The following is a 144,179-nucleotide window of genomic DNA, read 5'->3' as shown; positions in this document are numbered from 1 at the left end:
ATTTGCAAGCATGCTTCAAAGAATAAAGAATTATTAATAAAAAAAGCCCCATAAAGATAAAAATAATAGATTTGATGCGTTTTTATATTTCAGCTGCCTTTGGTTCCAACCAGTATACCAAAATGAAGTTTTGAAGATTCAAATTAACCTTAGAGCTTCATGGTTCATCCTTTTCATGCACATGCTTTAAAATGTTACCAGTCTGGAAAGTAACTGCCAGTTCTAGAGGTAATATGTCATATCCTGAAGTGGTTTATGTTATTTATATTAGCATGAAAACCCGTGCCATTTAATAGCAATTGAGTGTTTTGTGGCAGGTTTCCATTCAGGCTGAGTTCTTAGTTTGGTAAAGGCTATCCAATTCTCTGATGATGATCTTGGGTGAAGACTAGTTAGCAAATTCTGCTCTTTCTACTTAGTCAGTGGTTAACAAAATCTCTGCCGTTAAATAGGAATTACAAAAACGTACGTATACACACATTTGCACACACAGAGAAGTCCTTCATTGATATGATAACATACAGTCTTTGTTTCTTATTTGGGATAGGGATGGTTTGCCATGAAATACAGCTAACATTGGATGTTCTCCTGTTGCTGCTTACCACACCACCTTAGTTGGACAACTGGCACCTTAAAACTGTATAAGAACCTGTTACTGACAGATGCCACTGTCATCTGAATCAAGTTCCTGGACTCTGCCTTTCTATTCTCTGATATATTACGTTCTGGATGTCATTTTTCCTTCATTTCCCACATCTTGTTTCTCTTTCTTCTTTGCTTGAAAGACTGAAATTGCTCATTATCTGCTATAAATTCGCTTCAAAGGAGTTACCTCAATTTATACCAGCTGGACCAAAGCAGTGAACAGCTATAAAATGCTGTTCCATTTTTTGATAGATTTGGCTTGGATTTAACCTATTATTTTTCTTTCGCTGGCAGGTTTTCTTTCTCTGCATTATCTTGCAATAAAAGTATTTAGTAAATAAACATATTAAGCTGTAATAGTTCTCCTTAACTTAAACCCCCAGATATTTATAGTAGCAAATCCCTATCAGCCAGACTGGGTGAACTAGGTTTGAAAAACTATCAAAGCAAAGAACGTGCGATGTTAGGTTACATGATAAAACCTCACATGCAAACCCACAAAAGAGCTCAGAGAGAGCAGGAAGGGGTGACCAAGTAATACCTGCCTGAATCTACTCCCAGACCCAGCCCAAGAACCATCAGCCTATCAAAGGCCCATCTGCAGAAGCCCAGAGGAGCACTGGAGCAAAATGGCAAGGGGAAGCTCAAACTAAGGACTCAGACAAAGTGACACCTTGTCTGGGCTCCTCTGAGGGCTGTCTCAGGACACCCTACGACCTGCTGTCTGGGTGTGAAACACACCATGATGAATCAATGCTGGAGAACCTTTGGGACTGAGAGGGTTTGCCGCCTGGGAGTGTGGGGCAAATTATGGGATGCAGAGGAAGAGCATTTTGGGATTGTTAGAGGACTTGCAGGATATTTAGGGATCAGAGGCAGGGAAAGAGTTAGGCAACTGCAAGCTGTGGTGTGACGTTACAGCCTGGTTCAGCTATGCACACAGTGCATAGTTCAATAATTCGCATGTTAGTTTCAGAGCTTGTTTACTATTGATGTAACTGTACTCAAGGCATAACTCGGTCATAATCCTAAAAAGAGCATACAGTTTCTCAAAACTCTTTTGGCTGTATACAAAAACATAAAATCCTCTTGGGTCACTTTGAGTTTTCTGTTAGGCTTGACTCTGGTTTCTAATTCATCTAGATGTGTTCACCTATTTCTACCTGTTTGCTTTTGTTTTAAAATCTCCAAACCTCCTTTGATAAAGGAAATGCCTGTCAGTTTGAATCAGGATCATAATGGATCTCCTTAAAAAACCAAACCTGTCAGTGAAGAATAGGTGGGAATAGCATCTTCTAGCATTTCAGTTTAGATTTTCCCCACAGTACTAAGCAATGTCTCTCAACAATTTAGCTGCCATTTAACTATAATATTGTTAACTGATAGAAGTAATTATAGTGCTTTCTTAATATCACAAATCTCTAGTGTGCAATATAATATGTCACTGAATGGTATAAAATATGCAAAGGGCTAACTAAAAGTTCTGAGTTCATTTAAATGCTGAGTTGAAATAAGAATATATTAAAAAAATCATAACAGGATCTTCTTTCTAAATTCACAAGAAATGGCACTACATGTTATCCAGATGTATACAGGTATAGCAGGAGAGTACACGTGATAAATCAGAACTTCAGGTTATATACCACAGAACTGCATCAGTGCATCATATTGATATATATCCTCCAGAAATATATATATATTATAAAAGGCCACTCTAATAGATATAGGTCAAAGACCTATCCATTTGTTCCAGAAGTATTCTCCATAACTGTACCTAGTAAGTTCGATGAACTGTAGCACTGCTTTAATTAAAATGTCTGCAGTGACATCTAACTAAAGCTGGTCTTACATGGAATCAGATTCCCTCCTTCAATTTTATGGGGTTCAATGGCATCAGTAAAATCCAGGCTAAGCAGAGATTCTGTTGACAAATATTTTGGGTATTGGTATTCTATTTTGGATATTTGGGTATTCTATTTATCAAGTGTTCTCCTGCAATTTTCTTTTTTCTTTTAAGCGTCTCTCCCTCATTCACTCTCTCTTCCTTATCTGGGAAGGCAGAGGGGTTAATAGAGAGCATCTGTCATTTGTTAGTGGCCAGCCCAGCCCTAACCCTTGATGCATTGCTTGAGCAGGGGTTTAGACCAAATAACCTCCAGAGGTCCCTTCTAACCTCAAACATTCTGTGAGTCTGTTATTCTGTATGAACATTCTCTTTTTTTTTTTTTTTTTTTCCCTAAATTAGACAGTCTTATTTCTGTGTCTTCATGTACTGTCTTATTAAGGGAAATGTGATAAATTTGCTAGAGTTCTCAAGGTAAAGTAGTTTCACCTGGCATAATTTAAAAAATAAAAAATAAATAAAAAAAAAATAAAAAGTGGTGGAAAATGAATGGAAAAGCAAAATATATCAACAAAACTAGTTTTCGAGATCAGCAAAATTTAGCTTTTCAAGATATGTTATAGAGAATGACTAAATAATCTGAAAATAATTGTTAACTTTTGTATGGGTCCTAAAAAAACCTGTCTGCAATGTGATTTAATTATGTTTTCTCCTGCTTACAAAAATGTCTTTTGAGGCTTTTCCCAAATTTATTTTCTTCACCCTTCATTTCCACACTTTTATGAGTTATTTGCATAACATTCCTTTGCTCTCAAAGATTAGACCAGGCTGTTTAAAACAAAAAAAAAACCAAACAATAACTCAAATTTTTATTTGTTCCTAGGGGTTTTTTGTTGTTGTTTGGGATTTTTTTTGGAAGTTGTTTTTTATTTTTGGTTTATTTTTTTTTATTTTTATGACCTTGAGTAGTTGAAGATTATCTTTGTAGAACCCAAGGCTGAGTTGAGGTGACCCATACTAGTGCTTATGGGATTGGTGTTGGTGCAACGGTATATAAGGAATCAGCTCATGACACATCTTTGCAGACTCCTTGTAGAACTGCTTATGGTGGTAGGACTCTGCCAGATATATTTTTTATTTTATTGTATTTTTAATATTTAAGCACAAACTTGTGTTTAATTCACCTCAAGGTGTACCATAAAAATTCCCCAGCAATGTACAAATAAATGTTTTAATATTCCAACTCATACTTCTTACCTATGATCACTTTCTGCTGTTTTGCTGTTCTGCTCATGGTACATAATAGAAATACAGAGCAGAATGAAATACAGTGCTTTAGTACTCCTGTGGATCTTCTCAAATGTTGTCCTGAGGGCAGACCGAAGGGACATGATGGGTGCCACCTCTGCTTGACACTTTCTCAGTTAATTGGACACACAGAGCATGAGTTTGAATTTACCTTTTGATATCTGTTACTCATGAAAGGAACTGGGCAACAATTTGAGGTGAAGAAGCCTTACGGTCGTGTACAGAACGTACAGAAATAGATATACCATGAACATGCTCTGTTTAAAAACAGTCTTGGAAGCACGTGCTTGAGTGGTTTTGCTCAAATTATATCTGGAGAGTTAAGTTTAACCCTGCTTCTATTATATAAAAACAGGATTGGATAGTACAGAACGTATTGTGGCATCGCTTCCACTTCTGATTATAAAAGCACCTGTAACTATACCAGTTACTGTCAGATGAAGCTAATACAAATATTTTGCTTAATGTTCACTCCACAAGGAAGTTAATGTGCCATTCTACCAAGTCTATTGATCTACACAATGATATGATGATGCTCTGTTGAGATTTGGTTAGTGCAGGAAAGTGCAGGGGTGAGGGGATGGATAACAGAGGGGATTCAATTTCTCAGGGAGTTTAAGGTGTAAGAGTAGCATATCTGGGATAGTGTAAACAAATTACTATTTTTACTGACACAGCAGAGACAAAGTAGTGTAAACCAATAACCAGCTAGGAATTCAAGTGGCTGTTACTGTTACACACCCCAGTTAGCTAAGCGTAGTGGTACAGACTCACCTTCAAATTGGCGTACAAGCTTGGCAGGTTCACTTCACCTGATTTAAGCATCCAGAAATTGGCAGCTAGTCCTAAACTTGCTGCCTAAGCTTCCTTCAATAGTCAGTAGAGAACAAGGCAGAGAACAAGAAGTATTTCCTGAAAAAGACATTTCATGTAGATGTCATTAATCACTTTCTGAAGGAAGTTCTCACACTCTCTACTGATTATGTATAGAAACTAGATTAATAGCTTCACCATCTAATTTAGAGATGGCTAAAACAAGATAAGATGAATTCCATGCATTTGAACTGTATCAGTCCTGGATAATTAACCTGAATTAGAAGAGGGCAAAAGTAGACATTAATTTGTCAGCTCACAGCATATCTTTAAATATCCCTTATGCCATCAAGTTTAGGGGACAGAAGACTCCACAGAAGAGGTAGCTTGTTTAGGATTTGGCTACACTATCCTGTGGCAGATGAATGCATGAGCTGACTGCTTTATTGCCATTGTATAGTGATCTTTATTTGGAGGTCCAAAACGTCAAAAAGATTTAGCTTGTCTGTTTTTGCATTTTGAAATTTTCTCCTTAGAATATGGTATGTGAACATGTTGGGTAAATTATTCTCTTTTCATTTCAGTAAACAGTTAAAAAGAAATAAATACAGAGGCAGCTGCTTACTTGGGATTGAAGACAAGTTTGTACTACGTCTTGTGCTCTGTGCTGGGTGCCAAATGTCTTTCCACATACTGGCTCATTGTTTAAGAATCTGAACATCTGGCCTAAAATCCAGTGAGACCTTTCTCTGAGGATAGCAAGGAAAAGGAGTGATAACCTTCCAATCTTCCATCTCTTATTTCCATACTTCCTAGTTTCTTTCTGTTAAAAAATCATCTCAGTCCTTTTTTACTACTTTGTCCTCTCAGTTTGAACTACATAACATTAAACACAAATCAACAGTTTATAAACAGTTCATCTCTATATCACACCTCGATCCTCATCTGTTTCTCCCCTTGCCTACCATGGGACATTTATTTTGGGAAAATATGTCAGCTGTGGTTTAGACATCTCTCCATGCTGCATAGACTCATAGCAGAATCCTCAGAAGCATCATTTTATTTTAACCTTTCCATTCCTGTGCCATGTAGTCATTAGATAATTTGACGCATGGCAAGTCTGAGACCAGATCCTTGTCAAAAATATGTGCAAAGTTAGAGCAAAAGATGAAGACTGAGAGGTAGCTCCTGAATTTGTAAAAAATATTGGAGTCCCTGACCTCTATGGCTTGCAATATCAAAAGATCTAGTCCTACCATTTCTACTTGTATTGAGATTTTCACAGCTGTACAGATCCATACTGCAGAAAATGACCATCATTAGATGGGAAGGGAGAAAGCAGAGGTGTATAATCAGACTTTCTATTGTGACTCCTTCAGATTTTGCTTTCTGTCTTAAGTAGTTCCCATTCGATATCCACTTAACTTTTTGCAAACCCTACACCTTTTTACGCGCTACAATTTCTGTTCACCTTTCCAAGGCAGCATTGACTTAAATTATTGACAACTTAGTGTTCTAGTTCAACAACTGCAGTGTCTGTCTTCTCTGTTTCTAAACCCTGAACAGGTTGGACCTGTGTCATAAACCAGGCAAAAAATACAATTCAAACACTGACTTATAAAAAAAAGTCTGTCAGCGTAGACTCACTTTGACACAAAGCCTTTCTTTCCTCTGCCGCATGAATCTCTGGCTTGTCCAAAACCTGAAGAGTATAGAAGAACACAGCACAGATAAACCAGCTAAGGGCAGTAGGCAGTCGTGGGTACTCAGAAAAAGATGTAAGAACAGGTCAAGCATACAGTGATACTTTCTCACAATTGTATATTTCCGAGTTACAGCACACTTTGTCTTACTGGCTTTCTCAGCGAAAGAATTTATGTGTATCTTTCTGTTCTATATCCTTTGATGAGCTCTATTTCCAAGGAATCTTATCACTGAGGTTCAGAAAGAAGAAATGGTGCTGCTAATAGATGAATAGACAGGAAGGAAAAAGCTGGCAAATAAGTGAAGAAAAAAAAAAAACAAACACAGGCAGTCCATAGATGAACTGGATTGAGATGAAAATTTTAAACTCTCACAGTGCATTGGGTTTACATGGCAAAGTTTTGGGAGATGAGAGCTGCAGGGGTGGCCTCTGTGAGGAGACACCAGAGGCTGCCCCCATGTCAGACGTAACCAGTTTTAGCCAGTTTCAAAGCTAAGCCCATCAGCAATGTTGGTAACACCTCTGTGACAACATATTCAAGAAAGGACCAAAAACACTGCTCAGCAGCTATGAGAAAAGAGTAAGAATATGTGAGAGAAATAACTCTGCAGACACCAAGGTCAGCGAAGAAGGAGGGGGAGGAGGTGCTCCAGGCACTGGAGCAGAGATTCCTCTGCAGCCGATGGTGAAGACCAAGGAAGCTGTCTCCTGTGGAGACCCCATGCCAGAACAGGCTCCTGGAAAGAGTTGAGGCCTGTGGAGAGGAGCCTGCACAAGAGTAGGTTTTCTGGCAGGACCTGTGGCCCCTCTGGGGGCCCCACACTGAAGTAGTCTTTTCCTGGAGGACTGCACCCCATGGAAAGGACCCACGCTGGAGGAGCTTTTGAAGAACTGTAGCCTGTTGGAAGTACCCAAACTGGAGCAGTTCATGAAGGACAGCCTCCTGTGTGAGGAATCTCACACTGGAGCAGGGGAAGAGTGTGAGGAGGAAGAAGAGGCAGAGTTGAAATGTTATGAACTGACTGTAACCCTTATTCCTTGTCCCGCTGCACTGTTTGGCGGGGAGCAGGTAGATGAGTTGGGAGAGAAGGTAACAATGTGAAGAAGGGGGGGCAGGGGGGAGGGAATGTGTTTTTAGTTTTGTTCTTTTCTCACTAACCTACTCTGTTATTAATTTGCAATAAATTAAATTAACCTTCCCAAGCTAAGTCTGGTTTGCCTGTGACAGTAATTGATGAGTGATCTCCCTGTCCTTTCCTTGACCCATGAGCTTTTTAATTGTACTTTTCCCCTCTGCCCTGCTAGAAGGTGGAGTGATAGAGCAGATTAGTGGGCACCTGGCAGACAGCCCAGGTCAATGCAACACACAGTTATTAAGAATCCCATTCTGAAAGTTTAGATCAAACTTTCTTTGCAGAAGACTCCTGTGAAAGGGAATTAAGGAAATTGGTAAATACCTCCCTTTATAATTGTGTTAAGGTATACAACTACAAAGAAACCAAGAAGTTACCATGTGTTTCCCAGATTCCCTTCCCTTTTTTAGTCTATTACATTTTGGACAGACAATCTGACAAAGTTTTTTTGGACTTTGCAAGAAGCAAGTAAAACCTTAACTAGAAACTCTAATGGAGGTGTTTATTTCAGACTGAAAAAGTTAAGATTTTTGTCTCCCAGTCCTGTTCTTTACATCCTAGAACACAAATCTCTTTCTTTCTCAGCTTACGAAGAAGTTTTGTATCTCACAAAGCCATAATCATCTACTTTAAAAAACAAAAATAGAAAGAAAGAAAACCTGCCTTATGAACATAAATGCAAAAGACATTAGATTGCCAGATCAATGAACTTGCTAATTCAGTATGTACACCTCTCCAGGCACTCTGTCTTACAGAGAAATTAATTCACTTCTTGTTCACTCTTTGGATAATCTATTGGTCTATACAGTTGACTGCACTGCAAGGTAGATGGTTGATAACATACTGCAAATACTGGAAGACATGGTCTTGCTTTCCTCTTCTGTGTGAAGGATCAAGTTTGAAACACTTGACTTCTTTGGAAAACCTCCTCCTCATAAAGCAATATGCTTCTAAAGCAGAAGTATGGCTTTTCTAAGTGTATGATCACTGTATCTTGACACATATAATCTTTTGGACATCAGAATAAACTTAGCCACAGCAACACTGCATTTCTTGGCATCAGCAGGAACAAATGTAGGTCAATGCTGTGCATTTTTTAACAACAAAAACCTTGAACATTTTTAGGGGCCTTCTTCAATATTTATAGTATATGAAGATTCCCAGCTCTGGTATACTTTTTTTGTCTTAGACAGGTTTTCTGTAATACATTCATATCCGAGTTCAAAATAATAACAATAAAATATTCCAGGAAAGTATTACTCACATGGGGATATCAAAGCTAATTTCCCTTTTTCGCTCTTGCCTTACAATATGCCTATTTGTTCGTTCTTTGCCACATTCTCCTATACACTTGAATAGAAATGATTATTTTCTAGATTTATTAGTATTTTCCAAATCATTTCCTTTTTTCTTTTTTTTATTCTTCCTGTAGCTGACATGCTGTCACAGGCACTCTTCATCTGATATATCAGTCAGTTCCTGAGGCAATGAACATCCGCCAGGTTGTATTTGGCAAGTGGAAGCAGTGAGCTCACACAACAGGGTGGATCCCAAGCAGGAACTTCCTCTCACTGAACTGCATTAAAAAGGGACAGATTTTCAAACGAGTCAAATCAACACACTTAAGCCTTCTAGATCAGATCTTTAACTGAAGGGTCCAAGAAATCAAGATGTCTAAATCACCATAACAGAGGTTAATCCATGACACAGACAAGATAACATAGTTTCAGTGAACTCACTGGGAGGGATCATCAAGTTCCTCCTCCTTATTTAACTGTATCGACATAAATAAATTGTATCCAGACTCCCTTGGACAATTCCATTTGTGGATAGGCATTTTCAAGATTAAATTATTCCAGGCACCATTAATATGACTAAAACTGCAGATAGCATCACTTTAATTTATCTAATCCTGATTATTGTGGGTTTGGGGATAAAAGACAAAGACAAAATGAACAAAAAAACCCCAAAAAACCAACCAAAATACAAGGAAATAAAGTTGTATTTAGATTCTACATTCCAGCTTCAAATTGCAATTCTACTATGATAGAATTTTTAATTGATCTCCTTAAATTGACAGTTTCCCAGGTGTTAAGTTTTACATCCACAAAAGTGGCTAGGATCACTTCAATTTTGGCAGAGCAATATGCCTCTAAAATGATAAGGATCCAGAAACTAGGTTTTCCCTTTTAAAATCCTTGAGGGATTCAGTAATTTAGAAATATTTTGGTAATGTCTGAAACTGCTTCTGAAAGGACAGATTGCATAAAAAGAGTGTCATCTGCTCTCTTTTTCAAATTTTTGCTCTCTATGAAGGCAGCAAAACCACCCACATATTTTTCTAACACCTGAGTGGTTATAGCACTCTGATTTAATTCCAGCCTCATCTCAAAGGGTTTCAGATTTTAAATTCTCCATTGCCAGGAATGTATCCTAACTGCTGGCTTGTAAGTTTTCCAAAGACAAAGCATACTTCAGCCCTTCAGTTACTGCTATGTTATTCTGCAGAAAATAATTTGGACATGGTGGCAAGACAGAAATAAAGACAAGTTCTCTGTCTCTAAGTGATTAAAATAGTCACTTGAATATGAAAAATCTGGGAGTTTAATCCATACACCCAGAACTCATTTTAGCCTGCTCTTTTTATTTATTTATTTAAAGTCTTCATTCATTTCTGAAGTAACAAAGATTAGAACTATCTGTTAGTTCGTTAAATTTTAAGCTTTGTTGTTAACATCAGCCAAATCATACTTTTAACAAAAAATAGCATCTGAGTAAAGGGAAGAAACCAAAATTTATGTGTCTTCTTGAAAAAAAAAAGACAGAATTATCTTAGATTTCTTTGTTTTGGCCTCTTTGTTAGACAGTAAGCACATACTGGCTAAGGAACTAATGAACATACATACATACAGCTTTGAAACAGCTCCACAATGAGTGCTGCTTCTTGCCTTACAGGAGAAAAGAAGATGTGGGAGAGAAGCAAGAGTACTATGTCATTTAGAGATCATCGTGGAAAGGGCTGGTGTTAAAATGCTAATCTAAAAATAGCGGGAAGAAGCTCTTAGCAAAACAGACCTGACGTGTTTAGGTGATCTACCAAATAATTATTTATATTCTATCAAGTGGGTGAGTAATATAAGCTAGAGAAGCTATTTGCAGGGGAGAAGTCAGAGCAGTTTTTCCTCTGCCTGAAAACTGAGACACCTGGATACAGCCAAGGCATATTCCTTTTCTCAGTATTTCGTTCATTTTTTTTCCCTAACAACAGCATAAATTAAAGAGGAGGATAATGACACCCTGTTCTTCCTTCTCAGATCTCACAGCAGACTACTTTACAGGCTGCTAGCAAGAACATGCTTCAGGAAGGAAGTGATACCATTTTCAATATCTGAAGTGAAGGGAATAAAATGATGATCTGGTTCATCTGAAGACAGCATTATAAGTAACTGGTTTTGCTTGAAAAGAAAGTTGCACTTTTTTAACATGGATTAAACTAAAGTGTTTGCTACATTTTGGATAGATTTCAGTCCAGTAGCTTTGATGTTAAGGCTTTTGGATGAGACACAAAGGGAAGGACTCAATCTGAATTGCTAAATTTGGATATCTGTAAAGGCACTAGGTGTATCAAAACTCCGTTTCAGTCAGTGGATATTGTGTCAGTACAGTACAGGTTGAAAATCCATTCAGACATTGAGCTAACATGGGCTTAATTCTGTTATCTGTAGGTGGGCATCTGGCAGCATTTAGCATGGCCTGAGAAATCTGCAGCATCTGCAGAGGACTCACAGATCTCATACACCTTAGATCTCAGACCCATATCCTTCCAGATCAGACTTTGGGGAACAGATAAGATGCATAGGGCATCTCAAATGTCATTATACACATGCTTATTATATGGATCGCGTCCTGTATGTCTAATGTTGGGTGATCTGAATAGCTCGCTAAGCTCTATTGATGGTAGTAAGTAGTACAATAGTGCCCTGCACAGACACAGGCAGGTAGATCAGCCATTCAGCTGCTTAAAGTTATGCATCCAGTAACTTGTAAGATATCATGTATCCTGGCTGGCCTCCAGCTGCTGTTCCAAAAGGACATAATTCTTCTGTAGGTATTGAACATTACCTTCCAGCTCAATGCAAATGTCTTAAATACCCAAAGGTACCTTTAGCAACACATGAATCCTACATTCAGGCAATTGAAGTGAGAATCTACATTGAAACTGAGTCACCTCTTGTTGCAGTAGCAGCTTGAGTGGGCTAAGAACAAAAAATCCTGAATTTCCCTTAGAAACAGAATGTTCAGAATCTTGAAATGAAAGTGCAAAGGAAGAAACAAACAAATGAAGTAACTCCAGCATTAGGTGAGGATTACAACAATCTTAAGGGTTGTACAATTTTAAGAAAAGTACAGTTTTAAGGATCATAATTTTGTACTTGGATATCTAATTCTTTAATTGCAAATCTTCTGAAGCAGGCTGTTATTATGCCTGAATATTACTTAGCATGGTGTTGCTGAGATGCAGGCTCTGTGTTTTATCATAATAGAAACAGCAAATAACAATAACAAATGTACAAATTGCTAGAGAACATAGCCCACTGCCTAGCAATTAACTTGCAGATATATATTATCCACATGGTTTCAATGCCAAAAGCTTACATATTAAAGTTTAAAAAATTGTTGTGCCAACAAATTCCCAAACCTGAGGCCATTTTCTCTGGAAATGTGTCTTTCTGGGTTAGAATTCAGGACACGTGTCTGCACATATTTCAGTGTCCCAGTTTGGGTACAGTCTCTGTTGGGAAGACAGCCCCATCTCTTCAAAGTACACAACTCTATTGTTTTGGAGACATACCTTGTCACAGCGGTAGCCATGGACTCATCATAAATATTTATGCTTTCAGCAAATGGAACAGCAATGCCAATAAACACTGGTGTTTTGTCTTATTTTTCAATATTTCATGAGTAGTATGCAAAAGCTGGACTGTGCTGTGACAGGTAACACAATCCTCTTCAGCAGCATTGACTTGGAATTCAGAACTGTGGAAAGCTCAAACAAAAATCACAATCGTATTGTTTTAATGTTTCCATTTCATAATCATTCTCCGTGTCATCAGGCTTGCAAGAGGAGATGCTCTAACTGGATTGGTCAGGACGTACTCTGGCTTTTTCAATAAATATAGGTCATGAAGAGAGATCATTTTTCCACAAACAGGAAATGACAAAGCATTTTAAGCTTAAAAAGGATTTGCGTTTGGGCTTTTTTTTTTTTTTCAAAGAATGGGCCACCTGGTGAATCAAGAATTGGCTAGATGGTTGCACTCAAAGAATCATGCCCAACATCTTAATGGCCAAGTTCAGACCAGTGATGAATGGCATTCCTCAAGGGCCAGTATTGGGACCAGTGCTATTTAACATCTTTGTCGGCAACATGGGCAGTGGGATTGCATGCACCCTCAGCAAGTTTGCCAATGACACCAAGCTGTGTGATGCGGTCAGTTGGAGGGAAGGGAGACCATCCTGAAGGACCCTGACAGCTGGAGAGGTGGGCCCATGTAAACCTCATGAAGTTCAACAAGGCCAAATGCAAGGTCCTGCACCTGGGTTGGCGCAATCCCAAGCACAGATACAGGCTGGGCAATAAGTGGATTGAGAGCAGCCCTGCGGAAATGGACTTGGGGGTGTTGGTAGATGTAAAACTGAATATGAGCCAGCAATGTGCGCTCGCAGCCCAGAAAGCCGATTGCATCCTAGGCTGCATCAAAAGCAGTGTGGCCAGCAGGTCAATGCAGGTGATTCTCCCCTCTACTCTTGTGAGACCCCACCTGGAATACTGCGTTCAGCTCTGGGGCCCCCAGAACAAGAAAGACATGGAACTGTGTAGTGGTTTGGTGTCTGATGGGGTTTTGGTAGCGGTAGAGGGGCCTTCAGAGGTGGCTTCTGTAAGAGGCTTCAAGAAGCTCCCCCGGATCCAATTTCAGTCCTGCCTCTGGCCAGTCGCGCCTCTGAGAATAACTACTTAAGAGTGAAAGAACTTGTTGTTTGAGTTCTTTGTTAGTCATTTTTTGTTGGTGAGCAGAACAGAGGAGGGGGATGTGAGAGAGACAGCCCTGCAGACACCCAGGTCAGGGAGGAAGGAGAGGGGGAGCTGTGCCGGAGCAGAGGTTCCCCTGCGGCCCATGGTGGGGTGGCGGCTGAGCCCCTGCAGCCCCTGGAGCCCAGCGGTGGCCCAGAGGTCGCCCTGCAGCCCACGGAGGGCCCCAGGCCGGAGGAGCAGGGCCCGGGCCCGAAGCAGCCGTGGCTCCGAGGCAGCCCGCGCTGGAGCCGCCCGTCGGTGGGAGGGCGGCAGCCCCGGGAGGGACCCGCGCTGGGAGGTTCTGGGGAGCTGAGGCCCCGCGGGAAGGACTCGCGTTGGGGCAGTGGGTGGAGGAATGTCTGCCGGGAGAGGGACCCCGCGGTGGGGCAGGGGAGGGCTGTGAGGGCCCCTCTCCCTGAGGAGGAAGGAGCAGCGGAGACACCTTGTGCTGGACGGACTGTGACCCCCATTCCCTGCCCCTGCGCTGCTGGGGGGGAAGAGGGAGCAGAGCTGAGCCTGGGAAGACCGGAGGGGTGGGGGGAAGGTGTGTTGTTTTTAAGACCTGGTTGTACTTCTCATTATCTTTGACGGTGGTGCTTGTTCATTAATTGTATGTTGTTTTCCCCAAGTTGAGTCTGTCTTTTGCCCGTGGCCATAACTGGTGATTGAGCCCTCCCTGTCCTTTGTCTGGACCCTCAGGTCTTTTGTTTTTGTTTTTTTCTCCCCATCCCTCAGGCAAATGGGTATGGGTAAGCAAGCGGCCGGCTGGGTGAGCAGGTCCAGAGAAGGGCCACGAAGATGATCATGGGGCTGGAGCAGCTCCCCTATGAGGACAGGCTGAGAGAGTTGGGATTCTTCAGCCTGGAGAAGACTCAACTCCAGGGAGACCTTAGAGCAGCCTTCTAGTACTTAAAGGAGGCCCACAGGAAGGACTTTATACATGGACCTGTAGTGATAAGATGAGGGGTAATGGCTTTAATCTGAAAGATGGTAGGTTTAGATTAGATGTAAGGAAGAAATTCTTTACTGTGAGAGTGGTGAGGCACTGGGCTAGGTTGCCCAGAGAAGCTGTGGCTGCCCCCTCCCTGGCAGGGTTGGAACTAGATGATCTTTAAGGTCCCTTCCAACCCAAACCATTCTATGATTGTATGATTCCAAGACCAAATGGAGATCAGAAATGGTCTGATCTCTACTTGCTTTTCAAGGCACTAAAAGTGAAATTGATGTCTGCAATGATACTTAGAATAAATCTGGAAGCTTGTTTCAACTATAACAAGACACCTGAGTTGCCTGTCATCTGTATGTCATCTCTAACATGCAAATGGTTCTTTATACTGCTAATTTATTTACATATTGAACACACAAGATTAGTCCAAAATTCTTCTGCAGTAAGGAAGAGGAGCCACTCCAAAAATGGGTCTCTGGACTATTTCTGTCTCCATGTAGTCCTCTATATGACAGCAAATATAGGGCTTCAGAAAAGTTTCTGGTATTACTAGACATATTGCACAGTAGCTGTCAGAATTTCCAGTCTCAACACAAGGAATGTGACAAAGATTTGCAAACATATTGCAGAAAGAGCTATTGGGGGAAGTCAGAAAGGAAAGTAATCCTGTATTTTCAGCAGAGCTTCTCAGCTGAGCTTAATGCTTTGGAACATAGCTGGTCAATGGGTATGACCTGAAATGTGATGTAAACCCCAAGCCTAGTAGTAGTATATATAAAATTACATCTATTTTTACACAAAACTTGAGAGAAAAGAACTTTAAATTTGACTGTGAACTTCTATGAGTAATGCCATTATATGCTTAATGAAAACTGGTGTTTATATTTTCTAAGTAATAACAAAGAAGCAATGGTTACAATATGAAAAAAGAGATAACAGAGAGAATATCACTTGTATATATATTTATATATGTATACACATACACATATATGCATATACAAAGAGCCTACTTTCATCCTGTATCACATTGGGTCCATAATTCAGGTGTGTACATTGAAACAAAAACTTTCAGTTGATGATTTATCACCACTATCTTATACACTTATCTTGGACAAATTGCTCTTTGGTTCCTGTATTACACCATTGTCTACAGAGCACAGATGCAACTAGGTCAGCTTAGATGGTTAACTTTAATATGATTCATTGCTCAAAACTAATTAACCTCATTGGGCTTGCATCCTGAAGGCAGTAAGAACATTATGAAGGCATGGACAGTTGCTCCAGCTCTGAAATGCTGGAGCTCTGCAGTGCTCACCAGCACAGAGATACCATGATGCTTGATCTGCCTGGTCAGCTGTTCTGTCATAGGCCGAGGAAAATCACCTTCTCCCTCAGTCCCTTGACTGCAAAAATGCTTTTGACTCATACAGTATGGGTTAAAATAAAGGATTTGACTTGACATTTCACATTAAAGTGTCCCTTAACCACCTGTGAAATTCATGGCATTATCTGTATCTTGTCAGCTTCCGACACTGTTATTTGTCACATTCGGCAATTCCTCATGTGGCATCCAGCACTTTCCCACATCCTGTTTATTTAGTTTAACCTCAGGTCAGGACCTAGTCAGCAGCCAAATCATTCACCCGCAGCCGGAACAGAGATGTAATCAAATCTGAGGCTACAGGCGCTGATCATCTCCAGAATGAATATTCTTTATTGCCCTCAAATTCTGGGTTAATGCAGATGAGACATAAATGAGGTAAAAGTATTTAGCTTTTCCTAAAGAGGTAGATGAATGGAGCTCAGTAACTCATATCCGTACTATGGTGTGTGTGAACAAAAAACCCACTACAGAGCTGTAATGCATTTTGCCAACAGCAGCAGTTACTACAGGTGCCTTATAACTTGTAGATGAGTCACATTCTTGCAAGTTGCCAGAATTGTAGGAACGTACATAATTCAACGCTCATCTCATAATTTCATATATTTGCTTGAGTTGGAACATTCTGTCTTCAGCTATTATAGCGTGGATTTTGCTTGCAGAATCTTAGGAAGCAACATACAATTTGTGCAGATATTAGAAAAAAAACGAAAATATCCTCTAACAGATAGGATTATTGCGTTGAAGTATGTGTCTTTGGATCACATAACTTGCAAGCCATCAATCTGTGAATATTAAAGTATATTGTGTGTTCCTAAGAAATTTCCAAGTTATTTGACTTATTCTCAGAAACTAAGGCTCAGAAAGACAATTTACAGTTCACCTTTTATATTACAAAAAATACAAATAGATTGTTTTGATTAAACTTAAGATCTTAAAACATAATTGGTCCTTTATTTAGAAATAAGAAGCATTTACAAGATAATTCTGGACAGATAATTTTATCTTTCCTTTTTTTCTTTTTTTTTTTTTTTTTCTGTCTCAACTTTCTTGAAGGTCATATTTGCATAACAGTTCAGATTGCGCATTCATCCAATAAAGACAGATCTCAGTCTGGTTGGAGGTATACATACTGACACCAGAAATTTCTACACACCTTAGAGAAATATTAGTAGATAGATTTATTTCTTCACTTTTAAAATTGCATTGATATTTATTACAGTGTGTAATGACTGAATTATATGGTTGATTGTTTCCAGGTATTAGTGCAATATGAATATATTAGTAGTCACTTTCTTACTGCAATAAAGTACAAAAGCAAATGATATAAAACAGATTGAAATGGTGCAATATGTATTTACAACATCCTATAAATTAAGACCCAGCAAGTATGGAAAATACAGAGTAGTATGTAATGCTGCTTAACCTTGTTTCAACAATTGTGAAGGGCAGTTCTGCCCCAGCTTTTCAGCGGTTGAGACAACACATAAGGAAAGCTAATAGGCAGTTTTGTCTCTGTGCTCATAAAAAGCTTTGTATTGACAGATTAGGAACTTTATATTGTCCTTTCTCTGTTCACTAACACTCATTTGGTCAATTTATCATTGAAATTAAACAGTTCAGATTGAAGAGAAAAAAGGAAGTGCAAAAGAAATGTATGTTACAGTGGAAAGAAGATGCCTTACCAGTCTCTGAAAGTGTGAAATACACTGACTTTTTTGTCATTTTTTTTATACTTTAAAATAAGAAACTTCAAAGAGTTTATTTGTGACAGCACAAAAGAAATTTGAGCTGTTAAATTCTGAATAGGGATGTGAAAACTAATAACATTAATTAATCTCTAATTTGATGTCTTTATCCACCAATGGGACCACACTATAACATATCAGTCACAAAAACTACCATGTTTCTGTGATCTTGTCTTTAAGTATGATGAGTTCCCCCTTTTTCAAGAGGAAAATTTCGGACATTTTTCACAAGAAGAATATGAATTAATCTGGCCCTGTAAAACTTCAACCCATGTCAAAGTATTCTGCACTCTACTTCCTGTGAAAAAGCTGTTGCTTTTTTTGTTTTGTTTTGAAAATGCCATTTTGTAACACTATCAAATATCCTCCTCATACACTGGAAAACAGGTGGAACAGATCTTCTTTATTTGCCTTTTCTGGATCATTCTTTATTTTAATTTTTTGTTGTCTGCCTCATGGGTTCTTTGATTTCATAAACAATTCTAAACTTTCCAGTCTTTTCTGAGAAACTTCTGGGTCAATTTTAGCTGCTGTTCTCTTCTGAGATCCCTCTAACTGTGGAATACAGCTTAAAGATTTTCATCCTTCAGTTGACTGTATCAGACCACTCTGAAAAAAAGGGAGCTATTCAGCCTCTGAATTATTGCCTTGTGTTTGCTGGTGACATGAAATCCACCCACGCAAGAAGTAACTAAATGCCAAATCTGCAAGTTGGGTGATCTGAGCTGGATTGTCTAGCAAACTAAATCCATTAAAGAAAATATTATTTTATCATATATACAGTAGGGTAATGGTTTTAATATAAGTCAGCTTATCCATCTAGTACAACGCAATATGAGAGAGTGCATCACTGAAAGAGGTTGCTTGAAGGATTCGGATGTTATAATTAAGAAAAGTGTGTGGTGGGTTTGACCTTTGCTGGACACCAGGTGCCCAACAAAGGCAGCTTTATCATTTCCCCTCCTCAGCCGGACAGAGGAGAAAAAAATATAACAAAGGCTCATGGGTCAACATAAGGACAGGGAAAGATCACTCAGCAATTACCATCACAGGTAAAACAGACTGGACTTGGAGAAATTAATTTATTGCCAAATAAGAGATAATAATGAGAAATAAAACCAAATCTTAAAACACCTTCCCCCCACTCCTCCCTTCTTCCCAGGCTCAATTTCAATCCTGAATTTTCCAACTCCTTCCCCTGCAGTGACACAAAGGAACAGGGAATGGGTGTTGCAGTCAGTTCATCACAAATGGTTTCTGCTGCCCCTTCCTCCTCAGGAGAAGGACTCCTCACACTCTTCCCCTGCTCCAGCATGGGGCCCCTCCCATGGGGAGACAATCCTCCACAAGCTTCCCATGGGCTATAGTTCTTCACAAACTGCTCCAGCATAGGTCCCTTCTAAGGGGTGCAGTCCCCCAAGAACAGACTGCTCCAGCACAGGTCCTGCACAGGGTCCCAAGTCCTGCCAGCAAACCTGCTCCGGCATGAGGTCCTCTCTCCACAGGTCCTGCCAGGAGCCTGCTCCAGCACGGGCTGCACACAAGGTCACAGCCTCCTTCAGACATATCCACCTGCTCCAGTGTGGGATCCTCCACAGGCTGTAGGTGGATATCTGCTCCACCATTAACCTCCATGGGCTGTAGGGGGACAGCCTGCTTCACCATAGGCTGCAGGGGAATCTCTGCTGTGGCACCTGGGGCACCTCCTCCCCCTCCTTCACTGACCTTGGTGCCTGCAGCTGTTTCACATATTCTCACTCCTCTCTTCACTGCAGATTTTTTCCTTTTTAAAATATTTATTTCAGAGGTGCTACCACTGTCACTGATGGGCTCAGCCTTGGCCAGCAGCAGGTCCATCTTGAAACCAGCTGGCATTGGCTTTATTAGACATGGAGGAAGCTTCTAGCAGCTTCTTACAGAAGCAACCCTTGTAGCCCTCTCCGCTACCAAACCTTGCCATGCAAACCCAATACAATGTCACAATTTTTTAATACCAAGTATTCCAGTGTATACAGATTTCTGTGTTACTGCTTATTTAGAATATTAGATCTGAAAAGGGGTATGTGTGGATTAATCCTGGCTAAGGGCCAAACTCCCACCCAGCTGCTCTCTCATTCCCCCTCCTCAATAGGACATGGGGAGAAAATAGGATGAAATAGCTTGTGGGTAAAGATAAAGACAAAAACCATCTCTTACCAGTTACCACAGGCAAAAAAGACTTGACTTGGGGAAAATTAATTTCCCTTATTGATAATTAAAATAGATTTGGGTAGTGAGACTGAAAGAGCTAAACTCTGACAGTCCCTGGCTTAGGCCTCACTGTGCTCTGTTTAGTTTTGCTTGTGTCTTTGTTTTCCTGAGTTTTTCTTCCCCCACAAGGATGGGTTTAGCGATTTGCTGAGCAAAGTTGGTAAATAGATAACATCTTGCTTGACACCAAGGAGACAAAGCTATCTACAGGTGCCAGACGTTAAGGAAACACCCAGCAAACATCTACATGGCTGCTTGTTACAAGAGGAGGTTGCATCAGAAAAGGGGCCCTGGCTTGTGCTCAAGAAGGAAGATTCAACTAGCATGAGGAAGACTATGAGAAACCACTGGAAGATGAAAAGACCCTAACCCTAAATCTACTGCGCATGCTTGGACCATGTAGATGAATTCCGGGAACTCATCACCATAAGACTGCCCCTCTCAGGAAATCTACTGAATATGTATGATTTTTGTGTAAATGAACCGGTGTGTTTTGCTAACCCATCGGAGCACTCATGGTGGAGCATTCCCAGTGCTGCCCAGCGCTGCAATAAAGAATGCCTGCTTCATAACACCCTGTTATTGAGTTTTCATCTCGAAATCCTTACTCAGCCGCACCCAGCCTCCCACCTCGGTGAGGAGTGTTAGAAAGCAAGGGGGTTTGGAAGCTCCGAATTTTGAATCAAGACAAACACATTAAAACAAACTCCCCCTCCTCCTTTTCCAGGCTCAGCGTCATTTCCTCAATCCCAGACAGGAAGATCATTTACCAGTTACTTTCACGAGAAAAACAGACTAGACTTGGGGAGATTAATTGACAATCAAAATAGATTAGGATAGTGAGAAAGAAAAAAAAAAAAAAAAAAGATAAAAACGTCTCTCCCCTTTCCCAGTCCCACCCTCGCCCCACCACTCCCGACCCCTCTCCCCCCGAGGGGCGCAGGGGTGGGGCTGGGGGTTGCGGTCGGTCCCTCGCAGCCCCTCTCGGCCGCTCCTCCCTCCTCCCACGGCTCCTGCTCCAGCGCGGGCCCTTCCCCGGGCTGCAGCCCTTCAGGGACAACCTGCTCCCGCCCGGGCTCTCCACGGCCGCAGCTCCGGCGGGAAACAGCCCCCGGCTGCGGCCTGGGGCCCTCCCCGGGCTGCAGGGGGGGCTCTGCTCCAGCGGGGTCTCGCCAGGGCTGCAGGGGAGCCCTGCTCCGGGCCTGCACCACCTTCTCCTCTCACCTTTGGGTTTACAGGATTGCTTCTCACATTTTCTCTTTACTCCTCACTGTGCCTGTGTGGTGTTTTACTGATCAAGTGTGTTTTCACAGAGGCTCCATCAGACTTGAAAGAGAAATAAAATCCCTCTTTTACTTATAAGGCAGGTGTACCTGATCAACACACCTAGATGTTTGTAAAGGAAGATTCTCCACAATAAGCTGGTGACAGAGGTCACAGTGATTTTGAAGCACAAGACTTAGTTAGAAAACTGTATCTTCATCTCTGAAGTTTTGGGGGATTTTTTATTCTGTAAAAGACTGGGGGACTAGTTATGCTTAGAACAATATGTGTAAGTCTGGATGCCAGGTTTTATAAAAAATACAAAGTCAGAAGTGTGAAAAATTACAAAATGCCTTGCTTTAAGCTGGAAAACCAAAAGATTAAAAGCCAACTTGCTTATAGTATAGAGACATCTTCATGGACAATAAAAAAAAAAAAATCACAAGGATTAAAGACCACCTCATGGTAGTGGAGAAAGACATCAGCACTAGAAACTAGAAGCTGAAACCAGAAAAAGAATTCAGCAAGAAGTTAACTTCTTAACAGTAAGTGTTTTTAGCTATTGAGACAGGCTACTAAAGAAAGTGAGATTTTTTTTTCCCTGGCCTTCTGTCTTCAAATGAAGAACAGAATGACTTTCTGAAATGTTTTCTTTAACCAAGCTCAAGTTATTGGGCCATGGGTTAAAAGTATATGCAGTCCAAGAGTACCTTTTTGCTTTAGACTGAATCATCTTTCAGTTAAAAAAGTGATTTCAGCGAAGTGATATTTTTAATTAAAAACTTTTACTTTCCTCAAAAAAGGTGTGATTTATTCGTATGCAAACAATTAAATCAAAACTGAAAAAGTAGGTGCAATAGATTTGAATCAGCTAAGGAATTCAATTTCTTTGTTCTTCAGCATAAGTAACCTCAGTTAATCTGATTTGCTCTTAGAATTTCCAAAGACATTTTCAGTTGACACTGTCCATTCTTCTCTGTTATTCCTGAACTTCTCTAGTTTTGATTGCTTCTAAGACCCATAGGCCTTGTCAGATCACCTTATGCACTGGAGCTAAGGGAATTACTGACATTGCACCCTCAGAGTAAATATATCACCAACAGCTGTAAAAATGACTGTTCTAAGACTGGCCTGTGACATTAGTCTGCCATATGGTTCCAGTCTGTGTATTTGTTCGACATGGCTCTCAGGCTTTAGCATAAGTAGACTCTTTTGTCACTGGACTTATGAGTCTGTTTTCTCACAGCAGTTAATCATTTAATGTAGAAAAACATGGTAACAGCTGCTGTCATAATACTGTTAAGCAATGTAAGAAACATGTTCCACCTCCTCCAGCTGCTCTAGCCAAGGCTTCTGCTGCCCAGTTGCTGGAGCCCAGGCTGGTGCCTGGGACCCAGGGTCCCTGCCCAGGCTGAGAGATACAGCTGCCGCTTTCCAAGCTGCAGCTTCAACTAGTAACAAACCAGAGCACATCTCCCAGAGACACACAGACACAGAGGGCACTGACATGGCTGATCACACAGATTGTCACAGACAAGGCGCTGTCTTCAACAGCACCTACATACAGGACTCACAGACAGCTAGGGCCCCTCCTCCTCTTCAGCTGGCAGACAGAAGGTCACTAGTGTTGGCACACACACCCCACACTCTTTAGGTTCACAAGTACATCATATTTGTGGATCCTTCGAGCATCAGTACAGCCCCTCTGTTTGCCCAGCACCCCTGCTTCAATCCCAGGCCACCTTAACCATCGCACAGGTCTCCTACTTGCCAGCTGGTCCATCTTGATGCTTGCTGCAAAGGCACACACAGAGTTGTCCCTCCTGCTCTACACACTTGCAGGTCCTCCTATGTGCACCAGCATAGACCCCCTGCCTGCCTGATACCCTGTCCCAGACCCAAGGTCCCCCTACCTGCCAGCTGATCTTGCTTGAAGTTTGCTGATGAGTACACACACATCACTTACGCAGAGCAGGCCTAGGGATAAAAAAAAAATAAAATCACCCCACTCCAGCAGTTGGCACCAAGCACAAGGGTGCCTTCTCTAGACACTCTCCTTCCACATAAACTACTAAAGGTACTTGGTAAAAGCAATAGTGGTTTTGCACCTATATCAGACTGTCAAATGGGTGATCAACAATCTGTTGTGCTAGAAACAGTTCACACCTATAACAAAATGATATTCCCAGCCTTCATGATTTTACAGTTTAGTATTGTAATATGACAAAATATAGAACTCCAGGGAATAGGTTAATCCAAGGTAACAATAAAATTATTACATTTGCTACAATAAACAGTGTTGTAGTGCATCAGCTGTCTAAATGAAGCTAAGCGTATCAGTATCAGGGAACATTAAACAATGATTTCTATCTGTGCTCTTCCTATGCAAGGCATATTTAAGGGTGGAACTAAAGCAAAAGAACAAGAAGCATGCTTTTTGATATAAAGGAATCAATCATACTTTGAACTCAATGGGTTTATACATCTGTAGGTCTATTATGCTGGTAATGTCTCAAATCAATTTGCAGTTTTATTGGAACCTAAAGAACATAGTCTTCCCTCAAGATCTCCCGTAGACTATACTGAAATCTTATCATTTAGTTGCTTTGTATATATGTTATTTTGAAACATATATTTGAAACATACTTTTTTTCAATACTTCTTGAAACATATAAGGAAATGTTACACCTATTTTTAAAAAGATAGAAAGGAGAACCCTGGGAACTACCAATCTGTGAGCCTCACCTCTGTGCTGGGGAAGGTCATGGAACAGGTCCACCTAGAAGATATGCTAAAGCACATGGAGGGCAGGGAGGTGATTCAAGACAGTCAGCATGGCTTTACTAGGGGCAAGTCCTGCCTGACCAAGCTAGTGGCTTTCTATAATGGAGTGACTGCATCAGTGGACAAGGGAAGAGCTATAGAAGTCAACTATCTGGACTTCTGCAAGGCCTTTGACACGGTCTGCCACAACATCCTTCTCTCTAAGTTGGAGAGAGATGGGTTCAATGGGTGGACTGTTCAGTGGATAAGGAATTGGCTGGATGGTCACAATCAGAGAGTACTGGTCAATGGCTCAATGTCCAGATGGAAAATGGTGACAAGTGCTGTCCCTCACGGGTCCATACTGGGACCAGTGTTGTTTAGTACCTTCATTAATTATATTGACAGTGGCATTGAGCACGCGCTCAGCAAGTTTGCTGATGACACCAAGCTGGGTGGTGCAATCAATATGCCAGAGGGACAGGATGCCATCCAGAAGGACCTGGACAGTCTGGAGAGGTGTGCACATGGGAACCTCATGAGGTTCAATAAGGCCAAGTACAGGGTCCTGCACCTGGGCCAGAGCAACTGCCAGTATCAATACAGGCTGGGACAAGACATGCTAAAGAGCAGCCCTGTGGAAAAAAACTTGGCGGTGCTGGTGAATGAAAAGCTGGACACAAGCCAGCAATGCGCAATTGCAGTCCAGAAGGCAAATCACATCCTGAGCTGCATCAAAAGAAGTGTGGCCAGCAGATCCAAAGAGGTGATTCTACCCCTCTGCTCTGCCCTGATGAGATCTCACCTGCAGTGTTGCAGGCAGCTCTGGAGCCCCCAACACAAGGAGATGGACCTGTTGGAGCATGTCCAGGGGAGTGCCACAAAAATGATCAGAGGGCTGGAGCACCTCTCCTATCAAGACAGGCTGAGAGAGTTGGGGTTGTTCAGCCTGGAGAAGAGAAGGCTCCGGGGGGACCTTATAGCAACCTCCCAATACCTGAAAGGGGCCTATAAGGCGGCAGGGGAAGAACTGTTCACAAGGGTTTGTAGCAATTGGATAAGGGGCAACGGTTTTAAGCTAGAAAAGGGTAGATTTAGGATGGACATCAGGAAAAAGTTCTTTAAAATGAGGGTGGTGGATCACTGGAACAGGTTGCCCAGAGAGGCAGTGGAAGCCCCATCCTTGGAGACATTCAAGGTCAGGCTTGATGGGGCTCTGAGCAACCTGACCTAGTTAGAGATGTCCCTGCTTATTGTAGGGGGGTTAGACTGGATGACCTTTAGAGGTCCCTTCCAACCCAATACATTCTATGATTGCTATTCTCATCACAGACCAACTATGAACCTTATATTTGGGCTTTGTATAATTAACAATTCACTGATAACCTGTGGTACTTGTTAGAGGTCTGAGCTGCTTTGTAAATGCACATGACAAGATTTTCCTCATCCCAATCAGTTGATAATATAAGCACTTTGACTTGAAGTACAGAATTTCATTCTCATCTAATGCTTCCATAAACACTGAAGAGAACTTTGAATTAATAGCTTCCCAAAATAGAAATTAAAGGGAAGTTACTTAATTACCTCATACTTTCATCCTGTATTATTTCAATAAAACCCTTGTAAGATACTCCACTACCTTTCATGTAGGCCTAACTTAAATTGTATAATGCAAAAGAGGGCAACAGTCATAATATTCAATTATCAGGAATGTGTATAAGCTGTGACGGTGACAGACACTAAAGTCATTGCAGTAGAGAGCCATTGGCAGTGGTTGATTAACTTTTAAAAAAGCTGCTTCAATAATTAATTGGTTTCCATTCTTTATATAATTAGTGGGTATATTGTCAGTGCCTAGATGTATATCAAATGATGTATACATCTCATTAAACAGCTTTAAAGTTCATTTCTTTCCTAGCAAAAGGGAAACGCCTTTAAATGAACAAACCTCTCCCCAAGCATCAACTGACAGCCAAATCTAAACAAAACCATTCGAGAAATCAGAAATGCATCTGAACATCCCACTCTCCAGTACTACTTATTCACATTTTGTCTTTTACCTCTTTAATCCAGTATTCCCAAATTAAATGGCAATAGATGTTAATGGTATTGGTGTCCCAAACTAACATGCCTAAGCAACTTGCTACAAACACAGGAACTGATCCCACCTCTACTTCAGCTGTGTCTTGAAGATGCATAAAATGACCACAAGGGAAGGAACTATTCATTCATCCTTCTCACAATCTCCTCCTTCACCCCATTTCATAAGAGTCTCTGAATGATATATAATTCAGCTACATACCAGATTGGTGAACTCCCTATCAAGTTGTTTATCAGAAGCAATGCATTTATTTTGCCTAACTTCAAACAGCTGCAATCTAGGGATCTACATCTGAACTAGTGAATATAGGTTCCCTTTACAGTTAAGGGGCATTTTCAAAGTTAAAGTAAGCATGTACTTAAGAACAACCAGACTTATTTTAGATTTCTTTGTGTCTTAATTTTTTTCTTATAACAGTGTAAATACTACATTGAAAAAGTACACAGGAATTGTTTAAAAATACTATCATAGTTATGTGTGTCAATATCTTAAGATCCACACATATATAAATGTATGTAAATAAAAATGAAAGTATATAAAGTAATTTACAAATATATGCACAGGCATTTTTCATAAGGTGTTAAAAGTTTCTACTACTGAAGAAAAAAGTTCTTACAGAATGTGGTATTTGAGGGTTGCAAAGTTCTAGTATAATCAACCAGGATATATTGTCCAACATTTTAAATGCAGTATAGCTATTTATATGGTGATATGACAGATCCAGTTCTGATCAGGGCTTCTTTAACTATATCCATTTTCATTTTTTAGAAAAACAAAATATATTCTGTTGCTTTTTGTTCCATTCATAGCACATTCAAGCAAAATCAGAACTGGCATCAGTAGATGAGTAATCAAACAGGTGGCATCCAAAAGAGTTTTTGATGTGCACCCAGAGAAGACATGATGCAGCTGGCAGATTATTTTGCATGCCAAGTAAGTCTGATAAAGAAAAGCAATAGTTTCAAAACAAAAACCCAAACAGATGAATAAAAAAAGGAAAAAGTAAGGACCAATTTTTGAAAACAGAGGTGGCTTTGTTGTTGGAGATTACAAGAAGCCTGGCCCACTTGTCTAATGTTTTTGAATATTGCTCATGAGAAAGAGCCTAATTCCTGTACTGGCAAGTTTACCTCTGCAAACTCTGAGGAACTACATGATTTTATGGCTTAGAGCACTCTCCACAGCCTTTTAGTCATCATTATGTCTATCTGAATTTCCATAGTAACTCAGCCAACAGAAAACAATAGAGAAATGTTGGATATGATCTTAACAGATCCAAATACAGAAGACAGAATAATGTTTTACTTCGTTGGAAGATTGAGTCAAATTTGTTTGGAAGGAAAACAGCCTATCTCTTATTTTCAGAATGAGACTCCCAAACCCTTGAAGAAATATGACAACTTTTGTGTTTTTATAAATTTTCTAGATGTAGTGGAGATCAAAGTGACATCATCATAGGGAACAAAATTTTTGTCCTATACTTAGTATTTTCTCTAATATTATAGCTGAAGAAAAGAGATGTTATCATGAGATCAATCTACAGTTCATTACTGTAAGAAAAGGCATCCCAGAAGCATCATGGAGAATGAAAAAAAATCATACCTTTGGTTTGAGATCTCTGAGGATTTGGTTAGAATTGAAATGAAAATACCTCCACAGTGAACAAATTGAAAATAACATTAAATGACAGCTCTTCTGAGGTCTACCTTGCTTTCAAAAAAAATCTCTGAACAACACAGCTAAAAAATTCAAATTGTCAAAAAACCTGAAGAAACCCAACATGGAAAATATGAGTACTTCAAGTATGTTTTCATTTCAAATGAGAACTCTAAATATATAAATATATATACACACACAATTTTTAGCTTTTAAAAGTATGACTAAAAATAAGCATTACTTAAAACTTACTTTGCAACTTCTAAATTACCACAGTCTGATTTTGAGCTACTAAATATAAGTTGTAATACTAGTCATTGCACTATATTTTTATGGTCACAAAGTTTTTCCTTTAAAAGAAAGCCACCATGTTAATAATTGATTTAACAATTAAATAATAACTTTGTCTACATTTCCCCCATATCTAGAGCTAAACTATAACAGTTCCTCTATCAACCAACAACCCCTCATCAGCCAGGAAGGGGAATCAGGAAAAACAGATGAGACCTATGGGTTTAAGCAAAAGCATATTTAATAAAACAGTGCTAATACCAACAAAGGTATAGTATATAAAGTTATACTCAGCCAAATGAATATCCAGCAGTCACAACTGACTGGAGAGCAGACCTGATGAGCAAGATAAAGCCAGAGAAGGGACAGGGGACACAAGATGGCGGGAACACATAGCAGGAACAGGAACACGAACACAAACCCCCACAGAGCTCTCCTTCCTCAGCAAACCTTCCCCCTTTATAATGACCAAGACATTATGAGACGGGCTATACCTGTAGCTCACTCAGATCAGCTGCCCTGGCTGACTTGAAACTGCCACCAGCCTGCCTAGCATGGCTGGGCTGGGATTGTATCCCAGCCAAACCAGGGCAATCTTATTTAACAAAGAATTCAAGTTTCTAAGGAATATGTGTTATTTTCAGTTAGTACATTTTTCTTTTACTGTCTTACATAGTAGACTTAGCTGCATTTTTGTCTTTTTTTTTTTTTTTTTTAATTTGTGAAGAAGAAAAGCACTGTCAGTAAGAAATTCTCCTGTATTATATATAGCCCAATAGTTTAGATAACCCACACAATAGCTCTGAAAAAAGATCTGATAAAATGCTCTGTTACATATATAAAATAGAAGCAAAAAAAAATTCTCAGGTTTTCTGTGTCAAGTTCTGCTGTCATAAACTTATATTTTTTTGGATTCATAGACCATGGAAAGCAGATGTAAAACTCCTGATTTAAAGGTGACTAAAAATTCAAGAAGCTTCTGTATCATGAATGGTGTTTCTAAGGTCAATTCGGTAGATGTTTTTTTCTTCAGTCCTCAAGCCTCACCTTGTGTAGACTTATCATACTCTTGGGTTACTTTTCCCAAACAAGTGTTAGTCAAATTTTGCTACCAAAATAAGGTTTTTCTTTCAGAGGATATCATGGCATCCCATGAGTGCAATGCTAACAGTCCCAGATGAGATTCCCAGGGACTGCTACAGAAGTTATTATCCTTTGTAACACAGGAGAAAAAAGGTCTTCATATCTGAATAGCGGTTCTTTGCATTTCCTTTGTACAATTATCAATAATCCAGTAATGTACAAAGCAATCTGTAACCAGACTTGATATTTGATGCATTCCTTTAAACCATATTTTCTAAATACAGACTGAACTTTTCACAGAACCTAGATTTCAATACTGAAATACAGCCATTTGCGTGGAATACTTATTATCAGCACATCAGCCATCTGTCTGAAAATAGTGTCATTAAAGCAAAGACTATAGGTCATATCAGGAAAAGCAAATGTTATCAAAAATATGATTAAATTAAACTTCTTGTTTGTTTGTTCTGTGAAGAGCACTGTCAACTGTTGAAATAACCAGGGGCAAGAAGTTGACACCTTGCATACTGATCAAGAACACTGAACACTATAGAAACTGATATCCACAACATATCTAACAACACATCTTCTTTCATTTTACTTTCTCTTTGTTCCAAATTATTTTCATGCAGAACCTCACTTTTCACATGGTATTTACTGCTCAATATTCTTAACAACACACTGAGTGTCTTTAAAGCTATGGGAACACAAGTAACTTGCTTCTTCCTTTGTTGGTGCTCTGGAGGTAAAAGGCTTGAGGGGGTAGTTTTGGCTGCTATCCAATTATAACATTTGAAGCTGTTCAGGGGTTTCTCTTCTTCTTTACATTGCTTAGTGGGTGGCTTTTCAGCACAGTGAATTTGTGATGGTTTATCCTTCTTTAGGTAATACCAAAAAAGCTTTTAGAAGTTTGTCATCATTTGAAAATTGTTTAGGTGCCTTTATATTGAATGCTTGAATGAATCAATGGTAATTTTTGAGAGCTAAAGATCTGCTTCAGTTTTGGTCCATATCACATGCATTGTCTGATTACATTATTACCACATGTATAGGATTCATATCCATGTGATATATCAATTTCCCATGAGGATTCATACCACTGAAGGCACAGGTAGAATTGTTGTAGTGTTTTGTAGACCATCCAGTCATATTAGTTGCTAAAAAAATAAGTAGTTTTTGCACTCAAGTTCTGCATGTAAATTAGCAAGCTAAGAAAAGAAGTGGAGGATTATTACTCAAGGTTTTGGTTTGGTTTTTTCCCCCAAACAAATTAAGGGACAGAGCAACAAAATGGCATTTGAGCCAGCAATGTGCCTTTGTGGCCAAGAAAGCCAAAGGCATCCTGGGATGTATCAAGAAGAGTGTGTCCAGCAGGTCGAGGGAGGTTCTCCTCCCCCTCTACTCTGCCCTGGTGAGGCCTCATCTGGAGTAATGTGTCCAGTTCTGGGCTCTTTGGTTCAAGAAGGACAGGAAGATACTGGGGATGATACAGCAAAGGGCTACAAAGATGATTAGGGGGCTAGAACATCTGTCTTAAGAAGAGAAGCTGGGGGACTTGGGGCTTTTTAGCCTAGAGAAGAGAAGACTGAGGGGGAATCTTATCAATGCTTATAAATACTTAAAGGGTGGGTGCCAGGAGGACGGGGCCAGTCTTTTTTCAGTGGTGTCCAGTGACAGGGCAAGAGGTAATGGGCACAAACTTGAACATAAGAGGTTCTATCTAAACATGAGGAGGAACTTCTTTATTCTGAGGGTGGCAGAGCACTGGAACAGAGTGCCCAGAGAGGTTGTGGAGTCTCTGTCCCCGGACACATTCAAAAACTGCCTGGACGTGATCCTGCTCTGACGGGGCGGTTGGACTAGACGCTCTCCAGAGGTCCCTTCCAACGCCTACCACTCCGTGATTCTGTGATTTCAAGGACCTGTTAAAAACATACGGAAAAATGGAGTGCAAGTCCGCTGGATCCTATATTTGCAAAGATCCTAGCTATCCTGAACCTTCACGTACTTTTCAACCACATGTAGATTCATAACACCAGAATGTAATAAAATAGAAGTCTAGTTTACATGCTATAGCAGGACTAGGGATGGCAGCCACAAGGCCTAGCACACATGAACCGAGGATGTATTAGATATGGCCTAGGGTTCGTCTCTCACAGTTTCATGCTTACAAACATCACAGAGCTATCGGGTCACAAGTATGAACGGGCAACAGAAAGTAGAAACACTTTCACTAACTTCTGCCGTTGAAAATTAGACACCTGGTTCAGGCATAACATCTGGTCTTCCCCTACAGGTATGAAATCCAGCCTGTCTGAAATCCAGATAGTCCCTTGTGCATGTGACAACTTTCTTCAACATCAGATGTTTAGCGCAGTAGCTTAGGTTAGATATCTAAGTTGTAAATGACTACAGTGAGATGAAGTGAATCCCACCCCAAAAGCAGGAAGAGAGAGACAGGCTTCTTAAACCATGCCTTACCTGTAACTGACTGTCTGCACTTTTCTAGTCCTTTCAGAGAAATCAAAACAGATTCATGTAAGACACCTGTTTTGCTTTGTCCTGTAGGGCACTGAGACCTCAGATACAGCTTAGAGAAGATTAAGAAAACTACAACTGTGATAGTACACGATACATGATTGCCCCAGAAAATGTGGCTGAGCAGTCAACTGTGGATGAAAACTTTTTCTTTAGTGGGTATTCTGTAAATGTCTCAGGATAAGATCAAAATTTCCAGTGTGACTGTTTAGTTCCAGTGTGCTGTACAGAACTGATGATCTTCCTTTCTTGCCTTTAAGCAAACATCATTTTCTGTTGTATCTTATTTCCACTTCAGTCTTTTTCAATATGTTCACATTTCTGTATCCTTTCTGATTTGAACAGTAGAGCTTTCCTTAAGAGCAGAAGCAGCTTCGTTATTTGATGCCACATTCAGAGCTCAGGTACACCTATATAAATTCAAACTAAACCACCGACATCAGCAGGGTTACTCTGAGAGTAACCTCATGTCACTGTGAGGTGTACTGGTGCTCTACATCTAATTACAAGAACACACTTTGAATGGTTGAATCACAATTGCTTTTATGGGGAACAAATACATCTTGTTCTTACTGCTTAAGCAGTGTAATAAAAATAGGATTATTAGACCTGTGTCAAGTTGTTATGGCAACCTGCATTTGGGCCCTGAAAAATTGTGTCTGGTTTCACTTGAGTATTAATAAAGCTTTCTAGCTGAGGAACTCTGTTTAAATTCTAGGTAGGTGAAGCATCTGGACAGTAGCTGATATTGTCAAAAGATGTAGCAGTCATGATGACTGTGAATAGTAGAGACTCCTTGCTCTGATAAAGAGCAGTAAGAGAAATGGGCAACACTCAAGTTCAGCTTCTGCACTTGCTGAGTGACATATGAGGCCACAGCTCTGTTGGAGGTGAGTTGTTCAAATGTGCTATTAGGATCTTCTAGTCCTTCCTTCCTAAAATCCAGCCTTCCTCCCTCCTGACAAGTTTCAAGGAAAGTTACTGCCCTCCCTCAACTGCATACTTTCTCAACATTTTGTTGCTCAAGGCCGAACATGGGGCCTGAAATTTCTAGTAACCTCACCAAATGGAAAGATGAAGAGACAATCCTTTCTTTTTTTTTTTTCTCCTTGACTGTGCTCACACTTTCTGCCACGTCTTCAAAATAGTGAGCAAAAAGCCAGCTTCTATATAATCCCTGTAGTAGTAGCAGGAAGACTTCTTTTTTCCATGCAGTGTATACACCAAGATGAACAAGTAGTCAGAGAAGGAGGTCTCATATTTGTCTCCATCTTTTATTCAAAAAATGTATATATAAGATCTGACCCTTTACTAAACATTATTAGTAGGTAATGGGCACCTTCTTTTGGAGAAAACCTTTTTCTTTGGCTTAAAATTCAGTATTAGGGCATCTAAATAGTTATATTAAATGTTTTGAGATTTGCATCATTTTTTCTTTATATTCTGAAGCAAAATAAAATAAACTGATATGGGAAATATTTACTTTCTATTCTTTAACAAAATTAGGATTAAACAGTTTGAAACTATGTGTTGCTTTAAAGTTTCCTTTGGCTGGTATTGCAAATAAAACAAACAGGTTTTTTTTTTTTCTAAATTGCATTATTTAATTTGAAAAAAAGTACTTCCCTCATCTTTTAATTTTTCCAAATAATGTACTTTTTAATTATAACATGCATTTTTATTTTTGAGTTGTTGGTAAATCAAAAAATTATTTCCTTAATTCTATTAATGAGACTTAAATTCCAGATTTTACTACAATAATTCAAAATAAAACTATTATTTCTGCCTTAAGTTATTTTAAAATTTTAGTGACCAAAATGATACTGGAAGCATCATCTTTTTAATAACATTTCTGTCATTTGAAACTGAGGTAATTACTCTATAGGGATATAAACTCAAAAAGTCTGGGGTGAACAAAATGGTTTCCATACAAATGTGTACAGAAAAGTAATTTTTTTTTTCACCAAATGGAAAATTGTCTTTTTTCTGGTTTGCATTTCTGAAATTTTATATGGAACACTAAAATTTCACATCTGCTTGGGAAAGCCAGAGTGACACATTTTTAAGAGGCCACCCTAAGGCGAGAGCTGTAGTTGCAACTCATGCCTGATCAAGTCAGAACTCCAGCAAAACCAAGCCATGTTCAAAATGACAAGTTTCTATACTGTCTGAGTTTTGAAGATGTGGCACTGAACTACTGTATATTGTAAGTGAAGATAATTACACAGAAACATATTCCTCCTGATTAATGTACCTGTGGAACCCCAGGGAGACCATGAGCAATTTACTGCACTTCCACTCAGCGCAGCACAGTAAATTGTTGTCACCATACACTGAAGTTTTTTCCCATATGAATCATCAAAGGTCTTTGCTGCTGCCCAGACTATGTTCTGATGGGGCTATTAGAAGCTCCTCGTATTTACCAGAACAGAGATGCTGTCAGCTATTTTTGCTGGTTTTTTCTGTCATTTGTAGAATGGGTAATATTTACATTGCTATATATAGATGTGTGTGTACACACATCTATATGTAAATATTCATATGTATATAAAATAGGTGTTTATATGTGTATACATATTTATTGTATAGGAAACAAACCAGCGGATTTTTATATGGGAGTATACAGAGATACCTATATGTACGCATATGGTATATTCATATTTGTCCTGGTTTGGCTGGGATAGAATCATAGGCCAGCCATGCTAGGCGGGCTTGAGTCAGCCAGGGCAGCTGACCTGAGTTAGCTACAGGTGTAACCCATCCCGTAATGTCATGGGGTGGGAGGTATACTGAGGAGAAAGAGCTCTTCTGGGGTTTCTGCTGAGGTTCCTCTGGCTCCACTTCAGGATGCCTATCCAGTGGATTGTGACAACTGCATATTCATTTGGCTAAATGTATCTCTGTTGGTATCGGTAGTGTTTTTGTTAAATGTGTTGTGCTTCTATCCATGGATTTGCTCTCCCTTTTCCCCTGACTGTCCTCCCTGGCAGCTCAGAGTTCATCGGATGATAGAGCAGCCGTTACAGTTTAGCCCCGGGTACAGGCTAAATGTAGACAATATTGTATGCGCATATATTTTTATCTATAATACATGTGAGTGGGCTTTCCTGTGTATATGTCTCTGTATGCCCTCTTAGTATTTTCTCTTTATACAGATGTAAGTTCAGTAATGAAGCAATACAGCAATAGAAACAGTGCTTCCTGTACAAAGAACATTCTTACCTCATCAGTAAAAAATGAGCTTATAATTGCTTTCAGTCTTCTTTTCAGCTCTGCTCTTCTATTCCATCTGCTGACATATCTTTTGGCTACTTTCAGCCCCTAACTTTTGTCCTTTGAATCACACTATGTTCAGATCACTAAAACTGTCTAGACAGTTCAAGTACTTGTTTTTGGATCCCCTGGTGGTTCAAAGGTGCAGTTGAAACACAAATCTGCATCTTCTTCCAAGTAAGTGCAATACCTACTAGAACTAGCAAAGCATGAAAACCTGAATATTTTACATACATCGCAGGGTAATTTTCATTCTCCTAGCAAGAGTGTGATCCTAGATTGTTATACCAGTCTCATAAGTTGAGAATTATAGCTGTTCAATGTATGGTCCAAAACCAACATACTTCTGAAGTAAAATAGTATTTCTTTGAAGCATTTCTGTTGACAACTTCTAACCCTTACATAAGCTCAGCCATTGCATCAGTTGGCTTCTGAGGCTGCCTGTGCATCTGTGGGATATATGTGATCTGATGCAGCAAGCTTCCCCAGCTGTGGGCTGCCAAGAAGGAACAGGCCCTGGAGTTGTCACACAGTAAGTGTCAACCCTCAAGTAATTTGTCCAGAAACTGGGCAAGCCTCTCTTGAACCTGTTGTGGGTGGGTTTTTTTAAGTTCACTAGAATTGTTCTGTTTGTGCTATCACAAATAATTTTGATTTTAAGTAATTGTCCTTGTCAAATGCAAGCCTTATCTGTTTGAGGCTTTGAGATTTTCAAAGTAGTACCAGCTATAAAACCATGTCTCTTTTTTTCATTATTCTTACTTTTTTTAGTGGTGAACATTGGTAAGCAGGTTGTAACAGACAAAACACAATGATAATTCTACACTTCACGATATGCATCTTTAACCTTGAGAATTAGAAGACTAAAAGAGTAGGAAATGAATAATCACATTTTCTTGGAAGTAATTTCTTCATTTACAGCTGTAGACTGAGATTTGTTAAGATGACGATTCAGCTGGCAGGGTGGAACGTGATGAGAAATGATAATGAAATGGCTGTAGGCCAAAGCCATGAAAACAAGGTAGAAATTTTCCACAGAATCGCATTTCCAAGACAGACATATTCAAAATGCTATAGGCTACCTGTAAACATTTATTGATATTAGTATCCAGTAACTGATAATTCTCAATGCTGGAAGCATTTTGGGCAGAGATATTTATACTATAAAGAAACTTTATTTTCACTGTATGGTTAGAAAATAAAAATATTGCCTCAAGGATAAAAAGAGGTGTAGATGTGGCACTTGGGAACATGGTTTAGTGGTGGACTTGGCAGTGTTAGGTTTACGGTTGGACTCAATGTTCTTAAAGCTCTTTTTCCAACCGAAATGACTCTATGACAAATAGCAAACTTTTCAGGAGCTATTCATAAATAGTAAAAAAAAAAAAATTTCAAAATCTGGTGACTCATCTTAAATGTAGTGCACATGGCATTAACAGAAGAGCTAACAAACAGGGGAGGATTGTTAAACTCAGATTTTTCTTCTTGCCTTGCTTTCCATCTGCTACCTTGGACTCAAAACCTTTCTGTTCCTGTAACAAGGAACACATTTGTAGACCAGTGTAACAATTTACCCAGGAGACCTGTGCTGGACACTTTAACTTTTAGTGGAAGAGCTATAGATGGTTTGCCAGGATGTTACACTGCCAAATGGAAGATCTTGCAATGGTGTGGAATGTATAATGGATGTCATGGATCTTGTCTCTTTTTATTGTCAGTATTGACTGAGAAAGGACTACAATCTATTTTTGCCTTTCATTATCACCTTATGGTTACTGCTGCCTAACACCTGTGGGAAGAGTATCTTGATGTTTTTGCATAATAGGCAAAGTACCTCAGCATGGACTGCAGCTGCTTCAACATTGAGTATGTCACAGTATTCATTTAATCTCTAATCATTACTACAGATGGTGCTTCTTATCCTTCAGTGAGATGTATTCTATTGCAATTTCTGTGGAATATGTTAGCACAGCTCTGATTTTCTTTAATTTTTTCCAAATATTTCCCCAAACTAAACATACACAGAAACACTTACATACGTGTAAATGCACACACATACATGCATAAATATACAAAAAGTCACAAACACATCAGTGCTTCAGTTGATTACAAGTCCCTGTGACTCTATGGAGGTCTTATGAATCAGCAGACTTTGTTTGATTTGCTGCTGATCAAAAGGACAGAGTGGAAGAATTTATAAACACCTTATGGAAGTTTAATTATATAAGGCAACTCTATACCTTCCTCTATTGTATCGATACAACTGTCAGAAAAAGTCTGTTGCAAGTACCCCCAAGGCCAAAAGTGTTCTTACATCAGCCAAAGCAAAAAAAAAATACTGAAAAAAACCCAAACAAACAAACCAAAAAAAGCGCCCAAACCCCTATCATAATAATAAACAAACCAAGGTAACATAAACTTCTTGCATTTGTAACTTTGAACATGAAAGATATGGACAAGCAACTGGGAGGGAGATGGCACTATTTTTCACAGTAACTTAAAGTTCTGCTAAGCGTTGAGGCACACTGCTCTGATTAAAATTTGATCAATTTATATTCAGGGGAGGAAGACTTGACAAAGAACAAAGGCTGGAACTGAAACCAAAACATTCAAATAATTAGTCTGAGATTTTCAGCACTGTGGGTTATTAATACTTGAATCAAGTCACAAAGTTTGACACTTGGAATTTTAGTGTCTTCTCCAGTGTCCTTTTGTTGTGAAAAAATTCTGAATTGAGGCTTATAACAGGGAAGTAGCTTTAATATGAACAGATTTGTTATCATTTAAGTACATAAGAAAATGTCAAGACAGGAGATCTCTGTCATAGTTGACTTTAACTGTAATTTTAAGTGAAGAAGTTATAGTCTTTTAAAGGAACAGCTACTCTAATAACTCTTAATGAGAGATGGCAAGGAGTAGGTTTCATCTCGGATGACTCTGGTCATCTGAAAACTAAATTCCTAATTAAGTTCTTGTCATAGCAGACTGCAGTGGACTATTTATCCCGTCCTAAAACAAGTGTCCAATATTGCTTGGCCTTCTGAAGTTAAACATAACTCCCTTTAGACAACATATATCAGAGATCCAAGTCTCCAACGTATAAAATTCAGTGAGCCTTAGTTCAGGCTAAAAGACTTTTCTGAATGCTATCTCAAAATCCAGTTTCTTCCATTTCAGGATTGCAGAGGCAGTACAGATTAGATGGCTTACCATTCTTCTATCCACAAAATCTCAATCTTCAAACAGTATAAAAACTTACTCTGCAATGGCACATTTACAGGGCTTCTATAAGATCTCCATGAGGCTGTCATGGTTATTTTCTAGGACCACATGCAGAAAAGCAGATGTAGTACTTTCCCTAAACATTACTTTTCAGTGTCACTAACTATAGGCAGGAAATTCAGCAGACTGAAGATCATAGGGTCCTATAGCTTGCAACAGGTAGACTCAGTTTGCATCTGCTTAGAAAATCAGTAAAACCTCTGCCTGCAGAAAGCTACATAGACACATCCTTTGATGCATGATGTAATCACATTCCCATTCATTTAATATAGATCATGTTGATTTATTACCATTCTAGTTTCCTAAAAAAAAAAATTATGCACTACAAAATCAAATGCCTCACAGAAATCTAAGAGTACTTCAGCAACGATATTACCTTTATCAATGTAAACATCAAAATTTGATTAGAGTCATCAAAAGCATCCACAGAGAGTTTGCTTGTCCTAGTTCATAAAACCTTTTGTGTTCTAGAAACTGAGCTGTGAAGTACCATTAGTGTGTCAGTAGAAAACTGTATTTACACTTTACGCAATCATATAGCCTTTTTTGTCTTTCTCTTACTATTTCTTTCTCATTTTTGTTTGGTTTGGTTTTTGTCTGTTCTTTTTCTGTGGCAAGTGAAGAATTCCCTGCTGCTTTCATTATTAATGCAGACAAGGACCATACAACAGTGAAAGCCAGAAAGCAGAGCTGCTGAAAGATGTTTCTGAGTTTTGTTTTCTTTAATGATGTGGAGCAGCAATGAAAATAATGTCACCCTCTTCACACTCATTGGAATCCAACCTGAAATAGTGTAAATGTTTAAAAGTGATAAAGGATGTTGTTTACTTTGATATAATAGTGTATGCATCCATAAATTAAAAGCACCAGTACTGTGTACTTTTCAACACTCATTTCTCAACTTTCTCCTGTGCACATAGGCAGGTTTTTTTTTTCTTCACAGGAGTATAACAATATAATCTTTCTGTTAGGCTGGCAAAAGAATAGAAGAAAACACTGCCTGTAATCACCCTTATATTTAGGTTTACATATATTTATTAATACGTTCTCCAACATGGAGTTCTAAGGTTATCACATCCAGGGAAAAAAAAAAAAAAAAGAACAAAGGGGGTTTTAGTTGTTTTGGGGAGCTTTTTAGTTTTTTTTTTATTTTCTTTATTTTTTTCAACATCAGTGCAAATACTGTTACATCCTTCAGAATGGATATAGAGGAAGCAGTGAATGAGGAAATGTTAGAGGTCACTGCAGAGGGAGACTGCAGCAGCAAAAATGGGGAGAGATTTGTTCCAGGAGCACTTCAGAGACTCAGCAATTCAGGTTATATTCCCAGATGATGGCATCTTTGTGTGTTAGTGAGAACTGAAAAATGTCATAAACTTATAAAGACCTCAAAGTTTGTTATTCACTTATTCATTCATTTTCAAAAGCTAACTTCTGGATTTCTGCTAGTTGATCTAAGTTCCCATTTCCCTTTCTAGTGATTTCTTTCGGATGCATTTTTTAGTCATGACGTTTGGAAGGCTAAATTGCCCCATAGACATAGATACCCAAAGGCAAGAGCAGTTTCACAGTCATTTCATAGAATGTATTGGGTTGGAAGGGACCTCTAAAGGTCATCCAGTCCAACCCCCCTACAATAAGCAGGGACATCTCTAACTAGGTCAAGTTGCTCAGAGCCCCATCAAGCCTGACCTTGAATGTCTCCAAGGATGGGGCTTCCACTGCCTCTCTGGGCAACCTGTTCCAGTGATCCACCACCTTCATTTTAAAGAACTTTTTTCTGATGTCCATCCTAAATCTACCCTTTTCTAGCTTAAAACCGTTGCCCCTTGTCCAATTGCTACAAACCCTTGTGAACAGTTCTTCCCCTGCCGCCTTATAGGCCCCTTTCAGGTATTGGGAGGTTGCTATAAGGTCCCCCCGGAGCCTTCTCTTCTCCAGGCTGAACAACCCCAACTCTCTCAGCCTGTCTTGATAGGAGAGGTGCTCCAGCCCTCTGATCATTTTTGTGGCCCTCCCCTGGACATGCTCCAACAGGTCCATCTCCCTGTGTTGGGGGCTCCAGAGCTGGATGGAGTACTGCAGGTGAGGTCTCACCAGGGCAGAACAGAGGGGCAGAATCACCTCTTTGGATCTGCTGGCCACACTTCTTTTGATGCAGCTCAGGACGTGATTGGCCTTCTGGGCTGCAATTGTGCATTGGTGGCTCAAGTCCAGCTTTGTGTGTTTCCTTGCCTGTTTTGTGATAAGTCGGTCTTGTGGATCTTGCAGTCCAATGCATCCTTTAGGCATGTCTCTGGTAGAAGAGAACATCATGGTGGATTCCCCCAAACAGGCCTTAGCAGAACTGCTCCATCCCCAAGACCCAAGAAAGCTGACTGGCAGCACAAGGATCCCAGAAGAAAAGTTCATAAATCTCCTCAGAGGCAATTTATCTTCTCAGAAAAGGCCTATTAGTACATGCTCAGCACCACATTAACACAACTTTGCTATTTCTGCAGTCAGAATTTTTTTTTTAGCAGGAGTAGGAAGATCTCAAGCCACATTGGATGAAAGCCCTATTATACTAGGCAAAGTACATAATAGGCCTGCCCACTGGCACTCAGTGACATGTCTTTTGAGGCCCTGTGAGGCAAATGGATTTCCTAACAGTATGCCTTGAGTGACATGATTTGCTTTTTTCCCACTACAGAAGGACATTTCCTTGCAGTGCTCTTTAGCCTGGTGGGACTGAATGCTGAATAAAGCATTTCCCATTGTAAGAACAAAAGTAGAATCTAGCCTTTAATCGTTAGCACATTGGTGCTACAGACAAGTGTCTACAGGAACACAAGAAATTTCCTGTGAACATCAGGCTGCCTGCTTATTTGGCTGAGAATAAAGCAAAGAAAACTTCCATTTCTCGATAAAATGCTGTGTATGGGATTGGATGTTTTTCCTTCCCCCTCCATCTCTTGAGATATGTAGACAGCTGGGAAGATAATGTGTGTCACTGCAATATCTGCAACATTGTCAGAGAGAGCAAGGGAATGGTCACATCCCCATCATGGTAATAATCTGAATCTACTCCTAAGGCATCAGCATCTTCACAGAGTCTCTGCCTGAATGACAACTTAGCCTGTAAAGGCATCACAACCCATCCTGGTACGCTATGAGCAGTCAAGGAGGTTGACAGCTGTTTATAAAAATCATCATAGCTAGCTGCTTTTTCCAAACCAGTTTTTAATTATTTTTGTATCTATGTATGTACGATACCTGTGTGGTAGCCTGAAGTGCTCTGTGTGAATTAAGGAGGATTTCCATATCTGACTTTTTGTGATATCTTTTTGTTCTTTTTTTTTTAATAGAAAATCCATCCATCAAGCACGAGGTCCTGTTGTGCTAGCTACCATGTAAATATTCACTAATAAGAAGACAGAGTCACAGTAGGGAGAGGAAATAAAAGGTAGCGAAAACATTGCTGTCCCTAAGGGGGTGAAGTAGGGAATTATTAAATTAATATTCTAGGACTGAGGAGATCAAAATGAAGTAGGAAGTCTATGACAGGGCTCAGGAAAGTCTGACCTTCTGTTGAGCTTGCTTTTCTTAGGCCAAGTTTGTAAGACACATTTAAGCATATGCTTTATTTAAGCAAAAGATAATTTTCTTTGAAGCCCTTTACTGAAATTTTAGTGGGTCAGCCTTTTGTTGTTGCAGATTATGACTGCTTGTGTGCTCAGGGTGCTGATATTCTTCTCACATTTTAAACATCGGTTGTTCATATCAGAAAGAGTATTAGACAAGGCTCAGGCGTGACTTCAAAGGCATAAACCAAGGAATACTAAAGGTCGAAGTTGAAGCAAATTTCCAAAACTATTAAATGAGTCATCCTTCGCTTAGCTTCTAGAAGGTCACAGACAGCTATGTACAAGTGTGGGGGGGGTTTGTTTTGTTTTTTTGTTTTTTGTCTTTGGGGTGAAGTAAGCCAATGTGACAGAAGTGATCTGTACTGAAGACTAGTTTAACACACAGCTCAGGTGCTTAGGTCCATAAAATGACTTAAACACATACATTCTTGGCACAGGATAAACTCTGTGCAATAGAGCATACCTTCATCATGAAACAGGTTTGCCTCCGAGTTTCTTAGCCAAAATCTCAAATAATGTTCTAGCAAAAACTTGAGTCTGCATCAAGAACAAGTTTTAGGGCATACAAGACAGAAATTATCTACAGTGCATTCAAACAGCTGCTCTGTTAGTTAAGTGAAGGGAATAAGGCCCCAAAACACCTCTCAGAAGGTGAATATGGACAGTTAGAGAGAGTTAAACACTTTTAAATATGGTCCACAAGGAACATTAGACTAAGCAAGAGCTCTCAGAGTAAGTGAAAAGAATCATTGAACATAAAGTCAAGAAAGTCCTCATTCTTCTAATGCATAGACACTACAGTCCAAGCACTCATTTGAACCCCTTGTATACAGTCCCTTGAAGATTAGACTTCAGCTATGGTTGACCTGGCTTCCCTTACCACTGCCTAGGTACGTGTCTCCACCAGCAGATTGTCTTCTCTTGTTGAAGCTGATTCACATTTCCTGGGCTATTTAAAGATTACTTGAGAAAAAAGACTGAGTAGACACAAAAGTCCTGGATAAACAGAAGTGGTAGAAAATCACATGTAGCTGCTTCTGAAAGGAGGAGATAGCTGAACAAGGATTTTAAGGTGCTCAGGTTCAACATCAAGATTAGTTACCTATGTTAATTAATTTCTCATAGGAATAGCTACTATGTATTGAGGAATACTCATAGTATTTTCTGACTATAACCTAGAAAGTGATGTGTAGACAAGGAAACAAATGCTGTATCTCAAATTTTGTTGATATTAGAGGAATATTCATTATTCTCTGCCTGAATTTACTTACTTCAGTAAATGCTTTTATGTTGACACTACAAAATGAAGTAAGACACATACCTGCTTTTTTAAGAACCAACATTCAAAATGAACCAAACAATTTTCCCTGTTATCCTGAGGTTATTTATTCACTTCCAGATGACCAGCTTTTGGCCAGTAAAATGTCTTAGATAATCTGTTTTGTTACTTGAACATAATACACAGATATAAATTGCTAGTACTGAGTTTCCTCCCCTAGGTTACTCAGTGTTGCCATAACCTCCATAGGCAACTCATGCAATATGTTGCAATACACAGATAAATGCATTCCCACTTACGGCTGTAGAGTATGCTTGACTTGAGAAACTTGTGTCACTTTCTTTTTTAAGGGAATATGGACTGGAGTAACCATCAAAATGTAAGACATTATGAACTCTTGATTTTGTTTGTCTCCTTGTTGAAACAGTTCTGTTTCGCCTAATGTACTCAACAGAGACAAGGATATAGAGTTTCCACTTGAATATTACAACCACTGAGCTCTAAAATAATTGAGCATGCTTTTCTAAGTTTATTAATGCAAAACACAGCAGTTCAGCTAAGAAGAGGAAAATCATCATTATCAAATACACTGTACCTGCATAGGACACTGCAAATACTACAGTGCTGCAAATAATCAAAAGAAGCATAAAAGCCTCTTTGCATATATCAGCTCAGTGTTTCAACCAATGATTAGTGAATACAATAGGATATCCCCTATCTGCTGCTTCTTCCTGCTTTTTTCTTTTTTTTTTTTTTCTTTTTTTTTTAAAATTATTACAAGGAAGGAGACACTTAATTGGAAACTTGATTAAAAAGAAAATCTTGGTTATGAATCTAAAGTGGAAGAAGTTGATATTTCCCTGAAAGAGGCAAATATTCACCATTTGCATTCTATAAAGAATGTCTTCAAAACTGGGATATATGGACTTTACCATCTGGCTAGAAACCACAGATTTTGTTGGGAGGAAAGAGCCAGTGAGGCTTTTGTAAATGGAAATTATGCCTCACTATCATACTGGAGCTCTGTGACAGTGTCCATCAAGGGGATGCAATAGACTCTAGACACTGGGATTTTCAGAAATTCTTTGAACAATGAAACTGTGAAGTTGCAAAGAAGAACTTTATAGTAGTCAAATCCTGTTTCCCCAGACTTAATAAAACCAAGTAAGCAGTACAGTGGCAGACAGGCTTCATAAAAATGTTCCCATTACAGCTCTTTACATAAATATGCACTACAGGATCAGAATTTTGCTTCCTGATCAACTAAAAATAATTAAGTAGTCTGGTTTTTTTTCTGAAATGCATGAAATACGTGTTGCCTTTTGGCACACAGTCTAGCAATGCACTCTGGCCTGTTGTCATCAACAGCGTGGATACAGAGTTCAGCGCTGTTTTAGTTGGTTATTTGATACATCTGTGTGCTTTTCCAGAGGCTATTTTCTTAATTATAGTGTCCGTGCCCAGGTATTGGGAGCAGGGGCTGCAGGGGCCTCTGTGAGGGGTGACTGAGGCTTCCCCGGGCCGGACCCAGCCGGTCCCAGCCGGCTCCAGCGGCCCCACCGCAGGGCACAGCTGAGCCCCTCAGCCAAGCTGGGGGCGCCGGGGGGAAAAGAGGGTTCCGAAAGGGCCAAAGGCGGCCCGGGCAGAGGAGGGGGAAGCCGAGGAGGGAGCAGCAGCAGAGGGAGCCCGAGGCCGGAGGAGGAGGAGGAGGGCAGGAGGGGGTGCAGGCCCGGAGCAGGGCTCCCCTGCCGCCCTGGCGAGACCCCGCTGGAGCAGAGCCCCCCCTGCAGCCCGGGGAGGGCCCCAGGCCGCAGCCGGGGGCTGTTTCCCGCCGGAGCTGCGGCCCTGGAGAGCCCGGGCGGGAGCAGGTTGTCCCTGAAGGGCTGCAGCCCGGGGAAGAGCCCGCGCTGGAGCAGGAGCCGTGGGAGGAGGGAGGAGCGGCCGAGAGGGGCTGCGAGGGACCGACCGCAACCCCCAGCCCCGCCCCTGCGCCCCTCGAGGGGAGAGGGGTTGGGACTGGAGGGGCGAGGGTGGGACTGAGGAAAGAGGGCAAGAACATGTTTTCTTAGTGATTGTCTTTTTGTTTCCCGCTACCCAAATCAATATTTTATTTATTTATTGGAAGGAGTGAAGGATTTGAGCCTGTGATAAAAAAGGTGTGGCAGCAAAGTGTTGTTTTAATATTTTGTTTGTTTGTTTCCCAGTACTGAAATGTATTTTAATGGGCCGTAAATTAAATTACTTTCTGCCAAGTCGAGCCTGGTTTGCATATAACAGTAACTATTAAGCAAGCTCTCGTGTCTTTTTTTCCTCATCCCTTGAGCTTTTCTATCTTATTTTCTCCCTCCGTCCTGTTGGGGGCAGGAGCGAGCAGCTGGTGGACATTCGACAGCTGGTCAAAGCTCGTCCACCTACTGGTGTAGGGAAATGGGAAATTTGGGAGCTTCTGGTTACAGTGGGAGAAATTCTGTTCACTTTGGTAATTGGATGTTCCTTTCCCTTTTTTAAGATAACCATTATAGTAGTGGTATGAGCGTTGTATGTTATTTAGTCACTGGGAATTCCTGCAGAGAATTAAATCAGTTGGGGTTTTTTTTTTCTTTTCCCATGTACATTAACTTTTCCTGGCTTACTTGAATGTCGAAACACTGCCTAATAATTGGCTTCAACAAAACTGTCTGGCAAGGCTGAGTACTAATGATAAAGTGTCAAAGTTTTCTAGCCCTAAGCATGAATTTGGAATCTCTGTGGCTATGGATGAGGTTTAACATTGAACAGAATATCACTGAAGAAAATTGATCATATTAAATTTTCCTGTTTCATGGGTGAACCATTTTATAGCTAGGCAGTAATTCTTGAGAGATAGGCTGTTAATAACAGGTAGGATGATGCTCTTGTTTGCTTTATTGTATACACAATCTCCTGGAATGGCAAAGTATTAGAAATATTTGCAAATGGTGTAGACTAATGTAGATAAGATGCATGGCAAATAACTTGCTTTTGCAGGGTTTTGCACACAGAGAGACACATGCATACATGTTCATAAACAGCTAGGAACACTCAGGCTAAATCCTGACATTCCCAAGAGAACAAGGAAGTTTTATGTTACTAATTACCATTATCAGAAGTCAGAGAAGCATGGAAGATAATAAGTAGCACTGATTATTCTGTTTCTTTTTTAGGGTGTGTGTGGTGGTGTTCATTTTGTTTTAATGGCTGTGTCAGAGGTTAAAGAAATGTATCATTGTGTGGTTTTGCAGGGTACTGATTTTACTAGTGACTTCAGTATGGATAAAAGAAAAAATGTGAATGTAGTCCAACATGTAAATCAGAGGAATAGAGCTCAGAATATACTGTATTGTCTTAACATAACACTGAGTTGTTTTGTGTGCTCGAGCAAACTGTGTTGCCTCTCACTTTGACTGCTGATTCTGGAATTCTCCCTTGGGTTCATCCAACACCTTGAGTACTGGTGGTTAAATGCACTGCAATACAAATTATTAGCAGACAGAAAGTAACTACATTTTGAGAATTAAAAAAAAAAAAAAAAGTAAGTAAGAAATCACAAAACAATAGTTGCTTTTTTGCTCTGTGGTCAATGTCTGAATATACCCAGAAAGTGGCAGCCTGATTAAAGATTTTCTGTATTTTCTGATATGATCATGCTGTTTGTAATCCATACCTCTGTCTTCTCAGTGGCTGTTTCATGGCAGATATAACAATGTTTGAAAAGAGTGTCTGGAATTGCTTATGCCAGTAAAGGGAAATGAATCCTCGCTGTCTTTATTCCGTCCCGGTTCTGCTACTGTCCTGAGGGCAAAGTGATGACTTGAATCAAGTTAAGAAACAGGACATGAATCTGTCTCCTAGAATGGAAATCATCTGTGCCAGTTTTGGCCGGGATAGAATTAATTTTCTTCATAGCAGCCCATATGGGTCTGTGTTGTGTATTTGTGAGCGAAACAGTGTTGATAGCACAGGGATGTTTTAGTTACTGCTGAGCAGTGCTTACACAGAGTCAAGGCCTTTTTTGCTTCTCACAGTGCCCCACCAGCAAGTAGGCTGGAGTGCACAAGAAGTTGGGAGAGTACACAGCTGGAACAGCTGACCTCAACTGACCAAAGGGATATTCCATACCATATGATGTCATGCTCAGCAATAAAAAGATGGTGGAAGAAGGAGGAAGGGCGGATGTTCAGAGTTACGGCATTTTGTCTTCCCAAGTAACTATTATGTGTCATGAAACCCTGCTTCCTTAGAGGTGGCTGAACATCTGCCTGCTGATGGGAAGCAGTGAATATATTCCTTATATTGCTTTGCTTGCACATGCAGCTTTTTCTTTATCTGTTAAACTGTCTTTATCCCAACCTGCGAGTCTTTTGACTTCTACGCTTCCAATTCTTTCCTCCATCCCACTGGGAGGGAGCGAACAAGTGGTTGTGTGGGGCTGAGCTGCTGGCTGGGGTTAAACCACAATATCATCGTTATAAGAGTTTGACAGCTCCACTGAGCTGATCACTCTAGGCTGTCCTTGTACTAACTGGAGAAATAGACATGAATTTTAGGAAGAATTGAACTGCACCTTGACAGAGACAGTTTCTATCAAGTGGATATAAGGATGTCCTAGGTAACTTAGATTGAGGTATATAGACCTGTACTGGAGACAACTCATTAGATGAAATACATACAAGTAGTACAGGAGCAGCGCAGACTCCTTAATCATTAAGCTATAAAATTATCATCTCTAAAATCAATGCATACTTAATATCCTACTTCAAATCAAACAGCTTCAAAAGGTGAGACTGTGAGATTTATTCCAGACTAGTCTAAGGTGGTCAAGGCATTCTCATAGCAGATCAGGTACCTGCATTCCAACACAAATAATATATATTTGAATACAAGAATTTCAAGTGAAGGAAACCCCTCTTTCTGAAAAATTCTTATGTCAATGTTATGGCCACTTCCATAGTGGGCAAACACTATATAACAAAGAGGATTCACAATAAGATCTTTCACAGTTCACTCTGTGACAGTACAAGGCTGCACCTTAGGATGGTGGTCAACACCTCTCCAGTTGCTGTGTGAAATAACTGCGATCAGCTACGGGGCTTGTGCTTCCATTGCAGATGTTCTGAACAGCTTCATGTATTACTTTGGAAGCTAAACATGTTGTTTTCATTTTGTTATCAGACTGTACAAAATGACAGAAGAACAGCCTGGTAAAAGCTATGAAATTCCTTAGAAATATCAATTGATTAATTTTTATTTTTGGCCTAGTTGCCAAACTGTCTATTCGACCTGATACTTTATTGTCAGGGTCTTGAGCAGGTTCCAGCTTCCTGGAAGTTAAGGTGGTTGAGTTAAGGAGTTCAGCTGGCTGAGGCCAAGGATCCTGTCCTGAGAACGCCAGTTGTGCGGTAAGCTGAAGAGAGAGCTGGTCAGAGCTGATTTTGAACTCGTTACTACAGGCTCCTGCCTGTGCAGCATTTATGTTTATGCCTGGTCTTCTGCCTTGCCAGCCCTGACCTGGATGTCCTGCCTGGGCTTTCTGGCTTGGCCTGACCCATCTCACGGCTATAGACTTGCTGGGCGATCCCTGGTCTGTGTCTTATCCTGACCACTGTCTCCAGACATAATCCTGACCCTGACTTGCTGCCCCTCACCCTGGCTCCATGTGGATGAGGTTCATGTTCCCACCCACCTTGCTACTGTGCATGGCTCCTGGATTTCCATCCCTTGTGGAGCAGTCAGATATCACTGCTCCCAGATATAAAGCACAAACTGCCATGAGAAGATAAAGCAGCTGGTGGGTGACCATGCCAGTTAGCATCCAGATGTCAACTTTGTATTACATATGATGCTCTATAATGAGGGGTCACAGTCTTAACTTAAACTGAAAACTTTACATTCACTTTGCCTCATGAGAGAGACATGGTGTCATGTAGACTGTTGGTTTTGTTTCCGTCATGTAGGTTGTTTTTTGTGGGGTTTCTTTTCAGTTGAAGCACTGATGATTGCCTTACATAAAGTTGGTACCGAGCCTCTTTTGATTCTTTCATGTATCTTAAATTCCATCTGAAGAAAATATCTCCTTTCATAAATATTGAGGGGGCATAGTAGAATACTGTATTCATCTTGGCTGGAAAAGAACTGGTTAAAGATCTGTCACAATATGTAGACAGTAAATACAAATGATCTCACGCCACATTTTTTGAAGAGATGTATGTCAATTGACTATATAAAGCATCATTAGGACCAAATTCATTTGAAACATTCACTGCAAAACTTTGCTGGAAGATGAGTACTGGGTCAAAGACTATACGTCAGTTCATATTTTCTGACATTTTTATGTGGGACCTGGTTTACCAGTACTTCAAAGCAAGCTGCCAATCACCAAATTGTTCTTTGCAATGAAAACATGTTGGATTGATGAAGTGAATCTGTTTAGGGACTACTTCTGTGAAATGATGCAAGACATGAAAAGCGAGATTATGATGATGATAGGCAGGCAGGGCTGGCTCATGAATATCTCTGCAGTTCTCTGAGAGTTTGATAATGGCAAAGCTAGAGAAGTTGAGATGAATTGAAGATACGCACTTGGCAAAGACCAGTGTTAGGAAATATGCTGAAATACTTCTAAAAGCCCATTTGGAACTCTTTTCAAAATGTTCAGATGTTCACAGACTGAAAATGTTGAAAATACTGTCCAAATGCAGAGGTGAAAACAGAGACTAGATTTCCTCCTTTTCAGTTTATTAAACCACATTCTGTTAATTGAATTTCTTCCTCAGTCCCCTACCTCCAGGTGGGAGGGTTTGCAAATCTGCAGATAAAGTGCAGCACTCCTTTAGAAAGACCTAAGTAGGTGAGTACTTTAAAGTATTTTAGTAACTCTCTTCCCTCTCCTACGAAGTTTGTTCCTGGCTTGATGTAATATATAGCTGGCTTTCTAGTTTTGCTCCCAGTAGAAATGTAAATGTGACACGAAATTATGACTTTATAGGCCATTTTTTTCCAGCTTCAGAGTAGATGAAGTGATGGACACATTATCTCTGGAGACAATCTCTCCCAGAAGAAAACTGGGCACACTCACAACACTGTCAGGGTTCAACAGGGTTTTTTCATCTCTTTTCAACAGGAAAATTAAAATTCTGGAAAATTACATTGAATGACAATTTTAGCTGACATATATTTTTGCCCCCCTTAAAGGGAAATAGGTGAGAAAAAACTAAGATCTTCAGAAAATAGTCCTGCATTACAAGCTCAGGAAAAGAAATAAAATCCTCTGGCTGAAAGTTAAATTCTCATCTCAGTTTCATATGTTCAGTTTCTCTGAGCTAGACTTTGAGAGAAAATTATGTAATTCCTGTAGCTTTCAGTTCTTCATTTGGAAAGATGTAAGAAGTTTACATTTTCATAAGTGATTAATGATTTTAAGTAACCAGTTTGATGGACTGAGTTTTCCAAATGTGACAGTGAGCATCCCTTTGGAAAGCAAAAGCATGCCAGAAGTGATCAGCCAAAAGTGAAGATACCTAGAAGTGACTACTTGCATGTTAAAGTTTAGACCATTGGAGTTATAACATTATAAAAGTTTAGCGATAATTCTGCTTTGGTAATCACCTGCACAGTCTAGTTACTTACATCAGCATGGTGTAAATTAACAGCTAATAATGAAACAGCTTCATTTTGATTCAGCAGAATTAACAGTGGTTTTAAATGTCCTAAAATCCTCTTGTTCAGAGGGTGATGGACTAAGAGGAGGAAAAATTTCAGACATTGTGATCTATAAAACTCTTATCTTAAGCTTTGTCATAGCTACATTTTTGCTCTCTCTTATGTGTTGATTTTGCGGCAGATCTGATGGAAATATGTGAAGTGAGATGAGTGAAGTTGAGCAGAGAAGAAGCCATTTCAGTGGCTCTTTCTGTTCTCATTTTTGTTTTCACTGCATCTGAAAAAGAAGAAACTTTCTGAGCAGCCAGAATTTTGTCAAAAGCACGTGTTAGGGTTCTAGTTCTCTGTACCACAGTCTGAATCATGCAGGGAGGGTCTTGGAGCCAAACTTTCCAGTCCCAGATAGGCACATGATCATCCTGCCTGCTTCAGTCCTTAATTACCTGATATGTCTTTCTCCCACATGGTGTACACAAAGACATATACAGATATCTGTGTGTGAGCATATATATAGATAAGTATTTTTATACATATAAATAGGTATATTTTTCCCTGGAAGCTTTGCAGAAACTAAAGCAGAGAATGAGTAACAGAATTATTTCTGCTACTGTTAATAACAAATCCTAACAGCTTAAAAGGAAAAGGAAAAAAAAAAAAAAAGTACATTAATTTCAATATTTTCTTTATTTAAAATAATATTTTGCAATTTTGGGAGTTCATAATACCAGCAAGTTTTGTTCTCATTGCATATGGATTCCTGACATCCACAGAAACTCGAGTACAGGTAATGTCAGCTCTAACTAAAAGATTCTTTCACATCCTAATGGATGATGAGTTTTCATGTTTTCCTCACCTCTGAGTTGTTCCATGGCAATTTGGCCTGCCAGGGCACAAGGATTAGAATACTTGAAAAATTCTAAATGGGACATGCTACTACAGTATGTCTCCACAGCTGTACAGGCAATGCTCTACTGTACACTGCCTTTTGTCAGAAAATGAATGAAGTTCAAGGTCTTGCATGTTCTCTTCAAAGTATTCCAGCACTTGGCTTAGGATACTTAAGGAAAAAAACATCACCTAAATCTTTGAGATGAAGAATCTGGTTGACAGTTTCAGTCCCTTGGCACAAGGGAACTGTCTACAGGTACAGGAGAGCAAATGAGAGAAAAATGGAATATTTTCAGGGGGCAGTCCAAGGCTGTGAAGTAATTCACTTCAGAATCTTGGAACTGTCATAAGTGTCACCACTTCTCACTCTAAGTGCTTTCTCTAACAATACTTAGCAACATGCTTCTGAAGAAAAGAAAAATGCAAAGCAAAGTCAGTCACATCATTTCAGGTACTTCTCTCAGGGGATGGTTGAGAGAAAAATCAACAGTTGAGAGCTGTTAGTCGTATCACTTAAAACACTGTGGAAAAACTTTGGATACTAGAAAGATGGTCTGAAATAGAATAAGAATAGAATAGACTAGAATAAAATAGAACAGAACTGAACTTGAAAAGTTTAATTGAATATATTTAAAGGATACTGTCTCATGTGCAGAAAGATAAACATTTTATTTGTTGTACATAATAACCTTACAACTGAAGGCGAAACACACTGGCAGCACTCTGATGGGTGATTTCATCAATATTATTCAGTATTTTCTCGTGTTCTTCAGTCTGTCCATGTGCAGCCACCTGTAATCACATGCCTTAGTCTCACGTTATAATTTCTTTAAAATTAGATTGCTTTTTTTATGGTGCTTGTACAATGCCCAGTTTAATAAGCTTTTGTTTCTGCAGTGAAATTACTCAGTCCTACAACAGTATAAGAATTGTGGCTGCTAAAAGCCGTCAATCCGTATTTTGTGTTCTTTGGCTGTAATATATAAAAGGCATAGAGTTGAATTAGGTCAGTATAGAGTTCAGCAGGACTTGGGTGTGACCTGTTCAGATCTAAAACATTTACCTCTTCCTATCTGAAATAAATGTGGACTGCCTCCTTATGCAGCTCCAGTACTGTCTCTGTCTGTTAACAAGTACGAGAATCATTGCCTTGTTTCCTGCCGACTTCTTCAGTGTTTGTTTCATAGCTCTTTTTCATGTTTTCTCTCTGACTAATGAGCCACCCTTCTCCTGTTCCTTCGGCAGAGTGCATTTTTAGCTTTTTTTTTCTCCACTTGAAATACAAAATTACTTATGGCAGTGAGAATTTTCTTTAATTCTATCATAATTCCATTGTACATGGACATAGACATGAGCAGCTTTCTGCTCTCACTGACAGCTCTGAAATGGCTAACAATGCAAGTCTGCCTAAGAGGAAAAGACGGGGAGGGGGAAACTTCGGAGGCACTTAGCTTGACTTTTGATTCAGTTTATCTGATTTTTGTTGCTGTGCCAGGTAGGTGTCAGATTCAAGAAAACTAAACATATCTAAGAGTGAAAAGCATTTTTATAACAATTATTTTCATTTGTCCTCAACACTGCTCTGCTCTCACTGTCTAAAAAAGGAGGAAAGAAACCTCCTTAGCAAATCCCAAACATTGCACTCAATAAACTAATTTCCTGGAGAAAAGCTGAGGAAATAAATATAGTGTTGAGAATGGGCATGTTGCTTTCTGTGCTCACACTGCCCTTCTCCATCTGTAGAGTAAGCTCCACTGCACAACAGTAACACAGAAAGGACGAGGGCCACATCCTGCCAGCTCCTGTACTCAGTCCTCCCTACAACTAGTACAATGGTAAAGCACGAAGAATTTATAACAGATTGTAGTGAAGCAAGTATGGAAAAGGTAGAGGAATACAGCTCAAATTGAAGACATGCAGCTGCTAAGACGAGTCATGTAGTGGTAAGAGAGAAGATAATATAGGACAAATTAGGTGCAAGGCAATATGCTTGTCTGCCTTCTTTAACTTTGGTTTTCCTGTATTTGCATGAGGAATATTTTGCTTTCTGTACTTTACTCATAACGTACGGTATCAAAAAAGAACACAGTAGTGTCCTAAGCAAGTTTACTAAGTATATGCAATCATGAGAGGCCTAGCTGCATAAAAACCGCGGCAGTTGCTAGCTTTTTCCAATTTTGTTAGCCGTCAAAGAGTTGTATTTGGGTTTTGGCAAGATGTGGATTTGGTACAAATGTAGCTGGCATAAGAAAATATGTTATAAATCATTGACCATTGTGCATGATCCCTTTTATAGCAGGAGATGCACATTAAGTCTTCTCTGATATATAAAGATACTTGCCATAAGTTACCATGTGTAGTGCTCAGCTGTCTGTAAATCATTACAAACCTCCCCCTCCGATCCACACTCCAAAGAAATGGAAAATTGGCCTGAAAAATTCTTGTGTCCAGAGACTATTATGGAGCCCACCTCAAAGCTGCTGTGACTGCAGTCTTGTAGAGAAGATACTAATTGGAGTGACCCAGGAGGGGACATACTGTTTAGGAAGCATACGGCCTTGTGTTTCCTCTCCAGGCCTCAAAATTTACTGGGCTGTTACTAATACTATTTCACACTGAAAGAAAAAAAAAAAGCAACAACAAAACCCAACCAAAACCATAACACATTCTTAAGCTATTTGTCATGGAAAGTAGTCTGCAGGGGAGGAAAAAAAAAAAAGACATTGTGAAGGCTTATACAACAATCAGCTAACTCATCATAATGAAATCAGAGTTGTTTGCACACATTGCCATTATTCCTCCCAGCAAAAAAAGAGTTTCTCCATCAAGGGCATGTCAGCAACTTTGGGCAAGTATGCTGTTCAGCTGAGCCACTCAATATTTCTGAAAAATTTTGAAGACCACTGTATTGGCAACCACCTACCCACTTAAAGGCTAATGAGCTGGGATGTGAGCTTTGTGCCACAAAGCTAAGTACAACAAATGTAGCCTCGGGAGATGAAGCAGGAAGTGTGAAAGACATGACAAATGTCAGCTTGGTATTTTTTTCACTCTCCAAGTAAATGGAAAGGATGTGTTTAGCATTTCTAAGTTCTTTTTAACATGGGAAGTTTCAGCATTCTCTCTGCAAAGAAAGTGGCCTAAGCTCTGTGGGTCTGCTTCTGTAAGGGGAATCCCCTGAAACTGATAAACAGTTTTATTATGAAATACTACGAGTGATAAACCCAAGAAAAGTAGGATTTTTATCCATTGTAAATTCACCTAGAAATTACCTTTCTTTTAATAGTGCAATGGGTGGTAAAAAAAAAAAAAAAAAATCATAAAATAGCTTGAGTTTGAAGGGACTTTTAAAGACCATCAGGTCCAACTCTCATGCCATGGGCAGGGACACCTTCCCCTAGATGACATTACTCAAAGCCCTGTCAAACCTGACCTTGAACATTTCCAATGATGGGGCATCCACAACTTCTCCGGGCAACTTCCTCTAGTGTCTCACCACCCTTACCCTAATAAATTTCTTCCTTATCTTCAGTCTAAATCTACCTTCTTTCAATTTAAAATCATTATCCCTTGTCCTGTCACTACAGGCCTTGCTAAAAAGTCTTTCTCCATCTTTCTTGTAAGCCGTCTTTATGTATTGAAAGGCCACAAGAAGGCCTCCCTGGAGCCTTCTCTTATTCAGGCTGAACAACCCCAACTCTCAGCCACTCTTCACAGGGGAAGTGTTCTAGCCCTCTGACCATTTTCATGGTCCTCCTCTGGACCCCCTCTAAGCGGTCCATGGTCTGTCTTGTACTGGGGACCTCAAAACTGGGAAAGCCATCAGTTTTAAATTTTATCTTTAAATATGAATGCTACAGGAAGTGATCAAGAATAATTCTGTAATCTGTGGGTAAATGGTAACTTTTAAAAAGTTAGTATTACGTGCAAGAAACTTGTACCCCAGAGAATGTTTATCATCCTGTAGGGTAAAAGTTTGGTGCATTCCATGTAAACATGAACACTGCTCATTAGATCACATTTTGAGCACAGGAAAATTTTGAGTTTGTGATATAGTTTGAGCCCAAAGAGTGTAACTGGTACACATAACTTACCTCCATTTTTAGCAGCAGAGTTGGTTTAAGGGTACTCCCCCTCCACCCATCTGTTAATTATCATCTGGCTCTGTAGTTTGCTTTCTTTCAATAGTGTTGCAACAAAAATTGATGATAAACCAAATAAGTAAAATGGTTTGGAAGTCTTTTGGGGGAGAGGGCAGGAAGGATTATTTTTAATACAGAGTGCTTTACAAAAACAGTTTGGAGCACATCCTCACTCACATTTGGCAAGGAATGAGAAACTCCAGCAAACAGCCACAAAAAAGTGTGTAAGTTTCAAACTCACCTTCAGTGCATAAGACCACCATTTATAAAACTGTAGTCTTGACTAAACAATGATTTTCTTTTGCCTTCTCTGTTTCCAAAAAAGGAACAGGTAACTATAGAGATCATGGTGTGGTTCGAGTTTGCTAAGCATGGAGGAAAACCTGGCCATTGAAGGCTTTCACACAAAGTGGTAAAATGTGCCAGAAAATGAGCACAATGGACAAGAGTATTTGTTCAAGAGAAAAATAATTAAAAAAAAAAGGCTGGAAGCCTCTGTGTGATCTTCAGGACTGGTTTCAGTATGAGAAAATTGTGTATAAAAGAGTAACAGTTATACAAAAGAATAGCATGGATAAAGAGGAAAGATGACAGAAAAGAAGAAAGAAATAATATATACAGGAACATCTACAGAGCAAGCAGCACATACAATGAAATTTTTCTGCCTAATCCAGCTAGGAAGCTGAATGAAATCAGTGAGGTGCAAGTGAAATATTTGTTCACCAGAGCAAGAAACGTGGTCAACGCAGTGACAGAATACAAACTGCTGATACAGCATGTGAAAACTGCTACGATGAGATCACAGGAATATCATACACTAGGAGGCATGACTGTAAAGCAAGTTGTGATGTGTTTGTTATGTACCTTAAAAATATAAATCAGTGAGGCAGTCACAACAGACAACTTTTTCTTGATGTGATATTTTGAGAAGAGAGAAAGAATTCTGTAAGTTAAAGAGAATCTGGACAACATTTTTGGGGAGGCTTGTATTGGGGGTTCTACTGGCAATAAATCCAGTATTAGTAGGTGTCTGTTGTAGAACTCATTAGATTAGATTTTTGTATGGATAGAATTTTGGGGAATATCTTAAAAAATGTTTCTCTAGCTTGATATAGATACTAATATTTTTTTAGTAATTTATGAGATACAGTGGTGGTAGAAACCCATGAGGAACTGTCACCAAACAGAAAAGTTAGAATGTCTTCTTGGCAAAATGGGCTCCTTTAGGAACAAAAATAATAAATGCAAAATGAACTCTGGTGATATAAAATGTAAAGTCAGGCAATTCAAGAAGAACAAAAATAGTATTTACTACGAATCATTACAGTTAGAGAGGACAAAGAGTGGGAAACTCGGAGCAGCTAAATTGACACGTACATAAAAGAGGACTGTGTCATCAGCTGAATTATGTAGCAAACTTCTTATGCCATTGTGTTAGGCAAGGATGAAAGCTCATTCAGAGTAGTGTGTATCATTCTGATCATTCTTTATTTGCAAAAAATTGATTTGAAAGAGGATCTTGTGAAGATAAATGTTACTAGAGTAAGTACAATAAGGGACAAGTACTCACCTATCTCTATTGCATGTAAAAATAATTGTTTGGTTCTTTCAAGAGATGCTAACAATACTATCCATGGATATAGTGGGAAGGGAAGCACTCGAAGAGGGGAAAGCAGCCTGTATATTAGAAGGCACTGTTATCGGAGAGAAATCAGTAGAGCTTGGCTTTGAACTGTACGATGGTGACTATCCCCAAATTATCAAATTGTAGCAGTGAATTAATAAACCTTGGTGAATGTCAGAAAAAGATAGATGCTGCTTTTTGTATTGAATATTGAAAGCTAATGCTATCAGGATATTTGAAATGGAACAGATATCTTGTAATTTTCTCTTGCGTGCTGGTTCCAGAGTCATTTCACTGAAGGAAAGGTAGACTTGCAGAGTATCCAGAAAAATATCCACAAAAATCCTTTCTGTACTTGGAGCATGCCTAAGGTTTTGGTTTTTAGACAGAATCTTTCAGGGTACGTCCATTTCTCAGTTGTACTTGCCTGAGTCTGTTACCATGGTGATTAGGAGAGTCTGGGAATTAACTTTCTTTTATGATTATTGTGGAGCGTTCATATATGAGCTGATAAGCTGTATTTCAGAACCAGACCTTGAAGAGACATAACGAATTGGGATTAGCAGCCTTTCCACTGTAAAAAATAAAGAGCAACCTAGATTAAAGAAGGTCAAATCTCTAATTCATGGATTGAATCTTTAGTGATTTCACTTAAGTCACACCTGTTTAAATCAGCCAGAAATCCAACTCAGTATGCTGTTAATTTTCCGCAAAAAAACAATGGGATATGTAAACACTACTAAAATGAAACAGCAAAACCAGTAAAACAAACTAGCTGCCAAATTGTATGTTTTGCCAATGACTGCTATCCTGCAGCACCCTGGTCTGTTAATGAAAATATTCCCTTTGCTATTTCACAGTTACAATTAAGTGTGGATAACAATGACAACAACAATAGCATTCTCTGATTATATCTAGAGAAGAAAGATTCCTCCTTACTTGAAGTAATGGGGGCCACTTTTTTGCATGTAAAATAGCAGGATTTTAGTGTATGTGATCCAGATGGATGCACATGTCTTATTATAATTAGACATTTGTCTGTTCTTTATATATTTGTTACTCCACTGACAGCTGAAAGAATCTCTTACAGTATCCTTGTAAATGGAGGAGACTATTGACACAAAATATGCCTAATTAGTGAAAAGGTAGAAAATTCTAAGTGGGAAATACCACACCATGAGTGGTTTTTGACCTTGGCTGGCTGCCAGATGCCCACCCAGCTGCTCTTTGACTCCTCTTACTCAACAGGACAGGGGACAAAAATCTCGTGGGTCAAGATAAGGACAGGGAGGTCACTGGACAATTACTGTCACAGGCAACACAGACTTAACTTGGGGAAGATTAATTTAATTTATTGCCGATTAAACATAGAGTAGGACAGTGAGAAAAACAAAAACAACCTAAAAAAACTTTCTCCCCCGCACCCCCCCCCCCCCCTCTTCTTCACAGACTCAACTTCGTTCCTTCATTCCCAACTCTTCTACTCATCTCCTCTGAGTGGTACAGGGGGGATGGGGAGTGTAGCTTGTGGTCAGTTCATAACACTTTGTTTCTGCCACTCCTTCCTCCTCATGCTGTGCCCCTGCTCCAGCATAAGCCCTCTCCATGGGGTACAACACTCCAGGAGTGGACTGCTTCACCATGGGTCTCTCACAGGCCACAGGTCCTGCCAGGTGCCCGTTCATGCCTGGGCTCCTCTCTGCATGCTGCAGCTCCTGACAAGAGACTGCTCCAGCGTGGGCTTTCCACAGACTGCAGCTTCCTTCAAAGCTCCAGCATGGGGTCCTCCATGGACTGCATGGTGGATATCTACTCCACCATGGACCTCCATGGGCTACAGGTGGACAGCCTGCCTCACCATGGTCCTCTCCAAGGGCAGCAGGGGAAACTCTGCTCCAGCACCTGGAGCACCCACTCCCTCTCTTTCTTTACTGACCTTGGTGTCTGCAGGGCTGTTTCTTTCACATTTTCTCACTCTTCTTTCCGAGCTGCTGCACAGTGTTTTACATCCTTTCTTAAATATATAATCAGAGAAGCACTACCAACATCACTAATATGCTCAGCTTTGGCCAGTAGTGGGTCTGCTGGAGCTGGCTCTGTCTTACATGGCGGCAGCTCCTGATCTCTTCTCACAAAGCCACCTCTGCACGTCCCTGGTACCAAAACCTTACCACATAAACCAAATATAATGAGGTATCACGTCAGAGAAGCGGCTAAATTCCCTTAACATTCCTTTTCCTCACATGTGAGATGTTCCAGACCCTTTGCTGGAGTCTCTCCAGTAGGTGTCTCTTGTTTGCTGAGCCCAGAACTGGACACAGCACTCCAGATGTGGCATTACCAGTGTTGAGTGGAGGGGAAGGATGACCTCCCTTGACCTGCCAGTCACACTCCTCCTAATGCAGCCCAGGATACTGTTAGCCTCACAGGACAAGTTTTTCCTTTCCAGGTGTAGGGCTTTGCATTTTTCCTTGTTGAATTTCATGAGGCTCTTGTTGACCATTTCCTCCAGCCTGTGAGGTCTCACTGAGTGGCAGCCCCCTACTTTTCAGAGTAACTGTTTAACCCACTTTGGTGTCATTTGCTAACGATGAGAGTTCACCCCATCTCTTACTCCAGGATGTCGCGTTAAATGGGAAAATTCCCAAGATAGACATCTGTGGTACTCTTCACGTAAACATTCTCTAGGTGAAATATGATCCCTTAACAACTGTTCTCTGAGGTTGAGCACCTAACTAGTGTTTTTTTCCATCTGGTTGTCCAGACATACTGACTTCAATAGCAGACTATTTTGAGAGACAGTGTCAAAATACTCTCTAAAAGTCAAGGTAAATGATATCCACCACACCTCCCTCAGCCACAAATCCAGACAGCTTATCACAGAAAGCAACCTGGTTGGTCATGCATGATTTATCTGTGATAAATTCATGTTAATTGTTACAAAATGCTTTCTCTTTTATGTGCCTAGAAATGTGTTTCAAAAGGATTCGCTCCATGATTTTCCCTAGGACTAAGGTGTCTGGCCTTTAGTTTTCTGGATTGTCACCATCTGAAGATGGGTGTGACAATGCTTTTTTCCAGTCATGGGGGATCTTCCCCAATCTCCATTGTCTGTTGAAGATTACAGAGAGTGGCTTTCAAGGATGTTGGCTAGGTCTCTCAGCATCCTTGGATGCAGCAACTTGGGTCCCACAGCTTTATAGGGGCTGAATTCTCTCTAGAAATCCCTGACTCTAATCCATTGCCAATACTTCTCCTTGAATCCTGTCTCTAATCAGGGAAGTCTGAGCAAAGAGGGCACTGATTACCTCATATCTCTTATATTTATATCTTAATGGTCTGTTTGGAAACTTAGCCATTCAATTGCTTTGTAGTTGTTCACTGTACTAATAACCAATGCAAAAATTACAGGACAGGGAGATTTGAAAAAAATAAAATAGAGTGCCACATAGATATTATTTTAAAATTTTAGAGATTTTTATTTACATTTTAGATTTTTCCCCTTAATTTTTCCTCCTTCTACACCTTTTTTTCCCCTTCCAGTCATTAAAAGAAACACAGTAGGGCTTAAAAGCATGCTGAAACCAATTTTAAAAATGAGTAATTTCTCCTTCCACATACCACAGCCAGAAAAAAAATAGTTTAAATTAATTGTAATCTGATACTTATTTGATTGCTCTTTTTCAATAATCAAGGTACTTGAACTATGATGCATATGCACTGCTCTGTTTTGAAGTACACTTGAGGAAGAAAAGAATTTAGACCTTGGTTCTTCAAGGCTGAACACATCTCACAAAAGCCAAAAGGTTCCACTTTCACAAATCTCAGCTATGACTGAGAATCTTACTAATTTTTCAAATACAAGATGAAATTGGTTTTTTGATGAGATGCATGGGGCCAAGCTTTCAAGACATTTGTGCAGTTGCAGAAAGCAATTTATGCATTATTAGGAAGAAATTCCAATGATGAGGTCGGTGTTAGTTGTGCTTGACCGTGAGCAGGGTTGAGGGGAGAGTGGCAAGAATATTTCTTGATCTGTAAAAGATCCCCTTTAATTCAGAGAATAAAGAAGCACATGCTATTCTGTTTATCAGAGTGAAATGTAAGAAGCAAAGACCTTGGGAAGTTAAGGTAGAGGGTAAGTTTCCACAAAGTGTATTATAGATGGAGGTCTTCATTGTCACAATGCTGGGATCTGTGATTCACACTGGTGAAAATCAGGGTTTGCATATCAGGGAAAAATCAAGGTTTTACTGTGGGATGAAGGAAGTAATTCTCCAGACAAGGAAGCGTAGGAGCAGACTAAGGACCAGTACATTTATGTATGTCACGGTTTAACCCCAGCTGGCAACTAAGCCCGACACAGACTTTTGCTCACTTTCCCCGATGGCACGGGGGAGAGAATTGGAAGGGTAAAAGTGAGAAAACACATGGGTTGAGACAGTTTAATAGGTAAAGCAAAAGCTCCCCATGCAAGCAAAGCAAAACAAGGAATTAATTTACTACTTCCCATCAACAGGCAGATGTGCAGCCACTTCCAGGAAAGCAGGGCTCCGTCATGTATAAAGGTGACTTGGGAAGATAAATGCGCTAACTCTGAACTTCCCCTCTTCCGCCTTCCTCCTCCAGCTTTATATGCTGAGCATGATGTCATATGGTATGGAATATCCCTTTGGTCAGTTGGGGTCAGCTGTCCCAGCTGTGTACCCTCACAACTTCTTGTGCACCTCCAGCCTTCTTGTTGGTAGAGCAGTGTGAGAAGTGGAAGAGGCCTTGACTCTGTGTAAGCACTGCTCAGCAGTAATGAAAACATTCCCGTTATCAACAGTGTTTTGGTCACAAATCCAAATCACAGCCCCATATGGGCTGCTATGAAGAAAATTAGCTGTATACCAGCTAAAACCACTATGTTAGGGACTGCTACATTTCTATATCCCACCCTTATGGTCTGCATGTGATGTGACCACCTTTGCTGCCCCATCACGCTGCTAAACTGAGCCAGCTGGCTGTAGCACAGCTATCGGAGACAGTGCAGACAGAACCATACAGGCAGTGGAAATGGAGATACTACACTAAAGAAATTAAATTAAGATATTCTTCTGAACTTCCCATGTGAGACCTTCCCTCCCTCTTTATAATGCCAACCTAGATAGATGGGAAGACACATGAAGGTTTCATGTTATAGGGATGACGAAGATCATAGAATGGTTTGGGTTGAAAGGGATGCCAAAGATCACCTAGTTCCACCCCCCCTGCCAGGGGCAGGGACACCTTCCACTAGACCAGGTTGCTCCAAGCCCCATCCAGCCTGGCCTTGAACACTGCGAGGGAGGGGGCAGCCACAGCTTCTCTTGGCAACCTGGTCCAGTGTCTCACCACCCTCACAGTAAAGAATTTCTTCCCAGTATCCAATCTGAATCTGCACTGTTTCAGCTTGAAACCATTACCCCTCCTCCTGTCGCTACACTCCCTGATAAAGAGTCCCTCCCCATCATCTTTCCTGTAGGCCCCCTTTGGGTATTGGAAGGCCACTAGAAGGTCTCTTCAGAGCCTTCTGTTCTCCAGCCTGAACCACCCCAACTCTCTCAGCCTGTCCTCACAGTGAAGGTGCTCTAGCCCCTGATCACCTTTGTAGCCCTCTTCTGGACCCGCGTGAGCAGGTCCATGTCTTTCTTGTGCTGGGGGCCCTAGCGCTGGACACAGTACTCCAGGTGGGGTCTCACGGTCTCACCAGAGTGGAGTAGAGGGGGAGAATCACCTCCTTTGACCTGCTGGCCATGCTTCTGTTGATGCAGACCACGATGTGATTTGTTTTCTGTGCTGCAAGCACACATTGCTGGCTCATACTCAGTTTTTCATCCACCAACACCCCAAGTCCTTCTCCGCAGGGCTGCTCTCGATCCACTCATCGCCCAGCCTGTATTTGTGCTTGGGATTGCCCTAACCCAGGTGCAGGACCTTGCACATGACCATGTTGAACTTCATGAGGTTTGCACAGGCCCATCTCTCCAGCCTGTCAAGGTCCCTCTGGATGGCCTCCCTTCCCTGCAGTGTGTCGACCACATCACAGAGCTTTGTGTCATCGGCAAAATGGCTGAGGGTGCACTCAATCCCACTGACCATGTCACCAACAGATGTTAAGTAGTACTGGTCCCAATACTGACCCTTGAGGAATGCCATTCATCACTGGTCTAAACTTGGACATTGAGATGTTGACTGACATTGACCTCTCTGAGTGCGACCATCTAGCTAACTTCTGATCCACCGAGTGGTCCATCCATCAAATCCATGTTTCTCCAGTTTAGAGACAAGGATGTTGTGCTGGACAGTGTTGAATGCCTTACACAAGTCCAGGTAGATGATGTTGGTTGCTTTTCTCTTATCCACCCCATCATAGAAGGCCACCAAATTTGTCAGTCATGATTTGGTTTTGAAAAAATAAGATGGTTAGTCTTTATATTTTTCAAGCATTTATTTATTCAGTTTAAAACGAGGAAAATTTATTGAAAGAACTTTTCCAGGGAGAGTTTTGGATAGAAAAATAGTGGATTTTGAGGGATGAGTGTTTTTTTTAAAAATTCTTGATAAGGACACACTACCTGCAGACTGTCAGTACTTAATTATTTCACACTTCCTCCCCCCAAAAAACTTCTGCCAGAGAACAAGGAGAATTGGTAGGAATATGTATGAACACGGAAGAAGGACTGACAAAGAGAAGAGTGGAAAACTAATTTGAGGAGGAAAAGCAGAAAAAATAAGTTGCAGAGCGTTGTAATACTCCCCCTATAAAACTCACAATGCAGTAAGATTGAATTATGAGGAAAGTAGGATTATGATGTTAAAAAATAAACACCATTATGCAAACTACTAAGAAAGAGAAAATTATATGTGATTACTGAAATAGATTCTTTATACCATAAGTGGTGGTAATAAAAAAAAAATATTCATTTAATATTCCTAGTCTAATACATTCCACATAATGTTATTTATTAAACCAAAATATTGCAGACTCTTCTCTCATTTTTCTGCTCAATCTGTAAGACATATGAGACCATTATTATTGAAAATGGAAGAGGATTTAAATTCTTGAAAACAACATTCTTTAATAATGAATTTAATGTAATGGCATAGAAAAAGTCAATTATGATTTTTTAATACAGAAGTCAGTAAAATTTTGAGGAAGAGAAGATCAACAAAAGCAATTATAAAAGGATGACATTCATGGAAAACATTGACATACAAACTAACAGAAGGAGTCTGGCTTCCCTCACAGCCTGTCTCCCTTGTGTTTTCCAAGGGAAGCTTTTCATCATTTCGGCAATTTGTAGTATCAGGAAAAGAAAATAAGTTGTCATATCAGTCGAATTCTTTGTGGTCCCTCATTCCAAGTCACCCTTTTACCCTTTATCTGCCTTTCTAGGGGATTTGTCAGGCACTTACTGAAAACTGTTATTTAGGTGCACAGTTAGTGCAGCTCCTTTGATTTTCTTTTTTAACTCCCTGTAGTTTCATGACCATATGTTCTTTGACATTCTTTTTAATTAGTGACAGATGGATGAAAGAATTTTAGATCCTAGACTGAATTTCTTGCTGCTGTGACTTTTTTTTTTAAATGAGACTTTCCATACACTGTTCATTTCTTAAAATACTTTGACGTTGTTGGTGTCAGCTCCTCTCTCTGCTCTATCAGTCCCTCTGTGTTGTTTACAGCAAGCAACAAACAAACAAAAAAAAGACTATTCCTTATTTGAACTGTGGGATTTTTTACCCTGTCTTCAGTGACAGCTGATGATCCTGTAGGTCTGGTCTGCTTCTCATTCTATTTAGTGTTGTCAGGATTTCTGAGGGAAAAGTCTGACATTCAACTAAGTGCATTACGAAGCAGTTATATAGAGTTTGATACTCAATTTTCAAAGTATGTCCAGGAGACAAAACACTACCAAAAAAATGCAAAGCAAAGATTAAGGCAGTCTCTCTGATATAACAGGACAGCCATCATTTCATATTTCCCTTTACTTTAGGCCTATACAAATGCTTCTTTTCTGTCTGTCATTTTTTGGTGTTCCCCCCCTCCCTTTTTCCACAGCTACAAGTAACAGAGCCCTTTGGGCACTTAAGGTCTTTATAAATTTCTTGCAATAGTCTGTCTTTCTTTTGCTCATTAAATAGTACCTTGCTTCCAGGGAATCTGGTGCTGTAAGTGCTGTGATTTTACAGGCGTTTTTAACACATCAGTTCTACATTCTTCCAGATAAGGAAAATAAATAAATAAAAATTAGCACTTAGCCCTTCGTTTGATCTACTAATCCTCTAAAATTTATTTCTTATGGGAAAAAACCAACAAAGAAGACCTAGTTTTATACTTAAGAATATGATTAGTAATGACAAGTAAACAGGCTGGAAATTTTAATCTTTGGCAACAGAGTAAGTGCTAATTGTGAAAGGTTTTATTATGTATGTCTTTAAGTCATAACTTTGAGATATAGCTACTCAATAATACTCTCCACAACAACTCAGACCTATGCAGACCTCGAAAATTAAGCTTTTCAGAAGCAGACAGTTTAGTACAACAGGATGGTGGCTAGTGTAAATCTTAACAAACATCTTTTCCAAGTCCGCAACTGGGCCTGGGCCAGCAACACACCCAAAATTGCTAGATATGATAAAGTGGATACATTGTGTTGTATATTACTTGGATAAAACTATCCGTTAGCATCTCTTTGCCCTCCACAGAGAACAGATAATGTTTTCTTTCATTGCTTGACCAGAAGAAATGGTAACAGAACATAAATTTTACCATCATATTCCTTGGAGGATTAATTTATCAGTATATGAATGGATCTGCTTCAATCTCCTATTAATCTATCTGCTGATTTACATACTTACTTTATTCGTATTTACCTTTTTTCTGCATTGCTATTGTCTATTATGATGATGAGGGGGATTGAATGTATGCTGTAAATATGACTTCAGTTTCCTCTGTCAGAACCCCTACTAGCAGACAGGAAATAACATGTAAAGAAATATCTTTATCCAGCAGGACGCACGGTGATTAGCATTTCTTATCAAGTCACCATGATTGCTTAACTTACTATACTTCTTCCCTAAGTAAAAAAAACCTGAGAGATTGAAGAGGATAGTGTATTTTGCATGAAAAAAAGGCCTTTCAGATGAGTTCCTTGAGTATTTACAAAGGAGAGAAAAAAGTTTTTGTTGCTGAGCTGTTTCAGAAGAGCAGATTGGAGGCCTACAGCACAGTAGCAAACTGCTGCACCTGTAACTGTTAGACAATTATGAACAGCTGGTGATGATTAGCACAGCAACAACCAATCTACCCGACATATTTCACTCTGATAAAGAAAAAAGCAAGACGTGATAAAGAAAAAAGCAAGACGTGAAAAAGCATCACAGATTACAGCTTTCACTTTTCACCGTGAACCTTAGGGGGGGCAGCCTTTTAACAAAGGGATCTCAAGAATAGAAATAGTGTGCTGTATATTTATGTTTGCCCTCCTGCTCTTAATTAGGATAAACTAAGAGAAAAGGTAAAAAGGAAGCTGACATTGCTATCAAATTGTGCTAGTCAAGTGCAGAAATACAATTTTACTATGGAGATTAAAGATGGAAAATACCTTTCACGTGCTACACTTTTACCACCCTAACATAAATTGGTGAAAGTACTGTGTGTGTATATTTTTCTATGACTGCCTTCATAGTAGTGTATCAAGCCACTTCTTTAGATAGCCTACAAAGCAACAGAAAGAATAACAACTGATGTCATATAATTTTGGATCATGGATCATCCAATCTAATTAAGGCGCTGGAAAGTTAAGTTTAAGTCTCAGTTTCAAGCTCATATCCTGAAAGCTCTTCAGTTCAAGCCAAGATAGATACCTTGGTTATACCAGAGGAATCACTCTCAGGAAATCAGCTGGTAATAAAAAGTAGGTATAGTGATCTCCCTCTTTCTCTCGACCTACAAGCTTTTCCACTCTTTTTGTTCCCCTGTCCTGTTAAGGAGGAGTGAGAGACTGGCTGGATGAGTGTCTGGCAGCAGCCCACTGAGCTCAACCCATGGCAGGGAGCTACTGCTGTTCCTGTGGTTGCAACAAAAACTCTCATTTATTAGTTCAAATAATTATGTCCATTTAGGACAGAGTTAGGAAAATAAACAATTCCAGATCTTGTGCAACTTAACCCATGGGTTCTGGAGTCCCTTCTGGATTAAAACGCACAATGCTTAGATTATTTCTGGTTTTCCAGCTAGGTAGTTTGGTGGCTCAGATCTTTGTACACTAACTTACAGCCACAACGTCTGCAGCAGAGACGTGGTCTTTAGGGTGTCTGTAGAACTATTTCTCAGGTAAATCCATTATACTTGTAAACCTAGGATGACAGCTTGCTTGAATAAAAAGCATCCTCTGACACCATAAAGGTCACAAAAGTAAGATAATGCTATCCTGGACAGGGGGGCAGAAAAGGGGAAGAAGATAAGCCAAGTTCACCAAAGAATCATAATTTGTGTTACTTTGTGTAACGCTTTCAGATCAAATGACAGTGCTGAGACTCAATGGACTCAGAAACAATTTAATCACATATATATTCAGTTTTACAAATTACACAACTTCTGTGTTCTGTGGTAGAGATGAGAATTCAGGTGGGTAAGTGTAGTGTCTCCATGCTCTGTGTAGTTCTAGTAGCAGTAGTGGTAAAAGTAGGGTCATGGGGTCCCCTGAGATTCCTTCCCAAATGGCTTTGGATGTAGCCAGTTATAGAATTGGATAGAAAATACCCAATTCCTATTTTGCTCATTCAAATTCACTTGGCATCTGAAACGGACTGTCACCATCGTTGATGCTCACAATTTGCTCCTCTCCTTTGCAACTTTCACAGTGATTGACAAGTTGTTTATGCTCAAGGATCAACTCTGTTCATGTAAGACTCCTAATTCCCCTTCTTGTAGGTTAGCTAAAGTTCACATGCTAACACTCCTGTCAAATGGGCCTAATTTATGCTAACTGCTGAAGTTTGTTAATTCCTAATTCCTAATGCGAATAAAATTCATAGGTCATAGGCTCTGGGCCAGACCTGAACTCAGTTCTAAAAAGAGTGATGATTTGACCATTTTCTGAATAGTCTTCTTGGCCTTTGCCTGCAGCAGAGATTGGATGGGTAGGTTTGACAGCTTTTTGTATTAGTACAAAATAAATAACATAAAAGAATTTATAAAGTCTCAATTTTGCAGCATGAACAGAGCTCTTGGCCAGAGTTATGTGAATAATTCCTTCTTGAGTTCATGTCCAAACTGCAGTATTTTATTTCTAATGAATCAAAACCTCTGAATTTCCTGCTTCTAAATTGAGAGTAAGGGCTCAAATGATACATGAGGAAATCTGGGTAATTTTTCTCAACATATCACCTTTATCTTTGGGAACATTCTTCAATCACTTTGGTTTCCTGTTCTAGAAAATTAAACAAACAAATTAACAATTAAAGTGTTTGTGTCTAAAGAAAAATCACAAATGAGCTCATGCAAAGCATAAAACAGAAAAGCACATATACAGTCAGTTAAATGATAGTGTCTGAGTAGGTGTCCTAAGCTGGGAGAAGTTGCTAGAACAGTGCTTTTTAAAATACAGCTCAATAGGTGTATGAAAATGCATTGATTTACTGACAGAATAATAGCATAATAGACAAAATGGTTACGTACAAGACCTTGTAAAGAAATGTGTGAAGTGCTGTAGTCTTCTTAGTGAAAGACCTTCAAGTGGAACTCAAATGAAGCTGTCAGATACTGGAAGGCTTTTTATTCCTGAAGACAAAGGCATCCCAAATTCTTCTTGCCAGCAGCTGAATTCAGCTACATTCAGATAAGAAATTAGATGTGAGTAAGACCATACACTTATTGTAACCTGAATAAGATGTCAGGATAAATAACCATGGAGGAGATCAGCTGAAGATATAATTCAGTTTGTGCCTGACATCTGTAGACTTCAAGGGTGGTCTTTAGAAAATTTTGATGTCCAACTTAAAGTGCCTTCAACTATAACTTAAAAGATATCAAATAATCAAAATGTAGATGAAATTTTAAGATAAAAAAACAAACAGAGAATCACAGAATCACAGAGTGGCTGAAGCGTGAAGGCACCTTTGGAGGTCATCTAGTGCTGTTCCCTACTTAAGGCAAGGCTAGCTAAAGCAGGTTGCCCAGGTCCGTATCTAGTTGGAGATTAAATGTCCATAAGGATGGAGACTTCACGGCCTCTCTGGGCAGCCTGTTCCAGTGTCTTACCCAACTCAGAAAAAATAGTTTTTCTTCTGTGTGAATGGGTTTTCCACTATTTCAGTTTGAGCTTGTTGCCTCTTGTCCTTTCATTGAATGTCATCAAGAAGAGAACTTTATTCTGCCTTTCAGTTGTGTCAGTACTTTAAAGTAAAATGAAATCAGATTTATTTTCATCTGAACAAATGCACAACGCATTGAGCAAAGAGGAGCTGTTTCTGCACAGTTATTTTTGTAGCTGTATTTTAATTCTTAAAAAATGTTGAAGTCATTACTATCATTTAGTATTACAGTATCATCTAGAGGTGCCATCTGAGAATAGTTCTGTAGATAATGTAAGAAAGAGATCTTGTTATTAAGATGTAATAATCTATATAGGCAAGGAGAAAAAAAAAAGGGAAGAAGAAAATAAAATGAAAAAAGTTTTTTCTTCATTTGCATGATAGACAGTTGTCAGAACTAGAGACAGATCCTGCTTTTTTTCCTTCAAGCCAGACTGCAATTTTTTGCTAAGAAGCATCCACACTATTTAAATTTCATACTCTGTAATTCCGCACTCTTCTTTAATTTGTCAGGTTTTTTTCTTGTGAGTGAATATTTGCTTATTAGTACCATTCATTATTTAAAACATCTTGTTTATATACAAGCGCTTATATGAAATAAGCTCAATCTGTGTCTTTATTTCAGATTGTATTTATTTAATTTTAAGCAAGATAATTAGTTTGCTTTCAGACTATAATCTTTCATATATGTGAACATAATAAAGCCTCATAGAAGTGTAACTTTTATAATTATTTATGCTCATGAGACATGGTGTTTATTTAAAAATAAAGAACAAACACATTGCTACTTCAGTGATTTCTGGGAAAGCAGATCTGTAGAAACTACACTTCTCACATGTACTTCTTTCTAAAATTAGGAACTGGGCTTTTATTTCTAGTACTTAGAGTAGCCTTACCGTATACTTCATATAAAGACCTTTTAAATTACTATAGCAGAAATGTATAGATCTCCTTTTACCCACATGACATTTTTACTCACATCCTAAAGACATCAGGTGAAATCCTGGCTCCAGCAATGTCAAGAGACATTTTGATTGACCCATTAGGATGCATGGCTGAACTATGGTTGCTGGTTGACCCCACTACATAGTGACAGTGACAATCAAAACTATTTTTTGCAAGCTCTTGACCATAAAATTACATCATATGCGCTACAAATGCCATAAGAACCATAATTCATTGAAATTTCTGATAATGGCAACAAAAACCCAGGGAAATTCAATCTGTATTTTGGGTTCATAATGAAATTCAAAGATGGAAGTTTTGATCATCATTTCCTGAAGACAATATCTATGTGTTATGAAAAACTGGCAAGTATTTTAGGAGAACATTAGCACATCTTTTTACATAATGCAAATGAGAGGAAAGGCAACTTCATGTTTAAGTCTTGTGTGTTCAAATCCCAAGTCTGTAACACTGAAGTTGTCTTGAATCACATCAGAAAATTCAGTTAAAAAACCATTAAAACAATTTGAATTATTTATTGATATTTACTTTTATGTTTAGATGTGCTTCTGATGTATAAACAGATTTTCCATTTCAACTACTGATATTCTGCTGTATCCTTTTGTGTCAGGGCATTCTGCAAAGGTAATAGATATTAATTTATTTTACAGAATCTGTTCATTTGAAGAAAAACACTAACTGGAAAATACCAACACATTCATTGGCTATGCTCAGTGGAAAAAAAAAAAAAAAAAAAAAAAGCCTTCATATTGATGAATCAAAATTATGGTTATTATTGATATCATCACCCATGGAAAGAAGCAGCCAGGAAACAGAGGAAAATGGAGTTTTTTCACATGATAGGACACACAGAAAAGACTGACTCAATTAAACGCTCCAGAAGAATATAATCAAATGAATGGATGAAGATGAATATTTAATCTTCCAAGAGTATAATTGCTCTGTTTTGTTCTTTTGGCATTAAAGAGTTGATTTTTCCCACTCAAATTTTAATTTTTTACTGGTGTCATCCATTGTGTGCAAGAGATATTTTTCCATAAATTCTTAACAATTGCAATTTCATAATTCTCTTCACTGAGTCCCTAATCTCTTTGCTCCTCAGTTTCCCTGATGCATGTAACGCGCGACATTTATTACCTTACTGAAAGATTTTAGGATGAACTTCATGTTTGATGTATTTGTCTTTGATCACTACTACAGGCCCACTTATGTACAGGACAGAAATACAAATGACAGCTGCCCAAGTAACTTTGACCAGGAACCTTCAGCATTGGTAATATTCTGCAACTGATAGGTCACAAATCACAATAGCTAAGAAAATGGGAAACACTTTCTTGTTTTATTCTGTGATGTTTTCATACATTTATCTTTTGTTCTTTACAGAAGCAATTTAAATGGTTTTGAACTCTCTATGACCCATAGCTGAGCTTCCTTTTATTGAAAAGTATCAGGAACAAAAGAAATGAAATGCAAAAATGTGGAAGGACGCAGAGCTTGCTCTTATCTGTTTATCTTGTAGCTTTCACCTTGAACTCTTTACTTTGTACAAATTTCTGTTCTCAATATGTGAAACGCAGGAAGAAGGGAAGGGCAAGGGAAGTTTCCCTTTTTGCATTCTGGAAAACATTTGATCAATATTCTGTATGTGCTGATACACTTACTAAAGACATCAACCCACTTCAGTTTTATTTAGTAATTTCTTTTCAACTCCTCAGGATTTTTTAAATTGAAATTATCCTCCTCTACCCATAAAACAAGTCAGGATGATTATAGAACTCTCTTAACAAAATTTTTACAAGAGGGTCGCAGGTATCAGCCTGATTTCCAAGGTAGCTTATTTCATTGCAATCACTTTAAATTGACTGTTCGCACAGTGTGTCGCCTTGCTTCCAGTGTGTACATAAAGCATTGACATGGGTTAGGGCTGGGCTGGCCTCTAACGAATGACAGATGCTCTCTATTGACACCTCTCCCTCCCCAGAAGGGGAAGGGAGAGAGAATAAGGGAGAGAGGCTTAGGAACTGGAAAAGAAAACAAAACAGCTTTAAAGAAACAACAACAATAGTAAGAAAAGATAAATAATATTAATAAGAAAATAATAAAATATATACAGATATACACAAAACCAATACCAAACCCAACCCCCCTGATGACGATACGTCACCACTGACTCTACAGGGCTGGCACTGGAGCAATCCCAGGCTGGACTTGGCAGTAGACGGGATGCAGGAGATGCAGGAGCTAGATTCAGGAATGCATGGATCAGGATTGCAGACAGAAGAACGGACACAGTTCTCCTTTGATGTTGGGTGTTGAAGAAGAACAACTTAACCCTCCTGATCCCTCAGCTTTATACTGGATATGACACATATGGGATGGAACACTCAGTTGGTCAGTTTTGGGTCACCTGTCCAGTTCGTTCCTCCCTGCAGGTGCGACCTTTCACTTCACTCTGATCCTTTTTCATTTCCAGCACCTCAACACGGGATATAGAATTTAGCAGTGACCTTTCTTGCTTACAGAGGCAAGTATAAGCAAGAGCCTGTCTGCACACCATTCCTTGGTGTAAGCACCAGGCCTTATCACTGCTAGAAAGAGTCACTGTCTGGAAAAACATGCTGCTGTTTTTCAGAAAGTGCAGTCACTTAGAAGAGACTTAACTGAAAAGTAAAATCACTGAACAGAATTACTTCTGTTTTAGCTCAAACCAGGACAAGCATGTCTTTTTCTTCAAGGTCAGAATGTGACTTAAGATGAATTTTTATGTCCTTTGACCTTCTCCTCCCTTTGTCTTTGTCTTGCAGTGCACGAAGCTTTAAAATTTTTAAAATTGCAAATTAAGTAAAATCCTTGCAGGATTTCATAGCACATTTTCATAGCACATCTCAGGTTCTATAAGAGAGATTAGCAGGTTTGTGCAGATGAAGCAAACGTGTAGTTTTCTCACCTGTTTGCACTTTTAAGTCTCTCCATTTGTTTTGACAAAAACAACACCTCTGAAAAGCTGTGCCTTCATGGCCTAATCCTGCTAACATTTTTTGTGTGTAACTCTTCTGGAAGTCAGTGAAGGCTCCATTGCCACAGAACCAGCCATCTCTGTCAAAGAAGATAAAATAATCATATTTCAGCTCCATGTCATGCAGAATAACATGTATCGTGGCTCAGCTGACTTTGCTTCATTCATTTCAAGAAGTAACTGCCATATTGGAGCTCTTTCTTAAGTGAACATAAGTCCTAAGTGGATTCTAGCAGCAATATATTCTCCTATTCTATCCTTCTGAAAGCCCAGTCTTTCAAAGGGTATTTTAGATGTAATGAGGAGTATATCCTCTACTTGAGTTCAGAACATGCTAGAATCAGAAATTTGTAGGTTGACAGTCTCTAGATAATTAATTTTTGTGTATCATTCTTCGTTGAAATTATAGTCCAGCCTCACAACAGAAATTCCAACAATCTTCCACAACACAAATTGCAAAGTGTATTACATAGCCAATGGGATTCAAATAGTGCTGTCAGCCCCAAAACAGCCTGGACAGAGTGTTGCCAGGAAAGGAACAGAGAAAACACTGACCTTGTAACACAGAACTTGTTATTTGTATTTAACCTAACTCAGTGATAACATAAATTAGATTGACACGGTTTGGAAATCACAAGTGAAAGGAAATGTGAAGTGAGATTCAACCATCCATGACGCATGTGATAAAGCATCTTGATGGAAGAAACTGGGTCTGCATAGCACCTATAAGACCGTAAAAAGTGCCTTATGGGTGTAGAAGGCAAAGAAGAAAACAGAAGAAAGAAAATCCTGAATCAAGAGGAATCAATATAGGACCTGAGCAGCACAGGGACCTGAGAAATCACACAAGGATCCAAACTCCCCTAAAGTGACAATTAAGGTCTCGTTAATCTTGCTTAAATTAAACTGTTTTTTTTTTTTTTTTTTGTAATAGAGGTCCAGTACATTATCTATAGTTTCAATAATGAAGTCACATTTGGATATAAATGCACTTGTGCTTTGAAGTCTCATGGTAAGAGGTGCCTTCCCTGTGGACATTACCCTGTCCAGCCGCTTTAAGAGCCAGCTGCTGAGCAAACTGATGTATTCTTTCACTCAGCTGGTTTGACTGGTTTGTGGTAGCACCATTTGGGGCATAACAAACCCAGAAACACTGTCTGGAAAAGTAGTAATTTTCTGTTTAGTCTAATAAGCCTTTTTCCCTCGTGAGATTTCTTTCAGTTTAAAATCTTTCAGGGAAGATGATGCTTGCATTCACCTTGGCACTCCCGTGTGCAGCCAGTAGAGTGTTTCCTTTGCAAATGGGGTATACGATAGAATGCAGAGGATTAGGAGTTGCACAGCTGCTCCCACATCACTCCTGGGTGAGCATAACTTTGCCTCTGAGATGTCCATAGTATAATAGCAACAATAGTAACTTCAGGATGTACCGAACAGTTAGTAGAAACCTGTAAGTGTTTATTCTTTCCCAAACCAAAAGATAAATGGTGAGCAGAGAGTATCTTTTTCTGCCACAACCAGTTTAGATTTGACCTATGAACAGCATAGCAATGATTCAAGGCTGCATCATTCAGGATGCGTGGACACAAAGATCCTCCAAGGTGAGGATAGTTAACACAGTTATATATTAAGGGAGAGGCTTTGAATGCCATATTCATTTGTTAAACTTAATGAAACACTACAAATGAGGGTAAGACTTCATATACATAGCAGATGAATCACAAGGGCCACAACAGGGCTTCCTGCACTTTTCTTTAGCGCTTGATACTGTATGTACAGAGTTAGGGTTCTGGAGGAAGTAAACTTTCTATCCTGTCTAGTGGGATCATAAAACCGTAAAAAAATGCAGCTTTGAGGGGATCTCTGGAAATTTTAATTTGATCCTTGTTCAAATTAAGATCAGCTCTGAGGTGATGTCAAGTTGCTCTAGGGACTTAAATTGACTGTTGAGGATCACAGCTTACAGTAAAAATATTCTCCACGGCCTCTTTGGACAACCTGTTTCTATGCTTAAACAAGATAGCGCACTAATTTCCATTGCTTAGGTTTTGAATGATTAAGTAACAGGGGTTTCTCTACTTACTATTTTTCCCCCCATCCTTTCCAACAATTTCTGTGTCGAATTGGCTTAGCTTGTGCCCAGACAATTAATCAGGAAGTATTTATTATCTCAGGTATCCATTACAGTTAGGTCCCCACCTCTATTCTTTTGCCGCTGATACCCCTGTAGAAGCTGTTCTTGTCCTTCACATCTGTCAGCATTTCAACTGCAGCTGAGTTGTTTTGCTAACTTTAGGCCTGGATGCTTGGGCAATGTCTCTGTGCCCTTCTCGAGTAGCTTTTCCATTTGTGCTAACTCAGGAGCTCCCTTCTCAGCCAGTCTAGCTTTTGACCATGCCAGTTTAACTTAACTGCACATTGGAAAGAGCAGACTTTGTGTTTTGAAGAAGCTGTCCTTAAAGATCAACGAGCTCTGCCGAGCTTTTTGTCCTTCAGAGCAGTCTCCCAATGTACATGGATGACCAGTTTCCTGAATAAGCCTGCTTTACTGAAGTTCTGGGTCATTTTTCTGCTACCGTGCTGCTTCATTTATGTTAGGATCTTAAACTACACCACCTCATGGTCACTGTAGACACTAGTCTGCTATTGATCATTGACCACTTCATTCTTATTCATGAATGGCAGATCCAGGAGGGTGTGACCCTTGGGCTGTGTCTCCAGCACCTGCAGGTAAAAATTCTCTGTGGTCTCCAGAAATCTCCTGGATTATTTTTGCCCTGATATGCTGCTCTTCTAGCAGATCCTAATTTAACCACCTAGCACTCTCAGTGAGGTAGTGCCATTGTTGAAAGTGAAGGACAAATAGTGTTTTACTTTTAAATGTAAATGTAGTGTAATGTTCCTGAAGAGAATAAGCATAATGACTCTTTATATTCCACTTTTTAATTTAAAGAAAATATTGTCAATAACCTTATTTCATACATTATTTTGGTTATAGACCTAGCAAGTCCCTTCTTTATCAGCTGTTACATGATCTTGTGTCTCAGCAGTCTGCTTTTAAAATGCAGATGGTTCCTTTTTTATTTTGTTTTGGTTTCAAAAGCTACCCAACTAAAGAGTAACATTTAAAAGAGAAAAAAAAAGCAGTCCCAAAGGGCTAACGTGAGTAATGTACCAATTATTTTCTGTGCTACAATTATATTTTCTGCCCTGAGAGAATGCAAAAAAATATTGCTGCATTTAAAAAAAAAAAAAAAAAAAAAAAAAAAAAAAAAAAGCATTTTTGTACAAAAGAAGTATCGTTGCAAATATTAACCATTCCAGTTCCACTAGGAAGTGAATTACAGAGCACTCACATTTCTAGTTAGCACTCTGTAGTTTCAAGACAAGTTCATCCAAATAATTCTATTTACAAACATATACATGGCCAAACACCTTCACCCACATGTTTCTAGAAGTCTGGAAACTCCTTCATCTAAAAGGTCAATATTGTACTACTACCAACAGTTGCATCATAAAATTCTTTTCTAAAGCTTATTAAATCAAACCTTAAGTAAAAAAATTATCTTCCTTTATGTTATATCTTTTGGAAAACTCCAGTGTCAAGATGTTCTGGAATTTAAAAACCATTCCTCTCAGTACCAATTTAAGCATACTTAGAAATTTTATTCTGGTGTGAGAGGCATTCTTTTTATGTATTTCTCTGTCATGTTTACCTTCCTTTTTATATTTGCAGAGAACACCAGTATTTTATTAGTGATATAATATAATATACCCACCAGTGATATTAGAGGACTTTGTATTCAATACTGTTTTTTTCAGCAAAACTCACTCTGAGCTCTACTACTTCAGTTATTGTCTGCACTTCACCTTTCACAGGCTGATTAATATTTGCCTCTATGGCACTGCAACAAATGCTTTTCAGTCTTTGTCCAGAAAATCGTGAGCTTTCTAAGCACAAGAGGTGCTCACCTGATATGTTCTGCCTTTATTAAAAGAATCTTCCATTTTACTCCCCGATGGGGTCAAACCAATTGCCTTACAGTTGACCTGATAACACATTATTTTCTTTTAGATATATATGTATGTATATATAAGAAGTATGTTTGGATGAGGAATTGAAATTATAATTATTACAGAAATTATAAATACTCATATATGTTCCTCTGAGAGACATATTGAGGTGACTTGTTAACTGTATCCCAAAGGTACCACATCCCAGTGCTCCAAGCTCTTACACTGAAGGTGTTTCAAAAAATGAATGGGGACCTTCAGATCCTTCTCACTTTAATTAGGCTTATGTCATTCAGTCTGTAGTCCAGGAAGTCTTAAATTCATTATACATCAGCTACATGTTCCTTGGACTAACAAGGGACAAAGGCATTTGAAGAGATAATCCACTCCTGAATAAGGTCAGAGAAAGGAGAAGGGAAAAAAAATTACAGAGTCTGATGATTACCTGCTATTGTTTGAAGTATGGGGAGACGTAGAATCACCAAAGTTGGATGGGACCACACAAGAAAAGCTTGGTTGTGGCTCCATAGATGATTTCATCTTGCTTGATATTAAGCAACATATTCTCAGTCCCGAAGAATACATAAGCATTTGATTAACTTTAAGGAAGCAAATTGTTCAAGGGATTTAAGCTGTTCTTTAAAAGTGTTAATTATATGAATTATTGGTGTGTTTCATGGCAGTAACACAAAGACTAAGCTGGAAGGAGAGAAGCAGAGGAAAGGGGATCTACTTAAGTACTTCTAGAAATATCCAGCTTCATTTAGAGTCCCATGAACTGCCAGAGCTCGAGGCAAAAATATATATTGAAACAAATTAAGACATGTTATTTGAGGGAACCTGCCTTGTCCTTTCTTTCAATATTTTTTCCATGAAATACTGCATTGTTAACAAAAGTATGATAAACACATCCAGAAATGCGAATCAAAGCTTTTCTAGGATTCTAAGGAACAGTTTATAGGAAATATTGGACAGTTAAATAATTAACTAATTCTGTTAGTATCTCCGACTAATTGCCTAAAATCAATTAGTCCGTTAGCAAAAATCAATGGGATTTTTCTCTACCATTTGTTTTCAGAAATGGAACTAGAAAGAAAAGTGCTCATATTCTGAATAAAGCATACATTTGAATTTGAGAAAAAAGTATTTTAAAATCAGTGTAAGTTTGTCAGAAATACAATCTAGATTGGTTAGTTTCATTTTTTCACTGTCTTCAGAGAATTGCTGTAATTTTCATGGAGAAACAGAGAAAAAAGTGATTAGAAGTTCTTTATGCTAGCAGTGAGATGACAGAGTATATGTTACAGCAGTCATTCAAAATATTATTATACCTGTTTAAGTTTGTTTTAATTAATGTGATAATGCAGGTTAAATGGCTTGAGTTAATTGCTATGAATGAAAATTCCATATGTTTCACTGAATTTTCCATATTAAACACAAATCAAGACCTTGTAAATATATCCATCTTCAGCAAAAAAATGAGCTTACATCTAAAAGTGGTGTGAAAATTTGTGCTGGTTTTTATAGAGCAGTAATATCTACCTTTGGGGACCATGGTATGAAGAGAACTCTCTACCACAGGCTAAACAGGATAAACTAGTTCACTTCCATGCTGTTCAGAGTTAGTCCTCTCTAGGGCCAACTTGTGAGCCTACACCACTTAGTGTTTAGTCTTAGTGTCTTCTGGGACCCCTGCAATGCTCCTGGGACACAATCTGTGTGTGTGTGTGTGAGTGCACGCGTGCATTTATTTTTCTGCATAAGGAGATGGCTCTGCTGGAGCTTAAGAAAGTGTTTCCTTTAAAGCATATAGTTAAGGTTGCATATTACTTACCCCTGGAAGTTACACTGGTAGTTCAGTGGTGGCATTGCCGTTTGTACAAGGGCACAAAGCCTGTTATATTAGTGTTATAGGATACATAATGCAGGAGGAGTCAGCCTGCATTTGTCTGAAGTGCAGCCTGTAGTGTAGTATCTTAAAATCAGTGATACAGCTTTCTCTTTGAGACAACTACTTTGCTTCAGGATCCAACCAGGGAGGGAACTAGCGTGCATGAAACGTGGATAATGACCACACACTGAAATGAAAAGCAAGCCAAGCTAATAGTGTGTACATGTCTCCCTTGAAACATAGTAAGTTCCTGTGCAGGTTTATGAAGTGATCAGGGTGTCAAGATAGGATCAAGTTAAAGTGCAGTGCCACTGAAAACCACCATGTAACAGGATTAGGACACCCCTCAGACTGGCAGAAAAAGTTCCACCAGAAGCTATTTCAGTCCCTCGTGCAAGTGACCAGGGATGAGATACTGTAATGTTTCGGCCTTACATTAAGGACTAGTTTCAGTAGAAGAAAGTGGGGGGTTATTAGATAGTTGCTATATTTCCAACAGCTGATATAGTTCCAACAGGAATGCCAAACAGAACAAGTCCAGGATACAGTGAATTTACACCTGATTGGCTGCAACAGCGCCTTTGAACTCAGACAGAAAGAGGCAGCAATGATGCACCAAAGTAAGAGAAGACTGTTCTCCTTGAACACCTACAGAATTCTCTTGGGCAGGAGAGGCAAGTAAGATGAAGCAGCAGCTGCAGACTGGCTCAAGAACTGAGTGCAACAGTGAACTGTGAACTCAATAATAGTTGTCAAGAATAAGGGCCTGCACAGCCATCCAGCTGCATACTGTACTTGACTCAATTCTGTTTGCTGTCACACTGACAAATAATCATGAAGGACTGAAAATGATGACACCTATATAAGCATTTTGGCCATGGCACCCTATGGGAATGTTAATTAAAAAAAAAAATAAAAAATAACTGTGACTTTTTTTAACACTAAAGTTAGTAAAGACTGTATTTGTAAATTTGACTTTTAAATCCAAGCAAAAAGAAAGTGCTAATCCAGGGAGAAATGAAAGATAGTTCACAGGGTTTGCCATGAAACTTCATTTGCTCTGCTGTTTGAGACTGGATCAATAAACCATTAGAATGGTTCCCTTTTCTCATCTACACAAAAAGTACAGTGATTTGAAAGACCAGTTTGCATGTAAATAGGACTATGATCTACTCCTTGTACAGAATTAGGGCAACTACAGCCCGAGGCTTCTCAGGTTGACCAAAGCTGGTTAGGAAGCAGATGATTAATTGTGGCAGGTTTTGTGTACTTGTCTCTTCACATAAGGATGAGAGTGTAGGTCAACTTTCTGCCACTTTCTGATATTTATGCTACATTCCAGCAGGGATTCACATCATTCCAAAACTCCCTTACTTACCAATGAGACAAGAAAAGAGATATGACCCCTACCTGTACTAACCCTTTCCAAATGTCAGGAGAGACAGATCAGTAACTGTGGTTGTAATAGTGTCATAGTTTGAGCCAGCTCAGCTATGCCTGTCTGCAGTCCTGTGCTTTGAGCTAGAAGCTACTACAGAAGAAAGGAACAACAGCTTTGGCAGTGTGCAGAAAAGCTGGAACAAGGCCTTTTTTTGGCCAGAAGATGGAGATGGGCTTCAACTAACTTCATTTAAAATCAGACATCTACAGCTAAGCTAATCACCCTAGTTTCCCATTCTAGCCAGTAGAGATAAAGTTTTTCAGGGAATATTTTTCTGCCCTATTTTTAACCATCTACTTTAGCCTAGGCTGTATTGCACCAAGAAGAAACTGTTTCTCTCCACTGACTATAAAAGGAGCTGAGATATTCAGTTTGGCTATGCACATTGTGCAGGATGAACCAAACTCTTAAGTCCACAATACATTTTTTCTGCAGTAACAGCTAAAAATAAGAAGTTAACATCCAGCCACAAACACACCCTAAATCCAGGCTGCAGAATTCCATTTAGAGAGCTTCGGGAATGAAAATTATGAAGTTGGCTGAAGGAAGACAGCAGATTTGCTACTGTTGGAAACGTAAATGGATATTTGAAAGTTAAATCCTAGTGGACAGGTCAATGCAAAGGGAAAGGTATCAGATTGGGTGCTTACACAAGTATACTTTAGACAGCAGTTGGAGTCATTAGTTAATGAAGACCCTATACAAATTGTTGTTCACGATGTAGCAGTGTTCCTGGTAATACCCCTCCTGTAACAGTGTTGGCACAAGGCATTGAACATTGTTGCATTCAGAACTCATACGGAAATCGTCCATCAACATTTTGATCTCTGGTCTTATTTCAAAGATGTCAACCTTCCACTGGGTTTCAGCATCATAAAAATCTCCTACTTCAACACCAGTCTGTGACACACTGACTAATTGGTTTTGACGGCTTTTAAAAGTCTCTCACATTGTTACTCTTGGAAATGTACATAGCTTATGTTTCTGCCTTTATCACAACAGTGTACTCCAAACCTGAAATAATTAGGACTCACTTGGCATATTTGGCTTTAATGGAGCCATGTTGGGTTCCCCCTTCCTCTTCTGCCACTTTCAAGTGTAATTGTTATTGTTTCAGCCTTGCTGGGATGTACAGACTGGTCAGGCAAAGCCAGCACCATGACCACGTCACTGTTGAGAAGGAGCCAGCTACAAAAAATGTGAGGAATTCAAATACAGGCACTGAATCTTGCTGAGTTCTGGGGGATATTTAAATATTTGTTACTTCTTCCATTAAACTTACAAAAAACAGAAAGGAGAACGTGTGTGTTGGAAGGGAGAAAGGGGGAGAAAATAAAACATTAAAGCCGAATAAGGATTTCATTTTAACAATGCCCTTCATTTGCTTTTCGTTTAGCTGGAGAGTGATTTTGTAAAGAAAAAAATAAAGGCAGTTTTAAAAAATGATTCCACATAGTAATGTTTACCCTTTCTGGGAAAAAGTCAGCTTTGCAATAACCCATTCCTTCTACTTATTGGGACTATTTTTCCTTCCTTTTTGTCCCCTCAGTGTATTTCATGGTAGTACAGAGCACATAAAGTGCCTTATTTATTAGTTATAAATTAGCTGAGATTGTCTGAAGGTTGTGATACTGTTGTTATTAAAGTCTAATGTTATTTTCTTGAAGACAAAACAGGAATAACACATGAAAGTCAGGAACGAGAGGAATAGTGAAGTAGCAATAGTTCTTTCTGATGATGATGCTTACTTGTAAACCTCACCGATAAGGATAAATAGACATACATACGGTTTTATTATGCACTAAAAAAACTAATAAACTCCTGCTACCATCAGAATGATTAAAAAGCTTTTAGCTGGGTTGGTGGTTTTTTTGTTTTGTGTGGGTTTTTTTCTTCATTCTTTCTTTCAGTTTTTCTCTGATCATGGATTCACAGCAGAATTGTAAATGAAACAGTCATGGTGGTCTACATCTTTTTAAACAGAAATGTAAGAAAAGAACTAGAACAAGGAGGGGAAAAGCCATTAAAGGAGAGGATCAGGCTAGGGTCAGGGTTTCCCCATCTCTGGCAGTGTTCAGGACTTACCCAGCAGTAACAGGAGATCAGTTAAAGGTCAGTGACAGATTATGTGATTAAAGGCCCATCTCTGCATGCACAGAGGAGCCCAGAGACACAAGGCAGCTTGGGGATCCCCAGCCTTAGACATGTGCCCCTGCCCAAGTTTCTTCCAGAACTGTCCCAGGAAAGCCTCAGCCCCATGAGCTGGGGGAGGCACCACCCAGTGGGACAGTAAAGCAGCTCTCTGGGCCACCTCATAGATCAAGGGAGGTCACTGCCTCATGTATGGGATCCATTGTGGGATGCAAGTGAAGAGCACTGAAATGGCGATGGTCTGGACTGGGTACAAGAGAGGCCTCTGTCTTTGAGCTGGCTACTGGAGAGGCCAGGAGGTCCAAGCCAGCTGCTGAAGAGTCCGTGAGGTCTAGGGATCAACAGAGGGACCCATTTGCATGTATGTGTGTCTGTGTGAGAGGCATCTGGAGGCCCACAGTAGTGCAAGGGCCAGCCTCTGAGTAGACTGAGTGTGTAACGACTATTACTGCAGGGATCTACAGTGCGTACCTGTTGGTGTGTGCAAGTGGGTCTGTGTACCATTAACAGGAGTGGAGATCTTATGTCTCAGTGTTGGCAACTTTGAGGACTTGAGCTGCAGGGCTAGCTACTGGGCAGACTGAGCATCTGAGGTCAATTACTGCAGGGATTCACATTGTATATAGGTATGTATTTTTTCCATTAACGGACTTTAATTCCAATCAGTCAGAAAGAACAGGATGATGCCTTTGATGCTGTTTAGGCTTATGTGTTGGCTGAGCATTTTTGTCTGTGTTGATCTGTGTGACTACCTGTATGCCTGTGCATATGTGTACAGTATCAGTATATGTCTGTTTGTGCATGTGCCTGCTGGTAACACGCACTCAGCCTTGCTGCTGGCGGGACTTGGGGCATGGACCTGTGAGATCACCTCTCTTAGTCTACTAGGTTTGACAACTCCTTAGCAATCAGGACAACCGGAATCAGGTTGGACATGCTTGCTCTACAACTCCAGGGAACTGGTGGGAGTTGGCAAGATAGCAATTTTGTCTATTGTAATAGTTGATACAGCTTCAGGACCATAGGAGTCTCAGCTGCACGAAGAGGCAAGATACCAACCTAAGTAGCAACAATTCTTCTGCTTTGCAACTGCTTTCTGGCTCCAGGGAAATTCTTGCCCAAGCTGTGGAGTAAATCTGGGAACCACTGCCTGATGGGGAGGTGGGTTGCCACTAAATTGTCATTCTGTGCATGGGCTGACAGCTTTTCCTAAGGTCAGATTTCTACAAAACAAGACTATTAATAATTAAGAAGTGAGTAAAAGCCTCTGTCACTCCTTGGCTACTTGGTATTGGCATTTGATGACAGCCACATTTTTAAATGTGACTTAGATGCTGGGCTTTCCATAAAGCAAAATAAAATATGTCTGTCTAACTGAATTTAAACAGTCATCTACTTTCCACTGTTCCTGATCATTCCCCATGAAATATTTACTCCCAAGACAGCCTTCCCATCTATTCCTGCATTTTTAATCTTATATGGGTGACATGTGTCACGTTTGATGCCCCGTGATGCCTTTCTCTTTCATGTTCTATTATTCTATTAATCTATAACTAATTATTTCGTTAACTGGTTGATCCTAGGTTTTGGCATGCAAAATCTGGCCCACTGCAGCCAGTCCAGATTCTTGGAGTTTCTCCAATATGATCTGAAATGTTCAGGGTATATCAGTAGAAGACTAATTGGACTGTTTATCTCCCAGAGTTTGCTTTATGAACAGCTCTGTGTAACAGTCCACTTAGGTTTCTGCTTTCCAAAGTAAGACACTGTGTCGGTCTCTGTTGCTTGAAAAACAAGTGCAACCAGTAAGAAAGAGCCCAACACGTGACATCTGTGATTTACTTCTCACTGAGGCTGAGACCCGGAAGAGTAACTGGAAATACAGGGATTGAAGAATGTAATTCCTCCCTTCTGGAATCAAGGACAAGGCATGAAGCTTCATATGAGAACAGCCCTAGGAACGCACACCGTTTTTCTCCCAGAGGACTATGCAGGCAGAAATTCTTTCTCACTTTTTCTCTCCAATCTCTTACCTGATCAATCCTGAGTTCTTTTTTATAAAGTGAAGCAAATTCAACAGGAACTTAACCTCTCCCTTGATCTTAACAGGCTCTTTCTAAGGGAACATGTTGCAATGAGGAAAAGCTGTGCGTTTGAAGTTATTCAGGCATAAGGGTTTGTTCTAGGTGCATCCTCTAAAAAGAAGTTGATCTGTTTGCACTTTAAAATAAACAGTAAACGTTGCTGTATTTAATCAGCAGCTGAACTTTATTTGCACTTTCTCTGCAAGCCACCAGGTCAAAGTGCTCAGAGGGGATGCATCCTGCTTCCAGATCCTGTTTTAGCTTAGCTGGTAGAATCCGAGATGTTTCTGGGCTGATAGATTTTGACCTCTCCATTAACAAGCTGTACAGCCAGAGGCAACATACCCACAGCAAGTCTGGGGTTGACACCAACCTTGAAGAAGCTGTCATTACCCTGAAGGCCAGGGCCGCTGTTCAGAGGGCTCTCAACAAGCTAGAGAGATAGGCTGACAGAAAACTCATCGAGTTCAACAAGACCAACTGCAGGACCTTGCCCTTGGGAGATGTAGGGTACAGAGTCTCATTTAACAGTCCCCAGTAGAAGGGACATGCTAATAAACTGGAGCAAGTGCAGCAAGGAGCTCGTAATACAGTTAGGGTTTGGAGTAAAAAAAAGCATCAGAAGAGACTGAGTTGGTTTAGGCTGCACAAGCAAAGGCTCTGAAAGCTTCTGACAGGTGTCTTTAACAACCTAATGGAGCCAGACTCTGCCCAAAACTATACAATGAAAGGACAAGAGTCAAGTGTCAAAGATGTAAAAGGAAAATTTCTGAGAGACATGAGGAAAAAAAAAAAAACTTTTAAAAGGGAGTGGTTATCCACGGAACAGGCTCCCCAGAGAGGCTGTGGAGACTTTGTTCTTGGAGACATTCAAAACTCAACTTTTCACAGACCTGAACGACCTAATCAAACTTCAAATTTATACATGCGCAGAGCACTTGGAACCTCCAGAGGGTCTTTCCAACTTAAGTTTTTTCATATCTCTGTATGTATACACAAAACTTATGTCACTCTGGAAAGCTGAACTTCCTTGGAGTCCAAGTAACAGTTAAGTAGGAGCTTTGTGGATCATAATGTTATTTTACTACTGCAGACCTACCTTAAGTCTGATCCCATGACTTTCTGATCACTTATGCACCTACCCTGGTTTTAAGAACTTCATGACACATCAGCAAACGCACTGAGGAACAATCTAAAAGAAACAGATAACCTGATGCTTCTACATGTTGTGCTCTGTGGGTTCCCCTCTGATAGAGCAGGTTGGGCTGTCAGCTTCTTTGTAGCAAAAGACCAGTAATCAGTTCAGAATCTCAGACTTTTGCCATTTTTCTTTCTCCCTCAAAAAAAATTGGCCTGATGAAAATTAAATCTGTTTTTAACAGCAAGGAAAAATTTAGCAGCAATAAAATCTGAGGGCTTATATTGGGTCTTGACAGGTAAGTGAAGGAAGAAGAAAGATTTGAAATAATTTTCAAGGGTAATTCAGTTCCAGAATTTGATTTGGGATCACAATCTATTGTCTGAGGTCAGTATTTATTCCTTAAGGTATTTCAATTCACTGATGAAGTAAATGCTAGGCAATGGAACAACTGTCAAAGTATCTTAGCTTTAAGGCCCACTTTGCTAATCATGGCACCCATGCCCTAAGGCCTTGAACCTGTAAGTTCTTGTTCAACAAGGACAGCAGGTGGGAGGGGAAGATGTACATGAACACAAGTAAGATTAAGGGCTAGATTTATTTCTCTGCACAGAGTGGAAGTGAAATGTCAGTTTTCCACAAAACTGCTTTCTTATTTGCAAGAATGGGAAGGAAGAAAGGACTATTGTTTGCCAAAGAATGCTGGATCTGACAAATTAGTGTGCCACATCCACAGCCAGTTTATGCTGATTTACACCCACTAAAGGTCTGGCCTGTGTGCTGAAATATAAAGCCCAGCTCAGTAATGAGACATTTACTTATGTGGTCCTGTTAGCCCCATTACAGCTGTTCAGGGATCAATTGGTGGCTGCATAGCTCAGGTTGTTTTCCACTCTCTGTCCTGCTTTTTTACTTTATGCTTTCACAAGGAACAATTGGCATCTACCCAGAATGAAGGATCAGCTTGCTAAATCCATTGTGTATGCTTTTATTTACCTGCCAAAAAAGTTTCCTGATCTTCTGAATTGATCAGTGTATTCAGAGCTTCATTTGCTAAACAAAAGCAAAGCAAAAATATACAAGTGTTATCTGACTACTGTCTCAGGGAACACTTACTGATTTGGAAAATTTGTCTCTGCTTTTTTCTGCAATTTTTCATTTTGTTCATTGTGTTGGGAAATTTACAGAGGTACATGCATTGTTCCCTTTGTGGCTTCAGTGAGTTTCACGGGCAATTCTGCTGATCCATGGGTGACACTGGCACCTGCTGTTTAGGTTTATTTTGGTTCTCCCCCATCAATCAAATTTAGAGCTGGTATAACCAGATCCAACTTCAAGGAAGCTCTTAACTTTAAATGATTTAGTGATATGCAACAAAGCGTGCTTACAATTTTTTGTAGTAGGGGCAGATTTTGAGAGAGATTCATGTACTTTAAGTTAGTGCCCAATGGAACACTGTACATCCATGATATCCTAAGAAAGATGTTTTCAAAGACCTCCCAGGGGACTCTACTGTTTTCTATGGGAAACCTGGACTCTTCACTTGAGCTCTCAATCTGCTGTAGACACCTAATTATATACATCCCATAGTACCTATGCCTCACAAATTCTGCTTCAAGTGAAGAAACTATCCATAGCACCAGTACCAGGAAGTAAATTGACTGAATATTCATGAAGATTCATACTAATTACTGATACCTAAGATATGCAGGTATTAAAATGCCTACTAAAGCTAGGTTGCACAAGAAATAAATCAGAAAAGAAGCCTTGGAAAAATTTTATAAATCTTTGATGTCAAGAAGAAGAGAGGAATCTTGAGACTGGATATGAGGACAATTGTTCAGTTAATTAGCCATGAAAAGCATATCATTTAATTATAATCTAACTGGTTTATGGGATTCGCTGGTCTGCATCAGAACCTACTGAAACAAAAGTCTAGGAAAATTAAATTTGCTAAGATTTTAAAATAACCTGAGGCACTTCTAGATCAAACTCCCTGAAGGGAATTAACATCGACATTGTGCCTTTTTAAGAGCATATGTTATATAGCAAGAGGTGTTCCTTCACAATGATGCTTCAGTGGGGTGAAAGAAATAGCTCAAGGCTCTCATTTGATTGTCAATAGAAACTCCAGTTTTTGACCTATCTGTTGAAAAGTTTTCTCAGTGGTGATGGAAAATCAATGCAATTCCTGGAAGGTGGGATTTGCTTTCACAACTTTGAAAACAAAACAAACAAAACGCATATTTATAAGGGAAGAAGATGTCCACAGCCATACATATTTAGTGATATCCCATAGCTGGACTTTCATGACACATCCTAGGCTAGAGGTTTATCTTTGTCTCTTCCTAGATCTGGAGAGTTCTCTGGTACTACTCTGCCCTTCCCTCCCATGTAGGAAACACCAGTGGAGTAAGAAGGCATGGAATAATCACAGAATCACAGAATACCAGGTGGGAAGGGCCCTCAAGCATCATCTGATCCAACCTTTCTTCACAAAAGCACAGTCTAGAGAAGATGGCCCAGCACCCTGTCCAGCTGAATCTTAAAAGCGTCCCATGTTGCGGAATCCACCACTTCCTTGGGGAGATTACTCCAATGGCCAATTGTTCTCATTGTGAAAAATTTTCCTCTTGTGTCCAATCAGAATCTCCCCAGGAGTAACTTGTACTCATTACCCCTCAGTCTTTTCCATGTGACTCCTTGTAAAAAGGGAGTCCTCATCTTCTTTGTAGCCACCCTTTAAATCCTGGAATATAGTAACAAGGTCTCCCCTAAGCCTTCTTTTCTGAAGGCTGAACAAACCCAGTTCTCTCAGCCTTTCCTCATATGTCAGGCTTCCCAGTCCTTGGGTCATGTTTCTGGCACTTCTCTGAACCCTCTCCAGGCTGTCTACATCTTTTCTTGTACAGTGGGGACTAAAATTGAACACAGTATTCCACGTGTGACCTGAAAAGCGCTGAGTGGAGTGGGATAACGACTTTTAATCTCTGCTGGTCATACCCTTGTTGATGCAACCCGGTATCATGTTGGCTTTCTTTGCCACTGCTGTTCACTCATATTGAGCTTGCTGTCCCCCAGGACTCCCAGGTCTCTTTCCACAGAGTTGCTCTCCAGCCAGGTAGGTCCCAGCCTGTCCTGCATTCCTGGATTATGTTTTCCCAGGTATCAGACCTTACACTTGTCCTTGTTGAACTTCATAAAGTTGTTGTCAGCTCACTCTTCCAGCCTATCCAGGTCTTCCTGCAGAATGGCTCTCCCTTCCAAAGGATCCACTTCCCCACCCCACTCACAGGTGGTTTCAGTTTCGTCTCACAGGCAGACTTCATCAGGGTATACTTGATCTCATCATCCAGATTACTTATGAAGACACTAAACAGCATTGGGCCCAATATCTATCCTACTTGTGACAGGTTGCCAGTCTGAAAAAGAACTGTGTACCACCACCCTTTGGGCACAGCCTGTCAGCCAGTTTCCCACCCACTGCACAGACCACTTGTCTAGACTGTAATACATCAGTTTCTCTAGGAGGAGGCTGTGGGGAACCGTATGGAAAGCCTTGGAGAAATCCAGGTACACAATGTCCACCGCTCGCCCGACATCAACCGAGCAGGTTACTTCCTTGTATAAGGTGATCAGATTTGTCAAGCACAATTTGCCCTTGATGAACCTGTGCTGGCTTTTCCCAATCACATGCTTCATTTGAGTTGTGATAACCCCCATGAGGATTCATTCCATAACTTTCCCAGGGATTGAAGTAAGACTGATGGGCCTATGATTTCCTGGATCCTCCTTTAAGCCCTTCTTATAGATGAGGCTTGATGTGTGGAGGGGACGAGAAAGTGGAAGGAAGGGAGGATGGGAAGGACAGAGGGAAGGAAGCAAGAAGGAAGGAAGGAAGCAAGCCTTTGCTGTTTCTCAGTTCAGTTGCTTCCCTTCTTTCTCCAACACGCGGAAGGAGGCTGTGCCAGTGTACCTCAGCCTAGTTCATGGGTGCTGCAGTCCATCCCTGTCACCCAGGGCTTTACTATGGCTCAGGGTATACCCACTAGCACAAAAAGTCCAAAGAGGTAAGGCAGTACTGGGAAGCTTGTGACATTTTTCACTTTTTGGCAGTACCACAGAGAAATGACAAAACCTATATGCTCCCCCTGTGCCCTTGCAGGAGGGTGGCAGGAATGACTCCCTTGGGGCAAGTTCTGAGTTTATTTTGAAGGAAATAACCTTCTTTCTGTTCTTACTTTCATGCATCATAAAAAAAAAAAAGCCATACGGAGCCTAAAAAGAGGCTTGCCTTTCCACTCAATGCATTAATTTTGACTTGATTTTTCTATTTTCTTTTTATAGTATATGGCCTTGCATGCTCTTAAAGGGACTTTTCTTTAGTGATTCAAGGACAAAAACTTCCCCTTTGGGTCTGACTGAAGTTTGGGCTCCTCATTTCTCTTAAAGAAATTGTAGAAGTTCTTCAAGAAGATATAACAAGTATTTTTATGTATTCGGGATGTGGGGATGATATCTTTAGCAACAATTCTCTGATTTGGGGAACACTATCATTTCATATTCCCTACCTCCTGAGGCAGAAAGGAAGAGTGAATTGAGGAATGTGACTTTTTCTTCTGTGTAAGACAGAAGACCTCAGTGTCTTCTGTGTAGAAATATCTAGAAAAATGACATTACTATTTCACCACCAGCAAAAAAAAGCACAGTGTATGTGAGTTTGATGTGCTTTACTGCAGTGGGAAATGAAAATGAGACCCTTTTCTATACAACTTTTCTTTCAGGATAATGAGAAAAAGACACATCTAATGATTGCCCATAGTCAGTAAGGATGCTTGCAGAAAAGCAAGACTAGTAGGTTCAGCAATGACAGTCTTCTATTTCTCAAAGAAAAGTCCTGAAAATTGGGATATTCAGCACTTTGTGACTGCTCTGTCTCTATCTTTTTGTCTATTCCTTTTCAAAAATTACCCCTTTGGCTTAAGAACATTTCAATGAGAGTATTGTATACCCACATAATGTTTTAGTTTGGCCAAAAAAAAAAAAAAAAAGAGAAGGGGGGAAAAAAAAGAGTTTCAACAAAACGTATGCAATAAACTCCTGAGGGTGCATCAATTTTGAATCACTGCTCAGTAGTAATTAATTTCCACTTAATACTTTGGCAAAGCCATAATACCATGTATTTTCTTACTGCGGCTGCTAATCCTGCCTCTAAGCCTTGTATTTCAGAGTGCTGACCACAGTAATAAGAGTTATCACCATTTTTATTACTAAGTGACAGCAAATTAGGCTCTAACAAGTATGTTGCAAAATTTGGGATTTTATCCTCTGTTTATAGAGGACTACGGTCAATTCTAATTGGTGACTATCAATTAGTCTGTTGTGCTGCTGTGGTTTATGAGTTATAGGTGTAGGTTTCTTGGCTCTATTTCTAAATTTAAAAACAAAGAACAAAGACTCTAGACATTGTAACACTGTGTCTGAGTTCCAGTAAGTCACCTGGCATGTTATCTCAAGCTGTTGCTGTTATCACTGTACTCAGAAATGAATTTATGTTTGGCTAAACCATGATTTTCAGAATGGCACGCAGGCTCAGTTAGAAAACCCAACAGATAGGTGGAGTTAGCAACCTTAATTTAAGGATCTAGGTAGTGCTTAAGCTTAAAACAACTATTTAACCATTCCTCCTAAACAAAGGATGGAATTCAGTTTCAGAAATACAGGTCCCTAGCACCATTTAATATGCCTCAGGTCATCCAAGGTGCCTGAATGTGAATGATGGGAAAGAAAAAGGACTCATGGAGTGACAGCAGGATGCCAGGCAGCATATTCCCTCGTACCTACGTGGACATTAAACATCTACATGTTCGTTGCTAAATTCTGACTTAAGTGTCTCTCAAGAGGTAAAGATTAGATAATGTCTTTAGAAGACAGGAGAAGATCCTGAGCCTTAGAAAGGCAGAATTCTCCTCCAGAGATTTTCACTCTATTGTCCTTCACTGTGTCTATCAGAAATCCAAACACATACTTTAGGATGCCAGGTTTACCAGGAGCTTAGAATTTGGGTATGAGAAGGTTAAATGAACTGTGTTGGATCCTTCTCAGAAATAACTGACTACCTTTCCTGGTTTGAGCCCACCCAGCTGGTAACAAAGCACCAACAGCAGCTCACTCACCCCTATGCCATCCTCTGAGGGATGGGGAGGAGAAAATACAAACAAAAGGCTCAAGGGTCAAGACAAAGGACAGGGAGGGCTCACTCACCAGTTATGGTCACCGGCAAAAGACAGACTCAACTTGTGGATAACAACATCCATTTAATAAACAATCACCACGACCAAGGATAATGAGAAATACAATCAGCCCTGAAAAAGAACACACCTTCCCCCTACCCCTCCTCTGTCTTCCTGGTCTCAGCTCTGCTACCTCAGTCAGTCCATCACAAGATGTCTCTGCTGTTCCTTCCTCCTCAGGGAGAGGGGCCCTCGCAGCCCTCCCCTGCCCCACCGCGGGGTCCCTCTCCCGGCAGACATTCCTCCACCCACTGCCCCAACGCGAGTCCTTCCCGCGGGGCCGCAGCTCCCCAGAACCCCCCAGCGCGGGTCCCTCCCGGGGCTGCCGCCCTCCCACCGACGGGCGGCTCCAGCGCGGGCTGCCTCGGAGCCACGGCTGCTCCGGGCCCGGGCCCTGCTCCTCCGGCCCGGGGCCCTCCGCGGGCTGCAGGGCGACCTCTGGGCCACCGCTGGGCTCCAGGGGCTGCAGGGGCTCAGCCGCCACCCCACCATGGGCCGCAGGGGAACCTCTGCTCCGGCACAGCTCCCCCTCTCCTTCCTCACTTCCTCCTCTCCTCTGCTCACCAACAGAGAAACACGAACAAAGAACTCACTCAACAGGTTCTTTCACTCTTAAACAGAGTTATTCGCAGACGTGTGATTGGTCTGGCCTTGGCCAGAGGCGGGTTCAAAATTGAAGCTGGGAGAGCTTCTTGAAGCCCCGCTACTAAAACCCCATCAGACATGAAACCACCACACTCCCTTAATAGTGTTTTCCAAATATGATTCACCTCCACTATTTAAAAAAGAAATAAACGTGTTTTATTTATCATTTGAATTTGCCTGTTGTCACTATCTAGCAGTTTGTTCTTACTATGCATTTAACATTTAGACTGAAGAGCCCTTTGTTTCCCGGTATTTTCGTTGGTGACACACATTAATCAAGTTCTCAAACATCTTTTAGATAAACCAAGCAGGCTGTCCTTTTAGGTCGTCCTTTTTTCTAAGGCATTTTCTCTAACCCTTTACTACTTGTAGTGGGATATTTTTGTGTTCTTTCAAACTATTCAAAATCCTTCATAAACTGCAGATCCCAGAACTGGACATACTATCAGACTAACTTCTTGGGCAGCAGAGGCGGAGGTGCTGATCTCCTCTCTCTGGTGACCAGTGATAGGACACATAGAAATGCGATGAAGCTGTGTCAGGGGAAGTTCAGATTGGACGTTAGGAAAAGGTTTTTCCCTTAGAGGGTGGTCAGTCACGGAACAGGATCCTCAGGGAAGTGGTCATGGCACCAAGCCTGTCAGAGTTCAAGGAGCATCTCAACGACGTTCTTAGTCATATGGTTTATTTTTAGGTACTCCTGTGAGGAGCAGGGAGTTGGACTCGATAATCATTATGGGTCCCTTCCAACTTGCAATATGCCATGATTCTATATATAAAAATCACTGTTTGACTCATTTGCATATCTATTCTTACTTTCAGAGGTTTTTTCCTACCTCTTCTTCCTGTGTCATTGCAAAGAAGGCTGATGTTGAGCTTTTGATGTTGAATAAGCCTTTTAAGAGCCATTACTTTCAAGGGGGGAAACCCTTATTCTTCATTCTTTAAGGCTGCATGACCCTCATAGCTTTTTTCCCACAGATGTCTAATTTTAAATTAGGCTCTATAAAGTAGATTAGACTAGCCTTGTAGATTAGTAATACTGTTCGTTCTTATCTTTATTACACCTTTCTTTGAGTTATAAAAAAAAAATTTACGTTTACTTCATATCTTTAATTCTGATGTTTAACAACTTACTATCCAAATTTTGATCTTTACACAGTCCCGCTGCCATGAAATTCAGTGTGACCTGGATGTTGACTTATTAAAATGTCGGATGGATATTCTTAGTCTTTTTAATACACACATTATGATTTGTACGCTGATATTTTCAGTTGAAATATCATGTTGGGTTAAGTGAAATGTCTATGCATATTATATTAAAGCAGATACCTTTACCAGTAAGGCTTGCTATCATAGTGAGACTTGGGGGGAGGAAGAATAAAGAATTTGTTTACTTGCATTTGTGGCTTATGTACTGTTTCTTGACTGCAAACTTGTAGTTTCATCAGCATCTCTGATAAATTTTCCTACAGAACTTCCAATTATCGTTGATGTTCTTAATTATAAATTTATCTTTCCTCTTAGTTATACTCCTAAGTTTACTTCCTTGGGGTAAACTATCCCTTTCATAATTTTGGATCAACTTTTGTTCAGAACACATTCTAGATATGAGGTCTTGATCACTGATTCCTAGTTAGCTATCAGCTTCTAGTCTAGTGGCTTCATCTTTATCAATGATGATGGTTAAAAAAAAAAATCACTAAGATTATTTTACTTACACAGAGGAAGAAGAATAAGATTAAATGACTCACTTGAGACTATTCAGAAACTCTTTGTCAGAGACAGTATAGCACACATCTTCTCAATCCTAAATTAGTGCCTTCAACAAAAGACCATCCTATCAAACATGTAATGTTGACCCCACATCTATCTGAGGCCCCCATCTGTTTTCACGCATGAACAGGTATCAAATAGAACTTTCTCATATGAAATCTTATTTGCCAGGTGCTATAGCTTCAAAAAATAATGTTAAAAAAATTCACAATAATTGGAAGATGATGTTAAGAGTACACCAAACACAATGTAAATCCCACTACAAGATGCAATTTTTTTTTACTAGTCACCAGGTATAGTATCACAAAATACTGTGGGAAATTTTAATTACTGATTGGAATGACAGACCAAACATTTAGTTACTCAATATTTTATTTAATACGAATTCATAAAAGGTCTAACTGCAGTTAAATGAGACCCACATGATAACATGCACAGTGACGTAGTTTGTGATGACATATTAGTAAACAGGTATTTCTGTAAATGTCATTAGTACCTGGAGTGTTGCATGGGGAGCGCAGGGTCCAAATCTACCATGACCTCTTCTTTTTGCAGATCAAAATATCCAGTGTATTTCAGTACTTTGGTTAGTATGCAAGAAGGATGAGGGTTTACTGGGACTCTCATGGAAGACACTGTATTCTAGGAGTAAATTATCTTGAGCAAACTCTGACAGCCATGGTGGACCTCGTGCTAAGGTCTGAGATACCTACAGATTAGCTTGAATGACCACAGTGTAACACGAGATATAAAAATAAAGGGGCACATACTAGAAGGCTCTGTGTATGAACTATTCCTGTATACAGTTTCCAGACACATGTAGCTAGACATGTACCTGTCAAAACAAATATACAGGTTTTTTGTTATATAAGGAGCCATGGTAGTGAGGGGGTGGTGAACCTTTCCATGGATGAGATCTGCGCAGCACGTTGTGGCTGTTCACCTGGGATCTATCTGATGCTGCATGACAGTGGAGTTCCCAACATCTGAAGGAATGTAAGATTTATTCACTATCTATATTTCTCTTCCTAATTCTTATTGTGTTCGTATTAATATTATTATAACAGCAGTTTTGTTAAACCATTTGCTGCTGTTTCTTTCTTATTGAGATCGGGAAACAACCCTGCACCCCTCCTGGTGCAGAACAGAGGGCTAAAAAGAAACAGTAAGACTTGCACAATCTCCATAAATTGAAATTCACATTTTCCTGCTTTACCTTTTATAAGAAAAATGTAAATGTATTGCAAAAAAATACCATCTTAGGATGGAATGGGACAACTCTCTGTGCACGGCTCTCCACGGCCAACTCTTTGCAGACAAGGCTCCACTTGACAACTTTATATGGCCAAGACTACACGGGTCTCTCATGGGAGGTGGAGGGGTGACTGCCCACAAACTTGTTCCTGCCATGCCTGCAGTATACTTTACATTAGGGGGAGGAGGAGGAGGCGTGCAGATAGCAGGCAAGTGGTGGGGGAGGTGGGGGGAAGCTGGCTGCCTGAGCACTGCCTAGAGGAAGAGCCTGCTGTTTTGTCAGCCTCCGCTTGTTTGGTTTTTCTTTCTTTTTTTTTTTTTTTTTTTTTAGGGGAGTGTTGTTTTTTAAACCGAGGGATCTACAGACATGATGTTTCACCTCATCATCATCCTCCTCAACCCCGGGCAACTGGGAAGGTGTGGAGCCAGCAGTCCTTGCTGCCATGGCGCTTCTTCCGTGTCTGCACAACGTGCACAGCAGTACCAGCACCAGAGCAGCTGTGAGGGCTTGGTGGGCAGTGGGATGCCCTGGCTCTCCTGACAGGCAGTGCTCAGGCAGCCAGCTCCCCCCTGCCTCCCCCACCACTTGCCCCCCTGCCTGCGCACCTCCTCCTTCTCCCCCAAATGTAATGCATACTGCAGGCATGGTAGGAACGAGCTTGCAGGCAGTCCTCCCTCCACCTTCCATGACAGATGACTTGCTGCCGGGCACTCAAGGACCCCTGTGGCACAAAGGATAACCAGCGGAATCTGCCAACTCGTGTAGAATTGTCCCCATGTAGATCTGGTCATGTAGACTTGTCTCACGGAGAGCTGGCTGTGGAGAGTTGTCCTAGACCCAGTCTTTATCAGGTCCAGTTTTGAAAATATTACAGTATCTAAACACTAGCTGACTTTTTTCCTTTTCTTTTCCTTTCCCTTTTTGTTTTTCCCTCCTATTTTAATGTTCAAATCCTTTTGTTGATTCAGTAACCATAAGATGCACGTTTGTCTACACAAAACAGTGTAGTCAGAAACGTATGTCCAGACTCTGAGCCAGCTACATGTGAAGTGTGAACGATCTTAACACTATGCAATTGTATTAGCTCCCGGCTGAGTCTCACTAAGTAACTTTAACCTCTCTACAGCCTCTTCTCTGCCCACAACATCCAGTGTTGCTGTTCCCTAAATAAGGTTGAGTAAGATCAAGGGAGCTGTTGCTTAGAAGTTCCTTGCATGCGGACTGCTTTCATGCAGAAAATAACTCCCTGTAGCCCATGGAGATCAATGGTGGCCCAGAGGTTGGCCTACAGGCCATAGAGGACCCCAGGCTGGAGGAGGTGACTGCGCCCAAGGACGGCCGTGACTGCAAGGAAGCCTGCACTGGATCAGCCTGTCACTGGCAGGACTGTGGCAGCCTCCGGACGAACCCCACGGTGGGGCAGGGGAGGGCTGCGAGGGCCCCTTTCCCTGAGGAGGAAAGAGCAGCAGAGACACCTTGTGTCCGACAGACTGTAACCCCCATTCCCTGCCCCCTGTGCTGCTGGGGGGGAAGAGGGAGCAGAGCTGAGCCCCAGAAGAAGGGAAGGGTGGGGGGAAGGTGTTTTATAGACCTGGTTGTATCTCTCATTATCCTTGATTGTGGTGGTTGTTTATTAAATGGATGTTTTTTCCTTGAGTTGAGTCTGTCTTTTGCACGTGACCATAACTGGTGAGTGAGCGCTCCCTGTCCTTTGTCTCGATCCTTGAGCCTTTTGGTCGTATTTTCTCCTTCCTGGTAGGGGCGAGCGAGTGGCTGCGTCACGCTTTGTTGCCAGCTTGGTGAGCTCAAACCACAACAGTTTCTGAGAGTCAGAAATGATCTGCACTGTGTAGATCACTAACTTTGCTGATTCAAAGACTGAGTATACAGTCCAGTTTCAAGAAGCAGGAAATCTGGGTTTGTCTTATTCCGGATCATGCACAGCCAAGCCTCCTGTTTGCCATTGACAGGATATTCCACTCCTCTGTCCCCTATGGCTGCTTAAAGATGAGATCAGGCACTCCAGCTCATCTTTTAGGTTTGGAAACGGCAAACAAAGACAAAAAGGAAAGGAGAACTATAAACACAATATATCTTGGACGAGAAGGTGTATGTTAGCTGTGCAACCATGATGAGAAAACAGATTGAAATATTTAACGACACAGTACATAGTTAAAAAAAACGCTGTAAATACACAGTTATGCATCTTTGCTGATTTTAAGCAATTAATTTGAGCTCTTGGGCATAGTTTCCCTGATTTAATCAAATATATTAAAATTAAAAATATCTGTAAGTAATTCCTATCTTTTTTTCCCTGGGTTTGTGTTTATATTTTTTTTCCCCACTGCACTGAATTTATCTAAGACGGCTGTACCTTTAAATATGTAATTACTTTGCTTTGCCTACTGCTGCAGAGCTTTCTTTAGGGGAAAGGTATCAGAAGAACAGTTATCCGCACCTCACCTTGGATGAAGTGGTAAATTTATTTGTAAGTGGCATTTACTGCTCTCTTCAGTAGCAATAATCCAACCATTGAAATGTTACTAAGATTGGTTCTCTTGACCCTTTTTAACAAGATCACAGCTTTCAGCATTTCAAGTACCCTTATCAACGAGATCCAGCAGTGGCTTCAGGAAAGGCATTACCTGATGCGGGAAGCTTTAAGGTGTCAGAGAGAGTCAATCAGCCCCAGTACTAAGCAATTCTTATCAGAGATCTTTTGCTCTTTACTTTGTACAGTTGTTTCCTTCCTTATTGACGTGGGGGCTGTAAGGCTGATTGAAGAAAGAGCTTTGTGAGCAATGTACAGGCTTTTTCTCTACGTAAGTGTCTTTTATGAAACATCAACTTATTAAGGCAGTTAATACAGTGTTTGCATTGGAGATGATGTGAGTGAAAAGCCTTCAGAGATGTGGTCTACAAAACACTAAGCAACATTTAAGATGGTCAGAATAAAAATCAGCAGGTCCCATCGGCATGGTCTGTACAAGATTTCTACTGTGGCACCAAAGTCACAGAAAATTTCCTCTCTCTTCCCATATTCTCAATTGCAGTATATCTCTATATTCAGAGGAAAGATAAGTTGATATTGTGATCTACAGCCAACAGATGAAGGTCCTTCATGATGGAAGGTAACTTCATCAACATCAAAAATTAGGGATTGGAGAAGAAGAAGGTGTCGAGCACAATTAGATCTTCGGGATAATTTGGCAATACTTTCAAAGTTCAAAATCACAGGGTTTTTTGGACTTCCAAAGCTAGTAAGAAATAGAAAGAGGACTTAGGGAAATTTAACTTGAATTGTTTGTTCTATGAAGATATCAAGCGAACTGCATACTCTTTCTTGGTATGCTGGGAAAAGAAAAGCAGAAGTGGTTGGGTTCATCTGTTTTCATCTTTTTCTGAGTGTCACCACTGTATTTGCTTTCTGTGCTGCACTTCTTGCAACTTTTACATGGATTAAATAATTTTAGACTCCATTGCAAAATATTTCAAGATCCATTACAAAAAATTGTTGGAGAAAAATTAAATAACCTTATCATGGTTAATGTGGTAATTATTGATCATTAAATTGTTGATACTTAGAAGCCTACATTCATCTATCATTAGAGGGTTTTTTTAAATTAAAATAAACAATAATAAGCAAATTCACATCTAAGTGAAATATTCTTGCATCATGTGCGTAGTCCACTTTTGTATTTCTTATGAGTAATGAAAACTCATATAACTAAGTTTTGTAGCATGAAAAAGTATTATTATTTAAGTCTATTAACAAATGCAACAATTTCCTGAGGATCTGGTATACTCTCCATCCTTGAAGCTTCTTGATGCACTGGCAATGCCATTCCACATAAATGGCAAGCAGTAATCTATGGATCAATACATTTTCAATATGCCTGGAATAGCTTAATGAGTGTCCTGATAAACTTATGCAAGATGAAAAATTGGTAGAATGTGATTCCTCTTTGAGACTACCTATGAACTCATTGATTTTTGTCGGATGTCAACTTTGCAAAATGCTTCTCAGACGTTTTCAACTCTGAAACATGCGCAGTGAAATTAAAAGTCCACCTGAGTCAATAAAAAGCTTTGATATCCTAGTGTTGAAAAATTTCAGCAAGTCTACATATTTTGTAAAAGGTGTAACACATTAGTATCCATTGCTCCCCTTCTTCAATGCATGCATTTCCTACTGAATGTTAGAGGAGCTCATGGCACTATTCAAGAAAAAGAAAAAGGAAGGGGGACACTTCAGGTTTCACTTGCAGTAGGGATTAAAGCATTTCTTGGGAAGGGGAATTAGTGATCCCTACCCAGCCTCTCCTATACAGTGTCAGAGGAAAGGTATGATTCCCAACTCCTGTTTTTCAAAGACAGAAATTTTAGTAATGCTTTCTGAGGGAAGCAGGCTTTTAAATTCCAAATAGCTTAGTCCTTTCAAGATTCATAAATTGATCCTTCTCCTGAAATTAAATAGCTAAACTCTTTTCTAAAAAAGGTGAGAAAGGAGAAAGATAGTAATTTCCTGCAGAAGATAGCTAGATGAGAAAGTATGTCTCTGCCTTATAGTCAAGTAGTTAAAACAGTTTTCTAGAAATGGAAAAGCTTAAATTCTGTCTTTCTCTCTGCCTAAGCTATATCAAACCTACCCTTCTTAAGTAAACGCTCTAACAATTAGAGTATAAGGTATTTAAGGGTATATTCCCATGTCACCTTTTGAAAACACTCCACTTTGTAAAAATATATAGATGAATAAATAAAGCAAGATAAAATAATCGTCAGCTGCTCACAGGTTTAAGAAGAGAGAGCCAATCTTCTGTCCTAAATGATTACTGTTATGGTTTCCTACAGTCTCAGCTGATGAATATTTATTAACTTACAAAAACTGAAACAGCTTCAACAAAATATTATGGGAAAGTCTGACATCTCAATGGCCATGTCTGGTCTCAAGTGACTTTTCATAGGCTATTGGAGTGCAAATGTCTCCTGTGAGGACAGGCTGAGAGAGCTGGGGTTGTTCAGCCTGGAGAAGAGAAGGCTCCAAGGAGACCTTCTAGTGACCTACCAATACTTAAAGGGGGCCTACAGGAAAGGTGGGAGGGGATCCTTTATCAGGGAGTGTGGTGATAGGATTAGGGGTAATGGTTTCAAACTGAGAGAGGGTAGATTTAGATAAGATATTAAGAAGAAGTTCTTTACTACAAAGGGGGTGACACACTGGCACAGGTTGCCCAGAGAAGCTGTGGCTGCCCCCTCCCTGGCAGTGTTCAAGGCCAGGCTGGATGGGGCTTTGAGCTACCTGGCATAGTGGAAGGTGTCCCTGCCCATGGCAGGGGGTTGGAACTAGCTGATCTTAAGGGTCCCTTCCGACCCAAACCGTTCTGTGATTCTATGAAATACTTTCAGGCACAGCTCAGGATTGAATTTGTCTTTCCTTATGAGTTTCACTGCCAGTAAATTAGAGACTCAGTCTCCTTTTGTTTTGCACATTGCCTGATTTATGCTTGACTCTTTAAACATGGTTAGATATTATGAAAGTAATACCCGAGCATATTCCCTGATCACATGTGTTCAGCTGCGATGCTGGAGACTGGGATGTGAAATCACTGCTTTAAATCAGAGGGTAGAGTTGATTCAGGGTTTCACATATTCCAGATGAATATTTTTAATTACTGGTTACTGGGTGAAAGATAAGGACCCACACTGCTGTCTTGATCAAGAAGTGTCCTGGTTGCATTATCACCTTCACCAGGATGGTAAGTTGTAAGGGGAAAGATGCAGTAAAATTCCTGAGGAGCATCATCCTGCTGCTAATATCTGCATTTTAGATGGTTTCCAGGGTCAGTATAAGGGCTTTTATAGATTATACTCTTAAAAGCCTAGATAGGTGATGATCTGTAGATCCTGTCCTTTGACAAACCATGAAAATTATACACTGCAGTACTGACCTTAAGACTCCTTTGAAGTTAGCTCAGAGGTTTCACCACAGGCATGGAATCTTTCTCTTCCATAATTAAATATCCATTTTGGAACTAGCACAATGATACAAGACAAATCAAGGTCAGGATGAAGATCAATTGAGAAAAGAAGAGAAAAAGAATGTGACTATGAGAACAACTAGATTAAGACATATTTAAATGTTCTACTAAAGTTCTCAACTACTTTTTATTCCAGGCAACCAAAACAGGCCTGACACCAAAAACTGGTTTGAATAGGTCAAAAGGTTTCCGCACATACATGTGATTGCTTCAAAAAGTCAGTTATTCTGATTTATATATAAAGCCACTTGTCTGTAATCACCTGCCATGAGAATGGTCTAAATAGATACGCAGCCACGAGCTGCCTGTGTACATCTGGGCTATATGTAGGGATGTTATACTACTATTTCTGTCAATGTCCTTATACCTTACTCACAGCCTTAACCCTTTGAGCACTATGTCTTAGATTTAGTTTGGTGTGAAATGTTCTTCCTTCCCATCATCACTGTATCCAGTGAATAAGAATGGTTAGAAATACCTTTAGACAGACAAGATTTTAGAAAAAGCACAAAGACTAAGTGTGTGAAATAGAAGATATTCCAGAAAATGTAATTAGAACAAAATAAATGAAACCAAAAAACAAACTAATAAACAAAAAAAAGTATATTGAAAATCGGGAAATTTTCATTATCTCAAATTTGAGATCCTAGATCCATTGCCGCTTATGAAGGCTATAACTGATCATTTTTATATGACGGTCTAATACAAATACAGAAATCATTGTGTTTTCAGCTTTATTTGTGTCTGCAAAATGGTGAAGAATCTCAAGGGAACTTAAAAAAAAAAAAATGCTGTGAACTGATCAAAACATATGCCCCAGGTGTTCAATTGGAGTCAATTAACTCCAAGTGATTATTTTTCTTAGCTGGTACACATTTAAAAGCTATCTTAATTTTCCAACCACTAATAACAGAATTCGTCCAATTTCATCTACACTTCTCACAACCTGTTGCAGCATTTCCTTGAAATGCATAAAGCATGAGGTCATATTCCCCCCACTCTGCTTCCCAACAGGATGTCCTTTGAGCACATCAGCTCTGTAAATATGATTAGCAATGCACAGTTAGTCTGTGCAGTAGCACTCAGAGAAAAAAGAAAAATCCAGTCTTCCTCATTGTTGCCTCTAAGTATTCAAGCCCAGTGGATTCATTTGTTTTCCATCTGCATCACAAGTTTCATTTTTGAGAAAAGGAAACATTTCAAAATGAGTTAAAGATGTGTAGGTTTAGTTGTGGATATGTTTATCTTTGATTCCCCCCCCCCCCCCCCCCCATTCTGTTTTGAAGGAAATAGCTGTGTGTGATTCTCTCACTGATAAGGAGAAAAGGCTGTAAGGGAAAGGTAAAACATATAATCCCACTCAAGTCAAAAGTGAGCTGCGATTGTTTTTCATGCTATATAGTATATAAATCCAAATCCATTTACTTCACTAAAAAAAAAAAAAAGATTTCAGGAGTGCATCTAACTGAGGGAAGAGATGAGAGTACTTTTGTCTCCACCCTTTACAGCACTGATCGAGTACATTATTTAAACTCCAGGTCAGACAGTGTGCATTTGACTGTAGGTAAACACATGACTCTGCATCTCCCCGTCCTCAGTGTAATGACTTAAGTCTCAGATGGGTTAAAAGAAAAAACCACGACAACCTAAATTCGATCTTTATCTGTTATCAGCTAGTAACCCTTCAGCTAAGGTAACATGTCAGTTCTAATGGGCAAGTGCCTTGTTTAATGAAAGTAAAGCATCATCAGCTGAACACTTATCTGGGTTCAGGCTTTTTGCACTTGGCATTTACCTTCCTTTTCATATGTCTTTGTTTCTTCTGACAGCATTTTCCCTCATTCCCAAATCCGTCTGGTCTTCTTTCAAAATGGCTAACTTTACATTCGGTTGTTATTTTTTAGTTTCAATATCCTGGGTGTCAGTGCCCAGATATTAGCAGGAGGGCTCGTCAGGGCTGGCTTCTCTGAGCGGCGGCCAGGGCTGCCCCGGGCCGGACCCAGCCGGTCCCAGCCGGCTCCAGCGGCCCCACCGCAGGGCACAGCTGAGCCCCTCAGCCAAGCTGGGGGCGCCGGGGGGAAAAGAGGGTTCCGAAAGGGCCAAAGGCGGCCCGGGCAGAGGAGGGGGAAGCCGAGGAGGGAGCAGCAGCAGAGGGAGCCCGAGGCCGGAGGAGGAGGAGGAGGAGGAGGAGGGCAGGAGGGGGTGCAGGCCCGGAGCAGGGCTCCCCTGCAGCCCTGGCGAGACCCCGCTGGAGCAGAGCCCCCCCTGCAGCCCGGGGAGGGCCCCAGGCCGCAGCCGGGGGCTGTTTCCCGCCGGAGCTGCGGCCGTGGAGAGCCCGGGCGGGAGCAGGTTGTCCCTGAAGGGCTGCAGCCCGGGGAAGGGCCCGCGCTGGAGCAGGAGCCGTGGGAGGAGGGAGGAGCGGCCGAGAGGGGCTGCGAGGGACCGACCGCAACCCCCAGCCCCAGCCCTGCGCCCCTCGGGGGGAGAGGGGTCGGGAGTGGAGGGGTGAGGGTGGAAAAGAGTCAGTTTATGGTTTTGTCTTTGTTTCTCACTATCTGTATCTACCTTAATTGGCAATAAATGAAGTTAATTTTCTCCAGGTTGTGTTTGTTTTACCTGTAATGGTAACTGATAAATTATCTCCCTCTCCTTACCTTCATCCACAAGCTTTTCCATCCTGTTTTCTCCCTACATCCTGTTGAGGAAGAGGAGGAGGGAGAGAGCAACTGGGTGGGAATTTAGCCCTTAGCCAAAAGGTCAACCCACTGCAACTGTGTTACAGAGAGAAGCTCACTGAAAGTGGAAAAGACAAAGATGTAGATAGAACTTCTAACATAGAAAATCCTGAAATTGTATATGGCTGGATGATGAGAAAGCATTCAAGGGTGGATGGATGTTGCTGTTTTACAGTTTTCCCAAAATATTTCATAGTGTCAGAGATCAGTACTAGTGAAGTCTAATCCAGTACTACTGCTCTTACAGTCTGATGTTTACTTTGGGATATATCAATACTATGGATGTTAAAATCACCTGTAGCACAAAGTCAAAGGGCTAAAAGTATACCATCTCCTCGGAGCAGTAAATGCACATCTATCATCTTTCTGGACCCAAAACTTCTCTTAACGTGTCACCATCATGCATAAAGTTGTCCTCACAGTAAAGCTGGGGAGCATTTAGGATCCCCCTTGTTCTGCTGAGCAGGGGGAGTAAGTGAGTGGCTGGGTTGGAGATTGGCCCTTAGCCAAAGCTAACCCACCAGAACAGGGATGATCTTGTACCTGCTCTGGAGCTGCATACTGAGATCCTAAATTTGATCAATGTTTCTGGCTTTAGCTTTGCTGGAGATAGTCAATAGTAATGATGACTGTTGTGTTTGTCTAGAGGAGTGACAAAGGGATTTGGGAATGTCTTGGATTATATGGCCTGCAGTGCTTCGGTAACTGTTCCACTAAATTAAATAGCCAGTGAAGTGTTTTACTTTTCACCTGAAATATAAAGCCCAAGGCACATGGAGTGTCCTGATCTCCAGTAGCCTAGAGCAGCGTCAATTCTGAACTAGCTTTGATAGACACAGACCATGACACATGGTCCACTCTTTACAGTATAAAGAGACTGCCTTTATTAGGCCCAAATGCTGCCTTGGACTCATTTTTGTAAGAATTTGATGAAAGTTCATAGCCCGTTCTGGTTAGAAATAGCAGAATCCATGTACATAATCAACTAATTCAAGCAAAGTCATTTGAAACAAGGGTCAGTCAGTTTCACTGGTCACATAATGACTTTTCTGATTCTTGTTGGATTTTAATGTATGTATTGTCTCTGCTTCTAGTGTAATCATGGGTTGCTTCCATGTATTTTGTTCCTTTTTCACACTTTTCTATTTTCTTGATTTCATTCAGTTCAAGACTTAGAATCAGTGGAATAGAACACCTGAGAGTTGGTCTAGGTCCAGGTCTAACCAAGAATGTTCTCTGAAAAGGAATTAAAATATTATCATATAGCAACATTATATATACATTATGGAGAAGTTTCCCATCAAGTTTAACCACTAGCAGACACAGTATTATGAAACTATAGGCCTTATTTTGCTACCAAGTGTATGTAAGTGTAGATTAACCTTAAGTTTTGAAAACATGTCAAGTAAACATGTAGTTTAATACGTGATCTAAGGGCAGCATCTTTCTAAAGTAAGTATTTTTCCCCACACAAGTACTTCATTTCAATAAAGAAATAAATGAAATTAAACTTGACATTGAGAAGATCCCAAAGTGCTTGAACTATGTCATGGAGAGGAAAAAAGTCTTCCCAGAACTTCTGTCTAAAACCTGATTGATCAAAGAACCCTATTCTGATCTGTCTCGATTGTACCGCTTAGCAGACTTTGAATGAAAGCAGGAGAAAAGGAAACATGACACCAAGGGAGAAATAAAACAAAACAAAACAAAGGAAAAACTCTCTTGATATTCACTCTGTGTGTCACTCTGAAGGAATTATTTATCCGTTTTAGTAAGTTATTCTACTTACTAAAATGAAAAGGTTTAATATTACCAAGAATGTTCTGAGGACAAATCAATTTCAAGATAGATCTTCAGCAGGTGTAAATTAGTGTAATTTGATGGAATTCGTAGCCTGACCCCAAGCTTCCCCAGATGAGCATCTGGTCTATTGCATGTTGTGTGTTTTAGCAGGCTAAGTATTAAAATTAAGCCATTCTAATAAGCTTTATTTTTCTCTGTTTTTCTGTTCTCAGATCATGGCTGGTAGCTTGTTAATAGCTCCAGCAACTTCAATTAATTTGTTACAAAGTCTCTTCTTATATTGCACTAGACCAAACTCCTTTAACCTTTCTCTATGACACATCTCAAAGGATATTATTCTTGCTGCTCTGCTTCTTACTAGCTCAAGGGCAATTATGTTCTTGCTGAGGTATTGCAACAAAAGCTGCAGAAAGTGCTCTGGGTGAGATATAACAAGTGCCTTTCACAGCAATAATACCACCTCCTAAGAGTTATACTACCCTCCCATAGCACACTAAGATGGCATTCTCTTCATTTTCTCTTTGGGAACCATATATTTCATGGCACATTTAAAGGACATGTTCAACATTTCCCTTGTTCTTTTTTTTTTTTTTTTTTTTTTTTTTTTTTTCCTGATTGTGTTTGGCATTATTTAAGCAATTTTAATTCAGAAGACTGTTTCGTACCTACCTACATGATTCAGCGTTTTCCTCGTTAATATAATTTTGCTATGCTTAATTATTTGAATTTAGTAGCACTTGGAAGACCAGTATCTAAGTGCTATTATGTTCTGCTTATCAACAGGCAGTCCATGTTCCAAAAAGCTTACTGCAAAAGCAGGGAAGAAAACTGGGTATGAAATCCAAGCCTCTCTGAACTCACTATCAAGACCTGGCTGAACACCAGTCAAGTCCAAGTCTCACATAAAGACATTAAGTCACTGATCCCGTATTCCACAGCAAGTCTGCACCTTAGCTGGTAGCTGGTGAGTATACAGACCAGTACTCTTTCCTCTTCATAAAAATAAAATACATAAAAAATAAAAATACTTTTCCATCTAATAAATATCAGATAACCCTCTAAAGTATCATATTGTTAATCATGAACATTCTATTTGTCAATTAAGTCAGAATCAATGGTACTTTTAAGAATATTCTTCATAATTTCTGAAATGGTCTCCATCAGGAAAAACAAATGGTCTCTCATTTCATATTCCCAACTCTCCATTTTGAACAATTTCATTATCTGACTAATTCCATAGGCTTTTTATATGAATGGATAGAACATGCCATTCTTCATTTAATCCAGTAATCCTTTTTTTTTTTTTTTTCCCTTTTTTTTTTTTTTTTTTTTTTCCCTTTAAACTGCATTTCCCTTAAAGGCTTTCGGTTATTCCATGACTTGTCATTTTAACATTTTTAAAGGAACTCACCTTTTTGACGACTGTAAAAGTGACTAACCATAATTTCTTTTATGTATGCATTTTGGAGTTCCTAAGGGGGTCTTCTGTGGAAATCATTTCTTCATTTGATTAAAGTTCCCTTCTTCACCTCTCTCCCCATATATGTTGGCTGATGGTAATTATTTAATATATTTTCTTTTTCTTTTGTCCTCCATCTCTAATTCCCTGTAATTATTCTTAAGAGAATTCATCTTTCATTTCAGTATTGTTTACTTTCCCTAGCATGAAATTACATTAGTTGTTCAGCATCCTGTTATTCAAAGATCATTATATTTTCCCTCTCCGAATAATTTCTTTGTTATTTTCCCTTCTTCCCAGAGCAAGCCCCATCCACAAATTATTAGATTCTGAGTAACTTTTAAATGCTTTTGATCAATCTTTTATGTTCTTGTTTACATCTTGGTCTAATCACATCAGTTTGTGCCCCATGCTGCTTTTTTGACAATTAGGACATTATTTATGAAACAAATGGATTATTTACATGACAATAACTTGTAACTAATGTTTGTTTTCTTTATAATTTGTTAGGTTTCATGATTTATCAAAACCTTTCCTTGACAGCTGTCTCCACTACAGGATAGAGAAAATGAGTGCTTAATATACACTGTGATTATTTCCTTTTAACATGCATTACAGACTAATGAAGCCACAACAAAATGACTGTTCCTGAAATTACATAAAATAGGGATAGATCAGGCAAAAATTATTTTAAAAAGGGCCAAGGTTTTTGGTCACAAGAATGATACCTTAACTGCTAGTACAGCAAATTTAACCAACTCATCCTTCTTTCTGCATTAGTACAATGAAGATAAACTTTGATTCCTCTTCAAGAAACTTTCAGATCTGAGGATCAAAAATATAAGAATTTAAGCAAGATCATTGGAGAAAAGTTATTATGGGAGTGTTTTCAACTTAGGTAAATTAACTCAAGGTTGTTTGAACATGTACTTGTGAGAAGAACAGTATTTATGGTGGGTTCAAATAAGCTTTTCCTGAAGCATGCTGCAAAGATAACCACTGTTACTGTCATGGGATTATTCTGACCATCAGCTGCTAATGACAAGCACAAATAGGTACAAGCCTGTCCTATTCCTCTTTTTGGCGTAACACACTGGAAGGCTGTAATGAGAGGCTCTTAGTCCTTCTATGTTGCTGTGCCTCCTGACTGCACAGAATGGTTGAGACTGTAATCATTCAGAGATCTAACCATAGCAGGAAGAGTTTTCCTGACTGTCCTTCATAATCACAACACTTCCTGGAAAACAATCTCACCCTTATTATCACGGACTTTATTGATGGTTCGCTGGAAGCTGAGGGACCTCATGAGGATGTAGGTAATCAAAATGCCATTATCAGTGTACCATTGCCAGTTTTTGTTACTCTTACTGGCATGAAAGTACCTGGCAAATTTTTCTAATTGATCCTTTATTATCTCACACTACCATCAAAATTGATGTTGACTTCCAATTACTCTCCTTCATCTCATTTCCTGTTTATTTGCTGTACATTTTCTCAAAGTCTAACATTACATGCCTCACTCTTCACTGAGCTACTCAAAACTCATTATATTGTCCCAATGAACTGACAGTATGTGGCAGACAGGTAGCCTGGTGTTCCTGGCTGCCTTCTCATGCCAATATACCTTTTCTTCTCTCCATTTCCTTCAGTTAGGTTAAGCATTCGTAGAAACCCTTAGTCTCACCTAGTCTAAACTAGCATTTACTAGCTTCCTCAGCCTCAAAAATGCAACCATGACTGAGTATCTGTCCCTCTAGGTAATGATACTGTTATTCACATCTGCATTTCGAAATACGTTAAGTCTTGACCTTGTTAAATATAGTAGATATATGGATGGCACCTATAAGATTGTATTATACTGTTGGTTTCTGTACTGGCTTTGGCTTGGATGGAGTTAGTTTTCTTCATAGCAGCCCATATGATGCTATGTTTTGGGTTTATGACCAAAACGGTGTTGATAACACAGCAATGTTTTACTTATTGCTGAGCAGTGCTTACATGGCATCAAGACCTTTTCTGTTTCTCACTGCTCTGCTAGTGAGTAGGTTGGAGGCGCACAAGAAATTGGAAGGGGGCACAGATAGGACAGCTGACCCCACCTGACCAAAGGGATGTTCCATACCCTATGACATCATGTGCAGCAATAAAAACTGGGGGAAGAAGAAGCAAGAGGGGACATTCAGGGTTATGGTGTCTGTCTTACTAAGTAACCATCATGCATGATGAAGCCTTGCTTTCTTGGAGATGAGTAGTGGTGAATTAATTCCTTGTTTTACTTTGGTTGCACAAACAGCTTTTGCTTTACCTCTTAAACTCTTTTTAGCTCAACTCGCAGGTTTTCTCACTTTTAGCCTTTTGATTTTCTTCCCTATCCCACTAGGTAGGAGTGAGCAAGCATCTGTGTGGAGCTGAGCTGCTCACTGGGCTTAACCCACAACAGTCTCCCCTACTGTACCACTGGCACAGTTCCATTTATTTTGCAGTATAGTGCAAAAAAAGGAGAGATGTGACCTTTGAGCATGGTACATAGGTGTTGTGACAGCCCAGGAGGACAGAGAGCATGACAAGATGTCTTTGGATTGCTGGGCATGCAAGGTGAATCCAGAGGAGGGGTAGGAGAACTCCTTACTGCATATAGGGATTTAACACCAGCATGTTCTGTCCAGATACGAATTTGTTACATGTGGACCATTTGGGTTCCATGTTGAAAAAGCAATAAAACTTTAACCTTTTCCTAATTAATTGCCAGCTAGGTTGGTAACCTGAGTCTGCATCAACAAATGCAAGACTGATGCAGTAATATGTGGACAGGCTTCCTCAGCTAACCATTGTAGTGATGGCAGGGCTAAAGGCAGTTAAATTGCTTCTCTCACCTCCTGTCCCCAAAGCTCGAAGAACAAGGCAAAGACATTTTATGACATTCCTGCAGAACATACGTATATATCTATATACATCTATGCATGTGCATACATGTATATTTAGGGGTGAATATGATGATCAGGTAGATATCAGCTTACTGAAATGAGTCCAGAGAAGGACCATGAAGGTGATGAAGGGATTGGAGCATCTTTAATGTGAGGAGTCTGAAAGAGCTGGGACTATTCAGGTTGGAGAAAAGATGGCTCTTTAACAGGAATCTTACCAACGTGAATAAATATCTTACAGGAGGGAAGGAAGCAATGAGAAGTGGACTTTTCTCAGTGGTTTCCAGTGACAGGTCAAGACACAATGGGCATAACTTGAAATACAAGACATCCGAACATAAGAAAAAGCTTTTTTTACTGTGAGGGTGCTCGAACACCGGAACAGGTTGCCCAGAGAGGTTGTAATGTCTCCATCCTTAGACATATTCAAAACCTGACTGGACACAGTCCTGGGCAACCTGTGGTAGGTGACCCTGCTTGAACAGAGAGTTGGACTAGATTGATCTCTAGAAGGTCGCATCCAACTGCAAAGATTCTGTGATTCTGTGGGTTTGGAATATTGCTTCTTTTTTTTTTTTTTTACAGAAATATCAGTTTGATATTTTACCCATTATCATTTACTGATAGACTTCCATTAGTGTTCTGAACAATATTTATGTAAGCTATCCCATGTGCCTTCTCTCTTCAGTAGGGATAGTATCTCTTTTGGTCCCCTTGTCCCTTGTTTTACCACAGTTTATTTCTAGTATGAGGAGGTTCTGTCTCAGATAAATTCTTTACAGATCAGCTAGAACTCAAGATAGTTCAACTTCAAGATATTTTTTTAGCAAAAGAAAAAATTAAAATCAGTTCTGCAAGCCAAATTAAATAAGTCAAAAAGCCTATTTTTTATTTTAAAAACCTGTTTTCCTGGAAAATATTCAGCCTGTTCTATTTATCAACACATTAAATGAAATGGCCACTAAAGGGGTACGTATAGTGAACACCTTGCAGTAAATACTATATTTCTGTATGGAGTTGACAATTGTGATGTAAATACACAGCTAGCTAGTAATTTAAAGCATGAAGTGTCTGATGCGTCACTGTTGTTTGGCGTTTTTTTGTTGGGTTTTTTTGGGGGGTTTTTGTTTGGTTGGTTGTTTTTTTTTTCTTTTTGAGCTTTTAAAAATGCGCCCAAATTACTGGCACTTTATAGAATCAAATAACCACCCTTAGAACAGAGTCATCATTTTTCCAAGGTGTTTTGGGAGGAATGTTTAATGTTTAATAATTAGTCTGTGCATCTGATGTTGAAATGTCTTAAGCTATTAGCAGAAAAAAAATCAATCTGAATGAACATGAGTTTTGTCGTTGCATAAAAACAGAGATTTCACAAAAAGATGGAGACTAGGATAAAGTGAAAATAATAGAATTGAGAAAAAATAATTTTACATTTTTTAATTAGGAGTTTTATGAACAAAATAGTAATTTGAATGGATAAATAACAAAGAAAAACAACTCAGAAAGGTGGTGGTTAAAATTAATCTGATATTCAATCTAGTCTCCTTTGATGCAAAGTTATATAAGTAAAACCGTAAGAAAACAAAAAATAAAGTGGGAAGGTCCACTGCCAAATTATTTGTATGCGCACACACATACAGATACATACGTATACCATAAACAGAAAGTTAGAAATATCATTTCAGAAATCAGCAAAAGTTTTGATGGAGAATTTATACATTGACTTTAATGATTCTGAGTAAGCGTTTTTCTGTGATCAAAGAGCAATAAAGGTATGGATAAAGTAACAGCTCCTAATATCAGCGATGCCCTCTAACAAACAACACATGCCTGCAGAAGTCTGCTTTTTGAAAATGGGGAAAAAAATCAGGGTAGCATGGACTATGACACTAATTTATCTCTGTAGCTGTGCTTATTCCAGAATGAACTATTCCAGCATTATGTGGTAGAAATAGATATATAAATAAGCAGACCCATATTCCATTGTCACAAAATGTGTGTGTAATACCAACCTAATCTTCATAGCCATGAGCATTAACAGCTCTGTGTGTTTGGAGAGGGTTTTAAATGCAACACAGTACTAGTGCTACCCACATACATACATAATTGTTCTGCTACGTTTTGAAGGCAGGCAGCTCAAAACAAGGCATACTGATCCTTTTTCCTTCCCACCTGCCCTTACCCACCCTACCTATAATGGGTAGGAGATTCTACAGTCATGCAGTAAAGTACCTTTTGGCAGTCAGTACCACCAAGATGTGCTACCACATCATGTCTTTGGCAATGTATTTTTATTTGCACCTTAAGGGAAGTAATTTTCCAAATCGTTGTTCAAAAACATGATGGAGTTAAATGTTTGTTCGTATGGTCTGATGATATTCCCTGTGGCATCATTGTATCAAAGAGCCTTTTTGTTACCCGGGGAAGAAAGCAGCAGCTGAGCATGAATGAGCTGTTTGTGTGTGAATCCAAATGGCTGATCATCACATGGCTGCAATCAGCTCGCGGCTGGCAGCTGCTGGGTGACGTCACACGTAGCCTTGGTCCACATCATGCAGCCAGCTAGGAGCAATCATGTTGCCAGGCAGCCCGTTGCTACTCAGAGTCTTATTCAGTCAAGAGAAATGCAGTCGCTCATTGCCCTCCAGAAAGGCTACACTTAAAAAATACTGGCTCTACTGACTGAGCATCAGGTCTCACTTAAGGCTGAATATGAAAAATAACCTCCCACCTGGATTCTCTGTCCACAAATTTTCCCAAATACCAGGTAGCTTTGACTGCCTACAAAGCTACTTTGCTAAATTCCTCCTCCAGTTCTTTTCAGTCCCTGGAAGCCCATAAGGCCATGTCCTTGATCCAGCTCATGTGTACAAAGCCTGTTTGATTTGCCAGTCAGTTCCCAGGCACAGTTGTTTACTCTTGCTCTGCTGCTCAAAGTTTGAAAACAGGTGAGCCAGCTGAGACTGACCTACACTGGACCTCTTCCATTCCCTCCTGCTGTGAAAGTTGTGATCTGCAGGGATGCTTTGATGGCCACTGCTCCCATTCAGCTTGCACTGGTTAAGACTCAGGCTTTGCTAACATAAAGCTTTAATTTTTGGAACAGGCTTCTGCAGGATTTCAGGGCAGCATGTACAGCTATGACTTCACTGCCAACTGCAAGAGCAGTCTGATCTTTCCAGGACTTTCACTGACCCCTCATGGCTGCTCTCAGCACTGACAAGCAGCAATCTAGCTGCTCTCAGTCAAAGGCTTCTTGAAAGGAGAAAAGTAAACAGTATTCAACAGAAAGAGATGCATGCACGGGACAGAAGAATCTGTTTTGCAGGATCAGTAGAATGGCTCCTTCAGTCCAATACTTAGCCATCTGAAGTGTGGTGAAACCCCCTAATTGTCTGAATGGGGTGGTAGCTCTACGCTGGATTAGAAAAGCCACTCGAACTATGTTAAAAAAAAAACCCTCTCCATAGCAAGTGTAGCAAAAGATAATATTGGACTTTGTCATTCAAGCAGATTCAATCTTCTGTTAGGGTAGGAAGCAGCACAGTCCTTTTTTCCCCAGAAAACTAAAAAAAGATTCCTCTTTTTCTACTCTGAGAAAATTCAACAGGCCTGAAGGTCTCTGTGAAGGAAAGCTTTATTTACCCTTGGTGTTTGAGGTTATGCTTGGCACTCAACAGGTAGTTTAGGAATCTGTAGGGATTTCATATATGCTAACTAATTCAGCTCCAGATTAAGACCTGGTGTGAGTATATTGCTATCTACATATGAGCAAGGTGCTCATGCTTCCATTATAGACAGGGAAGACCAAGGATTCTCATCTGTTGTCAATCACAGGCAGTGATGCCTATTTGAAGTTCTTTATGGTATCCAATTTGGTTTTGCTGGATTATTAGATACACACATTCTCTTCTCAAATGATAGCTAGAGGCCAGGCAAGGTGTTGTGAAGCTAAAATGTCAGTAGACACCTGTGTTTGAACAGCTGAATCCAGTCCCATGTGTCCAGCAAAACTCAAAACTATCAGTCACCAGTAAGAATAGACTCCCACAGGAAAATAATATCTTAAAGCATTGTGATCTCCAGTTTTCACTTCAGCAGAAAGTGTCAGCTCCCTTGGTATAAGGTAATCCAGGGATGCCTAAAAAAACCCACAACACAGAAAAACTATGCTCTTTCCACTGCCCACAATTCCTAATCAGGAGCATCCCAGTCACAGTTAAATATACGCTGAGCACCATATTATGTTAATGTATTAATGACATGTAAATGTTTTCAGAATAAACTACAGTCATGTAAATTTGTTGGCTCTGAACTTATTTTATTCTGACACAGCAGTGTATTTGATCTGGGCACAAAGCAAATTAACATTTTCAGAACTCATTACTATCTGTGAACATCAGGCAAAGGTGACAAATCAGTTTGGTAGACTTCCATTATTTTGGGATGAAAAGCTAGTCATTTGGGTGATTTGAGATGCCTGATTTAAAACATGCTGCAGTCTGTTAGAGATCTGCCAGTAACTAAAAAGGAATTTAGGTCTGATCCTTGGACATGGTGGCTAATTCAGTGACAAAACACAGAATGAAGTTTAGACTCGAACTCTGTTAATAGATATGTGGAATTATCAGCTAGAACAGACTCAGTGGTATTAGGTCATTTAATTGTCCCTTTGTGTAACACTCACTGTAGGATCATTCCCTTTGGTATTACAAGTCTCTGGTGCTTTATTTTAATTGTTCAATAAATTTCAGAGATGCAGTAATTAGCATGGTCTATTAAGTATAATGAACTGCTTCTAACCGATTGGCAAAAAACCCCCAACATTTAGTCAAGTGCATCATTAGCCAGTACCTACTACTAATTCAGTATCTGCTAAATCTTACAGATTCTATTCACAAATATTTGTTCTATGCAGACAAATCTTGATTTCTTCACAATTCTAGGAAATATGTTGATTGATATACAATGAAAAAATATATCACATTATTTGGTAGCAAATGTATGCCTTCAAAGGATTTGGGGAATGAAATCATACAACACAATTTACATTGGCAAGAAAAAAGTATTTGATTTACTTTTGTTGTTGATGCACAGGCACTGATGCCTATTTGAGGTTCCTTATGTGTGTGAAAGAACAGATAAGAAGAGGGCTAGAGGAAATAGTACATAAATTGCCATAAATTTTTATCACTCAATTACAAATATGTGAGATTTGGAGAAGTGAGATGGTTGGCCTTATGTATATAAAGTGAATGAAGATACTGACGTCTTTGATTAAGGTTGGGAAAACCAAAATCAGAGAACAGAATGCCTTTGAATCAACCTGGACCAGCCAAATAGCTCATGTATGCTGCTCAACAGAGCATAGTGAAGCAGTCCCTGAGCTACCAGTGGCCTGAAATAGCCCATCAAAAAGAAGTGATGCAATATATCTTGTGGAAATACACAGCTCTTCCTAACATCGGTTAAGCTATGCTGAGACATCACCCAGTCTGAGTAGTCCTAGACTCTAAGAAAGATGGATGCTTTGGGAAGTGCTGTTCTGAGCCTAAGCTTCCTTCAGATGCAGAGTCAAGCCAGGTGACCCCATATCATCCTCCACCATAAGATACCAACGTGTCTAGAGTCACTATATCTTACCGTGTTGCTACTCTTATCTGGTTTATTTCCTTTGTCTTCCCTATGTGGTCACTTGCACAGTAAGATATGTAATCCATACTTTATTCCAAGTGAATGAATAATGCTCTTAATTGTGGTAGGACTTCAGGTATATTTTTAAGATTCAGCACCAAAACTTATCTCTTTTTTTGCATCCTGTTTTCAGATAAATTACAAACTGTTTTGGGCATATGCCTTCCATCAAGATGGCATTTCCCACAAGGCAACATGCTTGTGTAAGCGTGTCTTCGAACAATTATGTGACTAATAAAAAGACAAGAATAATGACAGGAATCATATCTCTGTCACCCCTCCCTCCTTCAGCTCTTTCATCTCTCTACAAGTTCTCTTTTTAAATTAAATAGTTTTAGACAAAGAAGACGAGGCTAATGAAACCTTACTTCAGCTGCTCAAGGAAGTCTTGGCCAACAGAACCTGATCCTCATGGGTGACTTCAATTACCCAGACATTTGTTGGGAAAACAACACAGCAGTGCACGAATCATCCATCAAGTTTCTGGAGTGCATTGAGAACTACTTCCTGCTACAGATGCTGAACATGCCGACTCGGAACAGTGCACTGCTGGATTTACTGCTCAGAAACTGAGAAGAGTTACTTGACAACATAACTGCCAATATTAGCCTTGGATACAGTGACAACAACATTGTGGAGTTTAAGATCCTGCTGAGCATATTGAAGACCAGTAGTAGGACAAAGACCATGGATTTTAGAAGAGCCAGCTTCAATATGCTCAGAGCCCACCTGCGAGGCATTCTATGGGAAGCATCCATGGAGGGCAAAGTAACTCATGAATGCTGGGAGTTACTCAAGAACAGCCTCCTGGAAGCACAGGAGTAGTCCATTCCCTACCAAGGGAAAGGAAGAAGGCAGGACAAGAGACTACCCTGGCCTTTTAGATGTGCTTAAAAGGAAAAAAGAAGTATACTGGCTAAGGAAAGGCAGCCAAATAGACATTGATGACTACAAGAACTTTGTTAGGGCATGCAGAGATGAAGTCAGTAAGGCTAAGGCTCAGCTAGAACTGAAATTGGACAAAGATGTGAAGAACAATAACAAAGGGTTTTTCAGTTATGTGAGCAGTAAGCAGAAACACAGGGAAGACATAGGCCCATTGCAAAATGGGGCAGGGAAACTGTTCACTAATAATGCTGATAATGCAGATGTTCTTGATACCTTCTTTGCCTCTGTCTTTACCACCGTAGTTGGACCTCAGATCACAAAACACATGTCAGCCTACCAGTAGAGAAAGAGGGGTTGGTCTGCAGCCTCTTGCAAGGGCTCAACCCACATAAATCTATGGGCCTGGACAGAATCCATCCCAGGGTGTTAAGAGAAGTGACTGGCTTTGTTACAAGGCCACTGTCTTATAATCTTTGAAAAGTTATGGTGATTAAGTGATATCCCTGATGACTTGAAATGTCAAATGTCATACTCGTCTACAAGAAGGGCCAAAAGAGGACCCAGGAAACTACAGGCCCATTAGCCTAATTTCAAATCATACAAAAGTAATGGAATGAGTCATTCTAGAAATTATTACAAACTAAATGAAGCAGGTGATTGAGAAAAGCCAACAGGGATTTACCAAAGGCAAATAATGCCACACTAACCTGATGACCTTCTACAACAAAATAACATTCTCTGTCAGCAGAGAGAGCAGTGGATAATGTTTACCTGTACTTCAACAGTGTTCAACACTGTTTCCCACAGCTTCTTCTTGAACAAAATGGTAAGATAGAGACTGGATGTGTAGTCTGTGAGATGGATTGGAAATTGGCCATACTCAGAGGGTGGTGATCAATGGTTTTTACTCAGGCTGGCAGCCTGCTGCAAGTGGGGTCCCCCAAGGGGAAGTTCTGAGTACTAGGCCCACACTGTTTAACATCTTCATAAATTATCGGCATGATGGGATTACAAGCACCATCACCAAGTTTGCTGATGACACTAAACTGGGTGGTGAGGAGGATGGATCAGAAGGAAGATACATCTTACAAAGAGAACTGAAAGGGGTGGGAGAGTGGGCAAGCAACAACTGTATAAAGTTTAACTAACACAAGTGCAAAGTCCTCTAACTGGGATGACATAACCAAAGATCCCAGTGCAGGCTGGGATCTGTGTGACTGGGGAGCAGCCTTGCTGAAAGGGACCTGGAGGTCCTGGTGGGCAACCACCTGAATCTGAGTCAACAGTGAGCCTCTGAAGCACGATGGCAAATCCAATTACCATGCAGTTGCATCTGCAAGGGCAGAGATAGAGACCTGATCATCCCACTCGGTCCTTGACAGTGACAGTACAGTGTCCAGTTCTGGTCCCCATAATTCAAAAAAGGCATGGACAGACTGGAGAGGGACCAAAGGAGGGCCATGGAGATGATCAAAGGGCTAGAGAATCTGCCCTATGAGGAATGGCTCAAGGAGTTATGTCTTTTCTCCTTGGAGAAGAGAAGGCTCAGGGAGGACCTTGTGACAGTATTCCAGTACTTAAAGGGTGGCTATGAAGAGGACAGAGGCTTTTTCTCACAGGGACCCATATGGTGAAGACAAGGAGCGATTGGTACAAGGTGCACCTGAAGAGGTTTCATATTTATATAAGAAAGAATTTTTTTACAGTGAGAACAATCACTGGAACAACCTCCACAGGGATGTGGTAGAGTCCACATTACTGGAGGTTTTCAAGACTCAATTGGACAGATTACTTAGATATCTATGCTCACTTTCGCACAAAATGTTGAAACAGATGATGTTTCAAGGTCATTTCCAACCCAGGCTGTTATTTGATTCTGTCAAAATATCTCATGCCACCCCTAACCAATGCCATTTTCTGCATCTCGTTAAAAGGAAGGAAGGGATAGGAGAAATCAAAAGCATGTATCTGAAATTTTTCCAACACTATGAATTTCAATCTTTGAAAGAAAATCCATAGCACGATTTGAAAGCCTGCCCTTTCTTATAAAGAGGAGGAACACCATCAGAAATGGCTGGTACTTTGCAGTCTTATGACCTAATCTATCTCAAATGAAGGAAGCTAAAATAATAGCAATAACTAAAACAATTTTAGGTACCAAATTCATCATTTCTAGATAACATTCCTTCACCTCTAATTCTAGTAGATTCTCCTTCAGTACATTTTTAATATATATTTATGCCAAGTTTGTTCAGAAATCCAGTGAAGTTCAGTGGGGAAAGTCAAGAAATAGAGGTATAGCATTCGTACCTTTATAGCTGAGGTTACATCAGCATTTCCACTAAAAGCTCCTTAAGAAATTGCGGTAGAACTAGCTTTATCTAAAACATAAACATGTTTCACATGTTTGAATTATTTTTTAATCATATTAATTGATGAGATGAATATGGTCTTTTGCACCCTTATAATGTAAAAGCACATTTCCATCTTCTGTGTTCCTAATACGTTATTTTGTTTTTCTGCCTCAAGTTATCATGCCGTTAGCTCTAACAACTCAAGAGAACATCCTTCTTGCTCAGTCACTGACATTACTAGCATTTGATTTTATATCAAGAATGCTCTTTTGAAGAGAATCTCTCAAAATACTCCTCAGTATGCTTTAGTTCATACCAGTGATATGTTCTGGTTTGTATCAGAGGGTGCTTTTTGTGCGTGCACACTACATTCCTTTTAGATGAAACTAAACTGGTAGATCTGCTTTAGGTCAGTTCTCGAGCGACAGCCATGTATTCAGCCCATGAATTAATATCAAGTCAGATTTAAATAAAAACCTTGAAAACCAGGCTGTGTGATCCTCAAACTATCTTCACAAACTCTTTCACTTTCCAGATCTCCCTCTGTTGCTTCACACTACATGTTAACATGGAATTAGCCTTTGGACAAAAGCACACAATGTACAAAAGATTCTTATCTCACATACTTTTCCTCTTGAAAGTCAATGGGCATCTTGCCGGTTCATATCATGCTCTCTGATTTTATCAGTTCTAGGGATACTGTAAGGGTATGCTGAACTCTCTAAATAGCAAATAGTTAAGATCTTATCATATTAGATTGATAAATATGGAGGAGCAGATACTATTCCATTTAATTCACTAAATGCTTTACCATTGATGTATGATTTTCATAAGAATATTGTTGATTCATCATAAGAATATTGTTGATTTCACATTTAAATTTTAGTGAATGATTAAAAATAAAGTAACTGAACTGAAGGAAAAGCAAATGGAAGTATATTGTCCTGTTTCATGTAAAGAATCAATTGAACTGGGTCAAAGAGAATCCAGATAATCTGAATATTAAAAATATATTAGCTAGAAAGTGACCATGAGATAAAGTTGTTTGTTGGAAGAATGAAAGCAGAACAGCAGAGGTCTGCATAAAGGCTTCCTTTAGAAAAGCACTTGACCAAAAGTCTATTTTCAGTACACACTTAAGTCTTGATTTCAATGGCTTAAATCTTTCCCTCAATAAGGAACAGATTCTGAACTAGGGCCTAACTGTCTTAATTCTGTGAATAGTTAATGGTTTATGCCAAAGCCCCTGACAGACAATACAACTGTTTTCCAGCAGAATCAGCACATTTTGGACAAGGCAGTTAGAGCTGATCTGCGTATTTATTGTTTATTCAGGGGTGTTTCACTTCTCTAAACACAGAAACGTAGGATGGAGGCAGATGGATTACAAACTAGAATGTCTAAAGTACACAAACTGTTGAAATAGATAATGCTGGTGGAATGCATATGTCACATCAAAGTAAAAATACTGTGTCTGTAATATGTTGTAATGGTTAATAAAACAGGTCATTTGTTGACAGAAAAAGGAGGATGAAGGGAAAATTAATAACCTTAATGAATATCTCATATTGCCTGTTGGAGCAAATCCATTACCTGTTTTGTCAGCTGTAAACCACAATACTTTTCAGTGGCCAAGCACTCTGGCTGAAAGTGAAAACATTTTAAGAATTATAGCCGTTAAGAGACATATGTGAAGGTCAGGAGTTTGCAATACGGTTGCTATCATTCATTTATTGTTTTCTAGTTTGGCCTACTTTTGGAATTGCTTGCTGTTGCCTGGTTTGTGTTTTGGGAAAGCCTCAGATGATACTTAATTTTTCAAGAGTAAAACCAAGAGTTTTGAAGGAGCAGTTATATATTTTAACACATAAGAAGGCATTTCTGGAGGATGCTGTATTCGAAAGCATCAAATTAGAAGGTCAGATGACCTACATGAATGAGCATTGCATATAGCCAAACCTGAAGCAGCCAATCTGTTATAAATGCTGTTGTGCAGAATTCCAGAGAAGTAACTGAACCTAACCTTTCATAGCAATCAGGGAGGAAAATGATCTGCTCATGCTATTCAGTGGTTCCAATGTTCATGAGCCATTAGAAATTACTCAAGCAGGTACTACTTAGTTTGCAAGTGATAGGTCTGATTGCTATCAAAGACATATCCCTAACTGTGCACATGAAGGTAGTAAGTTATAGAGGTTTCTTTTTAAACTACCTGTCTGGAAACATTTAGCGGGATGCTGAAGGAGAATCCATGTACATCTATCCAAACAAAAATTCTATATAAGGCATCAGGGCAGATAATCTCAGCTCTTGACTTACATGTTTATTGGCTAAGTACTAAATAGCAGTTTTGTATTTTGCTGAGTTATGCTATGTACTGTTAGGACTATGCTAAAAATGCCTATTATTATCTCATAGAAGAACCTAGTTGTTACTAATGGAGAATATTTTTTACAAAGTGAGAATTAATCAGATACTGTTGTATATGGCACGGATTTCTACTAGACCATTCCAAAAAATCCTGTAGATGTTAGGCAACTTTCTATTATTCCCTAGAGGTTTGAAGGGTGTTTTTCTTTCATACACTTTTGTAAAACCCTATCAAAATCATCTCATTAATTTGGGGACCAGTTTTCACCTATTCCAGAAGGACCGGTGGTAGATTGCTTGCCCCTCAAAATGTGGAACAATAAAACGGGGGGAAGTGTTGTTATAAACAGAAAATTCACATGAATATGTTGGAAATCCAGTCCACTTTCCACCAAAATGTGCATTAAACACAGAAAACCTTCAATAGCAAACCAATATATGAAGAAGGATCTTTAATATAGAACATCAGCTGAAAGAGTTGTCAGGACAATTTAGCTGCTCCACAGGGACAGATGTGAAAAAAAAACCCAAAACCCAAAAAAACAAACCTCCTTGTAATTAGAAAAAAAGGTTGGGGGAAAGAAGAAAAGACAAAACTGAGATATAAATCAATCTAATGTGAGCAGGAGAGGAGGTGTTGGTAGCTGAAGTAATGCCTCAGTGACAGACAGATGTGTGGTAGAGCTGCTTTATGCCTCTGAGGCCACCTTGCAAGGTAAAAAATGTTCCCACACTAAACATTTCATCAAGAGGAATAACAGATGGCCTCTTTCTTACTCTGTCCGGAATACTGTAATTTGCTTGGTGAAACGATGACTGAAGACATATTACTACCTGGTTCCTGTAGGTTGCTTTGGAGACAGCTGTTGCTGTTTTCCTAAGAGAAGAAAATGGGTCTACTGGTGGATTGTCAATCATCTTGGGTTACAAGGTCACGAAGACAGAGAGTCAGGATCATATATTTTGAACCTCAGTTGCAGCACGAGTAACCACTGCCCTGTTCCTGTTTGGATGCACTGATCTTACTCAGGGCAGATTTATCAGATATCTTGCCTGCCAGATCCTCTTCATCCGTTTATGACACCTAGTGCCTCACACACACACACGATACATGATGTGCTACCCCCAGATGATGATAGATTCAAACAGAAGTGCCAAAATATTTTTTTTCCTTCCTCTGAGGACAGGGATCTACCTTTGTATTTAGAATTAATCAGAGGGAGCATCAGTCAGGCAATGGCTACAGAAACTATCTTGAGCTCTTAAACTTGATATATTGTGTAACAATTCAAATGGGGAGGAGAAATAAAACATTGAACAGATAACTTTGTCTGGCATGTCATGTACACACTAGCATCTAGCATCATTCTACCCATTTATTTTTTTGTTTGTTTGTTTGTTTCATTTGTGCAGTCGAGGCTGGACTCACCACCAAATTTCCAGTATGAAATTAGATCCTCCTCTCCCAGTATTCTCTTAAAATTCAATCTATTAATGTTTACATACAGCCAGGATCTTGTCTTACAGGTAAAAAAAAAAAAAAAAGATACGCTTTGGAAGACTATAGGATAAGAGTTATTCACAAACAGGTAGCGCTGATGAGGAATGCTGTTTACTCTGCAGGCATTAGGTGCTTTGGGTTTGGGTTTTTTTTTTTATTTATTTTTAAAAATATTTCTTTTAGATAATGCTTTTGATCCCATTTTCTCTCCTATATTTTTTTTTTTGAGAACAGCCCCCCAAAATAACTGAAAAATAAAATTTCCTTTTTCCTCTTCCATTACCTTAGTTAAAATTAAAAGAAAAACAAACCCAAAGAAATCAAACCCCCTACACTTGACTAACTAAAGCATATTCAGGAAAACAAACAATAATGAAATTTCTTAGAAAAAAATGAAGCTTCAAGTAGCTTAGTGTGAGAGCTGGTCTCCTGGCCATGCTGAGATGTCTAGCTCAAATGCTGGTGTTTATGTACTACAGATCTAAAGTTAATTGTGATGAGTCCCATTGTGGGTACTTGGTAGCACAAGATCTTTTAATGAGAGCCTGGCTTATGGAGAATTATCTGCTTGATTTCCTAAGTAGAAAGAGTAGGAGGCAAATTTGGATGAACTGGGAGAAAGAAAACTAAGGAGTAGTTTTTCTGGTGTATTTCTAGTAATACACAGAGGAATGGAGATCATTACAACTTTTTGAAGACATTTTTCCCACATTATTTTTCATTTACCAGGTACTGGGGATTGCACAATGCATATGCCACTGTTGGCATGTATAAACAAGATTATTCCTATGTATCAAGCATTCTTTTGGGCACAGTAATCTTAACTTTAAATCAGCAATATAGGAAGGTGGAATAAATTCCCCCCCCCCCCGAAAGGGACAAGGAGAAAAGCGTTATAATAAAGGCAAGGAGAAAAATTTCATAATAACACCTTCTTGACCTTATTCCTCCATAAAGGAGGAGCTGGAATACAGTCCCAAAGACTGTAGCCACTTGAGATGTCCCCTTTATTCAACCTTCAGCATTTCCAGGACAACATAACCTTGACATGACATTTTGAGGAATGCTAATGAAAGTCCATCCATATAACTTTACTGTCTTTTCTGTGTTGGTATTAGGAAGACAAAGGTAAGATGTTTCATGAAAAATGTTTCTGTGGAATCACCTATAAAGTTTAAAACTTTAAAACTACACAAAGCTTGTTGCATTGTAAGTTACAGCTAATTCACAGATTCAACAAATTGTTGAGGTTGGAAAGGACCCCTTGAGATCAACATTCCCAACTCCCTGTTCTAGCATGGTCAGTTAAAGCAGATTGTGGAGGACAGCGTCCAGCTGGGTTTTAAATATCTCCAGTGATGGAGAATCTGCAGTGTCTCTGGGCAACCCATGACAGTGCTGTCACCCTCACAGTAAAAAAAGTGCTTTCTTGTGTTCAGATGGAATTTGATGATTTTTTGGGGTTTTTTTTTTGTTTGTTTTTTATTAATTCTGTCCAGTTGTATCACTTGATTCCTCCAGGAAAAGTCTGTCTCCCTCATCTTCATTTCCTCCAATCAGGTATTTATACAGAGAGATAAAACTCTCCTGAGCCCTCTCTTCTCTGAGATGAATAGAGTCATTTAGAATCATTTAAGTTGGAAAAGACCTTTAAGATCATCAGGTCCAACCAAGATTGTCAGGTCCAACCATAGTCCCAGTTCTCTCAATCTTTACTCATGTGAGAGATGTTCCAATCCCTTAATCATCTCAGCTCTAGGGGATTTGTTAATGGTTTTGCATTTTGTTTGTTTGTTGTTCGTTTTCTTTTCTAAGACACACAACCAATCATGAAACATCATCAGCGGGAAATGATAGTTCCCTCTGGTTCTAGGTAAGGCATGCAACATTCATGTCTGTTGGTGGTTTCTTTGCTATATGCTAACACTAAGAAATTAAACTTGGCATCTGGGTGGAAAAAATCTATATACATTGTTTTCCAATTTGAAATCAAAGGACAGGCTTAGTTAGTTGCTGTTTGTTTGTTTGTTTTGGTTTGTTTTGTTGTTTTTTTTTTTTCTTTTTTTTTTTTTTAGTGTGGAAATTTGTCAGGTATAGTTCAGCCATGTCTCTGCCTACCTACTTTCTGACCTTCCCAGTTTTCTGGCAGTTTACCTAAATAAAAGGTGAGTCAAAACCAAATACATTTAGAAGAATGGCCTCTCCACCTGTGAAGTATATTGTACTACTTGTGATTATTCTGGACAGGAAGCTTAATTCAGGAAATCAACTTGACTTCAAATTATCATGTACATAAATCCTCATAGTTCTAATAATGTACAGATTTGATAATATACCTATGCTCTTTTATGAATAAATTTCTTCTTGTTAGATACAAAGAGCAGTTGTAACCTTTAATGCACGAATGCTTATACTACTGGATGCATACATTATGGAAACCTCAGATTAAGTTAATTATTTAATTAAATTAGTTAATTTAATGAGTAAATATTAATTGTCATTAATTTATTTACTCTGGGGGTAACTATATCTATGCAAAACCACCTTAAAAGAAAACTAATTCTTTGGAGAAAAAGAAGTAAATTATGCTTTTGCTAATAGAGTTTGCCATATTGTCTCTAGCTAGGCTAAATTGCAGCAAAAGAGTAAGCCCAAGAGTAAATATGATTTGTAGTTTATTTTATTAGTGTTCAAAGATTATCCTGTTAGGTGGAGAATATTTGCTAGGGAAAATTGATCCTGTTAATTTATCTTTGTTTATAAAACATTAGAGATGATGTTTAGATCATATATTAACATATCTTCCATAATATGGAAGAAACAGATGCTCGTGTTATGCTTTTAACTGTGATTGCTTGCTCTTAAAGCTTCTTCTTATGCATTTTTACTTTTATGGAAGGTGACAATTAAACTTCAATTATAAGTTCATTCTGGATTGTCTTTATTTTCTTTGTTTTAAATTAAAGGCTTTTTTTCCCCCCCTGTAAAAAATGTATATTGCTTTCTTAATTTGCTGTGCCATCTGTGTCACTGCACATTGCTCTCCTAATTTGCATTCTTCAGGGATGGAATGCAAGCCCTGCTGAAGCTAGTGGTCATTTGGCAAATCTCGTAGTGTGAGTCGCTCAGCATAGGGGTACAAGGGACATCTCCTGTTAAAATGGGCATAAATACATTTATTAGGCAATGTCAGTTGCCTCAACATACCTACTCCAAAATTGTAATAGCATGGCTTTGGGAAACTGAAGTAGTCTAAATTTTCTAGTCCAGCACTATACACCATGTGCTTTCATTTCTCTTTTCACCAGCACTGCAATCAAATGCAAAACCCAAATGGGTGAACCACGCACTTGTATTGACAGACCGGCACCTCTGACTGCCACACATTACTGTTATTTGGGAAATTAATGTTCTTGAACATTGCCAAGTTTACTCCTTCAGGTTTTATTCTAGGAGAAGCATTGTTACTTTTTACAGATAAGCAAAGGTGGGGATTGGCTGGAAAAATAAAGTAAAAAAAATAAGAAATAACAGGTTAAATGAGAAATGATGAATACCTTTCACTGGACAGCTCCAAGCCCTTTAGCCTGAACTGAGTTATACAAATGAGTGATTCAGCTGAGGTCAGGAGAGCCTGTGGCAGATAGTGAGGCTGGGATTTTGAAGCAGGAATGGATGCAGAAGGTGTTTGTTCTGTCAAACACTGATGCAGCTTGAGACATTCCTTATTCCCCAGGCTGTGCAAATGCTGCATCATCTGGTTTGTATGGCAAATGACTACATAGGGTTCAAAACTCTAATGAGATTGAAAGAAGGAGCATCTGGAAAGAAGAGGATGGGAACAACTTCAGCATATCAGAAAGAGGTATTCAGAAAGAAGTAATCCTGTTAAAATAGCCCTAGTTAAGAGTAGAAGTACATTGAAGATTGGACAACTGTGTAAGTGATGGAAGGTAGTTTTTCAGCCATACTATGATTAAAGGGGCAGATTTTCTCATATGGTAAAACATACTTCTTAAAGCTAATAGCAAAAAAATTGTCCAATCTGCCATCTGCAAATGGTTGTATTAACTCAACAAAACACTGCTTTGCTTTCCTGCCATTAACTCAACCCCTTTAGATCATACTGCAATTGAAAGTGGATATGAAAGTCCATCCCAGCCCTGAAACTCCTCTTGACATGCTGTAGAGCCAGGGGAATTGTCCGTGGACATTTTGCACCCTGACTCTCAGTACTTGCAGCACTGCAGTCACATTGATGAAGCCAGGAAAAGAGGAAGAAAATTAGAGCTCATACAGACTTGGAAATCAAATTAAACAATTAACTTCTTCATATATTTTTTTCTGGCTATAAGCACAATTTTTACCTCAAGAGAAAAAATAAATCCAATGTACCTTAGATAAACTTTTAGCTGTTCCAAGTGTTCAGAGAGATTACTTAACAAGCTCTGTGCTGTACATTTGTGCACAAATGCACTTGAGTTGATTTTAATTAAAAACCAGCTTTAATAACTGGTTTATGCTGTTGAAAAAATAATTGGTTTTTTAGTAGGATATTCATATATTAAACTTACTGTTTTATTAAAATGGGTATATCAAGCCTGAAAATACTTTTGTCCAATTCTCCAAGATCTTTTAGGGCCAGATCTTCTGATTACTCAGGTTTCCAAACCCATTCAATTTTAAGGAAACGTTTGTGAGAAGTTCACAGAATGGAGAGTTCAACCAGTTTCTCATCTATTTAATATACAGCAATTTTCTTAGACATGAAAGTGTTATTTGCATTGCTACAATAACTAATGTCATAGTATTTGAGCATTAAGACTCTCTCAGGACTAAATATGAGCACTTCTCCAATGTCTCTACTTTTTTTTTTGTTGTCGTTTTACGCAGAAGAAAAATTAGTAGGATGATGGATTTATGCAGAGAAAGATCAGCCTGAAAACTGAAGCCAGTGATCCAGAGAAACAAGAGGGCTTACAGAGTGACAGGATGGAGAGGCAGTTCTGCAAGAAATACTAAACCTCTGCTCTTCGTGTTTCATCCCTCAAGATCTCATTACTTCCCACCTTCATCGCTTTCATGCCAGCAAGCTGCCTTGAGCCCAGCTTGTGCCACAGTGCTGCTCCCCTCCTTAGGACAGACATGTTCCCCTCAGCAATGCTGTGGGTTTGCAGGGTTCAGAGCAGAAAAGAGATGGAGTATCAGCTCTCCAGTGTGGCTCAAAGAAGTAGGATGACTAAATTCAGTGCTCTTGGTGCAAAGGAGAGTGGCAAAGTAGCAGGGAGGTAGAGGATGGAAACAGGAGACCCCTGTATTGTGAGATAAATTACACCCATCAACTTAACATGCAAAGGGCTGTATTATTTCCTAGAGACCTCAGTGGAAAGAAAAATCCGGGGACTCTTACAGTACATTTTATTGTGTAGAAGCTTGGTTGACACCAGCTGATGTTTTCGAAGCACTAACTGCTACCAAGCCCTAAACCAGTCCCTCCTTTCCCTACCAAGTCGAGAGGAATATGTGCATTTTGGGGCTTCACATCTGATCAGGTTGAAAATTCATCTTACCATGCCTAAGAGTATGTAACATTGCTCTAAAGTCTTGAATCTTGAGATTCTGCAGCTATTAATAGAATATATGAAATCATCATGAAGGTAAGTTGAGGCACAAACCTCGTAAGGCAGGTCTTTTGGTCACTAAACATTAGCCAGGACCTTGTACATCCCAAAATAAAATTTCTAAAGTAATAAAGTGTATAAAACACAATAGCAATCTCCTTGTCTCCTGAGACCAGCAAAACTAGTTGCTATCAATAGGCAATTTTCAGAATTGCTGTATAGTTTCCACTCTCATTGTCCAGAAGTAGACGAGAAAGTGTGAAACCGTAAACCATAAAGGATCTAGCCTTTTCGTTTATTTCAGTTGGTGTCCTTTTCTTCAGTGCTGTTACATAAAATCTCACATATGAAATGATGTTCCTCTGATTTAACAGCAAATTTCTTCCAGGCTCTTTTTTTTTTTTGGTGAATTAATCTGTTGGGTAGGAAAAGTGTTTACTCCCTTCATAATCAGCAGCACTGATTGTGTGTGTTGATGACATACTTAATCTGATTCTGATTTTCTGGATAATTTTATAAGGCTAAAGTAGTTCTTGTGATGTCAACATGGTGATTCCAGATTCTCAGCTAATTAAGTTAAGGCTGTGTGTTTGTGATGTTGAAGGGATAGGGACAACTCTCTGGAAATAAACCAGCTGAGCTTTCAATATGCTGAGCCTTAATCAAAGCTAACAAATTTCAAGGCTTATATTATCCTAAAAATCTTGATCATTGAGATTTTTTCACTCCCCCTTTCTCTAAAAGTTTTTTGGGGGGGATTTTTTTGTTTGTTTGTTTGTGTTTTTTTCTTACTAGGCTGTTTTACCACACAGTATTTCCAAAAAAAAAAAGGAATTCTCTTAGGCTCCTTTGTCCTTCTTTAGTTCTGTATCACAGCAGAGGGATGTTGTTTTTCTTCTGTTCTCAAAAAAAACACTACAGCTCTTCATGGCATATCTGAGCCAAGTGTTGATTTCTGAAGCTTCTGCCAGAAGATATTTAATAATACTGTCACTCCCAGAGAATCCATGCCATGGCAGGTTCTGACAAGGTGCAAAATGTGGGACAGGTGTGAATTTACCATCTGCACTGCCCCTACAACACTGAGCCAGTGTCACTAGGAATTAGACTAAAGGAAAGACCTTGGGAGGGAAAGTCACAGCATACCTTGTTCTTCAAACTATTTCCATACTGGGAAGCAAAACAGTCATAGAGCACCGGTAGAAGACTGTGTATCTTTGTTTCATATCTTTATAAACCCCATGTACCCAGAACAAAAGCTTGAGGTTTGTTTGTAGACATACAGTGTAGACATTTGATAATACATACCCACACAACTCTGTGTTATCCTAGGAGACAGCAGATGAACTTTCTCATTTTAGCATGGCCAACTTCCAGCATAATGTCAGTTAAACCTGAGCCAGCTATGTTATGGTGGAAAAGAACATTTTAAAATTAATCTATTCTTGCTTAAAGGGACTTGTGGCTAGATAAATGATCTGAGAGTCTAAATATTTTTGTTTCCTTCTGACTCTACTAATAACTCACCTTAGTAAATATAGGTGAGGTAGAGACAAATTCCTTGAGTGGCCTTATTTTAGGCATTGCTGTTCTTAAAAAAAAGACTGATTGACCTCAGGGATATAATGCAGAGCACTTAAGCTAGGTATATACAGTCAAGAACTATACACTAAATAATGCCAAATACTTATTAATCACTATAACCTATAATAGCTAATTTTGAACAATGAATCTAGGGAAGTGAAAAATTTCATATAATTGAGAGTGTTACTTTGTGACAGGGAACAGGAAAGATTTGGCAGACAGGAAAACATTTGACCAAACAATTAATTCAGGCATGCTATATGTCTATTTACTGGCAACTGAGAGCTCCAGTCTTCCCTTGAGAGGTGGTACTTTCCAACAGAGGTAAATCTAATGTTCTTTTACACAAGCCTAGTAAATTAGTGGCCCAGGAAAAAGGAAGCAAATCCTACACATCAGCAAATCCTGAAAAAAGAAGCACTCCTGAACATCATGAGACTTGCAATGTAAAGCTCTTCTAAGTTGCTGTATACTTTCCTGGCCATACAATACTTTAAAAGTGGAGAAGGTGGGAAAGGGAGAGCACTTTCCATTATTAATGCTGAAGCTAAACTATTGCACAATAACCTATTTAAAGCCTAGAACCTAAGGTTTGGGAGGGTTTCATCCCATTATCTGCCTTGGACTCTGGTCCTGGTGAACTGAATGTTCCCAGTCTCATCTTAACTTTGTGGGTAATTCGCTGTCCCAGAAATATAACAAAATCACAGAATAATTTAGGTTGGAAAGAGCCCTCAGGATGTCATCTGATTCAACCCCCCACTCAGAACAGATAAATTCTGCATTAGTTCTAGCTTCCCAGGTCCTCGTCCAATACTGTTTGAGACATCTCCAGGGATGGATATTCTAGAGCAACTCTGGGAAACCCATTCCCATGTTTCACCAATGGCAGTAATCATGTGGATTGAAGTGATACATGGACTAATCATGCTGTTAAGTCTCCTAAGGATTATCTATGGGAAGGTGACACCTCAAAAAATTAAGAATCATAGAATCATAGAATCACAGAATGGTTTGGGGTGGAAGGGGCCCTAAAGACTATCTAGTTCCAACCCCCCCTACCATGGGCAGGGACACCTTCCACTATACCAGGTTTCTCAAAGCCCCAGAACAACCTGGGAGAACATCTATTAGCTGGAAAGAAGAACTGAGCCAATATTTGAACGTATTTGATGTTTTTAATGTGCTACACATGTCCCCATAGATTTCTGGTAAGAAATGAAGGCATAGATGGTGAATTTACTTTACCTGGCTACTGTGCAAGAACTGGTCTTCCAGTTGAACTATTTTGATGATTAGTTGACTAAAGTCATCTGACTGGATCTCACTGTTTTTAATTCCTGTGGCCTTGTAGCTGGGAAAAAAAATTGAATTACGATCACTACTATCACACTGGGGCTGCATATAAATGTCATTCCAGGGCTCTTTGTCTGCATTTTTCTTCCATTTATACTTAATGCAAACAGAACAAAACAAAATAGACCAAACCAAGCCAAACCAAGCCAAACCAAAACAAATAATCTGATATTCAGGTATGCTTGTTGCTTAAGTCCTTAAGCAGGTATTGTGGCAGAATTTTCTTTGACACCAGCTACAAACAGTCCTCTATCTCTGGGTTTGTATAAGTCATTCAGGAAATCAGTGTAGGGCTGGACTTACATACCATATGGTGATATCTCTGGAGCTTATAAAGTTACCAGGCTGATCAATAGCATGAAGGACACTGAGAGGCCTCTGGAGAAGCTCTACATGGTTTATGTCTCAGATATTGAAAAACCTGGTACAGTACTGGACCGAAAGAGAATATGTATCTCACAACCCATAGGGTGGAGTCTGCATCACCTGGCCTTAACCATTGAAATGTTAAACATCTCATTTAAGATACTCATCCAGGCTCATTTGATGAGAAACAGTTATTACCAGAAGCCACTAATCAAAACCTATAAAGATAATTAGTCTATTTCTCCGATCAAGCATTAGAGGGAGTGTAAAGACTAGCTTAGACTAGATGTTTAAGTTTTAGAAACATTACCTTATGTCAGATGAATCCTAATGTAAATCTAAAATGAACAAAAAAGACAGAGTTTGACATATTTGACATGTCATTATTCCTAAAACAATGTATTTGATTTTAGACTAGCTCAGTAAAAGTGTTACTTTTTCAGAAATAATAGAATATATGGTCAATTTAGCTTTACTTCAATGAAATGAATAGTACAAATATCAACCTACCTTCAGTTGATCATCACTAGAAAAACTGTCTAGTTTTGAAGGGGATCAGTGTATATTGATTTAGAAAAGCCAATGAATGTAAGACCAGGTAATGTAAATAAGGATTATGAACAGTTGATGAAGGTGACACTTGATGAAGGTGTAATCCTTTGTATCTCCTAAAGATAAAGAGGCATTTTGGACATTTAAACCGAATGTTGATTCAATTAGTAGTTATTTCTAGATATTGTTCGTATTTCGGTATTAAGTTATGGGCAGGGGAGGGAGAAATGTAAACACCCCCTCTCCCCAGAAAAACCCGCCCAAAACAAACCACAAACAAAAAAATCCAAAGAGCTTTAAAAAGTCTGTGTCTGACCTCTCAGGATCATTTCTAAAGCATGTAATGAGTTAAGTAATTGGGCATTCTTTCCTATCCTACAGTGAAATGCCTCTTGGTACAATTAAATGGCTCAAGATTCAGAAACTCAGACGTACCAGTCTCTTCAGCTTGTGAGAGCCAGTCATATATGAGAAAGGTCAGTCATGAAAAAGAAATTAAATGAGTTCTGCAAGGACTTAACTGGAATTGATGCAAAGCTCTCCAAACAGCAAAGGTGATTAAAAATGCAATCAAAGTCAGATGCAAGGAACGTTGCTCATTAATATCCACATCAGTGGGTCACAAACACCCTGCTCATCTGTAGGACAGGATTTTGTACTTCATGATGTGATCAAAAGTGATATTCATGAGAGAACATTGTACTTCATCCCACCTCAGCACTACATGTTGCGTATCCTGCCGGTAGTCCCCAAAAGAACATGAAAATATTCATATCTGCATGGGGATTTTATAAAAGGAAGAAACATATTTATAAGAAGTTAAATAAAGTTTGTAACACACTGAATTAAATGCAGCTATTATTATTTCAGTGTTCAAGATAAAACAAAATGTACTTGGGGACCTTTCTGACCTAACCTTTGTTAAAATCAGAGAAAAATTCTAGCATTAGAAAGGTGTGTTGATACTAAGGATATTAATGATCATTCACTGATCTGAAAATGCATTTCAATAACATTGTATTCTTGTATAATAAAGATATGTGCTGAGTACAATTGGAGGCTCACACTTTAACTGCTCGGAACTGCAGATAGCTGAACTCATTGAACTACCTCAAAGGAGATCTCTTAGCAATTTTTAACAAACTTAGAAGTAAAATTCTAGGAGCTCTTCATAAACTATTTTAATAATTTTGGCTAAGACCTATTTCTGTTTTAATGACTTATTGGACAAATAGTCTTATTTATGTTATTATTCTCTCTGAATATTTTAATTTTGTAGCCATAGCTAGTTGAATCAGAACACACAGAGGTGCAACTTTTCAAAACCAAAGAAGGCAGGCAATACTGACTGCTATATAACTTGCCAGTGCTAGGTATTTAATTTAGAATCATAGAATCATAGAACCATTAAGGTTTGAAAAGACTTCTAAGATCATCAAGTCCAAACATCAACCCAACACCGCCATGCCCACTAAACCATGTCACAAAGTGACACACCTACAAAATTTTTTAACACCTCCAGGGATGGTGAATCCACCACTTCCCTGGGCAGCCTGTGCCAATGTTTGACCACTCTTTCAGTAAAGATATTTTTCCTAATGCCCAATCTAAACCTCCCCTGGTGCAACTTGAGGCCAATTCCTCTTGTGCTATCGCTAGTTACTTGAGAGAAGAGACTGACACCCACCTCACTACAACCTCCTTTCAAGTAGCGGTAGAGAGTGATAAGGTCTCCCCTCAGCCTCCTCCAGGCTAAACAACCCCAGTTCCCTCAGCCGCTCCCTATGAGACCTGTTCTCCAGACCCTTCACCACCTTCGTTGCCCTTCTCTGAACACGCTCCATCAGCTCAATGTCCTTCTCGTAATGAGAGGCCCAACACTGCACACAGCATTCTAGGTGCAGCCTCACCAGTGCCAAGTACAGGGGCACGATCACCTCCCTGCTCCTGCTGGCCACACTGTTTCTGATACAGGCCAGGATGCCATTGGCCTTCTTGGCCACCTGGGCACACTGCTGGCTCATGTTTAGCTGGCTGTCAACCAGCACCCCCAGCTGCTTTTTCGCCAGGCAGCTTTCCAGCCACTCCTTCCCAAACCTGTAGCGCTGCATGGGGTTGTTGTGACCCAAGTGCAGAAGTTGTCACTTGGCCTTGTTGAACCTCATACAGTTGGCCTTAGCCCATCAATACAGCCTGTCCAAATTCTTCTGTAGAGCCTTTCTACGCTCAAGCAGATCAACACTCCTACATCCGATAAAGGATGTAGATTCTCCTTGGCTCTCTTTTTGTTGTCACTGTGTTTCTAGAAACAGTTTTGTTGACTGTCACGACAGTGGCCAGATTGAGTTCTAGTTGGGCTTTTGCCTCTCTTATTTTTTCCTCTGCATGACTTAACAAGCTCCCTATACTCTTCTTGAGTTACTTGCTCTTTCTTCCAAGAGCGATAAACTCTCCTTTTTTCCCTAAGTTCTAGCAAAAGCTCCCTGTTCAATCAGGCCAGTCATCTTCCTTGCAGGTTCGTCTTCCGGCACATGGGGACAGCCTGCTCCTGTGCCTTTAGGACTTCCTCCTTGAAGACTGTCCAGCCTTCTTGGACCCCCCTTGCTCTTCAAGGCTCTCTCGACCAGTGTCCTGAACAGCCCAACCTCAGCCCTCTGGAACTCCATGGTTTTGGTTTGTCTGACTCTCCTCCTAACTTGACCAAGAATCAAGAACTCTATCATTTCATGGTCACTAAGCCCAAGGCATCCACTAACCATCACGTCTCCCACTAGTCCTTCTCTTTTTATAAACAACAGGTCAAGCAAAGCACCTCCTCTGGTAGGCTCCCTTACCAGCTATGTCAGGAAGTTATCTTCTACACACTCTAGGAACCTAGACTGTTTCCTCTCTGCTGTATTGTATTTCCAGCAGATGCCCGGTTAAGTTGAAGCCCCCCACAAAAATAAGGGCTAGCGATTGTGAGACTTCTATCAGCTGCTTGTAGAATGCTTCATCTGCCTCTCGTCCTGGTTGGGTGTTCTATGACAGACTCCCAGCAAGATACCTGCATTGTTGGCCTTCCCCCTCATCCTTACCCATAAACACTTAACCTTGAACATCACTAGTTAAGATACCTACATAACTCTGGTAGATGAAGGATAGGCATCTCTAGTAACAACTCAGTCGACACTGCTCAGAGCATTAAGGGTATGAGTACTTAAGTCCTTGCTTCCCACGGCAGCTAAATAGACGTGCAGATCTCCCCCAGAGTTGTGAGAGGCACCCTTTTTAGTCATCCATGCAGTACACCAGACTGCCAAAGTGGGATGCAGGCACCACATTGCTAAACACATGCTGTCAATATCCTCAGCTTGAGAAATGTTGGTTTACCCAGTGAAGGGTTGACTCATTATTATGGACTGTACAGAAAACCACAACCACAACCAAACCCATAAAAATTCTCAATTCACTTTTGGCATTTTATTAAATTCAATACAGTTTTACTCAAAGAAGAGTAAGATCAAAATCACTTCCCATGATTCAAAATGGTTGAAGAAGTCTAGAGCTGATACTTTCCTTTGGACTTTCCAAAGACCGAGGGATCTGAGAACATACAAGCATTCCTCTTGTGTGGTGCTTAATGCAATGCACTGTAAGTTTGGTTTTGCCCCTCATTTTTACCCATTTTTCTACCTGTACCTGTACAGAGAAGGCTTTCAGAAATATTCCCCACCACCACCCTGTGGGAAATAATGGTACAAAAGAAGCAGCCTCTGAAGAATCTGGTGCAGAATCATTCCTAAAAAATGGGTACTCTTCACTCTGGTATGAACATAGAGGTCAGGAACAGCTTTGCATGTCCTAGTGGCACTAATGTGAAGCTGAGTACAGAAGCCATCTCAGAATGGCTTCACTTGTTTATATGATGCTGAAGTAGGTGAAAAAAACCACATCAATTTCAAAAGATTTATTTCTTCTGCATTTGCTTCATTATTATTTCCACTTTTTTTAAAGTTCTGCTTGATTTCCTCGCAACATGTCTTCTCTACCTACAGCTTGATTGGAAGACAAGAACGTGTAATTATTTGATCAGTTTTCATTTTGGCTGATTAAAAGAAAAAGGAAGCGTTTGCTTGGGTCAAAGGTTATTACAATGCATAATTAATTGTCCAATATCATCTCAATCAACAACTTTCCACTTTCAGCTTCTTTGCATTTATCAAGGGAAAGGCGGGGTTAAATAGAGGTATTTAATCAACTATGCATGAATTGCCAGAAATGGATTTCTGTAAGGGAGCCTTCAACCAGTTATTAGGAAAGGTGCTGAAGTGAAACAACCCTCCTCTAAGAGCGGTGGATTACACTGGTTTGCAGGGAATGAACTTAAGTATTATTGAACAAAATATTTCAGTCACATGTTCAATCTCCATCTGCTTAATGAATTGAAGTGTCAAGAAAATTTGAAGAGGCAGCCCAGGAAAACAGAAATGTAATTTAATGCAACATGAATCATTTGCTGGCCAAATGTACAGTATTGATGGGTTTCCAGACAAAGCATTTAGATTATAGCTGTTGTTACAGGAAAAGGCATTTAATTTGTCCAGCAATTCATATGTTTAAAGGCAGATTATTTAAAAAAAATAAGTCACAGGAAACTAAACTTGTCACAGTCTTCTAGAAGACTTAATTGGCAAAGAAGTAAATCTAATTACTTTCAGAAATGTACCTTTAAGGCATCTCTGCATCTTTAATGTAGTCAGGAAAACATATCCTGCATAACTTTCTCAAAAATCACATAAAATCTGAGGTTATCTGATAAAGATGTATAAGCTGGTTAAGCTCTTCTATCTGTTCCTGTTATTTGTCTCATTGCTTTGAATCTCTGTAGTTCCAAATGCAATAACTCACTTTACTGAATATGGAATATCCCCAGAAACCATGAAGTGGGCACCCACTCTCTTTTTCCTCTTCTCAATTTGCCTGATGCTGATGTATGTTATATGTAAGATATACTGGTTAGCTAGTGACGTAGCTTCTCTCTCTTTTTTTCTCTTCCCCTTCTTCACAGCACAACTTACATAAGGGTTAATTTATTATCTTTCACCTGTGCATTGAATGAATTTTGCCCCTCTTAGTCCAGTATTCAGCTGCAGGAATGCAGAAGGAAAAATATGTGTCTCTAAAAGAAAATCTGATGGAGCTGTGTTACATCCAACATGTCCTGTGGCACAGCTTTGACCTGTGACAATGAGCCTTCTCGACAACAGCCAGACTTGCTTCTCAGGGCAGCACAAGCCAGCACAACACAAAACTGCACAAACTCCATGCGTGCTACCAAGTGCATGGACAAGACCATGTGTTTTAGGGAGAAAGAGTTTCTCTCTAGGAATAAGATCTATGCCACACCATTTGCCCGCTATGCCGAAGACCCTTTTTGTCTGCTGACATAGATGTTAAGAAATGCCAATTTGTTTAGGTATCTGAATATAAGCATAAATAACATGATGTATGTGTCTGTGTAGATGACATTTTGACTAATTGTCACATGCTGCAATCTCTTCCTTTATTCCTTTACCTCCCTTATCAATACAAAGATAAGCAAATTTAATCATATCCTTGATTGCCAGTGATGGGATACTGTAAGTGACTGGGCATGAAATGGTATAAAATGAAGTCAAGAGAGAAACTTTGCCACAGAAGACAAAGCCTTGTGGAAAGAGGAAAAAAAAAAAAAAAAGATAAGTAAAATGTGACAGAAACCACTCTCCCTCTTCCATGATAAGATAATTTAAATGTGCAGATGCTGTTGGACTAGAGCATATTTTTTCTGGGTAAAGAACTGGATGGATGGCTGGGCCCGAAGAGTTGTGGTGAGTAGAGTTCAATCCAGTTGGCGGCCAGTTACAAGCGGCGTCCCCCAGGGCTCAATATTTGGGTCAGTTCTGTTTAGCATCTTTATCAATGATCTAGATGAGGGGACTGCGTGTGCCCTCAGTAAATTTGCAGATGACACCAAGTTGAGTTGGAGTGTTGATCTGCTCAAGGGTAGGAAGGTTCTGCAGAGGGATCTGGACAGACTGGATCGATGGGCTGAGGCCAATTGTATGAGGTTCAACAAGGCCAAATGACAGCTTCTGCACTTGGGTCACAACAACCCCATGCAGCGCTACAGGCTTGGGGAGGAGTGGCTGGAAAGCTGCCCGGCAGAAAAGGACCTGGGGGTGCTGGTCGACAGCCGGCTGAACAGGAGCCAGCAGTGTGCCCAGGTGGCCAAGAAGGCCAACAGCATCCTGGCCTGTATCAGAAACAGTGTGGCCAGCAGGAGTAGGGAGGTGATCGTGCCCCTGTACTCAGCACTGGTGAGGCTGCACCTCAAATACTGTGTGCAGTTTTGGGCCCCTCTCTACAAGACAGACATCGAGGTGGTGGAGTGTATCCAGAGAAGGGCAACGAAGCTGGTGAAGGGTCTGGAGCACAAGTCTTACAGAGAGTGACAGAGGGAACTGGGGTTGTTTAGCCTGGAGAAGAGGAGGCTGAGGGGAGACCTTATCGCTCTCTACAGCTACCTGAAAGGAGGTTGTAGTGAGGTGGGAGTCAGTCTCTTTTCCAAAGCAGCAAGTGATAGGATGAGAAGAAACAGCCTTAAGTTGTGCCAGAGGAGGTTTAGATTGGATATTAGGTAAAATTTCATTACCAGAAGGGTCATCAAGCATTGGCACAGGCTGCTCAGGGAAGTGGTGGAGTCACCGTACTTAGAGGTATTTAAAAGACATGTACATGTGGCACTTAGGAACATGGTTTAGTGGTGGACTTGGCAGTGCTAGGTTCACGGTTGGACTCTATGATCTTAATGGTCTTTTCCAACCTAAATTACCCTATGACTTGATATGATTGTTATTGGTCCCTTCCAACTAAAATATTCTGGTCTAGTCTATTTTAAATACGGTCAATTGGATGTTAATAATAGTCTAATTTGGAAACTAAAGCACAAGGAGAGGCTGAGCACAAACAAGATGGGAGCTAAAGACTGAAGAACCACTGAGTAAGTTAGAGAAGTTACAGGAGTTAACTGTCTGGGGTGACAGATGAGATGATTCACTCTTTGGAGGTGACTGTTCCCCCACAACTACTGAGAGAGATCTGAGGGTTTCTGTAAGATGACATATACCTTTTGACAGCTAAATAGGTCAGATTAATCAATCACATTCCCAATTCTTGTAATGGTGGCTGCACATACAAATCTGGATTTCCATCATTATCAAGCTAGGTTCATGTCCCAGTAAGATAAACATTAACAGCACATCTTCCTGAAGGGATATATTATAATTCCCATACCTGTAATTTCTACTAAACTTCGTGGATACTGCCTGTGGTGAGGAAAAGAGGAACAATAAAGTCTTCAGTCTTTTGAGTCAAAGGTCTGAGTTCAGGAAACAATCCCTAAGTTTTAGAGAGGTCAAGATGCCTTAGAGGTCAAAAAGAAGGGTAAATAAAAGACGCGATAAAAATACAAAGATCAAGATATACACATAGACCCTTAGGATAAGCATCCCAGTTCCCTGTGTATAGACTGTGAATGTTTGAAGGTTTTCTAAGTGGCTTCTAGATTATTGACAAGCTTCCGGGTGCTCCTCAAATTTCTTCATTAAGTAATTGTTTTGTGTGCATTCTTGGCAATACTTTTGGAGAAGCAGTGACATTGAAATCTCTTGGCTACAGCCATGTATAGCATGCCAGGTTAGCTGAGGTCTGAATCTATCACATTTTTTCTTGATCTCTTACTTCAAATTGGGACAGCAGTTAAGTACCTTTTGCATTAATTTCTAGCACATTCAGAACATAAGCAACTGAATTAACAGTAATAACAATTATGTGCTTAAAATTATAAACATGCTTCAATGCTGCTCTAGCTGAAGAGAATCTAGAGCTAGGACCTCAGCTTTGTCTCTGCCATTCAGTCTGTCTACATCAGTTTACTCATTTATAAAACAGAACCTTTGCTATATGCCAGACAACCTTATTCAATTAATATTTTAAGCTGCCAGGGGATTCTTGGATGAAAATCATTATAAAGCAAAAATATAAAAAATCTTTTTATGTAATCCTTTCATTTTCAAGTGAACTCTGAAAGAACATTCCATGTTCAGATAAAAGCTGAATGAGCCTAATTGTAGAGGGCCTAAAAACCCCCAGTATTACAGAACAATTTCCTTAGCATGATAATACCTAACAAAGCTTCTGGCATCTTTCAATTAACTCCTTCCCATAGAGAATACCTGAAGCTCCATATAATGAGTAATATTATGTTTCTGTGATTAATACAATTTAAATCTCAATAGTTAGTTCCTGTTCAGATATGTGGAGAAAAAGTCAGGGGAGGTTTATTTGTTTGTTTCTGGTAAAATCCATTGGAATGGTCAAGATTAAAAAATCCCCCACCACCACCCGAAACACAAATCATATTTTTATTTAAAAGTTACCTGCTTTTTAGGACTGAATATAAAACCAAAAACTTGTACATAAAAAGAATACTGGTGGATTTACACAATAAGAATTACAAATCCTTTCTAGATTCTGTTAAAGCTGTTATCTTATGGGACTGGCAGTTACAACACCAGGATCTCTGCAGGTAAAAGACATTTCAAATATGATAATTTACTAGTGTAGTCAAAGGGTGAAATCTTGCGTTTCTCCTATTTTATCCTAGAATAAGGCTCTGAGAGGGTCATCTTTCCTTACCTTTCTGAAGAAAGCAATTAATTTCTCAATGCCGAGTACCATGTTCTCTGTTATAAACATTTTATCACTTAGAGAAATGAAGGACTCCTAACTACTGTTCATTCTTATTTATGAAATCATCACAATTTCAGTGATGTACAGTAACTAGGAGTTTATGGGTGTTTACATAAACTTCTGCAGGGTGGAAATTTTTTTCCATAGTGCCATTTCTTTTATTTCTTCAACATTCAGTGTTTCTGTAAAATTTCACACCTCAAATCATCAGGTTCTTGCATGTCTCCATTTTTTGTGGCAAGACTGCCAGACAAGAAGTAGGAAACCACCCAAACCTTTCTTTTCACTGGAAAGTATGCAGTGTCACTATGCATATTGCATGGAAAAAAATATTCAGTTCAGAATCTACATTGACAGCTGTAAGTGTTCATGCCTCAAGCTTTTACAATTTCATTTTGAATATGTCACACCTCCAATCAAGACAGTTTAAACCTATGACCTTAGCACAGGATAATTTTTGATTGAACTAAATACACAGAACAGTATAAGCAATAGCTGCATACTCTTCTGCCCTGCCTCTAGTGTGGTTTTCTTGCTCTTTTGAAGGAACAAAGCAAGAATAAGTCATCTTTTCCTTATTTTGTTTTGTTACCTGTTACTCTTTCTGGCAAGAAGCTTCACATAAGCAAAATCTGGCAAATAGCTAAGGCAGTGATTAAGGCAGGAATCATATTTTAACATAAGCATCTTAATATCTAAGTGGAATTCACAGTCATATGTACTTTACGCTATCTTTAATGGATTAGCCAAAGTAATCCATACACACATAAATAAGAAAGCTTGGAAAACAATGTGAGATTCATTAAATTCTTTTCCTTTTTTGATAAATTAATGGGAAAGCTTTCTATTGATTTCTCTGTTACCTTTTTTTTGTTTGTTTATTTTGAGGCAAAAAAGAAGCTGCTTAAAAACACTTAAAAATGACTGCTATAAGATGTCATCTTCTGGAACATGCAGGGTAGAAGAAATAGACTTTGCTTCTTTCTTGCCCAGAAACATGTAGCGCTTCCACATGCCTGACAGTTGGTATTTAATAGGAATGATGGCACAAAGCTTCTTACTCCACCTGATAGATCTTTAAAATAGTTAACCCTTTAAAGTGACTTTTTACCCACATGAAGGTAATCCAGGACAGTCAGCACTAGTGTAATTAAGGACGTCTAAACCTCTTTTTAAACACTTGAAGGTTTGTTGTGATGACTGCCATTCCTTGCCACAAAGCGTATTCTCCCTCCATAGACCATTTTATAACTATTGGTACAATTTCAAAACAGCGATGTTTAATATGCCACTCGAATATTTGTTCTATGTGCATGAATATCTACTCTTAATGCTATGGTGTCATGGAGAAATAGAAATTTAATCTGAATGAGGTCTGATCATATGATCACATGTTTTTCAAATTAGTCAATGTGCATGACTGCTGTTTATGTTAAGATAAAATGGTTTGCTGCCCAATAGTTATAAGTAGATTTTAATTGATCAAACTACTTTTTTATGCTATCATACCTAGGTCACTGGAGTGGGTTTATCTCACTTGTCTTCAGATGGCACATGCAGAGACAAGAGATAGTTAATTCAGGCTTCTTTTAAAGCCAAAGAAAAGAAAGAAGCATCTCGAGGCCATGATTCATCTGAGTTATTCTGGATGTCTATTTTAGCATCAGATTGACTGCACTAATTGTGTCCATTTCTCTTGATTGATTAAAAAGGAGAACACAAAGACTCAATTAGGTCTAGTTATCTATAATGTTGGCATCTATCTTTGGTCAACTGAATCACACATCAAGTTCCTATGGATTTTTTTTTTCTT

This window comes from Leptosomus discolor, chromosome 5 (assembly GCF_034619465.1).
Source record: "Leptosomus discolor isolate bLepDis1 chromosome 5, bLepDis1.hap2, whole genome shotgun sequence".
NCBI lineage: Eukaryota > Metazoa > Chordata > Aves > Leptosomiformes > Leptosomidae > Leptosomus > Leptosomus discolor.
The sequence above is the reverse complement of the archived record's forward strand: the minus strand, read 5'-3'. Positions refer to the sequence as shown.